This window comes from Styela clava, chromosome 15 (genome assembly GCF_964204865.1).
Source record: "Styela clava chromosome 15, kaStyClav1.hap1.2, whole genome shotgun sequence".
In the NCBI taxonomy this organism is placed as follows: Eukaryota; Metazoa; Chordata; class Ascidiacea; order Stolidobranchia; family Styelidae; genus Styela; species Styela clava.
The window spans coordinates 18,016,795-18,146,387 of record NC_135264.1 but is presented as its reverse complement, the minus strand read 5'-3'; the positions used below and the strand labels follow the sequence as shown (position 1 = coordinate 18,146,387).

The following is a 129,593-nucleotide window of genomic DNA, read 5'->3' as shown; positions in this document are numbered from 1 at the left end:
ATGTCCCCAATAAATTGACTATGTTTCTACCAAAATCGCTTTCCTGATATGCTCCTACTAAAATGGCTATGTCCCTAATAATGTACGGATGTCCGCTGTGTCCATACTGAAATGACTATGTCCCTAATAAATGGTCATGTCCTTTCTCCAATCTCAATATGTTCTTAAAAAATGACTATGTCCTTACTAATATGATTATGTCCCTACTAAGATAGCGACATCTGCTATGTCCATGCTAAAATAACGATGTCCGCTATGTCGCTACTGAAATGGCAATGTCCCTACTGAAATACCAATGTCCTCTATGTCCCTACTGAAATGGCTATTTCCCTAATAAAATAACGATGTCCGCTATGTCTCTTCACAAAGATTATGTCCCTACTAATTTGGCTATGTCTCAAGTGATAAAATCAAGATTCAGTTGTGTTACTACTAAAATTGTTATGTCTGTGATAAAAGTACTATGTTCCTACAAAAATGAATATTTCCTTACTAGTATGGCTATGTCTCTACTAAAATAGCGACGTCTGCTATGTCCATGCAAAAATTGCTATGTCACTCCTGAAATCCCAATATGTTCCTACTAAAATGGCTGTCTTTACTAAAATACCGATGACCGCAATGTCCCTACAGAAATGGCTATGTTCCTACTAAAATGGCTATGTAATTTTCTCTTCAAGATCTACAGGTTTTAAATCTAATCTAAAACCATCTGAATACCTTAACACTTGAATCATCACTGTCCAACTCCACATCAAGTCCAGCGTATATCTAATACCAACAACATGGCTTCATCTAACAACAACACCATCCCGAAGCCTAAGCAAACCTTAAGCAGAAGTCTTCCGGATCCTGGCCTTTCACCAATTGGTTCCTTAGCAAAACAACAGCAAGTGCCTGCTAGCTTCCAGATTAATCTCCAGGAGGCGATACAAAGAAACATAGAAAACCTACTACCATCTTTAATTGCTAAATGCCTTGCTGAAAATTTCAACTCTGAAAGCTTTTCCTCTGAATACATACCTATGAGTCATGGGTTAAAAGAATGTATGGATGAACAAATGGTATCTCTGTATATATATATATATATATATATACATAAAATATATATATATATACATAAAATATATATATATATACATAAAATATATATCTCTGTATGTATTCCTCTGAATACATACATATGAGTCCTGGGTTAAAAGAATATATGGTTGAACAAATGGTATCTCTGGAAGAAATAAAACAAGACTTGGCTTCAATCAGACAATCCCAAAGTTTCCAATCAAAAAATATGATGAAATAATCGCCAAGCAAAAAGTAACTGATGACAAACTTGCACTTTACAGCAAAAAAATAAGAGATCTAGAAGAGTTGGTATATGACTTAGAAGACGAATTATTTCTCGCTACAGAAAAAATCGAGGAACATGAGCGTCGATCTAGACTGGACAATTAAGAATTCCATGGCATTACCCCAAATGAAAATGAGGACACTGATAAACTGGTAATGGAAATTGGAAAAATGATCAAAAAACGATGTGGCTATGCCTTTTTATAGACATCGAATGGCAAAGTGCTGATAGAAATAAAACAAGGACATTAACACTCTATCCACAACTGAGGAAGAAGATCTCGATAAGATAAGTCTAATGATTTTTTTACTGCCATATCTAAGTGAATTATTTCATCTTGTTTTGACTTTGAGTAGCTTAAAAGCTTGGAAAAGCCCATGTAATGACATTCTCACCCTCCAACCAGTCTATTCGATCGTCAACAATTTTTTTATGTTTGTTATACGTATGAGAATATGTTTGCAGAATAAAATAAAAATACAAAAAAAAAGGCTACATTTGATGGGAACACAAAAATATCGGAAAAATATTTTTGCTATGTTACATGCAAACTCTAGGGTTCGAGACCAAATTCGAATATGATCCGCAAAGTTCCAACAACTTTAAACAGTAATTCTGAATAGTATCAATAGCGACAAGTATTATATATGAAAGTTGAAAGGAACAAAGCAGGACTTTATGAATTAAGGGACTTCAAATACCGGCAAAAACAATATTTTCTAAAATTGATGCATACTCGATAAATCGAGGCCGAATTCAAATATGTTGCTTTAAAGAGAAAATGTTCTAAAATATCCTAAAAACGTACTATTTTTTGAAGCTTCCACTTATTGCGTCATGCATAAAAAGAATCTATGAAAAAGGGACAGATTATTTATGATTCAATCACAGTATTGTAGAAATCTGAATTTTTGGAATTTCATTACAGTTTTCCGTATTTGCCTAATTTCATGTTGCAAGTGTACAGTCATTTTCTTTTTTTTTCATTTCGATTTGTTACATTAAAACCTAATGCCAGGTGGCATGTTATTAGTTTCATGCATGGCCCTAACGTGAATTTCACTATCGCAAATTAACAGAATAGGCCTGTCTTATATATAGTAATTCACAGTATCTCAAAACTTAAAGGTTGTGAGCCATAGTTTTGAAATGCCTGTCCTGTATATAGCAATTCACAGTATCTTAAAACTTAAAGGTTGTGAGCCATAGTTCTGAAAATAGTCATAGTCATAGTCAATTTTATTTTTTCCAACCAGCAAAAAAATAACATACAAAATCAAAAGATAAACAAAATTTAACACACATTTTTACTGGGGAAGGGAAGCCGCGGGGAACCAAATTTGGTTATCGAGCAGCGACACCCAAGATTCGTCATCTAATTTAATTTGGAAACTCGGAAGTTAGGGCCCGTTCACACTGACGCATAGGTCATTATGTTTGAAGAATAAAATGTACCGGTACAGGTTTGAAAATCCCATCCCATCGGATAACTCGTAGGGTATTCCCTGATTAATCGGGTAAGTAAAGGTCTGAAATGCTGATACGTGTTGTATATATTGTCTAGAAATAGCCTGAATGCGAACACTATAAACACTAATAAGTAGTTTATATATAACCATGGTTTAAATAGGCGCAAACATGCAAATGGCAATGAATTATAAATAGGCCATATTACAGGATGAAAAGGACGCGGGAAATCAGTGGTGGTTATCGAGCAGCGGCACGTATAAAATAACTCTGGACACTATATTATAAAGAAGAAAAAGTCAAATACAGTGTAAATAAATTGGAAAATAAAATGCATACAATATCTCGAGGCAATCTGCTATAATCAACAGTCGCTCACTTCAACAAAACACGACTCTGAACACCACTAACTTGGTAACCATGGAGATGGTATTAATGGACTGTGTCACAACAATACTATTGCTGTATTGTGATGCGCATTGTCTAACAGTCGGCAATAAACGTCAGATTCCGAAGGAGTAACACTGGCTTTCAATTAGACGCGGTGGATATTGAGAGCAAAGAAAACAGGTAATAAAATCTTGTAGCATTAAATAGAAAGACGGAATATCTGTGACGCTAAAATTAAATTAAACGAGATACGGTAACGTGGTAGGTACCGGTAACGGTACTCAGTGCTGCAGTGATATACTGTATATCAATGCAGACGTGGTCCATTAAAAGAATAATTTGCACTGGACAACAGTTTGAACATATAAGGACAGCGTAATGAGAAAATTTGTAATGCAATAATTACGTCAATTATCACAGCTAAGCCATATTTACAGTACTTGGTCATTAGGAATAGTTCAATAACATTATTCACTCTGTTTTAGGTGAGGGTATGAAAACAGTAATACAACAACTTAGGAGACAGATTGTTTCAAACAATTGGAAGTAAGTCCACAAAAACATTAATGTTAATAGGACATGTTTTGTTTGCTTTTTAACATATGAATAACATGTGTCATCAATGCTCAGGGCATTGATTCAATTACAGAAATCAGATATGAACTCATTCACTACATTAAAGTAAATACAGTAATGAACGTTTGTCATATAAAGATACAAGAGCTATAAATTGAGAAAGATTGTTGCTGTAAAGTAATGAAGACATAATATATTAACTATTGCAAGTATACAGTAATTACTAGGTCATTGAAGTGATTCAATAACCTTTCACATTATATTTTTTTTCAGGTGGTGTCATAAAAGCAGCCACAATAAAGATCTTGGTCGGGTTGTTACAAACATTCGAAGTAAGTCGACACGAAATTCTTTTTCATATTTGATTTGAAAAGTTGGTATGACATGCTTCGTAAATCAGCACGGAGAGCATTCCACATAATAACACCCTTATATTTGAGTGAATTTTGAGTTTTAGTGTAAGTCTGTCGAGGTACATGGAGTGATGAAGTGGATGCTGATCTAGTGTTATAATTGTGAACATTGCTTTGCTTGACAAAATAGTTATTAAATGCCTGTGGCAGGCAACAATTGTGGAATTGGTGCATCAACTTACCAATTTCTAGATGATAAATATCGGTATACTTCAGGACACCAGTTTCATGATACATAATATTCATGTTAATATGAGCAGTAGGCCTATAGAGAATTTTAACGGCCCTGTTCTGTAAAACTTTAATAGGATTTAGTTTTGACTTGGAGGCTGATCCCCATGCAACAACTGCATATTGGATATATGTTTGAAAGAGAGAATAATAAACTATCTTCAGTGTATTTCTGTCCGTGTAATGTTGGAGTTTGCTCAAGATGCCTACTGAACGTGAAAGTTTTTTTCGCACTTCATTGATGTGCACATCCCACTGTAGACGATTGTCTATGTTTAACCCCAGATATTTATACGAAGGCACAGACTCGAGCTCGATTCCATTGATTTTGATTTCTAAAGGAGTTTTGTCGCGGTTGTGATTAGGCTTAATGTGGACTACTTTAGACTTTTGTATATTGATGGTGAGCTTGTTACTAAGCATCCAATTATAAATTTTTACCATTTCTAGGTTGACATGATTTTGGAGTTTCAGTGAAGATTTGGAACTACAGAGAAGACCGGTGTCATCTGCAAATAATTTGGTCATCAAATCAGAGCAATGAGAGATGTCGTTTATAAAAAGAACGAATAATAATGGGCCAAGGCAAGACCCTTGGATTACACCAGCTTCGATTGGAAGAACTTGGGAACGGTGAGAGTCAACTTCGACAAATTGGAGTCTGCCCTGCAGATAATCTTTGATGAGGGCATGCGCGCAACCTCGAATTCCGTAGTGATTAAGTTTGCGAAGGAGTATGCTATGACTAACGGTATCAAAGGCTTTTTTTAGGTCTAAAAAGGCACAGCAGACATGCTCTCCCTTCTCGAATTTATCATAGATATATTCTATGAGGTCAATTATGGCATGGCTTGTTGAGTGATTTTTTTGGAAACCAAATTGGCATTTATTTATTAGTTTGTTCTCACCACAAAAATCACTTAATCTGCAATACAGAAGTTTCTCAAAGACAATTGCCAGACATGATAAGATGGAGATTGGTCGATAATTAGATGGGTTAGTTTTATCACCTGATTTGTATAATGGTATGACTCTGGCAAGTTTCAGCGCAGATGGAAATATGCCTATTCTTATAGACGTGTTGAAGAAATTTACTATGATGGGTGAGATTATGTCAGCAATCTTCTTAAGGAGAAATGTAGAGATGTTATATGGGCCTGTGGCCTTTCCCGTTTTCAAAGCAAGAATGGTATTGAAGACTTCGGTCACATTTGTTGTTCGCATATAAATTGACTCCTTAACGGGAGCTTTTAGAAAGCTCGAGAAATGTTCATTTGTTGTGGGAACATCTGCTATTAAATTTTTCCCAATATTTGAGAAGAATTTATTAAGTTCGGATGCAATGGTTAGGCTATCATTAGTTTTGAGTCCATTTTGAAGTTTTAGTTCTGATATTGAGGAGTTGTTCCTCGATTTAATGTTCACAATCTCCTTTATTGTCTGCCATGTTTGATTTACATCTCCTCTATTGCTTTTCATTTTTGACAAATAATAGGCTTGTTTTGATTTTCTTAGTAGGTGAACTAAGATGTTGTGGTATTTTTTGTAATGTGCGCGTTGGCTTTCACTGCCATGCAAATAATATTTTTTATGCATTTTACTTTTTAATCTAATGGATGTTTGGATACCATTCGTAATCCAGGGTTTGGATAGAATTTTTGTTTTTTTGCGAGAACCCGGTACCATAGGTGCATGTTCATCGAGTAAATGTTCCAATGAGGTCATAAAGATGTTGAACATCTCATTGAAGCTATCAGTGGACAATTCTGTCAATAAAAATCCATAGAATGCATTTTGAGCATCATTTCTGAATGTTTCCTCATTGAAATGAGACATTTTTCTTTTCATGCGGGGTTTGGCCTTACGGAAAGTTGTGTTCGAAAAAGAAAAGGATGACATAATAGGAAAGTGATCGGATATATCATGTTGTATGATAATAGACGAGGAGCAGCGATCGATTGCATTCGTGTATATATGATCAATTAATGTATGTGATGTCGAGGTTACTCTTGTTGGGCGCGTTATGATTGGAACGGCTAGGTGCGATAGAAGCATGTCAGTGTAACGTGTAGACAAATTATCTTTGGATAGTAAATTAATATTAAAGTCGCCCAAGATTATAAAAAGGCTTTTCGAATTTTCTAGTTTGGAAAGTAGGGAATTCATTGTTTCCATGAAATCGGAAAGATCGTTGCGAGGATGTTTGTAAACAACTCCAACAATGAACTTTTTGGGGTTATCAGATGAGGATTCATTAACCTGAATCCATATATCTTCACAATGGGGAAAGTTGAGTCTAAACTCAATTGTTTCAACAAATAAAACATCATGGCGTATAAAAATCCCTACACCCCCAGCCTTGGTAGGAGATGGAAAATGAATGAAGTTGTAATTATTTATAAATATAGTACTAATGGGAGATTCATTAAGTCTAGTTTCGCTTAAGGCAATGATATGCGGTAGTTGGTCGAAACTTGTTAACATTTGCATTAGGTCATCAATGTGCTTTGGAAGGGATCTTATATTGACATGCAAAAAAATGAAGTCAGTCGATTTGAGCTGCGATAAAGTTCCACTAATATTAGGGAGTTCTAGGTATTCACTTGTAATAGGGCAAATAGTAGAGGGCAAGTTCAATGATTCCCATGAAAAGGTATATGGAAAAGAGGCATGAGAATTTTGAGCAAGGCACACTTCACAAATATAGTTTAAATTTGGGTGGAGCAATGGGGCAACACATGTAGGGTGAAATTTAAGGTCACACAAATTGCAGCATATAAAAAAATCGGGTAGACACAAAAAATGACATATTGAACATATTTGTTCAGAAGACATGGAAAATAATGATTATATAAGAAAAATAAAGGTTATTAAAAAAGTCTGACCTATTTTATTTTTTGGAGATCATCTTCATCCAAGATTTCAAGAGTATTTGTCATTCTGTTTTTTTTTATCCGGACTTTTCCATTGGAGGTCCATAGGTACGCGTAACCGCATCTATTTTTTAGCGCCTTTGCTTGAAAAAATAAGTCTTTGTTCCTATTGGTGAGGTTTTCGGAAATGAAAACTTTAGACATGTCTTTAATATTAGATGTATTTGAAGCAGCCTTTAAACGTTTGCGGTTTTCGAAAATCTGATGTCGAATTCTTCGGTTAGTAAATCGAGCAATAATAGGAGGGTGGTTTTTCGGATTTCTTGTAGGGAAGCGATGAGTAAAAGAAATATCCCTTGGCTGGATATTCACCTTGGTGAGTTTTGAAATCTCTAAAACCAGTTCGTCGGTGTTTTCATTTGCTAAGGGTGGGACTCCGTGAAACTCCAGGTTTTCCAGTCTGGAGCGCCGTTCCTGGTCTTCAGTGTGCTCGGATAAATACCAAAGATCTTCTTCAAGATCCAGGATGCGTTCTTCTAAGCATTGAATTTTTTTATTTTGATATTTTAGTTGGTCATCCATATTTTTTTGATGTTTTAATATGTCATCAAACTTTTTAGATTGAAAGTCCTGGGACTCTCTGATGACAGATAGTTCATTTTTAATTTCCTTCAAGAACTTATTTTGATTGTCCATAAATTCTTTTAATCCTGGACTCAAGGGTAAATACTCTGATGAGTTGTTAAAATTCTCAGAGATGCAGCGAGCAATGATGCTTGGAAGTTGAATTTCAATGTTCTTTTGAATATTTTCCTGAATCTTAGTCAAGCTCAGAGAGGAAACAGGTGGTGTTAGTTGTTTCTCTTCACTATGGCCTGAGTAGGATGTGGAAGATGAACCAGGTAAAGATGGTATTATTGGTGACAGACCTGGATCCGGTGGACTGGATTTGCTTGTTGGTTCTGATGCAGGTTTGCGATCTTGAGATTTTTTGCTTTTTATTCCGAGTGGCATAATCAGGTGTTGAGTTGATGTTATAATTAGTTAGAGTAATTAAATTAGATATTTAGTATCTTAATCAAAACAGCAATAATCTGGTAAACACTTTTAACCCGGATGGCAATGACATCTGATAACCCCCTTTGACTTCTTATTGACTTCGCATGTATTCTTAGTCATCTATATTCTACACCATCCTTGGCCCTGTGATGTTATGAAAAATGTGTCAACAGGGCTTGTGTCAAAAATGCTTGACTTCAAAGAATAGTACATTCTTAAGATATTTTAGAACATTTGCTCTTTTACTGTTAAATAATCTTCGTATGTCTTCCACAAAAATATCCTTATCATAAGTCACTTGCTGTATTCCTTTTGATAAAATGGTGTTTTTGAAGCAGCGAATTTTCTGCTGTCTGCAGCAGCATGGAGAGAAATACACAAGCCAGTTGAATTCGAAATTCTTGCCGAAAATATTAGTACAATTAAGATTTTTAATAATAATTAACAATTTGCTGTGATCCAGTTGTAAAAACAGGTGATACCGTCTTCCAACAGTTTTTGTAGATGATTGTTGTTTTGAAAGCTTTGTAATATCTGTAATATATTGCAATAATGCCGATAAAAAATCACTAAACAGTTCTACCCAATGAGGAGCGAGTCATCAGTATCATTTTTGTAATCCTTGTTAAACTTTGAAACAAGGTATTTTACCTTGACAACTGGTGGAACACAAATTGTATGCTCAGCCTTCTTCGGCCGATTAAAAACAGTAAACGACAACTCGCGATCATCGCTTTCAAAATAATCGGGGTCCTGGACATAAAGGGTGAAGAAACATAAACGTTTTGATTTTCGACATGGTTGTTTCTTTAGAAAGACTGTGCTAAGGGTTGAATCGATACAACTCAAAACGTCATGACTTTTTCCGGGGAAAATGTAAGTATACCAATGACCCATATTTCAAGTCCCATATTTCATAAAGTCCCGCTTTGTTGCCCACCACTATATTATACAATACTTGCCACTGTTGATACTTTTCAAAATTACTGTTAAAAGTTGTCGGCACTTTGCGGATCATATTCGAATTCGGCATCGAATCATTGAGTTTGCACGTAATATAGCAAATTCTGATTTTTCGTTAATTTTTGAAGATCCATATTTAGTTAAGTTTTGTTCTTCTGATGATCATACTTAGGTGTTAGACACTTGACTTGTACATGTGATCGAAATCGTTGTCAAAAGTTGTCGGCAAATAAAGCAACATATTCGAATTCGACCTCGATATATCGAGTTCGCATTAAATTTCAAAATTTTTTGTTTTTGTCCAATATTTGAAGCCCCATAAATCATAAAGTCCCGCCTTGTTCCTTCAACTTTTATATATAATACTTGTCACTATTATTGCTATTCAAAATTACTGTTAAAAGTTGTCGGCACTTTGCGGATCATATTCGAATTCGGCATCAGATCATTGAGTTTGCACGAGAAATAGCAAATTCTGATTTTTCGTCAATTTTTGAAGGTCCATATTTAGTTAAGTTTTGTTCTTCTGATGATCATAATTTGGTGTTAGACACTCGACTTGCACATGTGATCGAAAACGTTGTCAAAAGTTGTCGGCAAATAAAGCAACATATTCGAATTCGGCCTCGATATAACGAGTTCGCATTAAATTTCAAAAAATCATGTTTTTACCAAGTATTTGAAGCCCCATAAACCATAAAGTCCCGCCTTGTTCCTTCAACTTTTATATATAATACTTGTCAATATTATTGCTATTCAAAATTACTGTTAAAAGTTGTCGGCACTTTGCGGATCATATTCGAATTCGGCATCGAATCCTTGAGTTCGCACGAAATATAGCAAATTCTGATTTTTCATCGATTTTTGATGGTCCATAGTTTGTTGAGTTTTGTTCTGCCGATGATCATACTTTGGTGTTAGAAACTTGACGTGTGCCGGCAGTTAAGCCGTTATTTCAAAATATCAGTCAGCTGTGGGCTCGGTGATGTTCGCCTGTGATCTCTTTACAATTGATAATTACACGGAAGCAGAATCTGACCTATTTAAACATGAATGAGTAACTTCTTAGTATATGTTTTTTTTATATTATATTACTATATTAGGTAGAAAAAACGAACATTTATAGTTTTTAAGCGGATTCTAAAAGCATCCTATGTCGCGATTCGTTCTGCTTATTCTGTTCCGCATTTGTATTAGAAGGGTCATGACGAGTAAAACAACATAAAAATTCAAAGTCGCTATATGAATCGAATCATTGAGTTCGCACGAAATATAGCAAAACAGAATTTTCGTCAATTTTTGAGAGTCCATACTTTGTTAAGTTTTGTTCTCTTAATTTCGAATTCAGCCTCGATATATTGAGTTCGCATCAAATTTTTGAAATTTTTGTTTTTGGCCGGTATTTGAAACCCCATAAATCATAAAGTCCCGCTTTGTTCGCTTCAACTTTTATATATAATACTTGTCTCTGTTAATACGATTCAAAATTGCAGTTAAATGAAATGTTAAATGAATAAACTTTGCGGATCATATTCGAATTTGGCATCGAATCATTGAGTTCGCACGAAATATAAAAATCTTCTTTTTCATCAATTTCTGATGGTCCATAGTGTGTTGAGTTTTGTTCTGCTGATGATCATACTTTGGTGTTAGACACTAGACGTGTACTTGTAATTGAAATCGTTGTCAAAAGTTGTCGGCAGTTAAAGCAACATATTCGAATTCGGACCCGATATATCGAGTATGCATCAATTTTAGAAATTTTTGCTTTTGGCCGGTATTTGAAGCCCCATAATTCATAATGTCCTGCTTTGTTCCTTTCAACTTTCATATATAATACTTGTTACTATTGATACTATTCAGAATTACTGTTTAAAGTTGTTGGAACTCTGCGGATCATATTCGAATTTGGTCTCGAACCCTAGAGTTTGCATGTTTTTTTCGATATATTTGTGTTCCCATCAAATGTAGCCTTTTTTAATTTGTATTTTTTTTTTATTCTGCAAACATATTCTTATACGTTTTAGTTTTTCTGTTTTATGTGATATACAGTTATGTATGTTGTAATTACCACTACCAGCTGAATGTGCTTAAACTTGTATTTTGATCCGAGTTGTTTCCTTCGGAACATATTTTTCCGAATAGGATCCATTTATTCCTTAAAAATATTGCAATAAGAGATTATTTTCCGCATGGGAACCGGTTGAAAGTTTTTCTGCTGAAATTCTGCTGGATTCACAGTGGTGCCTGAGTTGAGGTTGAATTCATATTTATCCCGCGAGGGAAAGCCGATAACTTGGCAAATTTTATTTTCTAATAAGATAATTTGTTTTCTCAGTTAGGGATACGAGAGTATGGAAACAAGTGGAATTATAGTGGTAAGGTGCTTTGGTGCCGGAGACGTCGTGTAAAGAGGTACAAGCCTAAGGACCTAACCTGACGTTACGGTAACAGGTAAAAAATAATAAAATTCAATTGGCGATTGGAAATAATCCACAAAATGATTAAATGTGGCAATAACTATTATTCCTAATTAGACAAAATATGTACATAAAGAAACTAGTATATATTAGAAAAATTTAGTCCATCATTGAAAACATGAATGAAGTAAACACTGTACGGTACCGGTAGTACCGTACCGGTACCGGTACCCAAGCAAACAGCATATGGAAAATGCATCAATTTAGTTGTTGCAATATCATTAAAATTTTGAAATTGGTGAGTATACTGGCACTTTACAAAGACACAAAAGATAGCTAAGTATTTGTACACAATCTGAGACCAAATTATGGATCATGGGTGAAGTGACTCACCGGTACCGGCGGTATGGTTTGGATCCAAGATAACCCGTCTGAGCCTGATGTTGGCAAGATGAATAGTTTGGTTATTGTATGAGTGGCACATGGCGGGTGGAGGCTAACTCGCCATGGACCACTCGCCATGCGACGGAAGATAGCTAAGTATTTGTACACAATCTGAGACCAAATTATGGATCATGGGTGAAGTGACTCACCGGTACCGGTATGGTTTGGATCCAAGATAACCCGTCTGAGCCTGATGTTGGCAAGATGAATAGTTTGGTTATTGTATGAGTGGCACATGGCGGGTGGAGGCTAACTCGCCATGGACCACTCGCCATGCGACGGCGGTTAACGGGTTAGCCTGCAACTGTGCGGAGGCTCTTCTTGTAATGGGAGATGGAAAGGTGGCTGTTTATACTAACAACTTCAATAGTAAGGATAAATATATTAAATTAAATGTGTTTGATTACAATACCTACTGTGCAAATGGTAACAAAGTGACAAGAAAACGGGCTTATATGTCGGAAGGCATACCGGTACCGTACGGTACTCGACGGGCAAAAGATGTCTCAACTTATCATTTTCATCTAAGCATGCTAAATATATCATCATATTAATTGATTGTATGAGCACTGAATCAACAACAGCGCTAAATATATCAAAAGTTCTATTTTGCTACCGGCAGTCTCATTTTATTCTAACAGCCGTTGATTGCGAGCAGAGAGGGAGAGAGAGAGCTAACTCGCCATGTCTTTATTCTTTATAATTGACGATCGACATTGCCACTTCGAGAGAGAGGGCCCTCATGGCGAGTTAGCCGTCAGCCCACATGGCTATGCACTGACACGGTGGGGGAAATAACAAGTTCAATATTTACAGAGTCTCTATCTATTTCAGTTACTGTGGACTGTGGGTGAAGTCAAGTGTTGAGCTGACAATGACAAGGGGTTGAGGGTGTCAGCACATCAAACAGATGTGGTGACCCGAGACAGGTAAGATGAAAGCATGACCGTCTTATATTTTATTTTAAAAGAGACATATGTGCTTTCTGTAAAATGTGTTCATATGTGCTTGTGAAATACTACCGTAAAAGCGCCTAACTTCGGACAAAATTACTATATTTTCATCAATAACTCGGCCATTTATTGTCCAAACGGTGCCAAAATTGCTCGGTAAAACATTCGTGCGGTAATTTACATTCCCTGCAAATTTCGGTTCAATTGGACTATTTCTACTATTGAAATAATCGATATTTCTTGCCATCAGACTGTTATCCTTCACTGCCCTAACTTCGGACAGTCATTTTCTTCACTGCGTAACCGCGACGCACAGAGAGAAAGAGGTTTCCGATGCGGATGACGTAATCACGTCGTTGTGTGAAGATAAGACGCTCGATTGTCGTCGTAACGTAACATTGACGTCACGACGAAAATGCATTATTTGAAACTTCCGTCATCCTATGTTTACATCTTTCGTTCGTTATTTTCGATACTTCAATCCACAATGAAGTATTTTAACGGGCTTCTATCGAAGTCTTTGAAGTATTAATATTCTCAACCGATAGCTTTTTTTTATTCTGCGCGGTTATCTTTATAAATGATAATTTATATCAAACACACGGTAAATCCGATTGTAAAGTTTAATTTAAAATTCAACTTAATCTTGTAAACATGTAGGTCCCGTTTATTTGTTGGAGATTAAATTTATTTTTAATTTCGAGTGAATAAAATTCACCCAGGCCGTATTCAATAACTGTCATTTCGACTACTAATCATAAAATAATGGTTAAGTCAGTGCACTGTGCCATATGGACGTTGGAATTATCATAGTTTTATATATTCGATTTTTAACGTCATCGATTAAGTGTGACATGTATTTTCATTAATGTAATTTTGGCATATATTCATACATGACCGAACAAAATACAAAAATATAACATTGGAACGCCGTCTTTATCTTAACGGAAATTGTCATGTTGTGTCTGGCGTCAAAATTCATTTCCGCGACGCAGTGTGACGTCGTGTCGGAAGTGAGCGAAAAATAATCTACGTGAGGTTGACGTAATTTTTGACGCTGCGTGAAATCTTAATATTCTTACGGAATTTATAATTCAGAATTTTAGGTTTTATTTAAATCTCGTACGACATCTTGCGATCACTCAAATAAATTATATACATTGTTGTCGCCCTCTACCGAATGATGGTATTTTGACGATGATAGCTTCAGTAGGAGCGACGCTCTGCGCCGTTGAATGCCGGGCAGTCAATTTTCGGCAAAATTTCCGTTTTTTTACCAAAAAAATAATTATGCAACAATAATAAAGATGAGAATAGATGTAGATATAACAGCGCAACCTATAATAATTAAAATTAGCAATATACGGCGCGTTTTAGCCAAGATATGGCCGTTCAAAAATTTCGTCCGAAGTTAGGAACTGTCCGAAGTTAGGCGCTTTTACGGTATTCCATATTATGACGCCTTTGTATTTCAGTGAACTTTGAGAATTGCTCAGTGAAAAGCGAGGTACAAAAAAATTGGACTTGGTTGAAGAGGGAGTGTTGTGTTCATGCACAGAGGTAAGCGAAACAAAATAATTGTCGAAAGCTGTGGGCAAGTGGTTGTTTTGAAATTGATGCATAACTTTGGAGATCTCTAGAGTGTGAATATCAGATAGTTTTAACACCCTTGTTTTATGGTATAGGGTGTTTAGGTTTGTACGAATAGATGCTCTAGAGAGGGTTCTAACAGCTTTATTCTGCAAAATCTCTAATTAAGGAATGTTAGTTTGCGTTGCTGAGCCCCAAGCGGTTATGGCATATTGTATGTGGGATTGAAAGAGAGCAAAGTAAACAGTTCGCAGAGTGGCATCCTGAACATAATGTCTGAGTTTTCCCAATATCCCAACCGATCTCGACAATTTCTTATGTAATTCGATAGTATGGGTGTTCCATTTTAAAATATTATCTATATGGAGCCCGAGATATTTATAGGATTGGACAACTTCCAAGGCAACCACCCTAATTTTCGCCTGAAAACCATGACTTTAGATTTTTCGACATTTACAGTAAGTTTGTTGCATAACATCCACTCATATATTTTATTTATTTCTGAGTTTACAGTGTTCGAGTGTGGTCTAGTCTTTTCCACTAGCAAGCAGGCAGGCATCATTGGCGAAGAGCTTGGTTAGAAGATTTGAGCAGTTTGACAAGTCATTTAATCCTAACCCTGGACAATTCCGCACTGAATGGGCAACATTGGGGACTTATGAGAACCTAATTCAACAAATCGAAAACAACCACTCAGGTAATTAGCTAGTAGTTTGCTTACATTACCTCTGAAACCATAGTGTTGCAGCTTTCTGGTGCCCGGCATCTTGGTTCACATACTACAGGAGTATTAACTTCTTAGTTTACTTTCGTAACATTAGCCAATCAGCATGATCAAAAGGGTGTGGTAACAAAAGGCGTTCAGACATGTTGTCATGGAAACCATTCTTAAAAACAGCAAACTTTGTAATGGTAAATCCTGGGGGTCAAAGGTCGAGAAAAGGTCAATTTGACGGTTAAAGGTTGGGGAAACATCTGACAGAGACTGGGTATATTATATTTCTTTTCTATTTCCATTCATTCTCTGATCTCGTTCTTTTTCACCTGGCCTATTTTTACTTCAGTTATGTTTGTACCAATCATATATTTTGTACCAATATTATATATTTTAACTGAATATTTTTTGTCCTGTTTTTGTGAATGTTTTTTTTTTCAGCATTTAATCTGGGATTCCTGCTTTTCTTAGGATGCCTTTCATCTGACCCTTTTTTACATTTGTCATGATCGCACCAATTGGACATTTTTTAACAATATTTTATATCTGAATATTTATTTTCCTTAATCTTGTTCCCCATCCAAGCTAGATTTTGTGTTTTCAAGTTAATCTATAATCTCACTTTCTTTATAGCTATTTATCTTTAAAATTAAATATCCAGGTAAATTGGAATTGAATTGTGAAGATCGAATTGAACTATGTTGCAAGATACAATGAAATTTCAATGGTTAGTAGTAAGATTTCCATATTCCAGGAAGAGGAAAGTCGATAATACGGCTAAATCATATGTCATGCCATGGCATCTGATTCGATTACCAGTCCATGATGGGTATGAGATTAGTAAGCCAGTTATTTGTTTCAGACGCATGGACTTGATGGTAGAGGAAACCGTGACCGACCCCTATTTCGTGAACAATCCTACGGCAAGGAGTCTGGCAATCCTTTCGCACTTAACTATCACTGCATGGCAGGACTATATATCCAAGGTAATGGATAGGGATCTTTTAAACAGAGCTGGGGCCGTAATAAAACTGAATATTATGCGGATTTACTGAAATTTTTGACGATGTTCATCGAATTTCGCTTTGGTGAAATTGGATCGGATGTACCATCGGCATCTAAGCCATGAATTCGTTTCCTACCAGAAATTTTAAACGACTACCCATTACACGGGGCAAAAAAACACATCTAAGTTCTTGCTATGTTGTAGGTATACACAGTACGATGCAGGATTCACGAAAATTGCAAAGGTTTCATCAATCCTGGTTGTAGGGTCTGAGTTGTTTTGATTGAACACGTACCTCCTCACAGACGAACCCTTGAATCATCGAAATAGTAAGTCTTAGCCTTCCTTCTAAAACTAAGATGTTGATTTTATTAAACATTCTCAATAGTGCAGTGGTTTCTAACTGGGAGGCTGTGGTCTCCTGAGGGGGCCTCAATACTAGGTGCTGAATTGATATTACTGTGATTGTGTTTGCAGACTTTTCCCTTCAAGATAAAACTGAATTGCCGGCTTTCTGTAGGTTATTTCTAGTCCCAGAGCATTTTCTTATGTGTGAATTGTTTCAGTATCTATCAATCAAATTAACACAGTAAATACATCTGTTCTCTCTGAATTCTAATGCTTGTGTGACTGGCTGTATATATAACACCAGTAGCCATATTTATGAACCATAAATAGCGATAAATGAGTGCATAATAGAATTGAGTATATTATTGATTTTTTAATTAATAAACAGAAGGGCATGAGGTCCAAATGCCTCCGCATGAGTCCCAAAAGCCATAAAAGATTGTGAACCACTGCTTAATATAGTCTGTGCACATTTTGCCATTATCGAAATTATTTTCAACCAGGACCTGATTGTTGGATTTCTAAGAATCCACTCTGTTGTCAAAATTTATGACTTTTAAAATTCAACCAAACATGGTTCTTGAAATAAGAAACTCGGAATTTGACAAAGCTGAACTCACTTTGATGAGATGTTTCATAGTCTTGGGATTGTCTGGATGCATTAAAGGTATTTTGAATGTAAATATCGATCAGTAGTAGCATGGGTCACCTAAAACGTTGTTCTTGGTTCTTGGCATACTTGGGGGTACTCCTGAAGCATGTGAACCAAGATGGCGAACACCCGAACGTAGTATGTGTACCAGGTTAGGGTTAGGCCATAATTTGCCTTATTTTAGTTCCACTACGAGTTCAGGGACTAGCATAGCGACTCTGTTAGTATTTGTCCCTTAAATTATGACCTAACCCCAACCTGGGACACATACTATGTTCCAGTGTTTGCCATCTTGGTTCACATGCTTTGGGAGTACCTACATGGGGGCCCCTGGGTGATTCTGAGGATGACATAAGTATTCGCTAAGTGCCATTCGTGGGGGGTTAATTTGAAGTAAATTGATTGACTGCTCAAATGCATCATTTGTTGGATCAATGACTTTATTCCTTTCGGAATATGAGGGACCACCTACACCTCTGAGCTTCTAGACTGATTTAAACAATGTTTTGGACGCGTGCATTAGGCTACATCGGTCCTATTCATCATTGTGCCATTTGGTACAAATATATGTTTATTGTACATTAGAGCTGTTACGTTAGTTATTTGTGAATAAACTGTTTTTGATTTATAGTTTTATAGCATCCGGCCCAGTAAGCAATTATCTGAAACCAACCCACTCAGGGAAGTAATTTCCCACCCCTGGCTTAAATGCATTTCTTTATTTGTTGGATACGGAATATGATGGACCACCCGGTACAATTAACTAACTCCAGACCTGATATTCTATGATTAAGTCATCCAATCCAATGTTCTTCAAATAAAGAAAAGTCATTAAGAGCGTAGTTCTGCCAACATTTTGTTTTGGCTGGAGAGACGTACTTTGTAAATATTGCTCTTCGAATTATCTTGTTGCTCTCATCGATGGATTCCAAACTCTAAAATTTCGATCATTCTCAAATTAAATATTTGAACCTTGGGTGTCACTGCTTGATAACCAGTTTTGATTTCCCTGCGACTTTCCTTCCCAAGTTAAAAATGTTTAATTATCATTTTCTCGTAATTTGTTTTCGATTGTTGTTGATTTTACTGGTTAGAAAAATAAACTTGACTTGATAATTTATTCCTATGAAGACAGGAATCCGTCATAAACTTTTTCGATATATCAATCAGGTCAGGTCAGATGACAATACAAGAAAATCCACCAAGTGCATCAATTTAACAAAGTCATATGCAGGATCTGAGCCGTTAAAACTACAAGATACTGTGGTTGAACTTGAGAATGGAAGAAATCTTATGATGGTTGCATTGACACGAACAGGTTTGGGTCATTTGTTTCTTGTTTTATATTTTTATCAGAACTTTGCATGAATGATAGTTACTAGACGTCTCAACATACTTAAATGGATACCCCCGAAGTATGTGAACCAAGATGGCGGACACCGGAACTTGTACCAGGCAAGTTATTATTCCAATTTTCCTTATATTAGTTCTACACTGACACTTACTAGATGTATGAGTACGAGTTATTCCATTCTAATGGTTTGGCTCGCTTCGTATCTTTGGATAAATGTGACTTGTAAATTATTACAAATTTGTAATATAATATAAATTTAAAGTTGAATTTATATAATTAAAATTGAAAAACATATATCATAGTTTTGAGTCCCACTTCCATGAAACTGTATTCAGGCTAATGTTTTATGACAGTAGTCACACATACAAACCTTGGTGAGTACGGTCGTAACCATTGTGATTTCGAACAGTCCTACAGCCCTTGTGGAATCCACGATGTTGATGATGGCTTATAATGCCTTGTCGAGTAACGTCTCTAATAATTGATTGTGCTATCTGTCTAGTGCTAACGTGTCGCAGTTGCGTCACTCGCTAGTTATCTTATGTTGTGTGTTATGCTGAGTGTAAGCGTATTCGGTTGAACCCTTATTCTATAATAGCTTGGGCGTAGAACTTAACATATAACCAAGACAAATGACTTTCAGTTTCACATTAGGAACTAAATATTTCCTAAAAAGAAACAGTTTCAGCGAATCTCCATACCTTCTCAGTAGAACTATATGCATGGCCAAGGAAGTGGGGGTTCAGAAATTTCTAATTGCCAAGTTAGACAAGAGTTTTAAGCTACGGAAAATTGCAATGTATGAAGTTTGAGTCATATACAGGATCTGAATTTCACATTCCTAGAACGTAAGGCCTTTAAACCCCATGGGTACATCGTATCTGATTGATTTTACTGAAAAACTATGCTTGAACTGGACTAGTCTAAATAAAACATTTCATTTATATTGAAGGCGTACCGTGAATCCACGCATGATCGCAGCAGAAGCTGAATAAGGTCCTGTGATAGAACTTTGATGAATTATATTTGACTAAGGTAAGATAGCAAATAAGTACGGTCGCATATTTAGAGTGCATTTAAAGTTTTGGCAACAACTGAAGTCTTTGTCGATATCAGTATTGATATTTTCCAATTTGGATCAGACATGGGCAAAGTACGGCTAGTGGGCCATATCCGGCCCGCTAGATCAGTGGTTCCCAACCTTTCTATCCTGGCGGACCGGTAAAATTAAATTAAATGTACTCGCGGACCGGCAAAAAATTGAAATGACTGGAACAGATAATATAATGCAATGTCAGGCACTCAAAAAAGGCACACCTAAAAACATTTCACACGAAGAAAAACTATCAAATAATGTGCCTGCCAAAAATTGAAATGTATAAAACATAATTTAATACCATCTATTTCGTAATAAAATGCAGTACTGGGCAGTGGCGTAGCAAGACTCTCGTGACCCCGCAAAAATATTTCGGGGAAATGACCCTAAAAACTCTCGGACATAAGCTAAAACAACGCTTTTTTTATTTCGTCAAAAAGCATAACATGTCGCTATTAAAAGGCAATGGTAACATAAAATTTGCCGTTTATCTTGGTTACTTTATATTTTTTTCATACGTGCGTCCTCTTCTGCCCTTTTTCTGCGTTTCTGTGCGCCACTGAGAGGTTTTGCTTTCGACATCATTGTGACAGCCTTCGCAATTTTTCCGGTGCAATCAAACCACAAGACGCCGAAAATCGACGACTCCCTGGCATTGTTACTTAACAAAACGATTTGAGAAGAACTAACATCAACGTTAGATGTGCATTACTGGTTTTGCAATGCAACTTTTGGTTTTGCGGCTTACATTTCTAAATTCTAACCACTTTGGCCCCTTGGCGCTGTGGGTCCTCCCGCGACCGCGGGGGTGGATGCTACGCCACAGGTACTGGGCACCCATTATGCGTGAGAAAGGCACGCATAAAACATTTCACATAAAAAGCATGTACATGCCAAATATTGTATAAACACAATTAACTCTAGTGAGAATTTTGCTGCTGTTTCGTTTCCAATATTGGATTGCAAACGACGCCTCAAAGAAGTTTCTGCAACACGTAGCTCTGCAGAGGCGAGTAGCCGATTTCGTTGCTGTGTTTTAATTAAAGCTAGTGATGAAAATGTTTTTTCGCATTTACGGAGTAACTGATTGAAAATACGGACAACAGTTTGATTGCTTACTTAGCGATGGGTATTCGCCATCAAGAGATATCCAAAATTGTGACAGTGATTCTTTCTTAAATCTGGACTGTAAAGTTGAATCACAATTTTAATTAAGTTTTTTTCTTTTTGACTGGCAAGTTGGCACCAGGATCAAAATCCTACTATGTCTTCTCAAAATATTGGAAAAGATCTCTGCCGCCTATGTTTTTTGCGCGTCTCGTGACCACCTGCAGTGTCGCAACAAGTTCATATCTTACTGGAATACTATACTGCTCTTGACAGTTTTCTGGTTTAAACAAAGGAAATATGCATAACGTTTTATATAAATGGTCATAATAATCAGGAATATGGCGCAGAACAGAAAAAGCACGCGTGCCAATTTTTAGCTTTTGAATTTTGCATATTTGATGGAGTGCATTCGCGATGAATCAGAGCCGAAAAAGCAAAAAATGTGATTACTCGGCGCCAAGATGTCGCAATATGACGGCAGGAGAGAAATTGCGTAATAAACCAACGCAACCTCATCTTCGGTAAAGCGATCGGAGCGCATTCGCGATGAATCGGGGCCAAAAAAGAGAAAAGTGTGATTACTCGGCGCCAAGATGTCGCGAATTACGTCGCAATATAACGATGAAAGAGAAATTACGTAATAAACCAACGCAACTTCGTCTTCGGCAAAGCGATTGAGACGGAATAAAAACAACGAAATTTCTCGCGGACCGGCAAAAAAGCTTCGCGGACCGGCACCGGTCCGCGGACCGGCGGTTGGGAACCACTGCGCTAGATGATACAGTCTCGCCCGTCTGAAATGAAAATAGCTCAAAGAATTAGTTGAGATTGCGATTAAATTTAGTTTCAGCACAGGGCATACTGTTTTCCACTCTTGCTTTTTAGCACTGTTAATATTCTTCATAAAATGTAACATTTACGTCTCACTTACATGGCCCGCCAGTCGAGATGGGCAAAATTGTTGGCCCCTTTGCCCATCCCTACTCTAGATCGAAAGGCAAAGAATTTCCATCAAGGCTATTTGTCTTGCATGTTAATAAAAGAGAGTTTGGCAAGATTGCCAACCTGAATCAGAGTTTAAAACTTTTAATGGTGAAAATAAAGTTGAAATTTTTATAAGTTTAGGATAGGATTTATATCCCTGGGAATGGGAAGCTGATAAGACGGCTTAATCATAAGGCGAGTCACAGCCTCTCGTCATGTTACCTGTCCAAGTCTGGTATGGGATTAGTTAGCCAGATTTTTTTTTTTGCAAGCATGGACTCAATGGTGTAGCTAGCTGTAAGTGACCAAGTAATTGCGTGAACCACTCTACAGCGACGAGGAGTCTAGCAATCCTCTCACAGATAGCCATCCCCACATTCGAACCCACGCAGGGTAATCAGAGGTAGCATATTCCTAACCTAACGCTTAGCACAATGTGCCACACCGCCGAGCCCTGTAACAATTTATTGAAGAAGAGTTGGTAACACCAAAGTTTTTCATTAGAGTTTGGAGCGGCTTATTCACCTTTTACGCCAAAGTATCGAGAATACAAACAAGATTGAAGGAGATGTTGAACGAGCACCTGTTATACAGCTGCAATTGGTGAGTTATATTTGTCTGGATGGATGGTTATGGATCAATAAATTTAATTACATTGAATTACGGCGGATCATTCACACACAAAGTAAAGAGACTCGTTTCAGAAAAAAGTTAGGTCCACTCGAAAATGGCGTTCTTTCTCGAATATGTCCGAAATGACCTTGGTCCCCTATATGTGGATGACATCAATTCGGCTCAGTGAAGCACGTACTTGTGGGTGATCTTCGTGGGTCATTTTCAGTAACGTAGCCAAATTTATAATTGCCAAGTTAGAACGCAACAGCCAACAGGTTCAGACCGGGGCCCAGTAATTTCAAGCTCCTAATGTATGATATAGTCCAGGAGTCGTCGAACTGCGGCCCACAAGCTAATTTGGGCTTTGCTGTGAGCAGCTTTATTTTAAATGCATTACAATCCGAATAAATTTCGTACTCGCTTGTCAGGTAGTCATTTGGAGGATGTACCGCAGGCAAGTATGTCATAAAAACAAAGTGTTCTCGTATGATATATTGAAAAATGCCACACACACATGTCATTGTGGCAGGCTTTTAACGTAGCAATAGAAAGTACGAATGCGCCATAATTTGAAGTTTAATGTGGCGATTGTCGAAGGCGGAAATGTGTATATTTGGCCTGCGAGTACATAAAGTTTGTCGACCACTGATATAGTCTCACCATCAATAAGCCAAGGTGGACACTCCTAACTGCCATGCCGCCACTACCACAAAAGCAATGTCTATAGGTAACACCTCTCAAACAACCAGTCTTTGACCAAAAATTATCAATTTTTCCAGCAGAAATTGATCTGACGAGCCTAGTTTCTCGACGCTTACAGAAGAATCTACTTGGACCAGAAATCGTAAAAAGTTTGACAATACGGCACGAGAGAACACAACAGACTGACGTCATCCAAAAATTTTATTTCTGCATATTTAAACGCTCATTTCCTCGGCCGGCTAATGATTATTAGCTAATCAAGATTGTTTATTATGGCGATACAGTTCTTTTCATATATATTCAAAACTATAAAAGTGATTTTGTAAAATTAAACTGGGGCTAATGATCCAAAATAAAGAATTACCTTTGGTGTGGTCTGATTCCAATACGAAAGATTCGGATTCGGACCGGGGCCCACCAGTTGAGTAGCCCTGGTATATTCTTATTGCAGTAGTAAAGAAACCGGACTTATATTCGCGATTATGTGATAAAATAAACTACTGACTGACTGACATACAGTTAGACTACATGCCAAAACGAGCAATAACTCTACATTTATCAAACAGACGAACATTCGCATAATCTAAGTATCAGTTCGGCAAGTGAATTACTAATTTTATTCAGCTTTTTTACATCCAAGTTGTGTAAAGGGACTGAAACCTATGGGCAGGGAAATATTCACTTGGTAACACAGACAGTCCCCGAACTCTTAATAGAACTAAAATAAGAATAAAATTAAATCGGTACACATACTACCAGAGTGCCCAATTGGAAAACTTGCTAAAAACGCATTTATCTTGCTTCAATTTGTACTATTATCCATACTTTGTACCTTAAATGTATACTGTTGCCAACCTATGGATCTTGGCTATCGAGATTGTCATATTGTGAAATCTAGAAGCGTGATTATATTATGTCCGTTTTAATAAATCCACGTCACCAGTGATTTCTCCACAACCCCTATAGGTGGTGATATTCAGAAAGTAGCTTGTATGTCGGTGAAGATGATCAGTCAAATACATAAAACATTTTTATAAATTACAAATAGTTTTAAATATTTACCATCCTTTTAATTTAAAAACACTGAAATACAAAAACTGGGGGCATAGTGCGTGTCGCTTTCAAGTTATTCTCGTTGAACTGAGTGTCACTTATTCCAATTCGGAAATAGATTACAAAAGTTGGGAGAGAAACAAACCACTGTTTAAATAAATGTAGCGCCAATGGCAGCCAACAATATGAACCCCAGAGATCTGCTTTCCAGTGATGATTTGTAGAGTTACGGGCGCGGCTACATAAAGTGAGAATGATTGAAATCTTAACCCCCGGCAATTTTTTTTGCCAATTGGCGAAAATTGGGGTCTAGTTCTGGAAAAAAAAGACGCGCACCTTGATCTCTATCGTCTATCTACTTTTACGACACACTCACAGTTACGAACGTATATATATATATATGCTTAACACAGTATTTTACGACGCACTTTATACAAGGCACAGTTGGGAACATACATATATATATACATTTTTAGCACACACACATATATACATTTATATCACAGTATTTACAACACATATTATACAAGGTAAAGCTCAGTTTCGAACACAAGATATACAGTTTACAATCCTGACACTCAATCCATTACTCTATCGCTACCTGCCTACCATCAGCGTCTGAATAATCGCTTTTGTGTCTCAATTTTTATCGGATGATGCTTTATTTTTTTTTTATAATTAGCTACCAGGACTGGATTACTTGTGCTAGAAGTAAAGCCCAATCCTTCGTACACCGCTCTGGCGTAGTTGGTAAAGCAGTCGGTCTTAACAGTGTCTCTCTAATCCGATGGCCATGGGTTCCAATCCGCCCAGACTTACCTTTTTAAGTAATTAAAACAAATGGAGCAAATAAGTTAATAAGTGAAAATTAGAAGTACATCTTGCGTCACTCACTGTGGTGTAGTGGGCATGCCCATGGTGCGTTGATCCAGAAACATGGGTTCGACACCAGCTTATCGGACTGTCAGCTTCGTACTTTTATTAGTAAAAATTAAAATTGAAGAAAAAATAAAATAGTAGTGTTAAACTCATATTAAGAGTGTAAACGGGGGGACTTACCTCAGGGGGGTAGGCGTCTGTGATGTACGCTCCGAACCAAAGTTCGAGTCCCGAGAAGGTTGTAAACGGTGAAAGTTCTAGAGGTGGGCGGCGCCGTAGGCGCCGCGTTAAAACACTAGGAATGAGCCCCCCGATGCGGCGGCGCCTGCGGCGCCGCATAAATACACTTGGAATGAGCACTAACGTACAAAGAAGACTCTACCTTTTACTGAAATTTTCCATTTTTGGTGATTTTTTTTCCAAAGGGGTTTGGACTTAGTATATTTTTGACTCTTTCCCACTTATTATTATTATAGACACTTGTTTTTTCTTCTCATTTTTATTGCCGTGTGATTCGTGTCACAAGTTTAGACAAATACATACATACATCAACAAGGAAAACTACGAGGAACTTTACCAGTTACAAAGGGAAATGAAGACACATCAATAACGGAAACCAGATTACCAAAACATTGTAAAATAAACACTGAAGTATTTAAACACTGCTAATAAATCAGACTTGGTCGCTGAATGGACTCATAGAGTAAATAACTTACGAAACAAAAATATATGAAAAGACATATAGCGCAATTTATCACAGTTTTGGGGTCGGGACTTTTACATATGGGCGATCGGGCCTCGTTTTGAGTGAAGGGATGGAAATAACTTGCAAAATTTAAACGTTAATTAAAGACATATCATAGTACGATTGATCACGGTTTTGGGGCCAGGGCTTTTACATATGCGCGACTGAGCCTTGTTCTGAGTGAAGGGATGGAAATAACTTGCAACGAAATAACGTTAACATGTAACTGACGGGACAAAATATAAAACATGAACCTATTGGGCTCGAATTTAACGCAAATTTTGTGGGCAATGCCGAAAATGCATAATGAGGGAAGAATACTGCATATGACATATAAAATTATATAAAAATGCAAAAACATAAAATAATATTTATCACTGTTGGGATCAAATTTAGCACAATCTTGGTGGGCAATGCATGCCGTTTCGGCGAATATGCATAATGAGAGAATACTGCTTATGACATATAATAAAATGCAAATGAGTAACGGAATAAAATTATACAGAACATAAAATTGCCATTGATTACTGTTTCTGGGCCCGTTTGTCTGGGACTTGGCGCAAATTAGGTTGACAATGCCGTTTTGGCGAATATGTGAAAATGCATATTCAGGGGATATTGCTCATTAAGACATATGAAAATAAAGAATGTTAAATAAATAGCAGATAAATAACGGAACAATATTATATGAAAACGCAAAAGATTACTGTTTCAGGGCCTGTTGGACTCGAATTTAGCAAATAAGGTGAGCAACTTGTTCAGTTTGGGTGTGTCATGCTTGTCTGGGATTTTGTTGGGAGCAAACGCAAAAAAAGCTCAAGAAATTTTCTAGTTGCAGCTACGCGCTAGATCTTCTACGAGTATGCAAAAATGCGCACCCCCAGTTAAATTTGGCGCAATACCGAACTAGAAACCCAGGGCTTTTGTATTTCTCGAGGCTCGAATCTAGTTTAGGAGAGAAGGCATGAAATACATACAAAGACAGACTGAATGACGAACAACTAAAGACAAAAATATGTACCTAAAAACATCACGAACATTTATTAATCAGTTTTTTTGGCGTTTGGAAGAAACATTGCCGTGCCGGGATTTTACATTTCAATGCTTGTTTGGAACGAAAGAACGGAAAATGTGGTGGCATAACGGCGAATAGACTCAGGAATTTTGTTTGAGAGTGGGCTTAGTAGTTACTGGAAAGCTCTTACGTACCAGTGACGGCTTGTCTTCAGTTATGCTCATAGCAAAAACAGTATGTTCCCCAGCTTTTTATTTTAGGAAGGTGTTTATAAAATTAAAGAGGTGGGTGATTGGGCGGGACGTTTAAATAACAAGACTTAAATTCAAACTTCAAATAAAACGTGAAGATGAAAAATATTATCAATTTGATAAAATCATTGCTGGTCAATGGTTAGTGGAGAATAATCGAAGAGAGCAAGTGATGGCATGAAAATATTTGCAAATTGGACATAAATCACTATTTCGCGGGAATGCAGTGGCGTGTCTTGGGTGTGGCAACCATGGCTAGTGACAGGGACAAAAAACTGTGGAAAATATCAATCATATAAAGTTTCAATAAAATAAATTCAAATTGGGAATAACTGAAACTCGTATTTTACTCAAATAATACGTACAGGTATCTCAATTCAATAATAGTCGTTATAAATTGTCAAACAAATATCAAGGGGGCGCATTTTGGACTTTGTCATGGGCGCCATTCTACATAGATATGACACTTCGTGCGAGGATTTTTATGGCAGATTGGACGTCAATTCAGAACTGGAAAAAACGGGATATCCACCCCCCAAACGTGGAAATTGTGAGAACCTGGTATCACGGAATTTATGAAAACCCCAAAATGATTGGTCTAGTGCTGACATGGGCAAACTACAGCTCCCAAATCAATCTGGGCCGCGACAACCAAAATAAAACCAAATTTTGATGTTTTAGATGGAAATAATTCAATTGCGATTAAATTAAATTTTGACACGAGGCTCATTGTTTTTCACCTTTTTGAATATTTTTCATAATATGTAACTTCACACTAACATGGCCCGCCAATCCAAGTGGGCAATTTTTTTGACCTTTGATCGAAAAATCTAGACCACACCTTATCTAGTGGTGTTGGCCTCTGCGTAATAGGGGCAGCTTGTATGAGTACTGACAACAGAATATGAAATTCAAACGATAAATAAAAAGACATTAACATTATAACAAACGGGAGAAGAAAATTTAAAATGTAATAAAGTGGAAAATCATCTGAAGAACGAGCGTCTTTGTTTTGTTTGTTCAGGAAACCTGAAAAGAAAAGAATACTGTAAGTCTTCACTTTATGAATTTCAGAATCAATGTTTAAACAAGTAATGGTTAGGGATGGACATTTTCGAATACCTGATGATTTCAGAAACGAATCTCGAATAATTGGGAAAATTGTATGTAACTTTCTTATTGTATCAGGTCCCCCATACACACAAATTACTGAAAACCTAGTATACATCACTCAGGCAGATTGTTGAACCTGCACACACAATGTCACGTGTCACCTGCACAACAACACGTTTTGTCAATAACTAATTACTGCTATCTCAGACTACAAATATATCATTCTCAAGCTTTAGAGACATTCGATTTCGGACTATTATTTATTTTTTAATCTCAGGGCTTGTTCTAGATTTTACCGGTTAAAATATTTTTAAACTGATGCCTGTTGGGAAATTCAATAAAGTAACATTTTACGTCACACCTGCATGGCCCACCCCTTCCTTAGCCTGTATTTTTATATATTGAAGATAATAAAATATCGCTATATAGTTATTAAGTCCGAAATACCTAATTGTAAAAATACACAGTAACAGCGTCTTGAGGTGCTATTAGGCGTTCCAAGCTACGAAAAAAGATACTCGTGTAGTATGTGCCCTAACCTGGTATACATACTACGTTCCGATGTCCGCCATCTTGGTTCGCATAGTTCAGGAGTACCCTTTTTAACAATTTGCCAAATATCAAGGTAAATTTAATCTTATTTTCAACTCACCTTTAGATATCTAGTTTCGTTCTTGAAGTGTTTCATATTCTCTGCATTCGCCTATATAAAAAAATACATGTCATATATACGTTTGGGTGCAGTATGTCCCCAGCCCGGAAGGGGGCATTTTCACATTTAGGAGGTGGTAGATATATTAGGAATAAAACTAATTGTAATTTATAAAAATGTATCTGACTGATCATCTTCGCCGGTATATGAGTCACTTTCTAAATATTCAAATACAGCTTTATTTACTTATGAATTGAAGTATGGTGTCACACCTGAGAATTAGGGGGTGTAGGGAAATCCCTGAATATGTTGCTACTCCCCAACGATCGGTATCTGCCCAGGAGCAGTGTTCTAAACTTAGAGTCGAGTCGTCAACCTCTGAGTCTGATTGGCTGAAAAATAGGTCACATGTCTGGAAATGTTTTGTCGTCTTCTGTATGACATTTACCTCACACGAAGGCGGCTCCGTTTTGCGCGAAATCTCGCCTTTTATTTACGTTGTGGAAAAGTAATTTCAGTGTATTTTGGGAGCGATTTTCAGCTTTATCCAAATCGAGTTTTTCGAAATATCGTCTGGTTTCTTCGATTGGTAGGGTAATTATACGTTTTTGGAACGGCAAAGCCCTCTTACAACATATGTTTTGGGTTCATGTAAGATAATTTTCCTACTCTATGTGAACTTTGTGTTTCCACGATTGTAAATTTTAAAAAATTGTAAATTTTGATAAATATTACTGAGAATGTATAAAGACAGGCCCGATGACGACCCACAGCCCGTCGATCGACGTATAGTAAAGAGAATAGTTTCTACGTAGGTTTGTAAAACATGTGGATTGCAAAGAAAGACCGTACCACGGGGCGAACATAATTATCAATTTTGGCAACGATAAATAGCCAAATGGTGGTCAGTCCAATACATAACAAATTTATTTTCTTTCAACTAGTTTTATCACTAATGCCAAGATATTTTTCCCCTTATACTGAATTTATAAATTTGCCGTCCCCATAAAAAACGGGGAGCAACTCTACAACCAAATACATGCATCTGGAGCAAATAACTGACCAACTAACCCAACACCAGACATGGTCTGGCGACCAGACGAGATGCCATGGTTTGCCATATGATCGAGTGGTCTTATTGACATCCCCTCAGAAGATATTTGTAAATCCTACGCAAATACACCATAACCAAGCGCACTCCAACTCAACCCGTCACACTTTCACCGAAAGAAAACACAAAAATGACCATCAGCAACAATATATTTCCACACATAATAAGACAAAGCTTAATAAATTTTTTGTAGGAGAAGTGGGGGGGGGGGGGTATGGGGGTCATGAACCCTCAGGACCTTCAGTAAGAGTTTTCAACGATAGGACATTACTGTAGGATAGATGCCCCTACCCCCCAAAAAATCAGTTAATTTTGGAAAGGCACACTATTGTAGGATAAACTGGGCACCATTCGGCCATGCAGGGATTTGGGATGATGCATTTAGTGTATTATGACAGTAAATTCATGAATTATTCTTTACAATTTTGCTGAGAGCCTCATTACCAAGCAAATTTATGAATCACTGTGGGTTATGCTTGAAAGATAGGTAATTGCTTTTTATTGCAATCCAGAATCCTATTTCGAAATGATGGCTACAACAAAAAAATTAGGAATTAACTCGACTTTGGTGAAAAAAAAAACAAGCGGTGATTAGAAGTCTTCGTCTGAACGGACTTGAATATTTTTTGGTTTTCTAATATTGCTATATTACTGATTTATGCTCCCATTGTATACGTAACAGGGCATTTTCCCTTAGGATAATTTGCTTTGCTTTGTACACTTTTGAAGCGTCGATCACTAGCTGAGGATCTAATAAAGGTTGAAGAAGTGCAAACACTGAGTTCCAAAATGGTTAAGAGTGAGATTCAATGGAAAATTTTACAAAACATTGACCTGAAAACTACCTAAGAGTTCCTGAAACCTTCTAGAAATATAGAGAATAATTGCTATTATTTGGTATAGTTTGGGTCTTAAGACTATGAAAAAATGTGAAAACAATAATTGCAAAAAACCAAACAAATTAAAAGTGAAAAAGTAAATCTGTGGTAAAACACACAAATATGTAACTCAGTGGTCGGCAAACTGTGGGCCGCCTAGTAATAAATTTCAATTATCGCAGTGATATACAAAAAAGTTCAATAAATTCAACATATCAATTATTGCCGAATGGTTTGTTCATATATCAAACAATTGTACTTTTCATTAATTTCAACTAACCAAATTAATTGCCCATTAACAAGTTTATAGAATGGTTAAATTGAAATATTTTGGCAAAAGCTTGAAAGAGGCATGCTAGTCTGACTTTATTGCGATGGTTGTTTGGGATTGAAACCTGCTTTATTTCACTATTTGGGTCTCACTAAAAACAAGATAAATATTCAAACACAGGAGCTCCAGAAGGAAGTGAACCAAGATGGCGGACACTGGAACGTAGTATGTGTACCAGGTTAGACCAACTACGGAGTCACTTGGCTAGTACCAGAACCAGTAATAGAACTAAAATGAGGAAAATTGGAATAAAATTATAAACTTGCAACACATACTACATTCCGGTGTGCCATATTGGTTCACATACTTCGGGAGTACCAAAAATTGAATGTGAATACACCCATGGAATGAAAAATCACAGCAATATACCGCCGTGATGAATTACAATTCCACAACCAAAACAATCAATTGGTGCCGCATCCAGGTAATTCAGGGGCGTCAGGAGTTTCCAAAGGGGATGGGGTCTGAAATTTCCAATTGCAAAGTTAAACTAGCGGGCTCAGCCAGGAGCATGAAAACATAGGTTTCCAAGATTCTTTGGGGTCTAAGACCAGGTTGGGAAATTACTTTCTGAGCGGGCCAGCCACAAACATTAATTTGAATCATGAAAAGCTATGAATAGAACATTTACAACAGGTAGGCTAACGTTTATATAATAAGAAGCACAAAGTAACAATCAGGGTCATTATGACACAATTTTAATCAATCTTTTCAACAGAATTTCATTATCCATCAAACTATAATCATATTTTCGGCAGACACAAGTGGGCCGATCCGACCCGCTGGCCATAATTTGCCCACCCCTGACCTGTCATGTATGATACAAAGAAATGTTTTCTTTTTCACATTTTAAAAAGGGGGTCCCGATCCCCAGAACACCCTGGCTGCGGCCCTGTGCAAATCGCTAGGATCACAGTTGATTACCCTACATGGGTTAGCTGTATCAAATGTGGGGAAAACTTTGTGCAGAGGATTGAAAAAATTGAAAAATATAAATGTAAACACTGAACTTATTATTCTTTCACTTTTCTGGTATAGTTTCTGTTTCCTCCTGAAAAAGGGGAAGAAATTACATGAATTGCTGGATAAATGATGAATAAAAGAATTTGCTCAAAGCAAAGTAACGCACACTCACTCAGAATTAAATGAAACTCACTCAGAAGCAAAATGGGAAAATTTCAACAAACAGGTACAATATTTCACTTAATCAGAACTGGTCAGAAAAATCTTTAACTTGCCAGGAAGGACTTATTCTGGCAGGACATGCTTCATTGACTATTTGTTTAGGATACAGTTGGATCATACAAAAGCTGTGTCACAACACACACTGGGCGTCAATGCTACAAGAGTTCAAGCCACTTATGCAACCAATCAATCATGTCTTAATTTATGGTAAGAGTGACCTCTAGTGACCACAACTCCTGGTTAGAGCTGGACATTTTCGAATATAATGATGATCAGAATCGAATCGAATATTTTATTCGAATCTCGAATACTTGGGAGTTAATATTATGCTATTTTTTGTACATACATCACTAAGACCTATTGCTGAGCGTTCACACGCAATAAGACAAAAGTTTTATCAATAACTCAGAATCGCGTTGTGAATTAGCTTCAATAAAAAAAATGAGAAATTCACCCAAACCATTGATGGAAAGAAAAAAAAACAAGATGGCGGCAATTCGAAATTTTGCTCTAAACCGATTCGAACATTTTACTATTTGATTTGAAAGGCCCAGCCTTACTCTTGGTGGTTGACCATATATATTTCGGCATAAACCTTATGATGGGACATTATTTCACAGACAAAAGCACAAAGTCCAAACCTTTTCGAATAAACTTCAACATCGTCCTTGTGATCCGAGGCTTTGGATCGAACTCTGAAATTAGAAAAAATCTTTTTAAATTTAAGAATTCCCAACAAGAGAAGAGCTTGAAAACTCTGTGTCAAGGAGCCATGATGGAGTCTGATATGGGTACTCCCGAAGTATGTGAACCAAGATGGCGGACACCGAAACGTAGTATGTGAACCAAGATGGTGTACTCAGGTACAAATACTACGGGTGTCACTTGGCTAGTCCTCGAACTTGTAAGAGAACTTGGAATAAAATTATGGCCTAACCCTAACTTGGTACACATACTACGTTCCGATGTACGGCATCTTGGTTCACATACTAAGGGAGTACCCTAATATGTAACATAGAGTTTTGGGGTTTAATAAATTCAAGCGTTTCAAACAAAAATGTGAATGTTGGAAATTCCTAAAAATATCAAAGAAATAGGTTTTATTTTATCTGGTATGTAACCATACAGGGCGGTACTCAGAAAAAACAAAAAATTTGTCAAATTACAAAGAATAACTTTTACAAAGTTTTTTTAAGGCATATGTAATATTACATTCATAGATGCTCAAAATGCCGTCCGTGCACTTCAGTTGTGTAGCGTTGTGAAAGTTAATTTGTGGGATATCGTTCCAATTCAACTTATTCGCATTATATTCGTGATCTTATCTGACTTTCAAATTTCCCACTCTTGCCCCCTGTAGTTTTAAGCAATATTCACCAAATATTTCATTAAAAAGTTAGGAGAGGAAAGTCAATTCCTATGACCAAAAAAGCTTCGGTGCTCGAACAGCAATCAAGGACAAATCTTGACCGACTACTGAGGTATCACTGTATTTGTTTCAAGCGAATTGTGGCAAAGGGGCAGTGAAAAAAGGATTTCATCGAAGACATTTTAATATATAATACAATATTAAATTCCTACAAAAGTCCAAACCTTTTTGAATAAACTTCAACATCGTCCCCGTGATCCGAGGCTTTGGGTCGAACTCTGAAAATAAAAATAAATTATTTTAAAATTTGAGACGACACTTTTAGCAACCCCCATTAGTTTGAGATTCAGATATTTTATTTCATCATGCTAGAATTAATAAAAAGCAAAAAAAGAAACATAGTAAACTAAAAACACAGGAAACAGTGATTCATAGCAATTGAGCAGGGATCGCAAGAGACTCAATGAGTCATCTATTCAGCGACACCTTGTTGCTGTATTACAGCGTCAAATATAGCAATGAAGCATATAAAAAAAAAAAAATTATCTTCAAAAATACACAAATCATGGAAAAACAACAATAGATTTTAAATAAATCATAACTGCCAATACGATTCATTCGGAAATTCACCAAATATTTCAATAAAAAGTTAGAGGAGAGGAAAGTCAATTCCTATGACCAGAAATGCTTCGGTGCTCGAACAAATCGGTAGTCGAACAACAATCATGTCTAAATAACTTTTCAGTGTGACCCCTAGTGATTGATCGTATATATTTTTGGCATGATGTTTCCAGCGGCATGAGGTTTCCAGTGGCCGCACAAGTTCTGATTACTCTGCGTGGGTTCGCAGGTTTGAATCCCATGCGGAGATAGCTATGCACGAAAGGTTTGCTGTTTTTAGGTGTAACTAACTAATCCCATACCCGACATGGAATGGTAACCTGACGAGAGGCGGTGGTTCGCCATAATGTTTCCTTTCCTCGGGATAATTTGTAAATCTTATCCTATTTCATAGACGGAGAACAAAAGTCCGAACCTTTTTTCAGTAAACTTCAACAGCTTCATCTTTATAGTCTGTGACTTTGGATCAAACTCTGGAAACGGAAAAAATTTCTATGACTGGACTCAAAAAGCAATGAATCAACAAATTCTATTTCAAGAACCCTTAATAACCTAGTTTCCATATTTGTGAGCTTTCTTTACATCCCAACCAGTGAGTTACCATCCACCATTTCCAAATGTTACATACAGTTTCCGATTAGAACGAGAAATTGTCATTACGTAACAATTATTAAACAATTGGAATTAATAATAAATGGTGTTTGGCTTGATCTGATAATATCAAATAGATGAAGAGATAAAAATCCTGATAAGTGTTGGGTCAGAAATATGTAGAAATATAATGGTGGGTTGGACATTTAACTGTTTCACCAACACGATAAAAAAGCGTTGTAACCCCAGTGATTGGACCAGGAGTGTAGCCAGAGGAAGGGGGTTGGAATCAGGCCCCCTTTTAAGGACTTTTCTATGTTATCAATATTTGGGTACTCTCAGAACATGTGAACCGAGATGGCGGACAACGAAAAGTAGTTGTGTACCAGGTTAGGGTAGGGCTATTATGAGTTCAGAGACTAAAATGATGGCCTAACCTTAACCTGCTACACATGCTACGTTCCGGTGTCCGCCATCTTGTTTCACATATTTCAGGAGAACCTGAATTATATGCCATCATAAGACTTGATCTGATAATATCCAATAGATGAACAGATAAAAATCCTGATGAGTGTTGGGCCAAAAAAATGTAGGGATATAATGGTGGATTGACTGTTTCATCCAACATTGTTGCCGTAGTGACGCTCGCAGTGATTGCACCAGGAGCGTAGCCAGGGGAGTGGGGTTGAAGATGGAAAAAAATGAGAATAAAGGCAATTTTCTGTATCATATATATCAATTTTTTTTGGATCGAAACACACACTGTCCCTGCTAGCTGTTACAGTCTAACTTGGCGATTAGAAATTTCAGAACCCACCTTTGAACATTACTGCAGGAGCAAAAAAACACACAAAAGTTCGAACCTTTTTCGAATAAACCTCAACATGATCTACAAATTCTGTGGCGGCTTCAGGTCGAAAATCTAGAAAATAAAAAAAATCATTTAAGAGTTAGAATGACTAATAAGCAAACTGTGTGTCAAGAAGGTGCACTAAGATGTGTGCTGTAGAGCAGGGCTACTCAACTGGCGGACCACTGTCCGAATCCGGACTTCTGAGTAGTGGATTCTGCCTAGAGGTAACATCGGGCCCAAAAATTCCAGCCAGGCTCGTGGGTGCTAAACCCGACCCGAGCCCGACTAATTATCTGGATTTGCTGGCCCGAGCCCCAAGCAAACACAAAATTTCATATTTTATTTGAGAGTTCTTTGAATTGTCATTGCAAGAGTTTAGTACAGTATGTGTCGTGTTGATGATGCAACTTCTGTTCTTTGCAGACCACGGTCTCTCGTGGCCATAACACGGCCGAAACGCCTAATTCAAAAAAAAAAAGTCAGCGATATAGAAGCTTGACCCGAATGTAATGATTGACATTTCAGGCCCGACCCGGCCCGAATTTCGGGCTCGGGCTTCAGATCTTAGCCCTAATTCGGACCGCACCTATTCTTTATTTTGGATCATTGGCCCCACTTTGGAAGTTTCATTTTATAGCGTCTTTGATGACAGTTAGGATTGACATATGCAAAGATTGTTATTTTGCCCCCACTACGCACTACTGCACTAGAAGTACGAAACTACACTAAAGGAGAGAAAAGGAGAATTTTAGTGCCCTTATGGTCCTCAAAATAAGGTATGTGATTATGCACGTACCGGTACCGGTATCACTATGAAATATATAAACAATTACCTTAACCCTCTAAATCACTTTGTCTCGCTGTGAGTGTTCAGTTCTGAAAACATCAGCTTTCCAATACACAATACGATGTTAACATGTATGAATCACTATTAGGCTATCAATAAACAATGATTTACGGTACCTGCTGTATGAAAAAAAGTAGGTTATAAGAGTGGAGGCTAACTCGCAATGCGACGGCGGTTACCGGGTTAGCCTGCAACTGTGCGAACGCTCTTCTTGTAATGGGAGGTGGAAAGATGGCTGATTATGAATGTTAATAGATAATTAGAGGCTCTGAACCATCCCCAGTGTTCTGTGAGTGAGAACCCTGCCTCTTGTAGTGTAAAAAAACTTTTTTGCATCATACATAGCAATTTTTAACACCATTGTGAATCCAGCGGAAAATATTCTGCAGTTTTCAACCGGTTCCCACGCGGAATGAAACAAATTATCAATAATATTTCTTACGAAGAAACGGGTCCTACGCGTAATTAAAAACTCGAAGTAATAGTTTAAGCACATTCGGCTGGTAGTGTTAATTATAAAATACATAAATGTACATCACAAGACGTAGAATCACAAAATAGCGTAAGAAAACGTTTGCACGAGGATACGAGGACGAATTCGAATATAATTCGCAAAGTGCCAACTACTTATAAGGGCCATTCCAAGCAAAAGTTAAATTCCATCAATTTTCTAAAAAGTGCAGTAAAAGTAATTTTTTTTTATTTTTGATATCAAAAGACATTGGATTTTTATTGGACTGCATTAATTTTATCGAACAATTTAAAATTTCACCCAGGTTTGTGATGGTTTATAAAAATTGGCCTGAAATGTAGAAATTTTGGTATAATTGACATATTTTGTGATGATTCCTGACACAAAGTGTTTGATAGTGTGGTACAGTTATGTTAGTGCATGGTGGATTTGCCGTCCTGTAGTGTCACGCTATATTTTTTTTATCTACTAGGTAAGTCTTGGGTGTAACTTTTGTGCAATTTTTTACATATTCAATAAAGCAACTGATTGGACAATGAAACAAAACATGTAGCTGAAAATGTGAAAATATATTGCATCCAACAACATGCGAAATTTCTGGAATTGTCTTGTAGTGTCACCCTTTTGCATCATACATACCGGTAGCAATTTTTAACACCACTGTGAATCCAGCGGAATTTCAGCGGGAAAATATTCTGCAGTTTTCAACCGGTTCCCACGCGGAATAGACAACTTTTAATAATATTTCTTACAAAGAAACGGATTCTACCCGGAATTAAAAACTCGAAGTTATAGTTATATTATAAAATGCAGAAATGTACATCACAAGACGTAGAATCACAAAATAGCATAAGAAAACCTCTGCACGAGGATACGAAGACGAATTCGAATATAATCTGCAAAGTGGCAACAACTTATTACAGTAAATATTAATCGAATAGGTTGTCAGAAGTATTATATATAATATGGAGTAGGAACGAAACGAGTCTTCATGAGGTACCGCACATCCAATTTCAACCAAAAATTTGATTTTCAAAATTTGTGAATTCCATAATTCGAATATGTTACTCTTTTTGCCAACAACTTTCGACAACGATTTTGATTACATATACAAGTCAAGTGTCTAACACAGTGTTTCCCAACCCGAGTCCGCGGTCTCAAATGAGTCCGCAGAGCGTTTGAATGAGTCCACAACGAGCCAGAAATTCACTTCAGGCAGCAAACGTTTTTGCGAAACTCAACTATCAGCCAAGTTACGATTTACGTCAGAATTTACATAAAACATAAAAAGCAAGTTTATTCACATGACATTAATCGAGTTAATAATTACTGGTTACTGGGTAGGGTTGAACAGCTCAGATTTGTCGAATTTACAAAAATACGAATCAAAACAAAATATATTTAAGCACTTTATCACGCATTTTTGTGTCCACGCATTGTCATGATATTTTCTGAGTAGCATTGCTTTTATTTCGACAACACAACTGCAGATTAAAATGATCACAACTAAATTAATAATAAAGCAAGACTATGAATATGTATTTTTGGTTTACTGATATACTTCAAATATATTTTAAATAAGTACTAAATCAAGTTGTACTTTCTGGAAATTTATAGCAGCTGGTAGGATTTTTCTAACGGCGATAACAAATTCGCAAGATCGCAAAAAATATAATCGGGCAATATTATATATTCTCACATTATTATAGTCGCAGATTGCCCTGCCATTTTAAGGAAGTAATGCTTTCATCTTGTCGTAAGTCGACGCAAACGCGAGTTACCATGAACATAATTAAATTAAAGGACATTTTAAATTCTCGTCGTTGTGATAGATTGAATATTGTGCGACAAAAGTCGTCTCTTTTAACGAACGCGTAATTGAGGCGAATTTCCGATTTCAAAATTCGTTTAAATTCTGTTGTAATTGGTTTTATTTCTTTTTCACACAGAGTACGGTTGCAATATTGAGTCCGCAAAGGTTTTCGCCGGTGAGAAAATAGTCCGCGACCAGAAAAGGTTGGGAAACGCTGGTCTAACACCAAAGAATGATCAACAGTGGAATGAGATTAAAAAATATGGGCTTTCAAAAATTGACCAAAATCAGATTTTGTCAACTGACTTTACACTTGCTACATAAAATCAGTGTGTGTGTTGTATGAAAGTACAATTTTCAACAATTCAAGTCTTTTGCGCAAGAAAATTTAAACAAAACCCTTTGTGTGCCTATAGTACTCTCTTTGGGGACTTCACACAAAATCAATTAAAAATGGAAAATTTCAGGCAGAATTGTCGAATTTGTGAATTGACTTTGTTGTGTGATTGGCATAATCCTTTGTCCACGTCGATTTTCTCCGCTGATACCTTTGCTATTTTGTCGGCGAATTTTTTACCCTGAATGCGACATGTCCTGGAGCCCATAGTATTGTGATTTTGCATCCTCGTTCCTGTAACTCAAAAAGTCTGAATATATGAAAATAAATTACTAATTTTATCCGAGTTATTATTTATAGCGTGAATGGCAGGCATACAATCCGATATGATAGGTATATTCCCTTTATGGGTATTTTTTGACAAAGTAGCGGTAGGCCTACTATAGATTGCAAAAACTTCGCAATCAAACGAGGAAAAGTTTTTGTCTAGCCCTGACATGGGCGGTATGCGGCCCATGGGTCAAATCTGACCCGTTGGGTTATTTAATCCTTCCCGCCTATGCTGCCACAACCAAACTAAAACCAAATTTTGATGTTTAAGCAAAAAATACCTCAAGGAATTTGTTGAGACTGCGATTCAATTTAGTTTTGGTACGGGACCTATTGTTCTCCCTTTTTCGTAACACTGCAAACATTGTTCATGCAGAACTTTGCGAAAACATTTGTTTTCATGAGTCTTGAGGGCCTAAAAAACGGTTCAAGCTACGAAAAGTTGCTATGTATGATATAGAAATATGTTTTTTTTCGACCCTCGATCTAAAATTACACGATGTCATATATAAAGCTTTACCTAATAAAAGATCTGTACTTCGCATTTTCCTGGACATGGAAAAATCTTATGACAAGGTATGGAAAAGAGGACCGATATACAAAACTGTATATCATTGGTGTTCGGGGAAAATGGACTTTTCGTTGCATTTTTTTCAGGACGAATCATTGATTTCAGGTAAGAGCCTTTCAAGCATTTTCTCACGAGAAAACGGAATTCCTCAAGGGAGCCCACTGCTTACATGTCGCCACGAATCTATGTGATTACTTGTGTCACTGACTTGTGTTACGTTAAAATATACTTTAACCATTACGTAATAACTTCCCAGCAACTCACAATTGCATTACATCTTTGTGCGACATCAGGAGAGGCTATTGTTAAATCCAATAACGAGTAAGTATTTATTTTGTTATGGGATAAATTTATGCTAGTCTAGTGGGACAAGAGGTTCAGTAATACTAAATCTGTGCTATCAATGTCTTCAACAAGAGCTATTCCTGGTTGACAAATATAAGGATAAACGATATATATGCCTAATTCTATTCCATCAGATAATGTTCGATTGCTTGTTGACAATAGCGTTCTATGGCACATTGGGCTCAAAATTGAAAATTAAACGTTTCCTCCCATAACACATTTGATTGTTTTCAGTCCTGGTGCAACCAATGGAGTTTTCAGATCTCGGTCACAAATCAATCGTTGTATTCTTCGCCCGAAAAATTACCATCAATTACGCATAAACAGAGTAATAATACCAGTCAGGAAGTAAAATACTTTTGGAGTCTATTTCTACTGGTCAAGAATGAAGTAATATTATAGGCCTACAATATAGGCTCGGTGGCGTGACGCATCGTGCTAAGCGTTAGAAATACGCTCACCACCGCATCTCTGATGACCCTTCGTGGGTTCGCAGGTTCGAATCCCATGCGATGATCATGTGCGAGAGGATTGCTGAACTCCTCGCAGTCGTAGGGTGGTTTACATAACCGCTGGTCGGTTACGGCTTCCTCCCCCATCAAGTCCATGCTTCCGAAAACAAGTACCTGGCTAACTAATCCCATACCTGACCTGGACCGGTAACCGGACGAAAGTGTGTGGTTTGCCATATGATTAAGCCGCCCTATCGGCTTTCCTCTCCCCCGGGATAAATCCTTCCTACATTGGAATATATTTTCGTAGTTTCTTAAATTAAAAGAGACATATGGACTATGTTGTACAAAAATGGGTACTCAATACTCATGTAGTATGTGAACCAAAATGGCGGACACCGGTGTTTGGTATGAGTACCAGATAAGGTTTGGCCATATTTTCATGTACAAATACTACGGAAGTCACTTGGCTAGTACCCGAACTCCTAATAGAGGTAAAATGAGGAAAATTGGAATAAAATTATGGCCTAATCATAACTTGGTACACATACGTTCACGTGTCCGCCATCTTTGTTCACATACTTCTGGAGTACCAAAATAAAGCTTATAAGTAGCAAAAGTATAAGAAATGGCTTTTAAATTAGAATAAATTGTAATAAAACAAATAGTATAATGAAAAAATAACAATACAAGAAACATAGCACCAAAGTAATTTCTCAAAAAACAACTGGAAAACTTGCTAAAACGCATTTGACATGCTTTGATTTGTACTATTATCCATTTCATTATTATTCCATCCAATAGATACATTCGTTAAAAATAGGAATGAAACTGAAACCAAACATTAAAAACAAAAATAAATAAAGAAACAGAACTCAGACCTTTACTCGCATCATAAGTTATTTAAACATTGATTTAGGTTTGTTCAAAGCAGCGGTTAATGTAACAATAGCTATAGGCAGTTTATTTATCTGCTGAACCGAGTTTATCAAACATGCAGAGATGAGGAAAAAGAGTTGACCTTTTGCCTTTATTCCCCAGGCCTTCATGTTTACTAAGGTTGAATGGCATAAAGTACACATTAACGATCACGCATTTGAGATTTATCGAAGAACAGCATATGTTTTTCGCCGCACGAACAAAACGTCTGGGAACCGCTGTATTAGAGTTATGCTATGCAACATTTTACGTGATACCTCGCCCCGAACTCCGTGAGAATTATATAGTTTTGATAACAAGTAAGCTTTCTTTAACAGATATTGGAATGCTTCGTACTGACTTCTATTATCACCATTTAAAATCTAAGACTTTGACTTCTATTATGAAGTCATGATGGAGTTATTATGACGCCATTACTGAAGAGGGGGCTCATGAATGGCATAATTTAAGGCCTTTTATTGCACTAAATCAGGGGAGTCCCAAGGTTGACGGCCTCGCGGGCCACACTATTATTTTGGATGTGTTCGCGGGCCACAATAGTTCCAAGAATAAGTCAACAGTGCAATACAAAAAATCTTACTATATTGCACAGTTGCAAAAAATCTTACTTACACTGCTCCCCGCCGTGATGTAGTTTGCAAAACCCAGGGGTCGGCAACCTACGGCCCGCAGGCCAGATTCGGCCCGCGACGCTTCACTGAATTATAGCGACAAAACGGTGGTTTCGACCAGGAATTAAATTAAAATCTACGCTCGAGGGTTTAACGTAACGGAATTCATTGTGAGACACGTGTAGACTAAATTATATTATAACCTAATGAGCCTATAATTTATTATAATTAGACAAAAGGCAACACACAGAAAAGTTGATGCTGAGTGCAGGGGTTCAATAGCGCAGAAAATATTCAAATGGAGCTCTTTGAGATGCACTGCAATAAGGAAATAAAATTCATAATCAACTCGAGAGATGCATCACTGTTCGATTTTTATAAAAATCTCTATAAAAATTTGTCAGACCATACGAAAAAATTCACTTCGATGTTTGGTAGTAAATATATATGTGCGCGAACAATTTTGATAATGAACATTTCAAAGAACAATCTGAGAACTAGGATTAGTGATGCCCGTTTAGAAAATGCTCCAATCCTGGTTTCATTCAGTGTGCCGCCGTTGTCGAAAAGCTATCAATCGGATGCAGCAAAAAGACAGTGTCAAATTAAATGTCATTTTTAATTTTGTTCTTTTAATAAGACGACGGAGCTGAGTTCACGAATTGTTGCAGTCTCTGCCGCTATTCCGTTTATTTTTAACTTCCAAAAAATATGTGCGGCCCGCCAAGACTTGCAACCCTTAATTTTGGCTTGCAAGCGACGAACGGTTGCCGACCTCTGGGCCGTAGCCGATGGCCGTACCGTTTTCCCCCACTATCAAGTTCATGAATCTGATACAAATAAATGACTGATCAATTCTATGGACTGGAGCCCGTGGTACACGATGCGGAATCGAAAAGGAATTTTATCGAAGATCGTTATGATGAAGTTGTATGAATTACTGGAGGGGGGCGATGGTACAAAAAAGTTTGGGAACCACTGAGTTGGAATACTGATATTGAAATTATATTTTGCTTGGATAGATCGTGAACTATGAGCCATGCACGTCTTCACCCCCGTTAGTAGAAACGGGAATCGGATTCTGACCTGTTTTTAGCCATTTATCAACCAAACTGGCTCAATCAATTCGAGGAATTTTGCTGCCAAATTTTGATATTAAAATTTTCAATATTACATGGTAATTATGAATAAATATATCAATCGAATATTAGTGGATTTTCCGATGTGTAAAATACAAAATACGACATTAAATTGGCACAAAATCCTGCGCACGTAACTCAATGTATCATAGGCTAAGCATTTATTTATTTTACCACCAACAGTAGCCAAATCCTATCAGTTTTCTAACTGAACACCGAGATTACTAGCGTCAGTACTCAATGCATCTGAATCAATTAACGCATTTGGATCCCAAACATCAATTTTCTAATATATATATATATATATGTGTTATTTCTCTTTTTGATCCGAAATAATGTGCACTACTAATAATGCACAAAGACTATTGTTTTAACCCGTCTGCCCTGCCCACTTGATAATTACATAGTGTCGGAATATCAGTAATATCGATCCTTTTCAAATATCGGTGTATCGGTATCGGCCTTTTTAGCTAGTATCATATAGGTATCGGTGACAAAAGTGGTATCGGTACATCTATAGTCTGAGCAATGTTACTGGCACTCTCTCAGAAGTAAAAAGACTCATCACCGAGAACGATTACGTACAATCAATCAGAAGTAAAGGAGACCCATCTATGAGCAAAGTTATGGTCACACACTCATTTACAAGCAAATTTATGGGCGCTCAATAAGCGGTAAATGAGACTCATCACTGACCAAAGTTACACTCTCAGAAGTAAAGAAGATCCAACACTGAGCAAAGATATGCGTACTTACTCAGCAGTAAAGAAGACTCATCACTGAGCAAAGTTGCAGGAACTCACTCAGGAGTGAACGAGACTTATCTATGGGCAAAGTTAGGGGCACTCACTTTGAAGTAAAGGAGACTCATCTCTGACTAAGTTACGGGCACTCATTCAGAAGTAAAAGTGACTCGTCTATAACAGGACTACTCTATAACTATTTTTACCGAAGATCCGCATACAAAACTTCAAAAATATTGGAAATTGTAGTCTATTTTACAATCGAAAAAAGTGAAGGAAATATTCAATACGGGGAGCAATTTTATTCAATTTCCCATTGCACTTGAACTCGGTCGACTGTATGCATTAGCATCAACATTAAAAATAATAAAAAATTCAATACCTTTGCATACATACACCTTATGATTCGATTATTGAAACTTTTTTATTAATTCCTCTTTTTACTATCCAACCTGATATTGTTCATCCTTGATATAACTATTGGATCCCGATCTGCGACACCAACTGTTGAAACATTGTTTGTAAACAAATCACGCATCGCTGCGTTATATTCTCTGACTGTTATAAAAGTATTATCATCATGACTTGACTGACGTAGCCGAGAAGTCGGCGTTACTTGACTGATGTTGCAATTAATCAAGCTGGGAATTATTGAAGTGAACCCGTCTGCTTATTTTCAACTGAACGTTAAGACATGATAGACTATATCATTTTATGACAATAATACTAGGTCACTGTGAATTTGCAATTAGAACAATAAATAATCTGAAAGGAAAAATTATTATTCTCAAACACAGAAGTGGTTGAATTGGATTTATCAATCGAGGGTGAAGGAAACAGTCGTACTGAGTGACTTTTTGTCATCTCATCCATTAACATATGATTCTATCGGGTCAGTTTTCGGATGTTTTGTAGAAAGCCTACGCCACTAACGCAAATATGTGAGATGTGAGAAAAACATCTCCACTGCTTATTAAAATGACAAATAAGTAATCATCCGGCTGGGGTAAGGGAAGAAATCAAAATTTGAATTTTAAGCTCAATCTGTATTCCTAACTGAATAAATATTAAATTTCCCATTTTAAGCGTTGGCGGGAGTATTTTTTTGGCGAGAGCATTTTTCTGGCGAGAGCATTTTTTTGGCGGGATTTTTGTACAAAATATCCGTTTATTTGTTGACTTTCATGCCGTGGATCGACATATAACGTTAATGATTATATTTAAATTTAAAATATGGATGTTTTTTTTCGCAGGTTCGAATTTTCGTACTTTTAATCAATAAATCGGAATCATTTATTTTTGGTTTCTCAACCAATATACGCAGAATAAGTAATATATCAAAATTTTTTTTTTTTCAATTCATTCACATCAGGCTATGATGAGGCAGAACCCGAATGCTCGCTTCATTCACTTTAACTTTTCCAATGAACTTTGCGGCCAACTACAACATTTGGGTGTAACTAATCACTTAGAATTTTGCGCAACTCTATCGCCATTTGTGGAATTATACAAGGTAAGGTAGGATTTACATGTTATCTCAGGGAGAGGAAAAGGGGATAAAACGGCCCGATCATATGACGGACCACTGCCTTTGTCAGGTTACCAGTCCATGTACGGTTGGCCATTTATTTATTTCCGATGCATGGACTTGATGTGAATTATAAATAAACGCTTCTCTCCATAAAATGAGTTTCGACCTATTCCTTCCACATAAGTTTCCAGATCTCATACTCGGTTGGCTTTGGCTTACGTACATTCACTGCAAGTGTAACCAACCAGACAGAAAGATTTAAGCCAGATGTTTCAGTTATGTGGAATTCACTCGCTCATATCTGTTTCCTGATCACATTGACCTTTGACTCCCAGGTCAATCGGTATTTACTAATGCATAATTGATTGCCATACTTTGTTATAGTCAGGCATTTTAGGCATAGTGAAGCATTTTTCGTTACTCCTGTAGCATGGGAACCAAGATGGCGGACGACATCAAAACGTAGTATGTGTACCAGTTTAGGGTTAGGCCATAAGTTTATTCCAATCCCTTATTTTAGTTCTATTACGAGTTCGGTGACTAGTCAAGTGACTCCCGTAGTATTTGTACAGAATATATGTCCTAACCCTAACCTGGTACACATACTACTTACCGGTGTCCTCTTCTTGGTTCACATACCTCGAGAGAACCCATTTTTACATAGTTTGATTCCTCAGTGAGTGCCCATCACCTAGCCATGGACAATGTTTTACATAGAATAACACTCTTTCCATGCACAAAGATTATAAATTTGCATCTGTATATATGCGAACAACGATGATCATTCAGCACCTCATGATTTGAGCCAAAGAAAAATGAAGCTAATGACATATTTACAATAAAAGTTCAAAGTAGCAAAATCTTGAAGTTTTTATGCAAAATTAACAAAAATAAAATTGTTGCGAGGGGCTGGCTAACTCGGCGATGGGTTCTAAACATGAAGAAAATGTAACTGAATTATATTTACCGCTCGCTTTTTCCTATCAACCTGGTCGCAATTCTGAAACAGTGAAATTAGGGAAATTTAATAACCAAACTAATAAATCCCCGTTGATAAGTGTTGCAATAACTGCATATTAAAATTGGGATAATTAAGGCAAGCGGTATAAACTAATATATATATCTGTCATCTACCCCATCGCCGAGCGTGAGTTTGTGGTGGCAAGTGGTGGAGAATCAAATAAAATACAAAAAAAAATAAGTTTGAGCCACAGAATAGAGGTCAAAAAACCACGGGAAATCACTGATGGGAATCAACCGGACGAATATGACTAATTTGATTACGAAACACACTTGCAAGCTAACAAACTAACCAATACATATCAAGAAAGACAAAAAAAATAAAACAGAGAAGAATACAGTGTCGGAAAAGACTGTGAAGTCAAATTAGCCGACAATGTCAGAAAGTCCGCACCAGGCCCTCTAGACGCGATGGGAACCTCGAATGAGGTTTCTAACGCAATTATGGGAGACTGCCGTAGCCACGCCTCCGGCCACACCCAAAGTACGAAGAGCAGACTGGTTCCCCACACATAACTGCCAAGGGAACCAACCACAAAAGCTATGAAATATCAAAGTATGAAAAATAGCTTTTAAATCAGTATAAATTGTAATAAAACAAATGATATAATAAACAAGTTTCAATACAAGAAACGTAGCACCAAAGTAATTTTATGAAAAACAATCGTGCTTTAATTTGTACTTTTATCCATTTCTTAAACTAGATAATCTTTGTAAAAAAAACATTAGAATCAAAAAAACAAATGGATCGCTTATACAAATAAAAAAAACAAAAATTTTCCTCCAAAATTAAAGATTGGGGGGGTTTAAGAAAAATACCTAAAATCATTTCTAGAAGCTCGGTGACAATTTATTTACACACAATCATAGAAAAACTAAAAAAAAAATCCTGTGTGAAAGGTTACATTGGGGGATTAAAAATATCCTATAAAACGATTTTAAGAAGTTTAATAACAGCACTGTAACGATTATTCACACTCAAGCTTGTAATTGCATCACAAAATCAGAAATCTTATCACAGCTGAGAATAACAAACTTGACCTGGTATAACCATTTGGTTTCAAGTTATTCAAAGTTCGCTGACAAATCGTGCTTTCAAAATCTCTGTAAATGGGTGGTGGGTGAATGACTTTTCCTAGGAGTCTTAAATCGAATTCAGTTAACCAAAGGCAATTATTCCGGCGTTCAAACCTGAGTGGGGATTCGAACTTAGAGTCAAAAACTTTCCATTGAAGTTGGAAACCGGATATGAAGTGAATCTAGTGTCAGCGGGAAGATCTGGATTCTATGTTTAGAATGGACCATGTATGGCTTTTGCTTACTTTAAAAAATGAGATCTTCACAAAATATAATAAAAAGCGTATTGATATTATTGGGTTCAGTAAATTGCTGTTTAAGAAATTGTAATGTAAGAGTGGGAGAAATGTATTTCCAATATGGAGAATACGGATAATTTTGTTTGCCTACTTTACATCAAGTTGTGTGAAGGGACTGAAACCTATGGATATTCACTTGGCTAGCACAGACAGTCCCCAAACTTGTAAAAGTACTAAAATAAGAAAAATCAGAATAAAATTATGGCCTAGCCTGGTACACATACTACGGGAGTATTCATTTGGAAAACTTGCTTAAAACACATTTTGAGCTTCGATTTGTACTTTTATCTATTTCTTGAACTGAATAATCTTTGTGAAAAACAAACATTGAAATCAAACATTAAAAACAAAATGAATCGCTTATAAAAATGAAGAAATAAAAATTAAATATTTGGGGGTTTACAAAAATACCTGAACAATTTTGAGAAATTTAATAAGAACACTGAAAATATTTACACACGATCATATGGAAAAGAAAAAAAATCCCCTGTAAAAGGTTACTTTGGGATGTTAAAAATATTCAAAACGAAATCAGAAATCTCATCACAGTTGGCAATATCTAACTTGACCTGGAATAACTGTTGGTTTTGTTATTCATAGTCCGCTGTAACGACAAATTTCGGATTTCAAAACCGCTGCAAACGAGAAACAAAACTAGAGAAACAGATTTGAATTTTTATATTGTTTGGGACGAATCCTATTTTTGAAGTTCCTAAGTCAGGGTTGGGTATTCTGGCGTTCAAACCTAAGAGGTCAATCGGACTTAGAGTCAACAATCCCCCTCGAAGTAGGAAGGATATGAAGAAAATCTAGTGTCAGGGGAAGATCTGGATTCGAATTTTAGAATGGGCCATGTATGGCTTTCGCTTATTTACAAAATGAGAGCTTAACAAAATATAATAAAATACAATGAACAGCGTATTGGTAATATTGAGATTAGTAAATCACTGTTAAACAAATTGTAAAGTAAACTCGAATTTCATATAAATTGATAAATATCGATAAAACAAAGTTTACTGTAAAACAAAAGCGTAAAAATCACTTATATTTCATGTAAAATGATTTTTTGAATTTTCAATGCTATCACGAAAAAATCTATTCATTTTAAAAGTTTTATCCTAGCACAAGAATCTGATTGCTGCATTAAAATATATATCGATAATAACATGAATATTCCAAGGAGAATCAATTACCTATCAATTACCTTCAGTTTAATAGCAAGTTGAATGAAATATCACAAATAAGTGAGTGCTTCCACATAGGCTTGTTTGGCGAAGACTTCTCATATGTGGGAAGTAGTGTGTTAAAGCCTTGCTCTTTAAACTCTTAAATTTATTTCAAGCAGACTTTGAAAATTTAATCGAATACTTTATCACTAAATACAAAATCAAGTATGGACCATAGATATTATTTTTATCAGACTTTTTACTTTTTCGCTCCGAACAAAGCTTTGTGCGAGCGACCACTGATACATGAAGAGCTTCTATTATTATATAGACGGATATCTTTCTGTCTCAACATTCCCAACATTATTGACACACTGGGTGAGGCGATGGGATTCGAGTTCTTTGCGATTCCAACATAGTGCGATTCATCTTCGGTCCACACTAGATCGATCTTAATTTCACTAAACCGATAACCCTATTTAGTCAACTTGGATTCATTTATTCTCAAATTATTTCTTGTATGTTCAATAGATTTATTCTTAGCTTTATCACTTGAATAATCTTCAGCATTCATCTTCGCTTCCAACGACATTTTATACAATTCAACCGCTTTCTCTATATTTCCCATTCTACCATACGCTACTCCTGCATTATTAAGACATCGTCCATATATTTGATATCTTTGAGGTTCTTCAAGTTCCCTTTCTATAAGTATAATAGCGGAATGATTTATGTTCGCATCTTCTTGATATTCATCGCAGTAAACGTAGCAATAACCGATGCGAAGTAAACACCAAGCCTCCTTCTCTACTCTGACTTTATGACTCAAACCTTTTATCGTTTGTACAATCTCTAACAATTCACGCATGAGTGGTATCACGTGATCTTTGACAATCTTTTTCATTGAATGTTGTTCAGTCATCTTTTCAACGACGGGTTGTATTTGTTCAACAGATTGATAAATTCCTATCACCGATTGATCTCCTTTATTATCATTAAGTCCATGCAGTTTAGCAGCGACGTAGAATGAAACTACAGATGGAATGAACTTTTCTTCTGAATCGAATTCTGTGGCTTTGCCTATTATTTCATTGATAAACTGACTGTAGTTTGATATTTCAATCATTCCAATGAAATCTATCATTTCAGTAATGAGTGATATCACGTGACTCAAGGTTTTTGTTTGTTTCTGCTTTATCATTTCTACCATGACTAAGCTTATTTGTTCAATGCATGACAGAACACCATGAGCTGAGTCATTGCCTTCATTTGTCTCTTTGTGCAGTTTGGCTGCGATGTATAATGTGACTGTGGCTGAAATGAATTTCTTCTCTTTGACAAATTCTTTTGATTTAGTTTCCAGTTCTTCTGCAAATTGACTTGAACTGTGAATAGGCTTCAGAAAGTCAGTCATTTCATGCATGATTGGAATCACGTGATTCTTGGCAACATTTGCAGTTTGCATAGACTTTTGCATTTTTTCAGCAACAAACCCTGCTCTATCGAAGCAAGTCCATATACCTTTCACTGACTGAATGCCTTTTCCGCTTTGTCGATGAAGTTTAGCAGCTGCATAGAACGCAACTATAGCATGAATGTATTTACCGCTGGAAATGAATTCTTCGCCTAGTTTCATGACGTCTTTTATTTTTGGAATGTACAATTTCATTGTCTTGTCATCGTTTGTGTTTTTTAAAATGCTTATGATATTCGAGCATAGTCTACCAGATGTCTCATGAAGGCGCTCGCAACCCTTGATTGTTGTTTGACAAAGAATATTTTTCCAAACGACTTCAATGAGAGGAATAATCGATTTTAGTTTGCGCGAGACTTGTATTTCCTGTTCTTTGTTATACATTTCTGTCATTTTAAAGACCGAAGTCTCATATTCTGTATCGCAGTTATCTGTTTGTAAAAGTTTGTCTTCCATATCGCGCTTGTCTTCAGCTATTTCTGCATTGGCTGGTTGTATCTGATCTGCTGGATTCATCTTCTCTTTTCCTTGAACGAGGCTGACTTGACTCTCTTGCGATTCAGTCAAAGGATTGTCAGTTGTAGATCGATCTGGAAATATATTATCCAGGATTTACAAGTAGAGAAAGTGGCAGTGTGTTAAAGGAAAAGAATGGCGACTTGTCCTGCACGCCAATGTGTCGTCGTCAGTATTTGCGAACAGATAAACAAGTACTAGAATATTCGACATTGTGAGCTTTAATTATGACATTGTCTCTGTGCGTGTGCCTTTGACTGGCAGGTCAAATTGGTGCTTTGCAATTGGTGGTTACATCTACAATTTATTCGAAAAATGAATTGAATATAACTCGAGACTGATTCAAAGTCGGATGAGCTATTGTATATGAATAGTAAAATCCACCACATACACAGTTTTGAAAATTCAAATTGATGTTACATGAACACAAGACTAGGGTAAGCGGCGTAAGCCCCCCTTTTTCGCAGTATGTACCCACCTTCATCCCTGTTACTTTGTACCAATTGAGCAAATTGCCATAAAAAATGCAGAAACATTTGAATTGCAATCTCAGTATAAGGTGAACATACTTAATATATATACTTATTTTACTGACCACAACTTACTCTACGTTCTTATCTACCGTAAGTAACCTCACCTTCAATTTCTCTGCTTTCTATTTTTCTTGCCTTCTTTGCACCAGACTTGTATCTTCGATATGCCATCAATCCTTTGATAATGCTCGATAACTCGCTTTCACTGTCAATGTCTGTAAAGAATACATCAGTCAGTTATTTATCACTGGATTTGGGCAAAGAATAAGCAAATATTGATATCGCTGGTCCATGGAAAGAAACACGACTCGCCAGCAGTAACAACAGAACAAGTTATAGATAACTCATTGCAATAAGCACGGATTGTGTGGTTGCAGTTATGAGACAAGGTCACTGAGGACTTTATGTTGGAATATATGTAATGAAGCAGTAATAATACAACTAACCTGTCGTTGGACCAATGAGTTGCAATGAATCTTCACTATCAGCTGTTTCACTCGCTTCATCCAGTCTTGATGAATATCTGGTATCTGCAAACAAGGTAAAATATTACGAACCTGAATGTTAAACCACAACGATAACCGGTTCTCAATATATACATGAATAAAATAACATGAATAAAATATAAGTATATTAAGCTGGCAAAATTTGATACTGGACCTATGCTGATTAAGTAAATTTCTAATCCCAGAGTCGTAATTGAAATCTGGACGCGGGCTAACCTAGTCCCCATTCGTGCCCTAATCCTATAAAATTTTGATGAAGTTCAAATCCCAAGTCGAGCTGAGTCTCCAAACAGGTTCATAACATACCACATATCGAGCCACAGTAGCCTTCACAAAAACATTCCGGGGAATCGTATGTTTTCTACGAACATTTTTACACAAAGACACAAAGGTATTGTCGGATCTCACATTTAATCACTGTGGAGCAGAGTTTCCCTAATTTTTTGGGCTGCGGACCCCTATTTGTGAATCTCATTTTGACGAACCCCCATCCTATGCCGTATTAGTTTCTGTGCCTAACCGACAATTTACAAATTATATTTACAACACAACGGCATTAATGTGATGGATGAGGTGGCGTTTCACTGCACAATTTATCGATTCTCATAGAAATTTGTGCCAAGCAAACTCATAGACCTGACTCTACGGCAAGTCTCAACCTGTATTTTGTCATCATATTGGTAAGAGCTCAAAATGCTGCCTCACACATATATGTTGTTGCAAAAAAAGATTTGTTTCCATTTCTGACAGCAATTGATATTCGTCTGCAACACTCATAACCAAAAATCTGCAATTGCTTTTTGTTTGAAATCAATCATTAAATATCAATCAGAACTTTTTTCCTATCTTTGCGGACCCCTGTGCAGTTATCACAGAACCCCAGGGGGGGCTCCAGTTTGGGAAACCCTGTTGTAGAGGTTAGTTTAGTCCCGGTCACCTGACATTTCGTTTAGGTAACGCAGACGATCTGATTATTTGAAAAAGCAGACTCAAGTTCAAGTCAATCCAAGAGTCTGACTCTGATATATTCAATGAATTGAATCAAACTCTAATTGAGCGAATAACTCAGTTCACCCCAACTTGGGTTGAATGTGGACTAATATCGAAATACTAATAATCTTGCTAATATTGGAAATTTAAACTTTTCAAAAGGTTCATGTATCGGAACAGAAGTCAAATTTTCAAGACAGAGCAACAAATTATGACGATGCTGCATTATAGTAACAGTCGCAACCCACCTGTACTTTTTGATCTCACACGATTTGTTGAGGAAAACTGTCTTTCATTTCTTTGATGACGAGAACGTGTTGACCGAGATCTTGATAGAGTTGGCGCTTGACGGGCAATCGTACTTCTTTGATCTACATTAAAAATATCAAATTAACATTTGAAATCTGTCAACGAGTGTATACTATAGTAAGTAAGGTAGATAAAACGCAAAATTAAAATGAGATATGAAATAAGTTTTACCAGTTAGCCTTAGCTAGACTCTTATAGCGTCACAGAGATTCCTTATATATTATTATTTTTAATATAATTTAATTAGTAGATGGAATTATAGTCGGTAATTTATCGCATAGTAAATATTATAATACCACGAGTGCTATATAGTTTTGAAGGACCTACAGAAGTATGTGCACCAAGATGGCGCACATCCTGAACATAGTATGTGCACCAGGTTAAGGTTGTGCGTCATCTTGGCGCATATACATCTAGAGCGCCGTTTTAAATACTTGTACTGGAAAAAACATAAAAATTGTAAATAAAAATTAAAAAAAATTCATGTTAAAATATCAGCGCTTTCTATATCGTAAGATATAAAAGGTCGCGTGTCCAGGGCTTCGTTCGGAGTGAATATGCATCGTATAAAACTTACCTCTAGATTTTCTTCTGTCCGCATTTTTTTTAGATTTTGATACACTTTTTTGATATTCGATGACATTTCTGATAATGTTGGATATTTCACTCTCGCTGTCGTTTTCTATGAAAATGAAATAGAATATGAGTTCTATATTTATTCTGTGACGAAGCAGAATCAATTATACCCAGACCACAATCTCTCGTGTCTCGTATAAATTATTATATACTTATTCCATAGCAGTCAATTTGATTTAATTCGAACGAAGTCAAAAAGCCAACTCAATTATACTGTGGACAACAATCTTTCGTCCTATTCCCAGTTATGCGAGGTATATGAACAGTTATATAGAGAATTAATCCAAATTTTGATTTCAAATAGGTTGACTTTTGGTGAAAAAATTGGAGAAAAAATTGTTTAATTTATAGAATTTTATAAAATACTAAATTCGCTCTGGCACTTTTTCCAAATGTTTTATTAATAAAAATGATTGGATTAAAATTTAGATTTTTAGGGGGTTTGGAGTAGTAGAGGTCAAAATATACAAAAGGGGAAATTAGAGGTCACCTTTCTGCATGGCAGCGATAGGGTATGAATTTGATAAAAACTGAAATCATCAGGAAATGCTTTACGGCATGAAATGCTATATTGATAAATCTCTTTCGTGGTTAACATCAGATGAGTTTGAATGTATAGTAAATGAAATTATAAAGTTCTGGAGCGGCCTTAGATCACCTGTGCCGCCGTGATGCGCCGCTGTCCCGCACTCTCATAGGCTCCCGCGCTAATTCTTGGTGTAAACCATTATACATTATAATCATGTATGGTTCAGCTTGTTTATTCTGTACATTCAAATTTTCTCTTACCGTATTTCCCGGCGAATAAGTCTACCGGGTAAATAAGACGAGGCCTGTTTTTAAGCCTGAAAAATGGGTTTTTGCATATAACCGGCCAAACAGTCGACGCATCAACATCAGAATCTCAAATTACCATGCAATTGTATTCATGTTATTTCGTCATGCTGTGTTAGACCCCATCTAGGGTGTCGCTGCTCGATAACCAGTACTGGTTTTTCAGCGATTCCCTTCACCCTGAAATGCTATTCTTCTTTTATTTTATTCTGTATATGTAACTTGCGTATTTTCAAATTGTGGAAAAAATAAATTACTGATACTGATACTGATGCAATGTCTTTTGAGTGGTCAATAAATCTCTCTCTCCCATAATAACTACGGGAATTCGACCTGTCTTTAAATTTTAATCTAATTGTGTTCAACTCGCGATTGCGTCCACCATAAAAGAACATTACCTAGTACACAATAATAAGGCGACACCATAAAAATGAAAATTTCCATAATTGCCTAATAAGATGACCCCCCCAAAATCAGGCCAAAAATTTGGGTCTAGACAAGCGACTTATTCGCCGGTAAATACGGTAAATAAGAGGTTACTAAAAAGCCAAGAAGAAATCGTTTTCCAAAATCTTAATTTTTCTTCAATGATCTAATCTCGAACCTTCAGACTCAAAGGCGTCGGTTTCATCTTCACTTGTTTCATCTAGTTCAGGAGAATATCTGGCTCCCATATCGGCACCTGTAAATAAGAAAATTTTTATTTGTAAAATATCAACGAATGATATCACTACAATCATTGGAGTTAATTTGAATCAAATAGTAAGATCTACTTTTGTAAGAGCACACTTTTGTATTTATGTTCACTTGGGTTATTAAATATCCGTTATTTGATTGCTCAAAATAGGTCTGTGTGATTCTAATAATACTGTTATAAGTTTCGAGAATTCGAACAATTCAACGATATTTCAGCAAATAAACACAGTTGCCATGTAATCAGCTCTGTATTTGGATAACCAATAGGACTCAGATCCGTCAGTATTCATAATTCTGCGCAAAATATTTGAGACTTGAGTGATTAAAATCTATTTCATAAATATTTCATCTATTGTACACTAACTTGTATCTATTGATCTTCTTAGATCTGTTAATGAAAGCCTTTCATTCCCCGGGTGTCGAGAAAAGGTTGATCGCGATGTTGGATTTGGTTGCGGAGTTGTTTTTATTCCAGAACCTATGTTGGAAAAAAACACAAATGGTATTTTATACTGCTGAACAAAAAATATTTGTCTCGGAGTTAGACCGTATTTTCCAATTCGGGGCCGTATTCGTGCTCTCAAACTGCCGGACGAGGCAAATTGCGCCAAAGTAGAAATTTAAAATATCCGATGGTTAAAAGTTTGGACTTTTGAGAGAGAATAACCTAAGTCGAAATATTTGACACTAAGGAGATGTTTGGAAAAGTGGGCGGAACTTTGCATTAGCTACTTGTCTATACCTTGTTCAAAATATAAATTAAGACAAATTATCGCGCAAGAAATCTAACCTGTTGTTTTAGGTTTTGCTCCTGATTGTACATTTACACCAGGTCTGTGTAGATTCTCCGTTCTTCCGGCAGACGGAAGTGATTGCTGCACATCTCGGTCGTATGTTGGACTTGGCGAAGTAGGACTCCCTAAATATTGAATATGCATGGATTAGCTTAAACTTGAAACATGAAAGTTTTAAATCAAGAACTTTGTAAAGATAATTAAGAGATCGATTCACTCGTTCGCATTCGAGTTAGTGTTTGGCATGGCTACTCTGTTTACAGTAATTTTTCATATCAGTTTAGGGCTTGGCCAAATAAAAACTACAGAAATCACTTATACCTGCGATAATACCTAGGTCGAACATTTATTAGTCATAATTGCTTACCAATAGCTTTAGGAATTGTTACATCGGTATCTTCACCAACAAAACTTCTCTCCTCGACTCCATGTTGAGATGAAAATCGCACCGATGGTCGATCTGAAAATAAAAATAATTTCGTTTTACGTTTTACTTTCGTTCTCGTTTTGCAATTAAGTAGTTTGATTTACCTAACACCAAGGCAATACTAGCAGGAAGATTTCCTTGAAATAATTCAGGTAAATGAATACTTTATATTCAGGGCCTGAAAAATTTATTTTGTCACGAAATCATGAGATATATGCAGAATTGCTCTACGATTTGATATTACTTTTGAGTAATTGATGAGTGTCGCCCTGAGCAACAATCTATTTTTTACTTGCCAAGAAATGAAGTGAATATATTAAATACCTTTTCTGCTGGTACGTTTCTTCGGTTTTACGACATCCAACACCTGCTCATTGGCTGGCACTTGCGCCACTGCCGCTTGTAATTGTTCGTTGGTTGAAAGTGATGCTCGTGGTTCTGGTATAAGCGGTTCATAAATGGCTGAACTTACAGGAGGATCGAGAGCTAATAAAATATAAACATTGAAAGTCAAGTCAAGTTTTTTTATCCATCTTTTTTTGGATTTAGTTCAGACTTCAAAAAAGAGTATATAATATTCGATTCACAAATATCCTTCCCTCTTGTTTTCTTCTAAGTCAAATTTCAAAAAGACAAATAAACATTTCGACGAAAACACCAGATTTAGTTAAGAGGAAATAATGCGGGCCTATTTTTGAATTATTTGACAAAAAAACATTCAGGTATGAGAAAATAAAGACAATTAAACTGCCCGTTTCTTATTCTCAATAACTCTAGTATAAATATGTTACGCTGAGATCAATCGCATGTGCGTAAACAGCGTATACAGAGTCGCTTCATAAAATTCATGCATCATTAACCAGCGACGCGTCCGAGGGTTTTGTTTCTTTGTTTCATTACTTTATTAATATATAGACATGTTCATTCCACAATATCAATTTTTTTGCATATAAAGCTTTTATATTCATTCTAGATGTTACAAGACAATGAAAAGTTCCTCCAGTCGATGTATTTCAATATAATTTCATATAACAGAACTTCGACGATTACGCAAGCAACATTTTTGACACTTTAGTTTTCAATATTTTATTTTATAATTTAAATACCTGATTGACTGTCCCTGGAATTCCTCGTTTCAATCTGTTCTGGATGCGGCAGAGACTTCCTTGGTTCTATCTGTCCAACTGTTGGTCGACTCTGTTGATCTGTCATTATAAATTGAAAAATTAGGTCAAAAAAGCTGTTCGATGACTTTTGCAGGAATTTGTGGAATAGCACAGACATAGCCGAACCAGTGTTTAATTGATATATTCACGAGGAAAATACTGCTAGGGCACCATTATTGCAAGTTTTCACGCTCTCAATTAAGGAGACGCAGAGTCATATTCAAGTTAATTTTTTTCTTGAGTAAATAAAGTATTATACAAAAGTAAAAAAACATGGGGAATGAATTTTTACTGGGAAATGGAAGCCGTGGACACAGAAGGTTTGTCACCTAATTTGGTATTTTAGGACATATTACATCGTAGGCTGTTAAAGAATAAAAAGTTTTTGAGCATATTGTGAAGTCGACAAAGGAAAATATCGAACTTGTTTTTCGGTGCTTTGAAATACGAATGGTATTGACAAATTATTTAGGTTTAATGAACCCAACACAAGAACTAAACAACAGAACAAACTGAAGCTGGGAATACAATGAATATAATATATTATACGACAAGTCCGCAAATACCCAGAGATATACGATTGAGTATACGCACAGATATACGGAAGCGAATTACAAATTGTCAAATGATGGGAAATTTCATTGAAAATTCACATAAGTGCAACGAAACTGAATGCAATGGCACAGTGGGTAGCGTTGACCCAAACTGTGTTGATGGACGTAAACAACAATTAGCCACACGGTGGCGCATTTTTGTTTGAAATTTAGTGAGATGCAACGAAATTTGAATGAGAAATGAAATGCAATGGCATAGTGGGTAGTGTTGTCCAAAACTGTGCTAATGCACATGAACAATACATCGCCACAACACATCGCCTCATCCCCGTTTGAAATTATTAACTGTCCCAATTTTAAGCTGACAATATTATCATTTCTGATGGCGGAATGCGGATATTTATGAAGACAATAGTTGACCTTCTTATGATTTTACTTTTCTATTGTGGCTGTTTTATTTTTGTAATAAGTACAGAATAAAAACAAAGTCATTGCGTGAATGCCGAATGTTATTTTGAGTTCAATAAATCAGAAATAATGGCAATTCTACTAGTCAAAAAATAATTCCTTGGTAAAATTTGGAAAAAATTTTGCAAAATAATTTGTTACATTGTTTGACATTTCTAATGCGCTTTATACAAAACTAACGATTGAAACAATAACCAAATTTGACTTCTAAAAGTTTTCGTTTCTCTTTGTTAGCAAGAACCGTTGGGTAATTCTCGCGGAATTCAAGGGATCGGTTTAGTGACGTGTGAGTTCCGTGTCCAGTAAAGCGGCCTGTGTACTGGATATATGAGTAGTAAAATGACAAGCTAATACTCAAGAGAGTGGTATCGAAAGGTCATTGTTACGTAACAATAAACGACGCCTTTTTTTAGCTGGCAATCCAAGTTCGACCCACAAATATTATGGAAAGTGCCCGCCCAAGAGTTCGATGTCGATAGTCCTGCGCGCGCACAAACACTCCACAAGTGCTGAACACCTATCCACTACAGCATCGCACACACACACACTTAGTTTACTCTCATTATCTTTCAAGGTTTCAAATTAAAATGCTCGTCTGTAAATTGACATGCTAACTTTCAACTGCCATTGTAAATCGGAATCACTTGAAATGAATTCTAAAATGAAATCTCTTCGAGGCACACCAATGATCATTCCGCGGCACATTAGTATGCCGCGGCACGGTGGTTGGGAACCACTGCTATACAACATCGGATACCGGTGCCTATTTTTACCTGTTATTTTGGATCTTGCTCCAGGTGCTACGTTTTCATTTCGTCTATTTGAAGGTTCTGGTGGAATCAGTGGGAATGCTTCTGATATTTCTGGATTTGATGCAGTGGGGATTCCTGAATGTAAATCAAGCATTTGAAATTGAAGCAGAATAAAGCGAGGTTTACAGTTCAAACCTTAACAAACCTTCCTCCAGCTATTTTTTTATATTTTGGGCCCAAGCAGAAGGGTTTTAGAAATCACATACATCAAGACTAATGGAATCATTTTCATTGAGATCACTACATAGATATATCTTGTCGAACCTGGGTTGAAAAAATAGATAGAGATATTGTAGAAGTGAATTGGAGAAGTGGATATACTGAATGATACTATTAAAAATCAGCAAATACTCAGGGATAAACAATCGAATAAAAATGATTGAATAACAAACCGCCACAAGATGCACCATTTTATTTACGATAAACTTGGGCGCAACGAACCTATAACAAAATATAAATGAAAAAGCCACGGCACGGTGAGTAGTGTTGTGCGAAACTGTATGAATAAACATGAACGACGCATTGTGCTTCAATATTTAAAAGTAGTTTGAAAATGCAATAGTATGAATTTCGTTGTTCAGAGATATTTTAAAAAGACAGGTTCAAATTTCCTGCCCGGTATCGATTGGGTTTGGAATGCCGAAATTGATGCCGAAACTACTGTAACATGTTAAAATTAATTAACCTTCAATTAATGTTCTTCTACCTGTGGAAATATGCCTGCACAAAGCCAAGTTCTGTGATGGACTGAAGGGAGGCCAACTTACTTGCGACTGCGATCGACTAAAATCTTAAAAATAGCTCGTGATCGACTGATCGGTAATGAGATCTTACACAACAACAAATTAATTTGAATATTCCGATAATTGCACACACACATACAAGAAATTCCGCCACTGCCAAAAAGCTCAATTCTTCGGGCGCATTCCTAATGAAATCGCCATATTTTTCTATGTCCCATTTAATTTGTTAAATTTAATATGTAATTGTACCCGGCGTAACTGCTTCATCATTTATTTGAGATTTATTCAAATCATACAATTCAAACTTAAGACCTGCTTAATTTTTTGTTGTAAGTGATGAAAATCCCATAAAAAACATTGAGGTGAAAAATAAATATTCCCAAACTATGACAGCTCGAACTTTCTAATTTGCAATTTCCTTCGAGTCCGATTATCCACTCGCCTGGAATAAAAAAAAATGGGCCATTCTGATGTCACTGCGAGTGAAACAAATACTTTCGCATACTGCAGAAGTTATTGTAAGACCGTTCGCAGGTCAAGGCACACGTTATTCGGCACGTTCATTTCTTAACTTCGGCAATGGCAAAACTTTCTTTTATTACGTAATAATATGCTCTGTCAGTCTCACCCGGGATCAAGCACTATACAGTGCACTAGTACAGTTAGCGGATGCGCAGTACTGTATTATTCCTGTTTAAAAACACACAACACGCGCTGCATGAAACTGGTTCAAGGCAGTTTTTCTAGGTATATTATCAAATTTTTGCAACCAGACGAGAACGACTACCCACGAAGTGGCGATCGACGTGTTGGCCATCGTTGTGATGAGCATAAGGACTAGTGAAATACACGACAAACCAAATATAATTGAGTTAGATATTTATACCTGTTGTTTTGGGGCTTGCTCCAGATGGAACATTTGCATCTCCTCTATTCGAAGGTTCAGGTGGAATTAGTGGGAATGCTCCTGATATTTCTGGATTTGAAGCAGTGGGGATTCCTGAATGTAAATCAAGCATTTAAATTTGAAGCAAAACAAAGTGAAGAGTAGTGTTTGCGCAGCGACTAACCCCACCAGAACAAAATTTCAAATTTTGGGTTCAAGCAGAAGGATTTAAAATTTAATGACGTCACCACTAATGGAGTCATTTTTATCAATATCTATATATATATTTATATCATGATTTGCAAAACTCAAAAAGTGTAAAAAAATAATTTTATGACCATCTGATTTTATGACCATCGCCAATAACATTTATTTGAGTGTTATGAATTCCCTATTTCTGAGGCCTCATCGAATACAAACAAAGTGGACACGCTGGTTGTTTCGACTACTGGATCAATCAATTCCAAATTTTCAAAACTTGAAGATGGTGGAAACCGCTAGGCGGCAATATTTTTATTCAAATTTTTATGAATTCTGAGAGGCAGAATCTTCATCAAAAATGTTGCTGTTTTATGCTAAGTCATGGGAATATTTTTCATATGATGTAAGGCAGGGGTCGGCAACCTTTTGTCGCTCGCGGGCCTAAGTTAAGGTTGCAAGTCATTGGCGGGCAGCACATATTTTTAGAAAGTTGAAAACCGAACAGATGATACTTCTTATATTAAAATCAAGCAGTGATACATCTCTCGAATAGAATATAGATTTATTTCCTCATTGCATCTCAAAAAGTTCCATTTGAATATTTTCGGCGACATTGAACCCTTTGCACTTAGTTCTGCGTTTTGTTGCCATTTGTCTAATTTAAATTTAAATTATAGGCTTATTAGGTAATTGTGAATTCAGATTCAGCTATTTATTGTTCGTCGTGCAAAAACATAATTAACATAAATTAAATAAATTCATTGAAATAAAAAAGTACAATATTTGATCTGCAGTGGACGAGGGGTCGCGAGAAGACTATTAAAAGTCATCATGTCAGCGACATCATTATAGAAGCAGAGTAAGTCAAACAATACAGAAGTAAATCAGCAAAAATAATTAAAACAATTTGGGAACTAAAAAGTACGTGAGAACGGAAGATTCAGTAAATAAAGTATTCACTAACTAGATCAACTCAACGTCATGCTCCAGCGAGCACGCCCACAACAAGGAAATTGCTGACGTACGTGACGTAGCATAACAATGTTGACTACTAGGGGAATTCCCTGCAGAAGCAGTGGAACTACTAATATAACATATGAATTGAACTACAAAGGTGGAAAGACATGTTGAGGAAACAATGACTATTAATAAAAGTAACAAATATTGTTGAATTTTGACTTTGTTGGAAAAGGCCTGTTACGGGAAATATGACTATAAAAAAATTACAGAATATTATTGAATTTTGTCTTTGTCGAGAGAGTTCATATTACAGTTATATTGTGAAGTGACTCTTGTAAGGAGCACACGCTATTAAAAAATATTATAACAGTAATGGTAATCAATAAGGTGAATAATACCTGACCTATTAAGGAATCTTGAGTAAATAAAGGTAAGATACTCCAGTGCTTTGTGAGAAAAAAGTCATACTTGAATTTAATAGAGCCTTGTGATTAATTGGTGAAAAAGAAAGGCACATAGTAAGAGCTATTGACAGCGGAACGGGTTGAATAAGAGTGAACACTCATTTGTTTGATAAAATAGTGTTTAAAAGCAGGCAGTTTATTATTAATATGTTGGCGCATGAGTTTCAGTACCTCGATTTTATAAATGTCTGCCATTTTGATTATTTGATTCTTATGATAAAGAGGATCTAATTTTGATTTTTGAATTTATACTTGTTAGATTATAATATAGTTTAGTCTCACAATAAATTTTGTTACATAAAAAGTATAATCGTCAAAACAGCTGTTTTGTTACTATAATTCTGAGAAGCGCCGCGCGCCAGATTGTAGTACTCCGTGGCCGGATCCGGCTGTAGGTTGCCGACCCCTGATGTAAGATGAAAAATGAATAGGCTGAATTTTGGGACTGATTGGTAATTTTGGGGAATATTTCTACGTCGAATATTGGCACTTACCAACTACTTTAGGTGTCGTTACATTAGCATTCAATGTCTCTTCGCCAATGAAACGTCTTTCCACAGATGAACGTGAAGTAGGAACAGGCTCTGGATCTCGATTGGAACCTGAATATAATAAAAAAAGTAGTAAAATGACAAAAATCACACGATCATCTGCATCATATCCAAATTAACTATTAAAAGAGAATTATATTGTGTATTAATTTGACGATTATTCAGTTTCACCTGAAAGGTTCTGTGAGATGCTTTGTAGGCGTTTGGGAGGCGGCCTTAAATATATTCTCGAAAAAACTTCAAAAACTTGAAAGTGAAATAATTTAGGAATTTTAGTCAGAAATATTAACTTCTGAGATTTCGATACAAAAATTCAAACTCTTGATTTTCTACATTAGGGAGTTCTAGAATGCGAATCCAGTTTCCGACTCCAATATTAGGCGCTCCCGAAGTATGTGTACCAAGATGGCGCACAACCTGAACCCTAACCTGGTACACATACTAAGTTCAGGTTGTGAGCTACATCCTGGTGCGCCTTCAAATAAGGCTGATAAGATGCCACTGTTGATGTTGGAAGGTTGAAAATCTTTCAGACTTTTCATGACATTCCCTGACCATCCCTATTCACAGCTTTGGTGCTGGCCTAGAATACTCAGATTTTCAGCGAATGTTTTACATGATGCTAATTCAAGCCTTGCGCTCTGAGTAGGCTCTGTACAAGCAGTAATTGATATCCAACGTAAAACTACAATTATTTGTTGGCCGGGGGACTTTCCGTTGGGCGTTGACAACCCTGGGTGAGGTAAGAGCATGGAATTTGAACTTGGGATTTCTAAAGAGCGATGCTTACACAGTTAGGTCTAACGCTTTAAAAGCCCAGACATCGTTTCGTAAAAAAATCAGAAATTTTGCGAAAGTAAAAGATTTTTAATACAGCAATAGCTTTGTTCAAAGTTTGACGCAAGTTGGATGTATCTCAACAAATCTAACACAAACCTTCTCTTTCTCCTTCTCCATGCCAAGGTAAAGCAGGTCGTTGTTCGGGACCACCTACTGCAGGTACCTGAGAACTACCAGATGCTCCTTCACAATGCCACGGTAAAGCAGGTCGTTGCTCGAAACCACCTACTGCAGGTACCTGAGAACTACCAGATGCTCCTTCACAATGCCAAGGTAAAGCAGGACATTGTTCTGGACCACCTACTGCAGGTACCTGATAACTACCAGATGCTCCTTCCCCATGCCGAGGTAAAGCTGCTTGTCCCCCTGGACCACCGATTACTGGAGGTTGTGAACCTGAAACAAATGTATCATATTTCAAATTTGCAGCATAGGATCGGGATAATATTGAATGAACAGGTGTTGGAGTTGTTGCAAGTGAAAAATCGCTTTCTTCTGGAAATATTAGACTAATCGATTTTAAAATTGGGTACTCTTGTAGTATGTGTACCAGGTTATGGTTTGGCCATAATTTTAATCAAATTTTTCATATTTTATTACGAGTTCGGGGACTGTCTGTTATAGCCAAGTGAATATACCCCCTGCCCCTGTTATGCCGTGGACACAGAAGATTTGACACCTAATTTGGTGATGTAGGCTGTCAAAGATTGAAATAAAACGTTTTTGAGCATATTGTGAAATTATCGATCGAAATTATCAAACTTTTTCTTTGGTGCTTTGAAATACGAATGGTATTGACAAATTATCTTAGTTTGAATTTAGGTTTTATGAACCCAAAACAAGAACTAAATGAACTAAATAATAGGACAAAACTAAAGCTGGGAATACAATGAATATAATATATTATACAGCAAGTCCGCAAATACCCAGAGATAAACGATAGAATATATGCACGGATATACGGAAGCGAATTACAAATTGCCAAATGATGGGCAATTTCATTGAAAATTCACATAAGTGCAACGAAACTGAATTTAATGGACATAAACGAAAATTTGCCACACGGTGGCGCATTTTTGTTTGAAATTTAGTGAGATGCAACGAAACTTGAAAAAGAAATGAAATACAATGGCATAGTGGATAGCGATGACCAAAACTGTGTTAATGGCAGTGAATGATAATTAGCCACATGGTAGCGATTTCTATTTGATAATTACTTAGATGCAACGAAATTTGAAAAAGAAATGAAATGCAATAGCATAGTGGATAGTGTTGACCAAAACTGTTCTCATGCACATGAACAATACATCGCCACAACACATCGCCTCATCTCCGTTTGAAATTAATAACTGTCCCAATTTTAAGCTGACACTATTATCATTTCTGATGGCGGAATGCGGATATTTATGAAGACAATAGTTAACCTTCTTATGATTTTACTGATTATGATGATTTTTAAAATGACAAGCTAATACTCAAGAGAGAATGGTATCGGAAGGTCATTGTCACGTAACAATAAACGAAACGTTTTTTTATAGCTGACGACCCAAATTCGACCCTCCAATATTATGGAAAGTGCCCGCCCAAGAGTTCGGTGTCGATAGTCCTGCACGCCCAAACACTCCCCAAGTGCTGAACACCCATCTACTACAGCATCGCGCACACACACTTAGTTTACTCTCTATTTCTTTCAAGGTTTTAAATTAAAATGCGCGTCTGTAAATTGACATGCTAACTTTCAACTGTCTATTGGAGATCGGAATCACTTGGAATAAATTCTAAAATGAAATTTTATTGCGGCACACAAATAATCATTCCGCGGCACATTAATTAGTATGCCGGCCCACGGTGGTTGGGAACCACCATACGGTACCGGATACCTTGTTTACCTGTTGTTTTTGGTCTTGCTCCAGATGCCACATCTCGTCTATTTGAAGGTTCGGGTGGAATCAGTGGGAATGCTTCTGGTATTTTGGGATTTGATTCAGTGGGGATTCCTAAATGTAAATCAAGCATTTGAATTTGAAGCAGAATAAAGCGAGGTTCACTGTTCAAACCTTGACAAACCTTCCTCCAGCTATATTTCAAATTTTGGGCCCAAGCAGAAAGGATTTAGAAATCACATACGTTAAGACTAATGGAATCATTTTCATTGAGATCACTACATAGATATATCTGGTCGAACCTGGGTTGAAAAAATAAATAGAGATATTGTAGAAGTGGATATACTGAATGATACTATAAAAAAAAAGCGAATACCCAGGGATAAACAATCGAATAAAAATGATTGAATAACAAATTGCCACAAGATGGCGCCATTTTATTTACGATAAACTTAGGTGCAACGAACCTATAACAAAACAAAAAATGAAAAGCAGCGGCACGGTGAGTGGTGTTGTGCGAAACTGTATAAATAAACATAAACGACGCATGGTGCTGCAATATTTAAAAGTAGTTTGAAAATGCAATAGTATGAATATCGTTGTTCAGAGATATTTTAAAAAGACAGGTTCAAATTTCCTGCCTGATATCGATTGGGTATGGAATGCCGAAATTGATGCCGAAACTACCGTAACATGCTAAAATTAATTAACGTTCAATTAATGTTCTTCTACCTGTGAAAATAAGCCTGCACAAAGCCAAGTTCAATGTGATGGACTGCAGGGAGGCCAACTTACTTGCGACTGCGATCGACTAAAATTTTAAAAATAGCTCGCGATCGACTGATCGGTAATGAGATCTTACACAACAACAAATTAATTTGAATATTCCGATAATTGCACACACACATACAAGAAATTCCGCCACTGCCAAAAAGCTCAATTCTTCGGGCGCATTCCTAATGAAATCGCCATATTTTTCTATTTAATTTGTTAAATTTAATATGTAATTGTACCCGGCGTAACTGCTTCATTATTTATTTGAGATTTATTCAAATCATACAATTCAAACTTAAGACCTGCTTAATTTTTTGTTGTAAGTGATGAAAATCCCATAAAAAACATTGAGGTGAAAAATAAATATTCCCAAACTATGACAGCTCGAACTTTCTAATTTGCAATTTCCTTCGAGTCCGATTATCCACTCGCCTGGAATAAAAAAAAATGGGCCATTCTGATGTCACTGCGAGTGAAACAAATACTTTCGCATACTGCAGAAGTTATTGTAAGATCGTTCGCAGGTCAAGGCACACGTTATTCGGCACGTTCATTTCTTAACTTCGGCAATGGCAAAACTTTCTTTTATTACGTAATAATATGCTCTGTCAGTCTCACCCGGGATCAAGCACTATACAGTGTGTATCGTATTTAGCGGATGCGCAGTACTGTATTATTCCTGTTTAAAAACACACAACACGCGCTGCATGAAACTGGTTCAAGGCAGTTTTTCTAGGTATATTATCAAATTTTCGCAACCAGACGAGAACGACTACCCACGAAGTGGCGATCGACGTGTTGGCCATCGTTGTGATAGAGCATAAGGACTAGTGAAATACCCGACAAACCAAATATAATTGAGTTAGATATTTATACCTGTTGTTTTGGGTCTTGCTCCAGATGGAACGTTTGCATCTCCTCTATTCAAAGTTTCAGGTGGAATTAGTGGGAATGCTCCTGATATTTCTGGATTTGAAGCAGTGGGGATTCCTGAATGTAAATCAAGCATTTAAATTTGAAGCAAAACAAAGTGAAACGTAGTGTTTGCGCAGCGACTAACCCCACCAGAACAAAATTTCAAATTTTGGGTTCAAGCAGAAGGATTTAAAATTTAATGACGTCACCACTAATGGAGTCATTTTAATCAATATCTATATATATATTTATATCATGATTCGCAAAACTCAAAAAGTGTAAAAAAATAATTTTATGACCATCGCCAATAACATTTATTTGAGTGTTATGAATTCCCTATTTCCGAGGCCTCATCGAATACAAACAAAGTGGACACGCTGGTTGTTTCGACTACTGGATCAATCAATTCCAAATTTTCAAAACTTGAAGATGGTGGAAACCGCTAGGCGGCAATATTTTTATCCAAATTTTTATGAATTCTGAGAGGCAGAATCTTCATCAAAAATGTTGCTGTTTTATGCTAAGTCATGGGAATATTTTTCATATGATGTAAGGCAGGGGTCGGCAACCTTTTGTCGCTCGCGGGCCAAAGTTAAGGTTGCAAGTCATTGGCGGGCAGCACATATTTTTAGAAAGTTGAAAACCGAACAGATGATACTTCTTATATTAAAATCAAGCAGTGATACATCTCTCGAATAGAATATAGATTTATTTCCTCATTGCATCTCAAAAAGTTCCATTTGAATATTTTCGGCGCCATTGAACCCTTTGCACTTAGTTCTGCGTTTTGTTGCCATTCGTCTAATTTAAATTTAAATTATAGGCTTATTAGGTAATTGTGAATTCAGATTCAGCTATTTATTGTTCGTCGTGCAAAAACATAATTAACATAAATTAAATAAATTCATTGAAATAAAAAAGTACAATATTTGATCTGCAATGGACGACGGGTCGCGAGAAGACTATAAAAAGTCATCATGTCAGCGACATCATTATAGAAGCAGAGTAAGTCAAACAATACAGAAGTAAACCAGCAAAAATAATTAAAACAATTTGGGAACTAAAAAGTATGTGAGAACGGAAGATTCAGTAAATAAAGTATTGACTAACTAGATCAACTCAACGTCATGCTCCAGCGAGCACGCCCACAACAAGGAAATTGCTGACGTATGTGACGTAGCATAACGATGTTGACTACTAGGGGAATTCCCAGCAGAAGCAGTGGAACTACTAATATAACATATGAATTGAACTACAAAGGTGGAAAGACATGTTGAGGAAACAATGACTATTAATAAAAGTAACAAAAATTGTTGAATTTTGACTTTGTTGGAAAAGACCTGTTACGGGAAATATGACTATAAAAAAATAACAGAATATTATTGAATTTTGTCTTTGTCGAGAGAGTTCATATTACAGTTATTTTGTGAAGTGACTCTTGTAAGGAGCACACGCTATAAAAAATAATATAACAGTAATGGAAATCAATAAGGTGAATAATACCTAACCTATTAAGGAATCTTGAGTAAATAAAGGTAAGATACTCCAATGCTTTGTGAGAAAAAAGTCATACTTGAATTTAATAGAGCCTTGTGATTGATTGGTGAAAAAGCGAGGCACATAGTAAGAGCTATTGGCAGCGGAACGAGTTGAATAAGAGTGAACACTCATTTGTTTGACAAAATAGTGTTTGAAAGCAGGCAGTTTATTATTAAGATGTTGGCGCATGAGTTTCAGTACCTCGATTTTATAAATGTCTGCCATTTTGATTATTTGATTCTTATGATAAAGAGGATCTAATTTTGATTTTTGAATTTATACTTGTTAGATTATAATATAATTTAGTCTCACAATAAATTTTGTTACATAAAAAGTATAATCGTCAAAACAGCTGTTTTGTTACTATAATTCTGAGAAGCGCCGCGCGCCAGATTGTAGTACTCCGTGGCCGGATCCGGCTGTAGGTTGCCGACCCCTGATGTAAGATGAAAAATGAATAGGCTGAATTTTGGGACTGATTGGTAATTTTGGGGAATATTTCTACGTCGAATATTGGCACTTACCAACTACTTTAGGTGTCGTTACATTAGCATTCAATGTCTCTTCGTCAATGAAACGTCTTTCCACGAATGAACGTGAAGTAGGAACAGACTCTGGATCTCGATTGAAACCTGAATATAATAAAAAAAGTAGTAAAATAACAAAAATCACACGATCATCTGCATCATATCCAAATTACCTATTAAAAGAGAATTATATTGTGTATTAATTTGACGATTAGTCAGTTTCACCTGAAAGGTTCTGTGAGATGCTTTGTAGGCCTTTGGGAGGCGGCCTAAAATATATTCTCGGAAAAAATATTTTTTTAATCGGAACAATTTCAAGGGTTTCGCAGAGTTTAGAATTTTGCTCCCTTTAAAAATACTTGAACCACCACTTGGCGATAAAACCTTCAGGGTATTTACGGTATAACAATGCTATTTTCACCTCCTCTGTTTGGTCTTTTCTTTGATTTTTTCTCTGGCTTTATTGGATCCAATATTTCTGGTTCACCGGTTGGCACTGTCGCCCCGATCTCTCCAAGCTGTTCGTTCCCTGATGAAGGAGACTGCGCTTCTGGTGCAGGCAATGCGAGAGGTTGATTGTTACCAGGATGAAGCGCTATTACAAAAACAGCATTGAAAATAATTGGACGTAACGCTATAGGAAAAGGCTGTCAATTTACTGACTGACGGCTAATTTTAGATCGGGGCAGTGGAATTGAAAAAAATTACAACCGGCTACAAACTATTTCGAAAATGACTCTCTGGGTGATAAAAAATACTTTGGCTTTGAAAACCAGACAATAAAACCTGATTGATTACTTTGTCCTTTTCATTTTCGGTTTCAAAAACTTGAACTTTCTAATGAGCGATGCTTACACAGTTAAGTCTAACGATTTAAAAGCCCGGACATCGTTTCGTAAAAATACAGAAATTTTGTAATAGTAAATGATTTTTAATACAGCAATAGCTTTGCCATATTGAACGGTTCAAAATTTGACGCAAGTTGGATGTATCTCCACAAATCTAACACAAACCTCCTCTTTCTCCTTCTCCATGCCAAGGCAAAGCAGGTCGTTGTTCGGGACCACCTATTGCAGGTACCTGAGAACTACCAGATGCTCCTTCACCAAGCCAGGCTAAAGCTGCTTGTCCCTCTGGGCCACCGATTGCAGAAGGTTGTGACCCTGAAACAAATATATTATATTTTAAATTTGCAGCATATGACCGGGATAATATTGAATGAACAGGTATTGAAGTTATTGCAGGTGAAAAAATCGCTTCTACGTAAATATTGGACGAATTGATTCCAAAATTTGGTACTCCCGTAGTATGGGTAACAGATTAAGGTTAGGCCATTATTTTAGAAATTATTTTTGAAAACGATCGTTGTTTTAATTCAAATTTTGCTTGAAATTTGGTCATTGATTTACTTTGGCCAAGTTCACTTCAATTTCAGTCAATACGTAATACAATTTCAGTCAATACGTACCACCAATAGATCCAATTGTTGCACCTTTTGCTTGAGCTTTTGTCCTGAAAATATAAAAAATAAATTTAAATAAAATTAATATAGAGAGTCTGTTTTGTACGGTCTTCGTCATACTAGATGTATCAGATGTATTAATTTGGGTGAGTTGAAGTCGCTTTATTGACATGCATATCATTTGATATGTATCTCCCATAACAAGACATTCAGAACTACTTGTTCACTGTTTTGGAACTTTTTTAGGACGTGAATATTATTTGGCTGGAAATTGTAATTTTATTTTAATATTTTTAATATTAATTTAATATTTTTTATTTTTAATAGTGGCGCAGGATATGCCAGACTCGACTAGCAATAATGTTTGCATTAGTACGCGTCATTAATTTCGCACACAGAAATGCCGCCACTTGTTTGTTCTAATCTCAAAGCCTTTAGTACAGCCTCTGTGCATATCCACGTATATAATGTTTGCTTTAAATAAAGCATTCTGTACGTATTTAGCAATTGTCTGTAATTTCTACCTATAACATATACAAAATATATACTTGAGAATAAAAAAAAGTACATCTCTAATAAATTACAAAGAATATTGCAAGAGCGGCAAATGCTTGGATTTTTCAATTCTTGAAATACCATTTCAGAATCAAAGCTGACTACTCACCCCACGATGTCTCCTTTTATTACTGAGCCTTGATAAACCGGGGCCCCGTAATAATGAACGTGATATTCTATAACATTGCCAGCTTGTCTACCTTGTGCTGCTGTGAGTTGTTGAATCGCCTGTTGGGATGGTTGCTGAACAACCGCCGGTCCTGTAAATGTAAATAAATGAATAGTTTCAGCGACTGTTAATTGAAGTCAGTTTTCCTAAAATCTTAAATTAATATTTCATGGAAAGTTTGGAATTTTCCATTTTCTTATATACGTACTAGTCAAATTAGGGACTCGGCATTCAATTTGCATTTTCGTGATATAGTATCCCAAAGTATGTGATCGAAGATAACGGACACCGTACGTAGTTTGTGCGCCAGGCTAGGGTTAGGCCGTAATTTTATTCTAATTTTCCTTATTTTAGTTCTATCACGACTCACGAGTTCGGGGGCTAACCAAGTAACTCCCGTAGTATTTGTACCCGAAAATATGGCCTAACCCTAACTTGGTACACATACTACGTTCCGGTGTCCGCCATATTGGTTCACATACTCCGGGAGTACCCTACTTATCCTACGTGTGAGTGAATCTGTATGCGCAGGCTTCAAGCTTTTATTGCAAAGAGCTTACTCATGGGTTAAGATTAGTCTTTTCATTTCAACTAATTATACTACGTGGGATTCATAAAAAAATACCATTATTATATATAAGAAATCTCCGTCGATTAAAGGTTTCGAGGGAGTTTTAATTATACCAATAAAAAAGTTACAAGAGGGAAATTCATGATTTTGTGTATTGCAAGACTCCCAATATTCATTTCTCACCTACGCCTTGTTCCTCAACTTGATATTCCTGTCCTGGACCTTGCTCTTCATGGATCTCATCCTCAGGACCCAAGTCCTGAATTATAGGTCCTTGTTGTTGTTGTTGTTGTTGTGGGGATTCGTTTCCTGAATCGTCGGTATCATTGCTGGAATTGTTATCAATGATATCCGACTCGATAGTTTGTTGAACAGCTGGATCCGCCTCGATTGTTTCTGGGTCGGTAAGATCAGATTTGTCTGTTTGATGATCGATCAAACTAGGAACGATTTGTTGTTGTTCAGAGTCGGACATTATTCTAGATTTCTACTGGTTTATATTCCTGTGACAAGTAAAATATCCAAGTTCAGTCAAATCTGTAGATTTGTATTTTCTCATTTGTATGAAATACTTCAGCACTAAAAGCTCCAAATACCAAATAAATATGACGAATCAATATATCCATCCAGATAATAATGTCATTGATTTCTATATTGCACCATAAAAATATTCAACCAAAAGACAATGATGTTTCAAACACAATGTTGACTGCAACATATTAAACCAAAATATATTTTCCAAACAACCAGAATGAGTTTGAACTGATTGACTTTGTCACCTAAAAGTGCTGTATTACAACTTCCTTCATAGTTCGTTTTTTTACTATTCGGTAAATATTAACATACAAAATTAAGAAAAATAAATAAATGAAATCGAACACATATTTTTACTGGTAAAGCGAATTCGCGGGGAACCAAACAACTGGTTACTACAAACCTTTTATCCCTGATATATATCACAATTAAGTTCTCTGATCTGATTCGCCAGAGAATAGCTGAAAATACCTTTTCGTAAACGCTTGTTTAATATCAGAATCAAGTCTGTTGACTGTCTGACTGGCCACAAGTCTCCTAAATAATAATAAATACTCAAACATGAAATACGCAACAGTCATACGCGACATAACATTCATCTGCAAGCAATTCTTAAACATTGGAAATTTATCTTCAAGCCTTCTTGTCTGCTAACAATGCGCTTACATTCAAATAAGACTTTCCCTATTATAGACAAGACGATACGCTGAACAGAATTTGACAAATAAATTTTCAGTATACGCGATTTACAGCAATACAAAAATTCAAATTCCACAAAGTCGATCGAGCATAGACAAAGGTTTGAACACACAGCTTATATTTACGTCACCCATTCACGTCCAAATACACGAGTGCCGCCTTATAAATCTTCGATTTTATTTCCTTCTACTAGCCAGGTATGGCCCACATGTAAGCATATCACATAAAAATACGCAACTTCCAAAGAAATGCATGATAAAGCATGTATGGGCCATAGATAAAATACTTCAATAAGTTCGTCACGCACGAAGATCATCTCGAGGCTGTCAGACGTGAATTATGAAATTAATAAAAATACTTCAAGAGGTTTTCCGTTTAAAACATACGAACCATACATTTAATAATTGGCCAAATAACCATTAACATCTAATAATTTCGGAACCTCACCTAACCTCCTTAATAATAATGTATACTCAGGCACCATACATACGATAATCATAATCGACAGAACATTTTATATAATTTGTTTTTCAGGCGCCCCTGCATGCCTAGCGTTTACATTCAATTCTTCGTAAATTCTACCTTTTTTCGTGCAGCATGTGATTTTAAAGACTCGTACACCTTTATAAACATATCTACAACATTTATGAGAAAATGCTTTCCAACTGATAACTTAAACATGGCAAATAGCAAGTGCTTTATAATTATGAAAAATATTTCAAACTTAAAGTATTATAACATAGCTACTGTCGGCAATTTAAAATTATTTTCTCCGTTTGCCAAAGTTAATAGCATCATTATAAACCCGAACTAAAATTCCATACCTTCGCATATATAAATTTATCAATTCTTCTTATCTACTTTCAAACCTGATATTGTTCGTTCTCAATAACGTGGAAATTATAGTCTATTTTACGAACAAAAAAAGCGAAAAATTATTCCAATACGTAACTTCGGGTTCACAATAATCCACGGCTGTAAGCCTTGCATCAAATTAAAAAAAATTAATGAAAATCTAAATTTTCGTATCTTCGCATACTGTATACATAATGTATATGAGATGATGCATTCCAACTGATAAACATAGAAAAGGGCAAATTGCAAGAGCCTCAAAATATTTCAAACAGTAAATGTTGAAGGTAATATAACAAAGCTCGGTCGGTAATTTAAAACAATTTCCTTCTCGTTGGCAAAGTTAATAACATCTTCAGAAACCCAAACTAAAATTCCATACCTTTGCACTTATAGATCTCATTGAAACTTTCTTATTAATCCTCTTTTCTACTTTCTGACCTGATATTGTTCATCCTTGTTATAGCTATTGGATCCCGATCTGCGACACCAAATGTTGAAAAATTGTTTGTAAACAAACTACGCATCACTGCGTTTCATTCTCTGACTGTCATAGCCGAGATGTTGGTGTTTTTGACTGATGTTGCAATAAATCTAGCTGGGAATAATTAAAATAAATCGGGAAGCTTATCTTGAAGTAAAAGTTAAGATACGAAAAACATACAAATTATTAAAGTGAACCCGACTGCTTTTTTTCAACTAAATGTTAAGACATGATTGACAATGTAATTTTGCGACAATAATTCGAGGTCGCTGTAAATTTGCAATCAGAACAATAAATATTGTGAATAATCTGAATATGAAAAAAAATAATAAACCTGGAATACAGAGGTGGTTGGATTGGATTGATCAATCGAGGGTGAAAGACACCGTCGTACCGACTGAAGTTCTTTGCTTGCGACCATTTTTTTCGTCTCATCTATTAACATATGATTCTATCGGGTCAGTTTTCGGATGTTTTGTAGAAAGCCTACGTCATTAACGCAAATATGCGAGATTTCCGTAAAACATCTCCACTGCTCATTAAAATGACAAATAAGTAATCATCCGGCTGGGGTGTGATTTAAAAATTTGAATTTTCAGCGCAATTTGCATTCCTAACCCTAACTGCATAATTTCTAATTTTTATATTTTCAGCGTTAGTGGGGTTTTGTACAAAATATCCCTCGTTGCACAATAGATAATGATGAATATAGTTAATTTGTTGACTTTCATGCTGCAGATCGACATTGTTTATATGTAAAATACTGATACAATACAATGATATTGTATACTGATACAATGCAAAATACTGATATTTTCTTTTTCTCGGGATAGAATCAGCTATTTCTATCAATAAATCTGAAGCATATGTCCTTGTGTAAAGCAGCGTTCCTCAAACTGTATGCCGAGAGATTCTCAAGTGTGCGGCTAACTATATTTTTTCACAAGTGTGTCGCAAGATATTTTTTTTGCTTAGTGCGCAAATAAGTTTGAGAACCACTGGTGGAAGGTCACGTGAAAGCCGTTCAGACAGCTAATAGAGTATTTGATTAATAAGGACAGAATTTAAGTGTTTTTCAAATCATGTACAAGAGGATATGAGAAGGCAGAACCCTGCTTAAACCCATAGATCTCATAATCCACTCAAGTATACGCTTTTCGAATCAAGCTATCTACAAACACCCGGATATAACAACCACATAAAAATTTTGCGCAACTCTAGCGCCCTCTGACGTTTGAGGTATAATACAAGATAGGACAAGATTTGCAGATTTATCCCTTGGGAGCGACAACACACTACGGCCTCTTGCCCGTTAGCAATCCATGTCGGGTTTGGGATTAGCTAGCAAGTTATTTCTTTCAGATGCTTGGAATTGATGTGAATTTTAAGTAAACGCTTCTGTCCATAAAATAAATTTCGACCTATTCCTTCCACATAAGTTTCCAGCTCTCATACTCGGTTGGCTTTGGGTTCATACATTCACTGCAAATGTAACCAAGTTTTTCCGTTATGTGTGGTCCACTCGCTCATAGCTGTTTCATGATTACATCGACCTTTGATTCCCAGGTCAAGCAGTATTTACTTATCCATGATTGATTGCCATACTTTGTTAAGGTCTCAGTAGCTCTAGGCACTTCAGTGATTGCCAGTAACTATGGTCAGAGATGGGTTTGATTCACGAGTAAGTGCGCTGAACCTAGCGTAGGGCATTTTTGGTACTCCGGGAGTATGTGAACCAAGATGGCGGACACCGGAACGTAGTATGTGTACCAGGTTACGGTTGGGTCGTAACTCCAATCCCTTGTTTTAGTTCTATTACGAGTTCAGAGACTAGTCAAGTGACTCCTGTAGTATTTGTACCTGAAATTCTGGTCTAACCCCAATCTGGTAAACATACTACGTTCCGGTGTCCGCCATTTTGGTTCACATACCTCGAGAGAACCCATTTTTACATAGTTCGATTTACGAGTAAGTGCGCATAGCCTAGCTTAGGACAATGTTTGACATAGAATAACACTCTTTCCATGCACAAAGATTATATATTTGTATCCGTATATATGCAAACAACGATGACCATTCAGCACCTCATGATTTGAGCCAAAGAAAAACGAAGCTAATGACGTTCAAAGTAGCAAAATCTTGAAGTTAGTTTTTATGCAAAATTAACAAAAATAAAATTGTTGCGAGGGGGTGGCAAACTCGGCGATGGGTTCTAAACATGAAAAATATGTAACAGAAATATAATTACCGCTCGCTTTTTCCTATCAACCTGTTTGAAATTCTGAAACGGTGGAAGTAGAGAAATTTAATAACCAAAGTAATAAATCCCCGTTGATAAGTGTTGCAATAACTGCAAATTAAAATTGGGATGATTAAGGCAATCGATATAAACTGATATATATATATGACATCTACCCCATCGCCGAGCGTGAGTTTTTGGTGGCAAGTGGTGGAGAATCGAATAAAATACAAAAAAAAACTAAGTTTGAGCCACAGAATAGAGCTCAAACAACCAAGGGAAATCACTGATGGGAATCAACCAGACGAATATGACTAATTTGATTACGAAACACACTTACAAGCTAACAAACTAACCAATACATATCAAGAAAGACAAAAAAAACAGAGAAGAATACAGTGTCAGAAAAGACGGTGAAGTCAAATTAGCCGACAATGTCAGGAAGTCCGCACCAGGCCCTCTAGACGTGATGGGAACCTCGAATGAGGTTTAAGGGGGGTTTAAGAAAAATACCTAAAATCATTTCTAGAAGCTCAGTGACAATTTATTTACACACAATCATATGAAAAAAAAAATTCCCTTTGGGCGGTTAAAAATCTCTAAAACGATTTTACCGAGTTCACTAACAACACTGAATTTGTTTACACACAATCAAAGAAAGAGGAATTCCCCTGTGAACGGTGACTTTGGGGGGTTGAAAAATATCTAAAACGATTTTAAGAAGTTTAGTAAAAACACAGAATTTATTCTCACACAATTGTAGAAAAAACAAAAAGAAATTCCCCCGCGAAAGATAACTTTAGGGGGTTAAAAATATCCCTGTAAAACGATTTTATTAATAACAGCACTGTAACGATTATTCACACTCAAGCTTGTAATTGCATCACGAAATCAGAAATCTTATCACAGTTGAGAATATATAACTTGACCTGGTATAACCGTTGGTTTTCAAGTTATTCAAATTCCGCTGACAAATCGCACTTTAAAATCTCTGTAAATGGGTGGTGGGTGAATGACTTTACTTAGATCTCATAAGAGTCGTAAATCAAATTCAGTTAACCAAAGAAAATTAATTATTTCTCGGATTTTAAAATCGCTACAAACGAGAAACAAAACTAGAGAAACAGATTTGAATTTTTATAATTGTTTGGGACGAATTCTACTTTTAAAGTTCTTAAAGTCATTTTTGAAGTTCCTAAGTCAGGGTTGGGTATTCTGGCGTTCAGAACTAAGAGGTCAATCGGACTTAGAGTCAACAATCTCCCCTCGAAGTAGGAAACCGGATATGAAGTGAATCTAGTGTCAGCGGGAAGATCTGGATTCAAATTTTAGAATGGACCACACATGGTTTTGCTTATTTACAAAATGAGAGCTTTACAAAATATAATAAAATACAATGAACAGCGTATTGGTAATATTGGGATTAGTAAATCACTGTTAAACAAATTGTAAAGTAAACTCGAATTTCATATAAATTGATAAATATCGGTAAAACAAAGTTTACTGTAAAACAAAAGCGTAAAAATCACTTATATTTTCTGTTAAATGATTTTTTTGAATTTTTAATGCTATCACGAAAAAATCTATTCATTTAAAAGTTTTATCCTAGCACAAGAATCTGATTGCTGCATTAAGATATATATTAATAATAACATGAATATTCCAAGGAGAATCAATTACCTACCAATTACCTTCGATTTAATAGAAAATTGAATGAAATATCACAAATCAGTGAGTGCTTCCACATAGGCTTGTTTGGCGAAGACTTCTCATATGTGGGAAGTAGTGTGTTAAAGCCTTGCTCTTTAAACTCTTAAATTTATTTCGAGCAGACTTTGAAAATTTAATCGAATACTTTATCACTAAATACAAAATCCAAAGTATGGATACAAAGTATGTACAAGTATACAAGTAAATACAAAGTATGGACCATAGATAATATTTTTATCAGACTTTTACATTTTCGCTCCGAGCAAGGCTTTGTACGAGCAACCATTGATACAAAAAAAGCTACTACTATTATTATATAGACGGATATCTTTCTGTCTCAACATTATTGACACACTGGGTGAGGCGATGGGATTCGAGTTCTTTGCGATTCCAACATAGTGTGATTCATCTTTGGTCCACACACCTATTTGGACAACTTGGATTCAGCAATTCTCAAATTATTTCTTGTGATTTCAATAAATTTATTCTTATCTTTATCACTTGAAAAATCTTCAGCATTCGAATATGCTTCCAACGCCATTTTAAACAATTCAACCGCTTTCTCTATATTCCCCATTCTACTATACGCTACTCCTGCATTATTAAGACATCGTCCATATATTCGATATGTTTGAGGTTCTTCAAGTTGTCTTTCTATAAGTATAATCGCGGAATGGTTCATGTTCGCAAATTCTTGATATTCATCGCAGTAACCGTAGCAAACACTGATGTGATATAAACCCCAAGCCTCCATCTCTACTCTGACTTTATGACTCAAACCTTTTATCGATCGCAATAACTCTAACAATTCATGCATAAGTGGTATCACATGATCTATGACAATCTTTTTCATTGAATGTTGTTTTGTCATCTTTTCAACAACGAATGATATTTGGTGAACAGATTGTTCAATTCCTATCACTGATTGATCTCCTTTATTATTAAGTCCATGCAGTTTAGCAGCGACGTAGAATGAAACTACAGATTGAATAAACTTTTCTTCTGAATCGAATTCTTTGGCTTTGCCTATTATTTCATTGATAAACTGACTGTAGTTTGTTAAATCAGTCATTTCAGTAATGAGTGATATCACGTGACTTAAGGTTTCCAGTTGTTTCTGTTTTATCATTTCTTCCATGACTAAGCTTATTTGTTCAATGCATGACAGAACACCATGAGCTGAGTCATTGCCTTCATTTGTCTCTTTGTGCAGTTTGGCTGCGATGTATAATGTGACTGCGGCTGAAATGAATTTCTTCTCTTTGGCAAATTCTTTTGATTTAGTTTCCAGTTCTTCTGCAAATTGACTTGGACTATGGATAGGCATCAGAAAGTCAGTCATTTCATGCATGATTGGAATCACGTGATTCTGGGCTATATCTTCTGTTTTGCTGTTTTTTAACAATTGAAATGCAACGATTCCAGCTTCACTGAAACAAGCCCATATACCTTTCACAGATTCGTTGTCGTTTCCGCTTTGTCGATGAAGTTTAGCAGCTGCATAGAACGCGACTATAGCATGAATGTATTTACCGCTGGAAATGAATTCTTCGCCTAGTTTCATGACGTCTTTTATTTTTGAAATGTACTGTTTCATTGTTATTTCTGAACCTCGATCACAAGTAATTTCATCTGTGAAATTTGACCATAGTTTTTCCGGAGCCCCGGATGGACGATTGTAACCAGCCATTGTCATTTTACACAAAAATCTAGTCCAGAATATTTCAATAAAAGACAAGAGATAATTAAGCTTATTTGATGTTTGTATATTCCTTTCTTTCTTGTAAATCTCAGTCATTTTCAATACTGAAGTCTCATATTCTTTATTATAGTTTGGAATATCTGTTTGTAGATGTTTGTCACTTGTAGCGCGTTTCTTCACACGAAGTTCTCTACCACTCGGTTGTGTCTGATCTGTTGGGTTCATTCCATCTCTTTCACGATCGAGATTGACTTGGCACTCTTGCGAGGAATTGTTGGTGAAGGATCGGTCTAAAAATAGTTGGAAATTATATAAACAGTATAAAATCATTTAGTATGAAAAATATTTTACAACTTGTACGATGAGGCATCTCAACAACGTTTCAAAATGACCCATCACTTCCCAGTTATGATTTTGGTCTAGGAAGAAAGGGATGAGCTAAACTCATCCTAGCCCGCTGTACGACCAAAACCATTTTGAGTAAAAAAAATATTAACAAAAACAATTCAAGCCCCAATGAAAAGATAACAGGTATTAAGCACACAGACAAATAAACAAAGTTGTAACGCAGAAACTAATTGAAGTCTGTTTGGGCCTCACCTTCAAAATAACTTTTATTTATCTGTCTTGAAAACTTTGGGTTAGTTTTATGTTTTATGTAGGCCACAAAGTCTTTGGCAATGCTGGATAATTCACTTTCACTGTCGCTATCTGTAAATGAAAAAACGACAATATTTATAAAGTTAGCTTTTAATAAATATTGCCGATTCACTTCATTATGGGTGGGGTGTTATGACATGAGGACGCCTTTGGCATCACATAGTTTATCGATTTATCTGCTATTCAGGTGTAAGGTTCATGTGTTGGTAAGAAATAGGAAATGTGGAGAATTGTCTCTTATTACTATCTGAGAGAGCATTAAGTAAGTTACATCGTGAACTTTGTGTGTCCTATGTCGTAAGGTTGCAAAATATATATTTATTTTTCAAAATGAGTATTTAAGAGGCTTCAAAATTAATATTATTCTACAGTTGCTTTCAAGCAGTATCCAACAAACTCACCTTTTGCAGGATCAATAACATGTATCGATTCCCAACAATCGTCACTTCCGCTTGCTTCATCCAAGCTCGACGAATATCTGGCATCTGTAAACAAAAATAAATATTTTAGATAAGAATAACAGATCCTATTAATAAGAGTTTATAACAACAACAGAAAAATATTTTTTGTTTTCAGCTGTTTACTTAGATATCCTGTTATATGTACTCCATGTTATTTTATTTCAAATTTTTAATTTTTGAAAATGGGGTTGAGGAGAAAATATTTTTTTATGGGCAAATTGTGACATTAAATAGCGTAAAACTTTCATTATAATTAGTCTGGTGCTATATTTGATTGTTCTTGATATTCAAGGGATGAATTTCCTTTATTCGATGTAAAAAAGGTTCAAGAAATTAATACAACTTTTGGTAACCGAAAAGGCTGGATGTTGGAACATATCGAATGAAACATTCTAAACATAATAATTTTTATTCTACAAAATATATTATGATTTATGCATCTCTCTAGCCTTGAGTCGCAATAGGTGTATCATTGGATGAGTGGCATCGAATTTTTAAGTAGGCGACAGAAGCCGTTTCAATGACTACAATTCGTCCTTAATCGGACCAATGACAATTACAATGAATTGTAAATGTTGAAAATTTCAGAAGATAAGATGTGAAGCGTCGAATCTCAAATTATGAGTTCATGATTTTTAAAATTCATCAAGATTGTACCAAAGTAACAGTTGACTGTACCACAGTAACACTGTAGTTGAAACCAACCTGTACTTTTTGATCTCACACGATTTGTCAATGAAAACTGTCTTTCATTTCTCTGGCGACGAGAACGTGTTGCCCGAGATCTCGATGTAGTTGGCGCTTGATGGGTGGTCTTTCGGTCTGCAAAGAGAAAGATCAGCATGACTGCAAGTTGATGGCAGGTGTTTGAATACGAAGATTTTAAAACATAAAAGACAAATAATGGAAGAAGATTTATGGTTAGTGTACTTTCTGCCAAATTTCAGCGATTGTATACAATTTATATTTTGCATTAACTCAGTAATTTAGTTTCAAACCATTCCACAAGTGAATGGTGACTAGTGAATGTCCCATCAAATCTGAATAGGAAAGGATGAGAAATTCACTCCTACAGATCATTTTTGTTTATCTGCCATATTGAATAATTTCAAGACACGTTAAAAGCTGAAATTTAGTTACTCCTGTAGTATACGAACCAAGATGGCGGACACTGGAACGTAGGATGTGTACCAGGTTAGGGTTAATCCATAATTTCAGGTACAAATACTACGGGAGTCACTTGGCTAGACCCCGAACTCGTAATAGAACCAAAATAAGGAAAATTGGAATAAACTTATGGCCTAACCTTAACCTGGTACACATACTATGTTACGTGTCCGCCATCTTGGTTCACATAGTATGGTTTAGTTGGCTTTGTCGGCTTCAAGCAACAATCATTGCAATTGCACACTAACTTGTTAAACATACCTCTAGACTTTCTCCTTTCTGATTCTCTTGTGAACAGTGATTTTTCTTCAGAAACATATTTTTTATATTTGATAAAATCTTTGATAATGTCGGATAATTCGTTTTCACTATCGATTCCTATAAAGCAGAATACGCACCATCAAAGGAAAAAATATATGGATTCATTATCGAGAAATCTAAGCAAATGGTAAGTATAAGATTCAGCAAGCTGGTGGGAGTAAGTATGGATCTCCGCCGATGCCTTACTCTGCTGCTATGGCAGCGAAACATTAATACAGACTTTTGGTGAAACGCACATTGCCAGGATGACAGTATAACCCACATGAGAAATTCCAACCAGATCGGCCCGTCAGTTTAGACCAGGGTTGGGCACGTTTTTCAAACAAAGCACAAAAAAATTTGTGTACGCAGACTGGCGGGCCATGAATGTGTGAAGTAAAAAGTTATATTTTATGAACACTATTTACAGTACTACAGAGCAAAGGTGAAAAACAATGAGTCGTGGTAAAAAATAAATTTAATCGCAATCGTCAACAAATTTCTTGAGTTACTTCAGCTAAAACATCAAAATTTGATTTCAGTTTGGTTGTTGCAGCATCAGGCAGGCCAGATTGAATTACTTAACTGGCCGGATTCGGTCCATGTCTGGTTTAGACAATAGGACGATAGAGCTAAACACAACGACTGGGAATAACGGAGCGGGAATCCAACACCTGATATTTCCTGATTTTGTTGTAACATGTTAGAAAGTTTGTTTTTATTAACTGTTCGGCAAACAATTCAACCAGATTCAGAATATTGCAACAGAGAAATTATAGTCAATGCCTCAAGTCACCTTCAGATGTTTCATCTTCACTTGTTTCATCTTGTTCTGGCAAATATCTGACTCGCATACCGGCGCCTGTGAACGAAATACTAATCGTAAAACCTCAATGAATGATATTACGACTGACGTTGGAGTCCATTTCAATTGTGGTATTTGATTAATAGAAATGAGTGTGGTAATATTTTAGTCAAAATATTTATAAACCCTCGCATTTAAAATATTATTGAGTAAACAACATGAAGAGTTGTCAAATTGTAATCAGCTTTGCATTTATAAGACTAGGAAGGGAAGCGATAAGGCACAGATCTGCCTGCCACAGATGTCAGCAAGTGTTGCTGTTGCTTGTCTGGAGCCTTCTTCGGAATGAAGAAAAAGCGAAAATAAACGTGAAAGCTAACCTGTAGTTTTAGGTCTTGCTCCTGATTGTATGTTCACATTGCGCCTATGTTGATGCTCCGTTCTTCCAGGAGACGGAATTGCTTGCTGCAAATCTCGGTCGTATATTGGACTTGGTGATGTAGGACTTCCTGAATATTGAATATCAATGGATGAGCTTAAACTTGAAAAGTGAAACATGAAATTTTTTCTATTGTAAAATTTTGTAAAGAGAGAGCGATCGGTTTAATACTTATGTTGTATAGGTATTTGTCTGTCTGTATGTCTGTCTGTTGAACGCGATATCTCACGAAAGCGAGATTGAATCTGCTCCAGATTTTGCATGTGCATTCATCATAGCTCGTATCAGAAGCCTATCGATTTTGGATGAATTATATCGTATAATCAGCGAGGTATCAATTCATTAGTGATGGGACACAAGGTGTCACTATGGAGTAAGAGCGCTGTTTTGGGGGATTTCCTAACTTTCAATAAGTCTTAGGTCTCTCACCAATATCCTCGTTTAGCGCTTGTCATGGCAGTTCTGGTCACAGCAATTTTTCATATCAGTTGAGGCAAAATTACTACCTGCGATAATACCTTGGTCGAATATTTATTAGCCATAAGTGCTTACCAATAGCTTTAGGAATTGTTACATCAGTATCTTCACCAACAAAACTTCTCTCCTCGACTTCATCTTGAGGTGAAAATCGCACCGATGGTCGATCTGAAAATATAAATAAATTCGTTTCATTTGCAATACTGATATGGAGAATTCCTTGAAAGAATTCAGGTAGATGAATACGTTATATCAAGAGCCTGAAGAATTTATTTTGTGACCGAATCATGAGATATATGCAGAATTGCTCTACGATTTCGATATTACTCCTGAGTAATCGGCGAGTGTCGCCTTAACCAGCAATCTACTTTTACTTGAGATTTATAGGACTGCGTGCGTATAAATTTTTTAGGTTTATTAGTATTAAATGTTTTGAATGAGCACCTTTAAGTATAATAAAACTTTTATATATCACAGTAACACTTAAATATTTATGAATGTGAGCTCAGTAGTCTATGGTTGCAGTAGTCTAAAATCGCCTACGGCAGACGCTCGACAGGTCAACTCACCAGTCGAGTAACTGCTCTGCGACGTGACGTCATCGGTGCTCGAGGTGAAGACAACTCGACTACCAAGCAACGAGAGGCAGACAACTCACCAGTCGCAATCGCTCAGCGATATCGATGCTCGAGGAGAAGACAACTACAGAGCGATTGCTTTGCAAAACGCATGCTCAAGAGTTCTACTTGTTTAGCATTTTGTACATTGTATATTTGGTGAAAATCTTGCCAAGAAATGAAGTGAATATATTTAATACCTTTTCTGCTGGTACGTTTCTCCGGTTTTAGGAAATCCAACACCTGCTCATTGGCTGGCTCTTGCGTCACTGCCGCTTGTAATTGTTCGTTGGTTGAAAGTGATGCTCGTGGTCCTGGTATAAGCGGTTCATGACTGGCCGAACTTACAGAGGGATCGAGAGCTAATAAAATACAAACATTAAAAGTCAAGTCAGGCATGTGGTAAATAGAAGCAATTCGTTTCTTTGTCCAGAAATTTTTTTTTCTAATTTTGTTTCGGATTTAGTTCAAACTTGAACTTTAAAAAAGTATTTAATATTCGATTCACAAATATCCTTTCCTCTTAGTCAAATTTCAATAAGAACAAATAAACATTTCGACGAAAACACCAGATTCAGTTATGAGGTAATAATGCGGGCCTATTTTCGAATTATTTGACAAAAAAACATTCCGGTATGAGAAAATAAAGACAATTGAACGCCCCATTTCCTATTCTCGATAACTTTAGTATAGCTATATTATGCTGAGATCAATCTTTTGTGCGTAAACAGCGTATACAGAGTCGCTTCATAAAATTCATGCATCATTAACCAGCGACGCGTCCGAGGGTTTTGTTTGTTTGTTTCATTACTTTATTGTTATATAGACATGTTCATTCCACAATATCAATTATTTTACTTATAAAGCTTTTATATTCATTCTAGATGTTACAAGACAATGAAAAGTTCCTCCAGTCGATGTATTTCAATATAATTTCATATAACAGAACTTCGACGATTACGCAAGCAACATTTTTGACACTTCAGTTTCCAATATTTTATTTTATAATTTAAATACCTGATTGACTGTCCCTGGAATTCCTCGTTTCAATCTGTTCTGGATGCGGCAGAGACTTCCTTGGTTCTATCTGTCCAGCTGTTGGTCGACTCTGTTGATCTGTCATTATTAATTGAAAAATTAGGTCAAAAAAGCTGTTCGATGACTTTTGCAGGAATTTGTGGAATAGCACAGACATAGCCGAACCAGTGTTTAATTGATATATTCACGAGGAAAATACTGCTAGGGCACCATTATTGCAAGTTTTCACGCTCTCAATTAAGGAGACGCAGAGTCATATTAAAGTTAATTTTTGTTTTGAGTAAATAAAGTATTATACAAAAGTAAAAAAACATGAATTTTTACTTGGAAATGGAAGCCGTGGACACAGAAGGTTTGTCACCTAATTTGGTAATGTGGCACATATTACATCGTAGGCTGTTAAAGGATAAAAAGTTTTTGAGCATATTGTGAAGTTGACAAAGGAAAATATCAAACTTTTTCTTCGGTGCTTTGAAATACGAATGGTATTGACAAATTATTTAGGTTTAATGAACCCAACACAAGAACTAAATAACGGAACAAACTGAAGCTGGGAATACAATGAATATAATATATTATACGACAAGTCCGCAAATAACCAGAGATAAACGATAGAATATACGCACAGATATACAGAAGCGAATTACAAATTGCCAAATGATGGGCAATTTCATTGAAAATTTACATAAGTGCAACGAAACTGAATGCATTGGCACAGTGGGTAGCGTTGACCCAAACTGTGTTAATGGACGTAAACAACAATTTGCCACACGGTGGCGCATTTTCGTTTGAAATTTAGTAGGGTGCAACGAAATTTGAAAAAGAAATGAAATGCAATGGCATAGGGGGTAGCGTTGACCTGTGAACAATAATTCGCCACATGATGGCGCAACAGTATTTGAAATTAACTCAGGTACAACGAAACTCGAAAAAGAAATGAACTGCAATGGCATTATGGGTAGCCTTGACATAAACGATGCTAATGGACGCCAACATTAATTCGCCACATGGCGGCTCAATTTCATTTAAAATTCACTTAGGTGGAACAAAACTTAAACAAAAAAATGAAATGCGATGGCATATTGGGTAGCATTGACCCAAACTGTGCTAATGGCATTGAGCAATAATTCGCCACATGGTGGCGCTCTTCTATTCGATATTTACTTAGATGCAACGAAACTTGGAAAATAAATGAAATGCAATAGCATAGTGGGTAGCGTTGTCCAAAACTGTGCTAATGCACATGAACAATACATCGCCACAACGCATCGCCTCATCCCCGTTTGAAATTAATAACTGTCCCAATTTTGGGCTAACAATATTATCATTTCTGATGGCGGATATTTATGAAGACAACAGTTGACCTTCTTATGATTTTACTTTTCTATCGTGGCTGTTTTATTTTTGTAATAAATAGAGAATAAAAACCCTTCAAAGTCATTGCGTGAATGCTGAATGTTATTTTGAGTTCAATAAATCAGAAATAATGGCAATTCTACTAGTCAAGAATAATTCCTCGGTAAAATTTGGACAAAATTTTGCAAAATAATTTGTTACCTTGTTTGACATTTCTAATGCGCTTTATACGAAACTAAGAATTGAAACAATAACCAAATTTGACTCCCAAAATTTGTCGTTTCTCTTTGTTAGCAAGAGCCGTTGGGTAATTCTCGCGGATTTTAAGGGATCGGTTTAGTGACATGTGAGTTCTGTGTCCAGCAAAGCGGCCTGTGTACTGGATATATGAGTAGTAAAATGACAAGCTAATACTTAAGAGAATGGTATCGAAAGGTCATTGTTACGTAACAATAAACGACGCGTTTATTTTTTAGCTGGCAATCCAAGTTCGACCCACAAATATTATGGAAAGTGCCCGCCCAAGAGTTCGGTGTCGATAGTCCTGCGAGCGCACAAACACTCCACAAGTGCTGAACACCCATCCACTACAGCATCGCACACACACACTTAGTTTACTCTCATTTTCTTTCAAGGTTTCAAATTAAAATGCTCGACTGTAAATTGACATGCTAATTTTCAACTGTCATTGGAAATCGGAATCCCTTGAAATGAACTCTAAAATGAAATCTCTTCGAGGCACACCAATAATCATTCCGCGGCACATTAGTATGCCGCGGCATGGGGGTTGGGAACCACTGCTATACGGCACCGGATACCGGTGCCTATTTCTACCTGTTGTTTTGGGTCTTGCTCCAGATGTTTCGTTTTCATTTCGTCTATTTGAAGGTTCAGGTGGAATCAGTGGGAATGCTTCTTGTGTTTCTGGATTTGATGCAGTGGGGATTCCTGAATGTAAATCAAGCATTTGAATTTGAAGCAGAATAAAGCGAGGTTCACTGTTCAAACCTTGACAAACCTATATACAAAGCTATTTTTCAAATTTTGGGCCCAAGCAGAAGGGTTTTAGAAATCACATACGTCAAGACTAATGGAATCATTTTCATTGAGATCGCTACATATCCGATATCGATATATCCTTTCGAACCTGGGTTGAAAAAAATAGATAGAGATATTGTAGAAGTGAATTGGACAATTCGAATTTGAAGCAAAACAAAGCGAAGAGTAGTGTTTGCAGCGGTTAAGCGGCTAACACCACCAGAACAAAATTTCAAATTTTGGGTTCAAGCAGAAGGATTTAAAATTTAATGACGTCACCACTAATGGAGTCATTTTAATCAATATCTATATATATTTATATCATGATTCGCAAAACTCAAAAAGTGTAAAAAAAAATTTTATGACCATCTGATTTTATGACCATCGCCAATAACATTTATTTGAGTGTTATGAATTCCCTATTTCTGAGGCCTCATCGAATACAAACAAAGTGGACACGTTGGTTGTTTCGACTACTGGATCAATCAATTCCAAATTTTCAAAACTTTAAGATGGTGGAAACCGCTAGGCGGCAATATTTTTATTCAAATTTTTATGAATTCCGAGAGGCAGAACTTTCATCAAAAATGTTGCTGTTTTATGCTAAGTCATGGGAATATTTTTCATATGATGTAAGGCAGGGGTCGGCAACCTTTTGTCGCTCGCGGGCCAAAGTTAAGGTTGCAAGTCATTGGCGGGCAGCACATATTTTTAGAAAGTTGAAAACCGAACAGATGATACTTCTTATATTAAAATCAAACAGTGATACATCTCTCGAATAGAATATAGATTTATTTCCTCATTGCATCTCAAAAAGTTCTCTTTGAATATTTTCGGCGCCATTGAACCCTTTGCACTTAGGTATTGTTCGTCGTGCAAAAACATAATTAACATAAATTAAATAAATTCATTGAAATAAAAAAGTACAATATTTGATTTGCAATGGACAAGGGGTCGCGAAAAGACTATTAAAAGTCATCATGTCAGCGACACCATTATAGAAGCAGCTTAAGTCAAACAATACAGAAGTAAATCAGCAAAAATAATTAAAACAATTTGGGAACTAAAAAGTACGTGAGAACGGAAGATTCAGTAAATAAAGTATTGACTAACTAGATCAACTCAACGTCATGCTCCAGCGAGCACGCCCACAACAAGGAAAATGCTGACGTACGTGACGTAGCATAACGATGTTGACTACTGGGGGAATTCCCTGCAGCAGCAGTGGAACTACTAATATAACATATGAATTGAACTACAAAGGTGGAAAGACATGTTGAGGAAACAATGACTATTAATAAAAGTAACAAAAATTGTTGAATTTTGACTTTGTTGGAAAAGGCCTGTTACGGGAAATATGACTGTAAAAAAATAACAGAATATTATTGAATTTTGTCTTTGTCATTTCATTTTTGTCTTTGTCAGTTCATATTACAGTTATATTGTGAAGTGACTCTTGTAAGGAGCATACGCTATTAAAAAATATTATAACAGTAATGGTAATCAATAAGGTGAATAATACCTGACCTATTAAGGAATCTTGAGTAAATAAAGGTAAGATACTCCAGTGCTTTGTGAGAAAAAAGTCATACTTGAATTTAATAGAGCCTTGTGATTGATTGGTGAAAAAGCGAGGCACATAGTAAGAGCTATTGGCAGCGGAACGAGTTAAATGAGAGTGAACACTCATTTGTTTGACAAATTAGTGTTTGAAAGCAGGCAGTTTATTATTAAGATTTTGGCGCATGAGTTTCAGTACCTCGATTTTATAAATGTCTGCCATTTTGATTATTTGATTCTTATGATAAAGAGGATCTAATTTTAATTTTTGAATTTATACTTGTTTGCTTATAATATAATTTAGTCTCACAATAAATTTTGTTACATAAAAAGTATAATCGTCAAAACAGCTGTTTTGTTACTATAAATCTGAGAAGCGCCGCGCGCCAGATTGTAGTACTCCGTGGCCGGATCCGGCTGTAGGTTGCCGACCCCTGACGTAAGATGAAAAATGAATAGGCTGAATTTTGGGACTGATTGGTAATTTTGGGGAATATTTCTACGTCAAATATTGGCTCTTACCAACTACTTTAGGTGTCGTTACATTAGCATTCAATGTCTCTTCGTCAATGAAACGTCTTTCCACAGATGATTGTGAAGTAGGAACAGGCTCTGGATCTCGATTGGAACCTAAATATAATAAAAAAAAGTAGTAAAATAACAAAAATCACACGATCATCTGCATCATATCCAAATTAACTATTAAAAAAGAATTATATTGTGTATTAATTTGAATATTATTCAGTTTCACCTGAAAGGTTCTGTGAGATGCTTTGTAGGCCTTTGGGAGGCAGCCTTAAATATATTCTCGGAAAAACTTCAAAAACTTGAAAGCGAAATAATTTAGGAATTTTAGTCTTTACAAAAATTCAAACTCTTGATTTTCTACATTAGGGAGTTCTAGAATGCGAATCCAGTTTCCGACTCCAATATTAGGCGCTCCCGAAGTATGTGTATCAAGATGGCGCACAACCTGAACCCTAACCTGGTACACATACTAAGTTCAGGTTGTGAGCTACATCTTGGTGCGCCTTCAAATAAGGCTGATAAGATGCCACTGTTGATGTTGGAAGGTTGAAAATCTTTCAGACTTTTCATGACATTCCCTGACCATCCCTATTCACAGCTTTGGTGCTGGCCTAAAATACTCAGATTTTCAGCGAATGTTTTACATGATGCTAATTAAGCCTTGCGCTCTGAGTAGGCTCTGTACAAGCAGTAATTGATATCCAACGTGAAACTACAATTATTTGTTGGCCGGGGGACTTTCCGTTGGACGTTGACAACCCTGGGTGAGGTAAGAGCATGGAATTTGAACTTGGGATTTCTAAAGAGCGATGCTTACACAGCTAGGTCTAACGCTTTAAAAGTCTGGACATTGTTTCGTAAAAAAATCTGAAATTTTGCGAAAGTAAAAGATTTTTAATACAGCAATAGCTTTGTTCAAAGTTTGACGCAAGTTGGATGTATCTCAACAAATCTAACACAAACCTTCTCTCTCCCCATGCCAAGGTAAAGCAGGACGTTGTTCGGGACCACCTAATGCTGAAATTTGAGATTGTCCAGATGTCCCTTCCCCATGCCAAGGTAGAGCAGGTCGTTGTTCTCGACAACCTATTGCAGGTACCTGAGAACTACCAGATGCTCCTTCACCAAGCCAAGGTAAAGCTGGTCGTTGTTCGGGACCACCTACTGCAGGTACCTGAGAACTACCAGATGCTCCTTCCCCATGCCAAGGTAAAGCTGTTTGTCCCCCTGGGCCACCGATTGCTGGAGGTTGTGACCCTGAAACAAATATATTATATTTTAAATTTGCAGCATAGGATAGGGATAATATTGAATGAACAGGTATTGGAGTTGTTGCAGGTGAAAAATCGCTTTCTTCTGGAAATATTAGACTAATTGATTTTAAAATTGGGTACTCTTGTAGTATGTGTACCAGGTTAAGGTTTGGCCATAATTTTAATCAAATTTTTCATATTTTATTACGAGTTCGGGGACTGTCTGTTATAGCCAAGTGAATATACCCCCTGCCCCTGTTATGCCGTGGACACAGGAGGTTTGACACCTAATTTGGTGATGTAGGCTGTCAAAGATTGAAATAAAACGTTTTTGAGCATATTGTGAAATTAACGAACGAAATTATCAAACTTTTTCTTTGGTGCTTTGAAATACGAATGGTATTGACAAATTATTTAGGTTTAATGAACTCAAAACAAGAACTAAATAACAGGACAAACTGAAACTGGGAATACAATGAATATAATATATTATACAGCAAGTCCGCAAATACCCAGAGATAAACGATAGAATATACGCACAGATATACGGAAGCGAATTACAAATTGCCAAATGATGGGTAATTTCATTGAAAATTCACATAAGTGCAACGAAACTGAATTTATTGGACATAAACGAAAATTTGCCACTCGGTGGCGCATCTTTGTTTGAAATTTAGTGAGATGCAACGAAATTTGAAAAAGAAATGAAATGCAATGGCATTGTGGGTAGCTTTGACCTAAACTTTGCTAACGGAGGTGAACAATAATTCGCCACATGATGGCGCAACAGTATTGGAAATTTACTCAGGTACAACAAAACTCGAAAAAGAAATGAATTGCAATGGCATTGTGGGTAGCTTTGACCCAAACTGTGTTAATGGCAGTGAGTGATAATTGGCCACATGGTAGCGATTTCTATTTGATAATTACTTAGATGCAACGAAACTTGAAAAAGAAATGAAATGCAATAGCATAATATTGGGTAGTGTTGACCAAAACTGTGCTAATGCACATGAACAATACATAGCCACAACACATCGCCTCATCCCCGTTTGAAATTAATAACTGTCCCAATTTTAAGCTGACAATATTATCATTTCTGATGGCGGATATTTATGAAGACAATAGTTAACCTTCTTATGATTTTACTTTTCTATCGTGGCTGTTTTATTTTTGTAATAAATAGAGAATAAAAACCCTTCAAAGTCATTGCGTGAATGCTGAATGTTATTTTGAGTTCAATAAATCAGAAATAATGGCAATTCTACTAGTCAAGAATAATTCCTGAGTAAAAGTTGGAAAAAATTTCGCACAATAATTTGTTACCTTGTTTGACATTTCTAATGCGCTTTATACGAAACTAAGCATTGAAACAATAAAACCAAAATTTGTCGTTTCTCTTTGTTAGCAAGAGCCGTTGAGTAATTCTCGCGGAATTCAAGGGATCGGTTTAGTGGCGTGTGAGTTCCGTGCCCAGTAAAGCGGCCTGTGTACTAGGGATGGTATCAAAAGGTCATTGTCACGTAACAATAAACGACACGTTTTTTTTTAGCTGGCGACCCAAATTCGACCCCTCAATATTATGAAAAGTGCCCGCCCAAGAGTTTGGTGTCAATAGTCCTGCACGCGCAAACACTACCCAAGTGCTGAACACCCATCTACTACAGCATCGCGCATTCACACTTAGTTTACTCCTATTTTCTTTCAAGGTTTCAAATTAAAATGCGCGTCTGTAAATTGACATGCTAACTTTCAACTGTCTATTGGAAATCGGAATCATTGGAAATGAAATCTCTTCGCGGCACATCAATAATCATTCCGCGGCACTACTAATGGCACCACACCACTCCACAAATCTAACACAAACCTTCTCTTTCTCCTTCTCCATGCCAAGGTAAAGCAGGTCGTTGTTCGGGACCACCTATTGCAGGTACCTGAGAACTACCAGATGCTCCTTCACCATACCAAGGTAAAGCTGCTTGTCCCCCTAGACCACCGATTGCTGCAGGTTGTGACCCTGAAACAAATATATTATATTTTAAATTTGCAGCATAAGGCCGGGATATTTTTAAATGAACAGGTATTGAAGTTATTGCAGGTGAAAAAATCGCTTCTACGTAAATATTGGACGAATTGATTTCAAAATTTGGTACTCCCGTAGTGCGGGTAACAGATTAAGGTTAGGCCATTATTTTAGGAATTATTTTTGAAAACGATCGTTGTTTTCAACTCAAATTTTGCTTTTTATGGAATTTGGTCATTGATTTACTTTGGCCAAGTTCACTCAATTTCAGTCAATACGTACCACCAATAGATCCAATTGTTGCGCCTTTTGCTTGAGCTTTTGTCCTGAAAATATAAAAAATAAATTTAAATAAAATTAATATAGAGAGTCTGTTTTGTACGCTCTTCGTCATACTAGATGTATCAGATGTATTAATTTGGGTGAGTTGAAGTCGCTTTATTGACATGCATATCATTTGATATGTATCTCCCATAAAAAGACATTCAGATCTACTTGTTCACTGTTTTGGAACTTTTTTAGGACGTGAATATTATTTGGCTGGAAATTGTAATTTTATTTTAATAGTGGCGCAGGATATGCCAGACTCGACTAGCGATAGTGTTTGCATTAGTATGCGTCATTAATTTCGCACACAGAAATGCCGCCACTTGTTTGTTTCAATCTCAAAGCCTTTAGTACAGCCCCTGTGCATATCCACGTATATAATGTTTGCTTTAAATAAAGCATTTTGTACGTATTTAGCAATTGTCTGTAATTTCTACCTATAACATAACAAAATATATACTTGAGAATAAAAGAAAGTACATCTCTAATGAATTACAAAGAATATGGCAAGAGCGGGAAAAGGCTTTGATTTTTCAATTCTTGAAATACCATTTCAGAATCAAAGCTGACTACTCACCCCACGATATCTCCTTTTATTACTGAGCCTTTATAAACTGTGCCCCCGTAGAAATTGAAAACGACATTGCCTGCTTGGGCAGTGCGATGCAGTGCAGCTGAGAGTTGTTGAACCACTTGTTGGGGTAGTTGCTGAACAGCTGCCTGTCCTGCAAATGTAAATAATTTGATAGTTTTAGCGACTGTTAATTGAAGCAAATATCTTTCTTAATATCCTATAAACTTGTTTCTCAATCAATGCATTGGAAAAAAAACAATATTGCACTAACATTGTACACCCACATTGTATTCAATAACTAAATAACAATCAGAGACTGCCGACATATTGATCTTCGGTATGTTCAATATTTTACTCATCAAAAAAAAAAAAATGTAAAAAAAATTAAAAAAAAAAAAATTGCTCCATATTTGCTCAATAGCGACACCATGTGTCCCATCAGTAATTAGTTAATAACTCGTTATTATACCACATAATTCATCCAAAATCAATAGGCTTCTGATCCGAGCTATGATGAATGCACATGCAAAAATTTCGATTAGATTCAACCTCGCTTTCGTCGTGAGATATCGCTTGCATATAAGAGACAGACAAACAGACAAATACCTATCAACATACTTACCGATCTTAAGATGGATGAGTAATTACGAGCGATATCAAACATATAATATTAGGCACTGCAGAAGTATGTGTACCAATAGGGAAGTAACTAATTTTGTTCGACTACTTTACATCAAGTTTTGCAAAGGGGCGCGGCGCAGCGGTGTGGCTCATCGTGCTATGCGTTAGGAATACGCTCGCCACCGCACCTCTGATTACTCTTCGTGGGTCCGCAGGTTCAAATCCCATGCAGGGATGGTCATGTGCAAAAGTATTGCTGGACTCCTCGTCGCCGTTGGGTGGTTCATGTAACCGCTGGTCGGTTACGGCTTCCTCCACCCCCAAGTCCATGCTTTCGAAAACAAATAACTAACTAATCCCATACCAGACTTGTAATGGTAACCAGACGAGAGGCCGTGGTTCGCCATATGGATAAGCTGTCTTATCAGCTTTCCTCTCCCCGGAATAAATATGTAAATCTTATCTTTAAAAACCTATGGGCAAGGAGATATTAACTTGACTAACACAGACAGTCCCCACACTACCATGGTATCCAATATTGAACTGCTATACACGATTGGAATTCAGCAGTGTAATGATCACTATGCGAGGTTCGATGAAGCACAGCCAATGTTAGCAAACGATTTTGTGACGTTTCAAATTGAAGTCCATGTAGCCATTATATATATTGGAAAGGAAGAAAAGTCTTTCAGGCCATCAAATATATACAATTCTCCCCACCTCCGCCCTGTCCCGGACCTTGCTCTTCAAGGATCTCATCCTCAGGGCCCAAATCCTGAATCATAGGTCCATGTTGTTGTTGTTGTTGCGGGGATTCGTTCCCTGAATCGTCGGTATCATTGCTGGAATTGTTATCAATGATATCGGACTCGATTATTCGTTGAACAGCTGGATCAGCCTCGATTGTTCCTGGGTCGGTGAGATCAGATTTGTCTGTTTGTTGATCGATAGACTCCATTGTTTGTTGATCGATCAAACTAGGAACGTTTTGTTGTTGTTCCGAGTCAGACATTATTCTAGATTTCTACTGATTTATATTCCTGTGACAAGTAAAATATCCAAGTTCAGTCAAATCTGTAGATTTGTATTTTCTCATGTTTATGAAATACTTCAGCACGAAAAGCTCGAAATAGGCAATAAATTTGACAACTCAATAAATCCATATAATAATGTCTTTGATTTCTATATATTGTTTGTACCCTAAAAATATCCAATCCTAAGACAATGATGTTTTAACTACAATATTGACTGCAACATCAAACAACCAAAATGAGTTTGAACTGACTGACTTTATCACCTAGAAGCGCTGTACTAGGCCTTCCTTCATATTCATTCATAGTCAAGTTTATTATGTGAAAAATGATAATAAAATTTTGGTACACATACTACAGGAGTATCCTTTTCTGTAGCTTGGTATATTGCTTTATTTTTATATATTTGCCCATCGTAAAACAAAAATGGTGGCATACCGCTATTTTTTTTTATTCGAATATTGACAATTTTGTTAAGATTGAAAATTTTTGTAAGATAATTGTATTTTTCCTGAATGAGCCGCGGCCCGTGTGGCCCAATCAGATGGGCCATGGGCCCATGGCCCTGGCCCATAGGCCGTGGAGGAATCACCACCCCTGTAGGTTGCTTGGGTACCGTGAAAGCAGCTAACTTTGGATGATTTCACTATATTTTAATCAATAACTCTTCCGTTTGTTGTCCAATTCGCGTCAAACTTGAAATATATTACATTGATGTAATTCTCTGCATCTGCATATAATTTTCTCGGCGATCGGATCATTTTTTCTGTCTTAATTGTCTCATTTTCTGTCATCTGTAACAACGCGAATAAATAACTAACTTCGGATGGGTGTGTCCCCTCCCTGCGTCACCACAACTAGAGGGAAAAAGCGTGCGTGAAGACAAAACACGCTTTACGTCGATGCGTAAATGCCAGATGTTCAATCCACGTCGCGAGTGGCGATGATACTGTCGAACGTAGGATTTCCGGCGCGGCACTTTCAAGTTTTTTTTATACTAAAATGGGGGCTCCCGAAGTATGCGAACCAAGATGGCGGACATCGGAATGTAATATGTGTACTAGATTAGGGTTAGGCCATAATTTTAAGTATCAATACTACGGGAGGCTCTTGGCTAGTCTTCGAACTGATAATAGGACTAAAATAAGGAAAATTGGAAATAAATTATCGCCTAACCCTAACCTGTAACCCATGTTACGTTCCGATGTCCGCCATCTTGGTTCGCATACTTCGGGAGCAACCTAAAATGTCTCGTTTTATTTTCTCTTTTCGTAACTATAGATCCGAATATTCACCGATCATAGTCAATTTTGTTATAGCCAATAATGTTTTGATAGCGTTTTTTACACTCCACGCCATGTTTAGTCGCACAATATATATTATTGTGCATGCACACGACCAGATTCTTTATTAAATTGACCTACTTAAATGTCGGTCATGCATAAATCACGACAAAACACCGATTTGGCAATTGGCAACTTTATTAAAATTACTTTCAGTAAATTCACGAAACCGAACTCACTTGCAACAATGATTGTTGGACACGTAGTGAACATAACGATCGTTTCAATATTATGTTGTTGTTGTTGTTCTTTGACACGTTTTTAAAAAGTCGCTTTTCTCTTCGAATACTGGACCAATTGCTTTGAAATTTCCAGTGGTTAAAGATAAAAATTTTCTCCAGAAGGCTATTACTTTTTTTTTTCGCTATGACGTCATCAAAATTATGTGACCGTACGTGTCCATATATTTGAGCATAGCTCTCTTGTTGTTATTTATCGCTGGTTACCTATATATTTTTATATTTACGCAATATTTCCCGACTTTTTTTCAATCTTAAATGCATCCTTGGTTAGCGCTGTTATGCACAAGTCGCATTTCCCTTTTATACATTCCAAGTAGTTAATAATGTGTGTATAAATAAGTAATATAGTAATATCAAAGAACTGAAGAATATTAGCAATACAAACAGATAATTCGAACCATAATTCCTCACTTAAAACCGCGAAATTACCACCTAGTTGGAAACGTTGCTGTAATCGGATATCTATTACTAAGCCTTCATTTATGCTTCTATCATTTTTATTTCGTAAAGCAAAATATCTACGTTCGACTTAACTACTGCTCGCGTAAGAATTTGCCGGCATCTGTTCGCCAGTGCTTTGATAAATAATTGAACAGACAAATTTTTCCATCTTTACCGTGAGCATTATACGCTTAATTAATTACTTTGGTAATTACAAGGGAATGCGCTACTTATAGCTCGACAATATAGCTATATCTTGCGGATTTAGAATAACTTCATTCTTATCACTTATCGATCTTTAAATCGGTAAGTATGTTGATAGGTATTTGTCTGTTTGTTTGTCTGTGAGATGAACACCATATCTCACGGAGGCGAGGTTGAATCTGCTCCAAATTTTGCATGTGCATTCATCATGTCACGGACCAGGAGCCTATTGATTTTGAATGAATTATGTCGTAAAATTAGCGAGTTATTTAATTAATTAGTGATGGGACACGCGGTATCACAATAGAGTCATGAATTGAAACCGCAGTTTCGATCGATAAGTCTTCGGTCTCCGACCGATATTCTCGTCTTACATTAATGTGTATTCAAAGTATCCAAGAGTCTGGGAGTTTTAGACTACCACGTAGAAATTAAGCAATATTAATTAATATAGATATGTTTAACTAGAGGTTACGGGCTGGAAATGTGGTCCTAATTGTTACTTGAACGGTCTTGTTAGTCAGCTACCATACAGACAGCAGGTTTGGTACAGAAATGAAGATATGGCCCTGATCGCCATTTAAATGACTCCATGTATAGGGCAATTCCACTGTCAAAAAGACAGCAGCAAATTTCTCATTGAATTGGATTGTTTTCTTTTGCACCGCCTACTTTTGTCGTAATTGCATTCTTTCGATTATGTTTTGTGTTCATGACATTTTTGGTTAATTTTGAAGGTCCGCCGGTCCGCGAATTTTTTTTTGAAATTTTACCGGTCCGCGAACTGATAAAGGTTGAGAACCACTGATATAGACAGCAGGTTACGAATAGGGATGGATATAATCGCCCTTTGTACGGCCCCTCTAAAATATGGTTATTGGACTGCCATGCAGACAACATGGTAGAGTAGACCACTTGTACGTCCTCCCTTATAGATGGTCACCGAGCCGCTAAATACAGCAGGTTAAAAGTAAGGCAGATGCACAAGACATCAAATGCAATGTTCATGTAAAGAATTGTTTTTTGCAACACGGCCTAAAAGTATTCCAGCCCTAATAAAAAATGGAGAAATTCCCTTCAAAGTAGAAGAAACCTATCACAAAATATAACGGATATAAAATAGCCTGGAGTTGCATTTATGCAGCTGTATCATATTGTTACCGACCATTACAAAGTACACGACCCACACATTCACTGTCAAAACTATATCTCCAGCTTATTACCGGTTTTACATATGAATAGGTTTTTTAAATCGAATATTCAAATCGAAAATGATTTAAATCGGTTCAGACGAAAATTTCGAATCATTGTTATCTTTTTTTTTCACCGAAGATGAGGTCAATTCTTCAATTTCATTTTAAAGCCAGATTTTTGAAATGGATTTCTGACATCTGACTCTCCTTTTTCTAACGAATTATTGATGAAATATGTTCCTTAATATGAATCATTACTCAGCGACCTGTTTGATTGATGAATTTTATATTTTCAGTAATTTATCTGTCTGGAGGACCAGTAAAAATTGCATATAATTATATATCTACCTAGTATTCGAGATTAAATTCGGGAGAAATATTCGATTCGATTCCGAAATGTGTGTACCAGGTTATGGTTAGGGCATAATGTTATTCCTATTCTGATTTTCCTTATTTAAGTTTGGGACTGTCTATGTTAGCCAAGTGAATATACCCCTGTCCATAGGTTTCAGTCCCTTCTACAAATTGATGTAAAGTAGGGGAACAAAATTGGTTACTTCCATATTCGTACACATACTTCCGGAGCGCCTTAAAGTTATTTGGTATTCGAAAATGTGCAGTTCTATTTGTACAAACTATAAACATACCTGGTACGAAGCGCGTGTTCACAAGAAGACTTAAGTACTTCTAGTTTGCGTGGCATAACCATTCTTTCATATATTATTCTTAATTACGTTAATGTGACGTCGTAGTGACGTAATCTTTGGATGACAGAGCCAGTTGGGGGTTAGGAATAACATATGCAAAAATGTTTGTGCCAATCCAAATGTATGTACTTACGTCATTCAGTTAGTGAACATGCGTCCAAAGCCTTATATGTACGAAGCCTTTTACTTTTACTTCGATAAATTATGTCAGAATAAGAATTCAAAACGTTAGATAGACTATTTCGTTTGCTTCTAACCAGCTGTGCATGTTGTACGGTATATACTATCTTTTATACACAAGTATATATTTGATTGTACATATATTGTGACTTATTTGTTTCTACTTCTTGCCCTAAGCTTGTCATATCGAAACTTTGGCCGAACTATTCCGTTTGCTTCTCGCTAGCTATTCATGTTTGACAATAAAATGACCAACTACAACTTTTCACAAATAAATGTATACACTAGCGCTACACTTCGACTCAATATACTGATACTGATACACTGTATTGCAAAATCTACAGTTTCATTATTACATCACATAGCACTCATATGACACGTGATCGCCTTCCCGCTTCCGGATCAAATAAAATAAAGAAACAAAGAAAATCGAGAATGCAGTTCTATGACGTATAAAGCATCGAGGAAACGTGAGGTTAACGACTCGCCATACATGGGCGCTATATAAATTGCATATCCCTGCGCTCTATATCCTCGAACCATACATGGTGACGATTCTATTTTAAGGTACTGTTAGAAAACACGTAAATTTAACCAATTCTACATTAAAGTGTCACAGAGGCTCAACAGCGATATCCAACGCAATCATGAAAATCACTATTAGAGTAGAAGTATAGACCTATGGCTCGTTGTGCTAATATTGTGTATATCTGGGGAAGTGGGCAGAGGTCGGCAACCTTTTGTCGTTGGCGGGCCAAAATTAAGGGTTGCAAGACATTGACGGGCGCATATATTTTTTGGAAGTTAAAAACCGAACGAATGATACTATTATAATAAAAACCAAGCAGTGATACATCTCTCGAATAGAATATAGATTTATTTCCTCATTTATGGCATCTCAGAAAATTCCATTTGAATATTTTCGGCGCCATTGAACGAACCCTTTGCACATTTTTTAGTTTTGTTGCCATTTGTGTAATTATAGGCTCATTAAACGAGTAATTGTGAATTTTATACTTCTTAGATTATGATATAATTTAGTCTATACGTGTCTAACAATAAATTCTGTTACGTAAAGAATATAATCGTCAAAACAGCTGTTTTGTTATTATAATTCAGTGAAGAGTCGCGGGCCCGATTATATTACTCCGCGAACCGGATCCGGCCCGCGGGCCGTAGGTTGCCGACCTCTGATCTAGGGTATGGTAGGCATGGCTCATGCCATGGGCGCCGTGTGGACAGGGTCGCAGAAATAGCGAAAAGTTTTTTATTAAAATAATTTTAAATTTGAAGTAATTTAAGCTAGTATTTCTACTTAAATAATAACGTACAAGTATCTTTATCCAACAACAGTCGGTAAAAATTGTCAGTAATAATCAATGGGGAAGCATTTTCAAATTTTGCCATGGACACCGTTTTACATAGATACGCCGCTGGACTGGGGTAACTGTTGCTTTTGAAAAAAATGGATCTTTACTACAAAGCCCCCAACACTAATACAAAATTGTGAGATCCAAGAAAAACCACACAGCCATGTTTCAAAATAACAGTATTTATCCAGTTTGGGTTAGCAATAATATAAAAATCTGAATATTCAGCGCAACCAGCATTCCTATCTCTAATCTTACTGATTTGTTTATTTAGAGCGGGGATGGGTTTAGGAGATTTAAAATGTTTTTCTGCGACTAAGGGACCGATCGATTTGGAATCACCAGTACTTGAAGATGGACAAAGTCGACAGAAAACTAATACTTTTCTCAAATTTCTTCTTATGAAACCCGGTATTTCAAATAAAATTTTCTTGTTTTACTTTAAAATAAAAGATTGAGTAACGGGTAAGATAATTGGGCGCTCCCGTAGTATGTGAACCAAGATGGCGGACGCCGAAATGTTGTATGTGTACCAGGTTAACGTTTGGCCATAATTTTATTTCAATTTTCCTTATTTTAGTTCTATTATGTGTTCGGGGACTAGCCAAGTAACTTCTGTAGTATTTGTACTTGAAATTATGGCCAAACCTGGTACACGCACTACGTTCCGGTGTCCGCCATCTTCATTCACATACTACATGAGCACCGATATTTGTGGTATACACCCAGGATTTAATTTTTGCTGATGATCGGCTTTACCACAGGCGAGGGACTGTGCATTAGTACTGGCATACAAACACATACAGATCATGAGACAGAAATATGCATTTCGGATATCAAGTCCGAATCTGTATATTAAGAAAGCAACAAGTCACCATAGAGCAGTTTGTCCCAATTTTTTTCTGGTCGCGGAACATTTATGAAGAATCGCGGCGTACTCAAAACACAAAAATCATATAAATATTGATTTTATTAGGGTTTGTTTATTAGAGCAGCGGTTGCCAAATAGTGCGCCGCGATAATTAAGGGAATAGTGTTAAAAATAACTAAAATATGAATTGAAACTCTACATATTATCTTTAATATAAAAGTGTATTGTTTCCTGTTTTAAATTCTGAGTGAATGAATGAATAAATTTTCTTTACCTTTCCATGCCGTTCACTTTCTGTTACATAGTGTCTGTCTGCCTCTATATTTACGTAACAATAGCTATAGACAGTTTATTTATTTGCTGAACCGAGTTTATCAAACTTGCAGAGATGAGGAGAAAGAGTTGATCTTTTGCCTCCATTCTATAGGCCAGCGTTTCCCAACCTTTCTTGGTCGCGGACCGTTTTCTCATCGGCGAAAATCTTTGCGGACTCAGAGTGCGTTTATTGCAACCGTACTCTGTGTGAAGAAGCAATAAAACCAAACACAACATTAAAATTTCAAAATCGGAAATTTGAGCAATTACTTGTTCGTTAAAAGAGCCTTTTAGAGACTTTTTTAGTGTATAATGGCCGTTTCTGTCGCACAATATTCAGTCCATGACAACGAAGAGAATTTAAACTGTCTTTCTTTTTTTATTTAATTGTAACTCGCGGTTGCGTCGACTTACGACAAGATGCATTACTTCTTTATTAAAATGCCACGGCAATAATGTGAAAATATATTGCCCGATTATATTTAGTTTTGATTCATATTTTTTGCGCTCTTGCGAATTTGTTATCGCCGTTAGAAAAATCCTACTATCTGCTATAAAGTTCCAGAAAGTACAACTTGATTTAGTATTTATAAACAATATATATATTTAAAGTTGTTTATTAGTAAATCAAAAATACATATTCATCGCCTTGCTTTACTATTAAGTTAATTGTGATGATTTTAATCTGCAATTGTGCTGACGAAATGAAAGCAATACTACTCAGAAAATATGAAAGTGGTAAAGCGCCCGATTATATTTTGTTTTGATTCGTATTTTTGTGAATTCGACAAATCTGAGATGTTCTTACAACACTTACGGCGCTTCAGTACTGTGCGTACCATGTGGAGACAGTAAGGAAAAGAATCCTAAGGAAAAATTCCCTGGTACGTATACTCGGTAGCACCCAAAATTTAGCGATTTGCAATGTCCAAAAATGCGTTTTTAATCGGTCGCGGACAATCATTAAACAAAACTTATGGTGTTATCCGTTTTATTTTTAGTAATTTCTATTTCCGCTTTTCAATTTAGAAAAATTTGGGTTGCCATCATTGACGCCCATCAGAAAAAAAAAATTTTCCTCGTTGTACGAACTCCCGAACTCTATCGAAGCGTGCTCAGACTCGTGTTTTCGTCGGAAATCCGCAAGTGAGTTGTGAAATCCAATCGTTTGATTAAGCGACGCGTCACCTGTTACCAAATTTTCGAATAGTAAATTGCTATTCTAATAGTTGATTAAATATGTTTTATGTAAATTCTAACGTAAATCGTAACTTGCTCGATAGTTAAGTTTCGCAAAAACATTTGCAGCCCTCAGTGAATCTGTGGCTGGACTCATTCAAACGCTCCGCGGATTCGGGTTGGGAAACACTGCTCAAGGCCTACACGTTTACTAAGGTTTAAGGGCATAAAGTACACACTGACGATCACGATACCAAAGTTATGGGCAATCACTCAGAAGTAAAGAAGACTCATTTATGAGGAAAGTTACGGGCACTCACTCAGAAGTAAAGAAGACTCATTTATGAGGAAAGTTACGGGCACTCACTCAGAAGTAAAGAAGACTCATTTATGAGAAAAGTTACGGGCACTCACTCAGAAGTAAAGAAGAGTCATCTCCGAGCAAAGTTACGGGCACTCACTCAGAAGTAAAGGAGACTCATTTATGAGAAAAGTTACGGGCACTCACTCAGAGATAAAGAAGAGTCATCTCCGAGCAAAGTTACGGGCACTCACTCAGAAGTAATGGAGACTCATCTACGAGCAAAGTTACGGGCACTCACTCAGAAGTAAGGGAGATTCATCCATGAGCAAAGTTACGAGCACTCACTCAGAAGTAAAGGAGACTCATCTATGAGCAAAGTTACGAGCACTCACTCAGAAGCAAAGGAGACTCATTTCTAAGCAAAGTTACGGGCACTCACTCAGAAGTAAAGGAGACTCATCTATGAGCAAATTTACGGGTACTCACTCAGAAGTAAGGGAGATTCATCCATGAGCAAAGTTACGAGCACTCACTCAGAAGTAAAGGAGACTCATCTATGAGCAAAGTTACGAGCACTCACTCAGAAACAAAGGAGACTCATTTCTAAGCAAAGTTACGGGCACTCACTCAGAAGTAAAGGAGACTCATCTATGAGCAAATTTACGGGTACTCACTCAGAAGTAAGGGAGATTCATCCATGAGCAAAGTTACGAGCACTCACTCAGAAGTAAAGGAGACTCATCTATGAGCAAAGTTACGAGCACTCACTCAGAAGTAAAGGAGACTCATCTATGAGCAAAGTTACGAGCACTCACTCAGAAGTAAAGGAGACTCATCTACGAGCAAAGTTCCGGGCACTCACTCAGAAGTAAGGGAGACTCATCTACGAGCAAAGTTACGGGCACTCACTCAGACGTAAAGAAGACTCATCTATGAGCAAATTTACGGGCACTCACTCAGAAGTAAGGGAGATTCATCAATGAGCAAAGTTACGGGCACTCACTCAGAAGTAAAGAAGACTCATCGCTGAGCAAAGTTACGGGCACTCACTCAGAAGTAAAGAAGACTCATCTATGAGCAAAGTTACAGGCACTCACTCAGAAGTAAAGAAGACTCATCTCTGAGCAAAGTTACGGGCACTCACTCAGAAGTAAAGAAGACTCATCTATGAGCAAAGTTACGGGCACTCACTCAGAAGTAAAGAAGACTCATTTATGAGCAAAGTTACGGGCACTCACTCAGAAGTAAAGAAGACTCATCTATGAGCAAAGTTACGGGCACTCACTCAGACGTAAAGAAGACTCATCTCTGAGCAAAGTTACGGGCACTCACTCAGAAGTAAAGAAGACTCATCTATGAGCAAAGTTACGCGCACTCACTCAGAAGTAAAGGTGACTCATCTCTGAGCAAAGTTACGGGCACTCACTCAGAAGTAAAGAAGACTCATCTATGAGCAAAGTTACGGGCACTCACTCAGAAGTAAAGAAGACTCATCTCTGAGCAAAGTTACGGGCACTCACTCAGAAGTAAAGAAGACTCATCTATGAGCAAAGTTACGGGCACTCACTCAGAAGTAAAGAAGACTCATTTATGAGCAAAGTTACGGGCACTCACTCAGAAGTAAAGAAGACTCATCTATGAGCAAAGTTACGGGCACTCACTCAGACGTAAAGAAGATCATGGTACAGAAATCTGCATTTCAGATGTCAAGTCCGAGTTTGTATATTAAGTGAGCAACAAGTCACCATATAGCATTTTGTACAAATCTTTCTTGGTCGCGAATCATTTTTGAAGAATCGTGACGGACTCAAAGCACGAAAGTTATTTATTGAACATTGATTTTATCAAACAAGCAGAGATGAGGGAAAAGAGTTGATCTTTTGCTTCTATACTCCAGGCCTTCATGTTTACTAAGGTTAAAGTACACATTACCGATCACGATATTGAGATTTATCGAAGAACAGCAAATTTTTTTCGCCTCACGAACAAAAAGTTTGGGAACCGCTGTATTATATGTTATGAAACATTTTACGTGATCCCACGCCCTGAACCCCGCGAGAATCAGATAGTTTTGATAACTAGTAAGCTTTTATTAACAGACTTTGGAATGCTTCGTACTGACTTCTTTAATCTTCATTTGAATTCTAAAACTCCGACCTTCGACTCGGACTCGTATTATGAAGCCATGATGAGTTATGACGCCATATTGAAGAGGGATCTCACAAATAGCATAGTTTAAGGCCTTTTATTGTATTAAATGATAAACATGCTAAAATGCGAAAATACAATCATCAGCAATAGAGCGATGATCAAATATAGAGGCACAGAGTCTAAAACGCAGTAGTAAGTTCCGCACAAAAAAACGAATACCATGGAGAGCACAGAGAAAGGGTAATAAATGGCCTTCTAGCGAAAACTACAATCTTTCAAAGCAATTGGTCTAGTAGGCAAGATTGGGGATCTAGCTTTGAGCAAACATGAAAAAACCCTGAACCAACGCTACCAGGGTCAAGAAAAACATGAAGGGCCTCTGAAAATATATGAAATTGTGACGTCACATGACGCGTGCTCACTCAGAAGTAAAGGAGACTCATCACTGAGCAAGGTTACTGGCAGTCACTCGGAAGTGAAAGAGACTCATGTCTGAGCTAGAGATGTACCGATGTATCGGTATCGGCAATATCAGCCATTTTTTCGGTGTCGGTAGTTTTAAAAAATAGGTTAGAACAGTGACTCACAAAGTGGGCGAATAGATACAGAAAGGGCGGAAAAGCCGAAGGGGGCGATAGGGGGGTGATCTCGCGAAACCTGTTTGTGTTCGGCGTCTGGCGCATCGTGCACTGGATCACTGTACTCGTACTCATTGAATCCTGTGGGCGATAATCACACGCGAGAGGATTGCTGAACTCCTCCCAGACGTGATTCATTGTGAGACACGTGTAGACTATATTATATTATAACCTAACAAGTATATAATTCACAATTACTCGTTTAATGAGCCTATAATTTAATTATAATTAGACAAAAGGCAACACACAGAAAAGTTGATGCTGAGTGTAGGGGTTCAATAGCGTTAAAAATATTCAAATGTAGCTCTTTGAGATGTAATGCAATGAGGAAATAAAATTCATAATCAACTCGAGAGATGCATCACTGTTTGATTTTTATAAAAATCTCTATAAAAATTTGTCAAACCATACGAAAAAATTCACTTCGATGTTTGGTAGTAGCCTACATATATATATGCGCGAACAATTTTAATAATGAACATTTCAAAGAACAATCTGAGAACTAGGATTAGTGATGCCCATTTAGAAAATGCTCCAATCTTGGTTTCATTCAGTGTGCAGCCGATGTCGGATAGCTATCAAGCGTGATGCAGCAACAAGACAGTGTCAAATTAATTGTCATTTTTAATTTCGTTCGTTTAATAAGACGACGGAGCTGAGTTCACGAATTGTCGCAGTCTTCGCCGCTGTTCCGTTCGGTTTTTAACTTTGAAAAAAATATGTGCGGCCCGCCAAGACTTGCAACCCTTAGTTTTGGCCCACGAGCGACAAGAGGTTGCCCACTCCTGGGCCGTAGCCGATGGTCGGTTACGGCTCCCCCCACTATCAAGTTCATGAATCTGATACAAATAAATGACTAATTAATTCCATGGACTGGAGCCCGTGGTACACGATGCGGAATCGAAATGGAATTTTATCGAAGATCGTTATGATGAAGTTGTATAAATTACTATAGGGGGGCGATGGTACAAAAAAGTTTGGAAACCACTGAGTTGGAATACTGATATTGAAATTATATTTTGCTTGGATAGATCGTGAACCATGAGCCATGCACGTCTTCACCCCCGTTAGTAGAAACGGGAATCGGATTCTGACCTGTTTTAAGCCATTTATCAGCCAAACTGGCTCAATCAATTCGAGTAATTTTGCAGCCAAATTTTTATATTGAAATTTCAATATTACATGGTAATTATGAAGAAATATATTAATCGAATATTAGTGGATTTTCCGATGTGTAAAATACAAAATACGACATTATATTGGCACAAAATCCTGCGCACGTAACTCAATGTATCATAGGCTAAGCATTTATTTATTTTACCACCAACAGTAGCCGAATCCTATTAGTTTTGTGATTGAACACCGAGATTACTAGCGTCAGTGCTCAAAGCATCTGAATCAATTAAGCGTTTTAGCAGGGTTAACGCATTTTGATCCGCTAATTCCTAATACTAAATCCTAATTCCTAAAAAATGGGATATTTCTCTTTTTTGATCCGAAATAATGTGCACTACTAATAATGCACAAAGATTATTGTTTAAACCCGTCTGCACTGCACATTAAATAATTACATAGTATCGGAATATTGGTTACGCGCACTCAGGAGATTCATTTACAAGAAAATTTACGGGCGGTCAACAAGCGGTAAAGAAGACTCATCACTGACCAAAGTTGCGAGCAAAGTTACACTCTCAGAAGTAAAGAAGATCCAACACTGAGTACAGTTACGGGAACTCACTCAGCAGTAAAGAAGACTCATCTATGAGCAAAGTTGCAGAAACTCACCTAGTAGTGAACGAGACTTATCTCTGACAAAGTTACGGGCACTCACTTTGAAGTAAAGGATACTTATCTCTGAGCAAAGTTACGGGCACTCACTCATAAGTAAAGAAGACTCATCTATGAGCAAAGTTACGGGCACTCACGCAGAAGTAAGGGAGACTCATCTATGAGCAAAGTTACGGGCACTCACTCAGAAGTAAAGGTGACTCATCTCTGAGCAAAGTTACGGGCACTCACTCAGAAGTAAAGAAGACTCATCTCTGAGCAAAGTTACGGGCACTCACTCAGAAGTAAAGGAGACTCATCTCTGAGCAAAGTTACGGGCACTCACTCAGAAGTAAAGAAGACTCATCTGTGAGCAAAGTTACGGGCACTCACTTTGAAGTAAAGGAGACTCATCTATGAGCAAAGTTACGGGCACTCACTCAGAAGTAAAGGTGACTCATCTCTGAGCAAAGTTACGGGCACTCACTCAGAAGTAAAGAAGACTCATCTCTGAGCAAAGTTACGGGCACTCACTCAGAAGTAAAGGAGACTCATCTCTGACAAAGTTACGGGCACTCAATCAGCAGTAAAGAAGACTCATCTCTGAGCAAAGTTACGGGCACTCACGCAGAAGTAAGGGAGACTCATCTATGAGCAAAGTTACGGGCACTCACTCAGAAGTAAAGGTGACTCATCTCTGAGCAAAGTTACGGGCACTCACTTTGAAGTAAAGGATACTCATCTCTGACAAAGTTACGGGCACTCACTCATAAGTAAAGAAGACTCATCTATGAGCAAAGTTACGGGCACTCACTCATAAGTAAAGAAGACTCATCTATGAGAAAAGTTACGGGCACTCACGCAGAAGTAAGGGAGACTCATCTATGAGCAAAGTTACGGGCACTCACTCAGAAGTAAAGGTGACTCATCTCTGAGCAAAGTTACGGGCACTCACTCAGAAGTAAAGAAGACTCATCTCTGAGCAAAGTTACGGGCACTCACTCAGAAGTAAAGGAGACTCATCTCTGAGCAAAGTTACGGGCACTCACTCAGAAGTAAAGAAGACTCATCTGTGAGCAAAGTTACGGGCACTCACTTTGAAGTAAAGGTGACTCATCTCTGACAAAGTTACGGGCACTCACTTTGAAGTAAAGGATACTCATCTCTGACAAAGTTACGGGCACTCAATCAGAAGTAAAAGTGACTCGTCTATAACAGGACTACTCAACTATTTTTACCGAAGATCCGCATACAAAACTTCAAAAATATTTTGTTACGGACTTTTCAGAAATTATATTTAAACACGCACTTCCTCAACAGACTAATGATTATTAGTTATATAAGATTGTTTATTATGGCGTTATAGCTCTTTTCATATATATCTAAATCTGGACCACTTGTAGTATGCGCTCCAAGATGGCGCACAACCTGAACTCAGGTTGTGTACCGGGCTAGGGTTCAGTTTGTGCGACATCTTGGTGCGCATATTTCAGGAGTACCAAAGTAATTTTATAAAAGGAAACTTCAAATGTGGGGCTAATGATCCAAAATAAAGAATTCGTCCCTGTCCGAATCGAATACCCGGAAGGTCCGGATTCGGACCGCAGCCCGCCAGTTGAGTAGCACTGGTCTATAAGACTCATTTCTGACTCTGATTAATGTTATGTGCACACACTCAGAAGTGAAGGAGCTTCATCTCCCATTAAAGTTATGCACGATCGATGAAATACTAAGACTAGTGAAACTATACAGCATAACGTGGAAGTTGTAGTCTATTTTACAAACGAAAAAAGTGAGAAAAATATTTAAGACGGGGTGCAATTTTATTCAATTTCCCATTGCACTTGAACTCGGTCGACTGTATGCATTAGCATCAATATTAAAAATAATAAAAAAAAATCAATACCTTGGCATACATACATCTTATGATTTGATTATTGAAACTTGCTTATTAATTCTCTTTTCTACTTTCTAACCTGATATTGTTCATCTTTGATATAACTATTGGATCCCGATCTGCGACACCAAATGTTGAAGCATTGTTTGTAAACAAATCACGCATCGCTGCGTTATATTCTTTGACTGTTATAGAAGTATTATCATCATGACTTGACTGACGTAGCCGAGAAGTCGACGTTATTTGACTGATGTTGCAATAAATCCAGCTGGGAATTATTGAAGTGAACTTGCCTGCTTATTTTCAACTGAATGTTAAGACATGATAAACTAGATCATTTTATGACAATAATGCAAGGTCGCTGTGAATTTGCAACTAAAAGGGAAATTGCAAAGGAAAATCGAAAAAAAAAAAAAGAATTCTTAAAACACAAAAGTGGTTGGATTGGATTTATCAATCGAGAGTGAAGGAAACTGTCGTACCGAGTGAAGCTTTTTGCTCGCGGCCATTCTTGTCATCTCATCCATTAATCTTTCATATGGTTCTATCGGGTCAGTTTTCGGATGTTTTGTAGAAAGCCTACGACACTAACGCAAAAATATGAGATTTCCGTGAATCATCGCCGCCACTTTTTAATATGACAAATAAGTAATCAACCCCCCCCCCCCTCCCTTGTGGTGGTGAGAAAATGAGTGGAAAGCCACGCCCCCTTGGGTAATAATGTATTTGGACGATTAGGAGCACTTGGAATGAGATTTCGGGCATAGGGATGCTCAAATATCAAAGAGAATAATTATTGGAATATTTCACCACCGGAAATTTGGGATTTTCCCCTCCCTGTAACGCTCCAGTGAGTTCGGAACGTTGCGCGATTCAAAATAAAGATATTGAGAAAAAAAGTACATAGGTACGTTGGGAAAAATTAGTTTAATTCATTTTTCAATAATTTTTTTTCCCCTACCCCCCAGTCATGGTCTAGTGATTTTGGCTTATTGCAAGCCTCTGATAGGTCTTATCAAGAATCTAACGGCATGGGCATGATCACTATGATCAATTAAATTATGATTTATGTGAATTATAATATAAATAAACGCTTCATTCCATGGAATAAGTTTCGTCTTATTCTTTCCACACAAGTACTCAGCTCTCATACACGTTTGGCTGTGACTTCTCATACATTTGGTGCAAGTGTGACCAACAAGACACAAAGATTCATGCCGGTCGATGGGTATTTACTAATGCACAATTGATTGCTATAATTTGTTATAATCTCAGTAGCTTTTGGCACCTCACTGATCGCCAGTAACTTTAGTCCGAAATGAGTTTGATTCACGAGCGACTGCGCACAACAATGTTTTACATAGAATGACACTCTTTTCATGCACAAAGAATATATATTTGTATATGTATATATGCGAACAACGATGACCATTCAGCACCTCATAAGAGTAACGAAGCTAATGACATATTTACAATAAAAGTTGAAAGTAACAAAATCGTGAAGTTAGTTTTTATGCAAAATTAACAAATATAAAATTGTTGCGAGGGAATGACTAACTCGGCGATGGGTTCTAAACATGAAAAAAATGTAACTGAATTATAATTACCGCTCGCTTTTTCCTATCAACCTGGTTGAAATTCTGAAACAGTGAAAGTAGAGAAATTTAATAACCAAACTAATAAATCACCGTTGATAAGTGTTGCAATAACTGCAAATTAAAATTGGGATAATTAAGGCAATCGGTATAAACTAATATATATATATATCATCTACCCCATCGCCGAGCGTGAGTTTGTGGTGACAAGTGGTGGAGAATCGAATAAAATACAAAACTAAGTTTGAGCCACAGAATAGAGCTCAAACGACCCAGAGAAACCACTGGTGGGAATCAACCGGACGAATATGAATAATTTGATTACGAAACACACTTGCAAGCTCACAAACTCACCAATACATATCAAGAAAGACAAAAAATAAAACAGGGAAGAATACAGTGTCGGAAAAGACGTGAAGTTAAGTTGGCCGACACTGTCAGAAAGTCCGCACCAGGCCCTCTAGACACGATGGGAACCTCGAATGAAGTTTTTAACGCAATTATGGGAGACTGCCGTAGCCACTCCTCCGGCCACACCCAAAGTACGAAGAGCAGTCTGGTTCCCCACATATAACTGCCAAGGAAACCAACCACAAAAGCTATGAAATATCAAAGTATGAGAAATAGCTTTTAAATCAGTATAAATTGTAATAAAACAAATGATATACTGAACAAATATCAATAAAGAGACGTAGCACCAAAGTAATTTCATGAAAAACAATTGAAAAACTGGCTGAAAACGCATTTATCGTTCTTTAATTTGTACTTTTATCCATTTCTTAAGCCAGATAATCTTTGTAAAAAACAACATTGAAATCAAAAAAACAAATGGATCGCTTATACAAATGAAAAACAAAACAAAAATTTTCCTCCAAAATTGAAGCCTGGGGGGGGGTTACGAAAAATACCTAAAATCATTTCTAGAAGCTCAGTGACAATTTATTTACAGACAATCATAGAAAAAATGAAAAAAATACTCGTGTGAAAGGTAACTTTGGGGGGTTGAAAATATTTAAAACGATTTTAAGAAGTTTATAGTGAAAACACAGAATTCATTTACACACAATTGTAGAAAAAACAAAAAGAAATTCCCCCGCGAAAGATAACTTTGGGGGGTTAAAAATATCCCTATAAAACGATACATATCAAGAAAGACAAAAAAACAGAGAAGAATACAGTGTCAGAAAAGACTATCACGAAAAAATCTAATCATATAGAAGTTTTATCCTAGCACAAGAATCTGATTGCTGCATCAAGATATATGCCGTGCTCTTTGAACTCTTAAATTTATTTCAAGCAGACTTTGAAAATTTAATCGAATACTTTATCACTAAATACAAAATCAAGTATGGACCATAGATAATATTTTTATCAGACTGTTTACTTTTTCGCTCCGAACAAGGCTTTGTGCGAGCTTCCACTGATACATGAAAAGCTTCTATTATTATATAGACGGATATCTTTCTGTCTCAACATTATTGACACACTGGGTGAGGCGATGGGATTCGAGTTCTTTGCGATTCCAACATAGTGTGATTCATCTTTGGTCCACACTAGATCGATCTTAATTTCACTAAACCGACCGATAAACCTATTTGGGCAACTTGGATTCATATCTTCTCAAATTATTTCTTGTTAATTCAATAAATTTATTCTTATCTTTATCACTTGAAAAATCTTCAGCATTCATATTCGCTTCCAAGGACATTTTACACAATTCAATCGCTTTCTCTACATTCCCCACGCTGCTCCTGCATTATTAAGACAATATCCATATATTCGATATGTTTGAGGTTCTTCAAGTTCCCTTTCTATAAGTATAATCGCGGAATTGTTTATGTTCGCATATTCTTGATATTCATCACAATAATAGTAGCAAAGACTGATGTATGATAAACACCGAGCCTCCTCCTCTACTCTGACTTTATGAGTCGAATCTTTTATCGTTCGTACAATCTCTAACAATTCATGCGTGAGTGGTATCACATGATCTATGACAATCTTTTTCATTGAATGTTGTTTTGTCATCTTTTTCATTGAATCTTGTTTTGTCATCTTTTCAACAATAAGATTTATTTGGTAAACAGATTGTACAATTCCTCTCACCGATTGATCTCCCTTGTTATTAAGTCCATGTAGTTTAGCAGCGACGTAGAATGAAACTACAGATGGAATAAACTTTTTCTCTGAATCGAATTCTTTGGCTTTGCTTTTCATCTGATTGATAAACTGACTGTAGTTTGATATTTCTATCAATTCAATGAAATCTATCATTTCAGTAATGAGGGATATCCCGTGACTTAAAGTTTTTGTTTGTTTCTGCTTTATCATTTCTTCCATGACTAAGCTTATTTGTTCTATGCATGACAGAACACCATGAGCTGAGTCATCGCCTTCATTTGTCTCTTTGTGCAGTTTGGCTGCGATGTGTAATGCGACTGTGGCTGAAATGAATTTCTTCTCTTTGACAAATTCTTTTGATTTAGTTTCCAGTTCTTCTGCAAATTGACTTTGACTGTGAATAGGCATCAGAAAGTCGGTCATTTCATGCATGATTGGAATCACGTGATTCTGGGCTATATCTTCTGTTTGACTGTTTGTTAACAATTGAAATGCAACGATGCCAGCTTCACTGAAACAAGTCCATATACCTTTCCTTGATTCGTCTTTTCTATCACTTTGTCGATGAAGCTTAGAAGCTGAATAGAATGCAACTATAGCGTGGATGTATTTTCCTTTCGAAGAAAATTCTTTCCCGAGTTTAACGACGTCTCCAACTTTTGAAAAAAAAGGCTTCATTAGTTCATTGTCGGCTTTGAGAAATTGATGAACTAGTTTGGACTGGAAATTTCCCGCCATGCCTTGTCGTGCAAAATCCTTATGAAAGATGTTGCAACATATGAATCCCCAAACCAGTGCGATAAGTGACGAAAGTGACGTTGTCCACCATAACAGGTTCCACCCTTGTGACGCTTCTGATAAATAAAACAAAGTTTTAAACTGAGCAATATTTTGATTTTTTTGGAAAAATTTATAATAAATCAGGACAGACTTGTAAGTCGCGACCAATTAAGTCTCGTTCAAAATAATTCCCCCCCCCCCCCAAAAAAAAAAAACTAAATCAGAAGCAAAGACAAAGAAAAGGCAGAACAAATTTCAGAGAACCTTGAAAATTTCGACTTGGGCCTTTATTTATGACATTTTGATATTTTTAATATTTTAATTTTGAACTTATTACAAAACTTTTAAATGAATTTAAACACAAATAAAATGAGTGGCTCACCTTCCTTTTCGTAAATTTCCATCATTTTCAGACCAGATTCTTCAAATTTGTTGTCTGCGGTATGGTAGTGTGAACCGGCCCCATTGGTTTGGGAAAAAGTAGCGATTGTTTCCCTCTGGTCGGTTTGAAATTCATTTTCTTGGAAAGTTTTAACCAAAGTCTGTGTCGGTGTGTTTGTCTGTTGTAGAATAGTTGTCTGGGTGTCGTTGTCGAGCGCTTGTTTTGGATCTGTTTGTACGTACATTTCGGTACTTGCAATGTCTCGTTCTGAGATATGTGCAGCAATGTTAGGCCCTGTCTGAGTGTCCATATCTAGATTATAATTGTCTGTTTGTAAATGTCTGTCTCTTGTACGTTGTTTGTCCGTCTGTGCTTCCGTATCGTCAGTTGGCTTCTTATACGTTTGATTCATTCTATCTCTTCTGTGAACGAGACTGGTTTGGGATTCAGATTCTGTCATGGGATTTTCGGTTTGAATCATCCAATCTGAATAAAAACCAAAGTAACTATAGTTAGTGCCACGAACATTGCCCCTAAATGCGTTTAACTCAATGTTAAACTTTTGAAGGTGGTCCCGAAGTATGTGAACCAAGATTACAGACACGAGAACCTAGTATGTGTACCAGGTTATGGTTAGGGCATAATTTTATACCAATTTTCTATATTTTAGTTATATTACAAGTTCGAGGACTAGCCAAGTGATTCCCGTAGTATTTGTACCTGGAATTATGGCCTGACCCTAACCTGGTACTAAGTTCCGGTGTCCACCATCTTGGTTCACATACTTTGGAAGTACCAAACTGAATTAGTGTTTGAGCTCCTCATGTCAGCGAAATTTACATGCTCTGATGAAAAATTAAAAAAAATACCATGTCCTACATCCCAGCAACTCAAAAAAATTATTTTTTTGAGATTTCAACTCAAGAAACTTCACATTAACAAGAGCGCCATCTTGTGTCCAATACTAGCACAAATATTAGTCACAATATTACACGCTAAATCTGCCCGATTACGTTACTGTTATCACAAATATTTGAATAAATGGGCTTTGCCGAGTCCCGTTCCTGGATATAATAAATGAGGCTCTGCATAAACATGCATCAAGTTAGTGCGTTAACGAGAATATACTGATAGGCAATATTATATTACATCACGGTTAGATATTCTGATGTCTTACCAAGTTGGTGTTTCTGAGGCACAAAAACGAGAAGCATAACTGCCAAATCAGCATGTTTGAGTCAACTCATTTGGATTCCCAGATGGGTACTCATGAAGTATGCGCACCAAGATGTCGCACAACCTGAACCCTAACCTGGTACACAACCTGAGTTCAGGTTGTACGCCATCTTGGTGCGCATATTTCAGCAGATCCCCCAGTTGTCCTACAAACGTGAATTTAATTGTCTTATAGCACTTACTCCTGTGAGATTTCCTTCCTGCTTTTCTCGTAGACGTCGATTTCTTATACGATCTGAATCTCTGATGCGAAACTAAACTGCCAACGCTGCTCAAAGTGCTTTCATTGTCGCTTTCTAGAATAAATATCCATGATTATAAAACATAATTAAAACTTTTCTGAATTACTCGTTTCCATTGATACTCAGTCGGAGACCAGAGTTAGGAGTCAATTTTCTAGGTCTTAAGTTTAGAATTCCAATGATGTTAATCGGAGTCAACATTTTCAAAAAAAATTCAAAGGCATTTCCAACAGATAATTTAAGGTTGTTAGTGAGATTGCCTATGTCAAAGTTTTCTTTATCAATATTTGGCTTTTTGTGTCCAAGGATTGAACATTTTACCTTTACTCGATTCAGTAAAATTGAAAGATTCGGCGCTGTATTCATATTCACTTGTTTCATCCAATTGTGATAAATATCTGGCATCTATAATATAAGAAATATCTATGTATCCACTTTCCAGTCAGTTAAAGCACCTCTAAACTATCTAGTATTAGCCACCTTCAAATTTTAAAATAGTCCTCATTTTGTAAGCAACATTTAATAATTTGGTTAACATTTAGTAATAATAATGCAAACAGGGATGTGGAACTTGTGTCTAGCATGTTTACATTCATATTGGAGCCAGAGCCAAATTTGCATTTCAAAAACACAGGGATTTGTAGCCAATAGGAAGATTTGAACTCTTAGAGGAAATGATCAAAATTTGATCTGGCATTATCAACAGGAAATAAAAAAGCTCGCATAGGAAAATGCACCCCTGATACAACCTATCGACGTGGTACATCCTTTATCATTCTTGGTACACCCAGGGCTACTCAACTGGCGGACCGCGGTCCGACTTCGGACCGCACCTAATTATTTATTTTGGATCATTAGCCCCACTTTTTGAATTTCCTGAGTAGTAATTTTTGAGTAGCCCTGCCCTAGAGTGTACTATACACCCCGTTGACGAGCACTGCTCTAGAGATACGAATGAAAACATACTCAGCAAATCAAATTACCAACCTGCACTCCTTGAACGTGCATAATTTGTTGGGGGAAGTCTTCGATCATTTCTTTGATGTGTTTGAACTTTGGCTTGGGATATCGGTCTCAAAGATGGCCGAGGTTGGTGAGACATTGAATTTCTCGAACCTGGGTTGAAATTGATAAATGATTAGATCGTAATAAAGGTCAAAGCCAAAGAAAGAAGTATTTTATATTGAGAAGCGAAAGAAAAAAAAAGTTTTTGTTTATTTTTTGAAATATTGATGACATTGGTTAGTAATACTTGCAATATTCTCTAACTTTGACATGAGCAAACTACGGCCTGCGGCCAAATTCGGCCCGTCGCGTAATTCAATCTGTCCCACCTGATGCTGCCACAATCAAATCAAAACCAAATTTTGATGTTTTAGCTCAAAATAACTCGAGGAATTTATTGAAATTGCGATTTAGTTTGGTTTTGTCACAAGGCTTGTTGTTTTCCACTTTTGTTTTTGTAACAATGTAAATATTGTTCATAAAATGTTACTTTCACGTCACACTCGCATGGCCCGCCAGTCAGAACCCAGGTCCAAAAATCTTGCCCACCCTTGCTCCCACTAATACCTTGTTTTATTTTTTCAACAGCTGCTTCTGCAAAGCAAACAACCCAATTCACAAAGTTGTCACTTGCTGAGCAGTGATCAATTAATCTAAGTCTAAATCTAATCTACATAAAAAATATTTGAAAATTAATTTTGGCGATTTTACCGAAAACATCTCAACTAGAACTAAAATAAGATCAGAATAAAATTATGGCTTAACTCTAATCTGGTACGCATACTAAGAAGTACCAGATTTTTCTACCTGTTGTTTTTGGTCTTGCTCCAGATGTTTCATTTGCATTTCGTCTATTCGAAGGTTCAGGTGGAATTAGTGGAAATGCTTCTGGTATTTCTGGATTTGAAGCAGTGGGGCTTCCTGAATGTAAACCAAGCATTTAAATTTGAAGCAGATTAAGGGGAGGGGAGTTGAAATTTCAACTAACCTCGCCTTACCCCAACTTCCAGGACTATACGGATTTTTGAATTTAATGACGTCACGGCTAATGGAGTCATTTTCATAAGAATCACTATATAATATATCATGATTCAGAAAACTCATAATTTGTAAAATAATGCAACTCTATGAGCAACTGACGAGAAAATAATTGTTAGTTGGGTATTCTGAATTCCCTGTTATTGATGCTTATTAATTACAAAATGAACTGTTAATCAAATTGGTTTTTCTCCATACCTACTTGACCAATCGAACCCAAATTTTCAAAACTTGAGAATGTTTAAAGCACTAGATGGTCATTACCTTCCTTTCAACATTTTTATAAATCCAAGAGGTCAGACACTTCATCGGAAATTTGGCTTTTACAAGTCATGGGAATTTATTCGCAAATACGCCGAGTTTAAAACTAGAAAAAAAGTTGCCCAACTAAGGGACGGTCTTATTCTCGCATAACTCAGATAGCACCAAAAATCTCACAGAATAATACTCCAGCATTAATTCTTAACAATAAAACTGTAATTTCAATCATTTTGACCAACCATTTACGGTAACTGAAAGGTTGAAATAACATATGAATATGGTGTGATAAATACTGCGCTGTACGTCCATGGGTTAGGCAACATCTGTGTTTTCCGTTTTTTCCTGAATCAGCAAAACGGAAGGGTCATAAATCAATAACTTTATTTCGTGGTAACCGTTTTGTTTTCTTTCTCAAGTGCCGTTATCTGGCAGGGAGTGCTTCATTGCACCGGCCACGTTTTTGTTTTTAGGATTAAGACAAATAACAGCTGGTATACAAAGTCAATTAAATAATCCGCAGACACTTTGGCATACATTATAAAATATATGAATATGAAGCTTACACAAATCATGTTTGAGAAGACTTGCGAAAAATAACCAAATTTATTGCCATGTCCGCTCAGGATATCTCGACTACCTTAATATAAAATAATGATTGTAAAATATTTTCAATCAAAAATGTCCTTATGTTATACGTTTGGTACTTCAAGTGGGCGCTGATTTAATTCCTTTCATGTTGGCAGTAATTTAGTTGTGCCGCAAAGTGCTGTCTTCCATTACGATAAAACAGAAAATATAATAATCGAAAATTGAAATCAAAATGTGGACAGCGGCGCTAGAATGCGAGAATACAAGAAGGTAGCGAATCACGATATTTGAATATTAAATTTGAATTGAACATCATTGACTGTAATAGATGCGTGCGCCGTGTTACGATTTCTGGAAACAGCCTATATGCGAATTTTTATAAATTCACTATTTTGAAGCTATTATTAGGGAGTCTGCTTATCCGTGTGATAGGCGTATAGTCGAGAAAATACGGTATGTTTCATGATTATTTCTCCATACATACTGGGCCACTCGATCCCAAATTTTTAAAACTTGGGGATGTTGAAAGCGCTAGACCAGTGGTTCACAACCATTTACTGACTGCGTACCACTTTACCGTTTTTTACTCTGGCTGCTTAATTAACACTGGAAAATTGCCCTTTTGGCGCTGGGAACAATGGCACAAGACACGCGCTATGGGAGTATTTTATAATGTGGCACTACATCCTTTGTGGCCCAATTCGCAAGATGGACGAAAACATGCCCATCTCGATTCGTTCAGAGACAATAGCAGGCGAAGGTGATCTCTAAAGACTGGACTGGCCCATAAGACGTTTCTCCGACCTTTGACCCCAGAAAAATTCTTCCTATACTTTACTATTGTGAGAATTTTCATGCCTATTTTGAGAGTGTTTTGATGTGTTGTCGCTTATAGGCTGGATACGTGTTTGAAAACCCTCATTTTTATTGAAATTATTCAACCATGTGCTGAGATAGCGATAAAATTTAGTTTGGGCACGAGGCTTATTGTTTTCCACTTGCATTTGTAACATTGTAATATTGTTCATAAAGTGTAGCTTGTTACGTCACACTTACATGGCCCACCCTAAAACCATGTCCACCCCTGCACAAGACTGCCATTACTTTTTTTAAGCATTTTATAAATCCCAGGAGATTGGGCATTTCATCAAAAATTTCATTGTTTCAATTCTAGTCATGGGAATATGTTTTATCGAATGTAAGATTCAGAATTCTTCATTTTAAATTTTGGTTTGTTATGGAGTTTTCGAAAAAAACTATCTAACTATCTAAGATGAATAAAAGGTTGAATTTTAATACTGATTGGTAATTTTGGGACTCTTCTTATTAGGGGTCATTCTGTCAGGGAACCGACAGGCGACAACAATTTGATATAAGGTTTATTTCATATTAGACGACTGCAAATAAGACCTGGACCACAAAACAATGTCACAGGACATTTTCTTCACGTACAATAGGCAGGCTAATATATATGTCAGTTTGGAGAAAATCCTCCATATATTCTTACATCTACTTCTGCTACTTACCAACTTCTTTAGGTGTCGTTACGTTGGGATTCAATGTTTCTTCGTCAACGAAACTTCTTTCTGCAGGTGAACGTGGAGTTGGAACAGGCACTGGATCTCGATTGGAACCTGGATATAATATTAAAAATGTAGTAAAATAGAAAACAAACCAAAATCATCTGCATCATACCCAAATTAAATATTAAAAAAGAATTATATTGTGTATTAATTTGACGACGGAAAATTATGTTAAAATATGATTCCCTTAAAATTCACGTGATGGTCAGAAACCGTTCATATCAAAAACAATTGACGGAGAAGTCGGAACATTGAGAAAGAACCTTTCAACCATAACAATGCGTATTTGACTTATTTTGAGGCAAAATTGCCTTTCTTTCAACTGCTGGACATGTTTTCAACATTTTCAAGTTTCACCTGAAAGGTTCTGCGAGAGGCTTCGTAGGCATTTAGGAGGCCTACAATATATACTCAGAAATAATATTTTTTAAATCGGAACAATTTCAAAGGTTTCGCCGAGTTTAGAATTTTGCTCTCTCTAAAAATACTTGAACCACCACTTGGCGATAAAACTTTCAGGGTATTTACGGTATAATAATGCTATTTTCACCTCCTCTGTTTGGTCTTTTCTTCGATTTTTTCTTTTGCTTTATTGAATCCAATATTTCTGGTTCGTTGGTTAACACTGTCGCCTCGATATCTTCAAGCTGTTCGTTCCCTGATGAAGATATCTGCGCTTCTGGTGCGGGCAATGCGAGAGGTTGATTGCTACCAGGATGATGCGCTATGACAAAATAGCAGCATTAAAAAAATTGGACGGAACATAATATAAATGAGCTGTCAATTTTATGCTGACTGCCAGCTCACTTTAAGGCTACAAACTATTTCAAAAATGACTCTGGGTGTTAAAAATACTTCAGCTTCAACTAAAAAAAACAGATTTTGATTACGATTACTTTGTCATTATAATTTTTGGTTGTAAAAACTTAGTGAAATAATTTAGAAGTTTCTGCAGTTTAGTCAGAAATATTTACTTCTGAGACTTTGATACAAAAATTCAAATTCTCTTTTGATTTTCTACACCAGGGAGTTTTAAAATACGAGTTCAGGTTTCAACAATATTAATCAATGCAAGTCAAACTCCACGACCTTGATTTTGGTTCATTTATTATTATTATGAGAATCTTCTCGCCTTCAAATGAGGCTGATAAGAGGCCACTGATTAAAATTCATTTAGATAAAACGAAACTTTTGAAAAAATAAATTGAAGTAGCGTTGTCCGAAGCTTTACTTATGGACATGAACGACAATTTGATGATGCCTATTCACCCGTGATGTAATAAATTGGGTATGGAACGCCCAAAAGCTAAGATTACGGTCTTCATAAAAGAGTCTCCCAAGCCATGAAGCTAAATTATATAGTTGGCCATGACAAAATCAATCTATCAAACTAATTAATGCCTAATTAATGCTTTTTTGGCAAATAATGGGCTGCTTGCCTAAAGGCTTGTTCAATGTGTCGGAGTTTAGAAAAACCAACAAACAAAGGATTAAATTAAATATTTTAGTGCTCCAGAATATTTGTACCAATTTGGGGAAAACTAATTTTGTTCGCCTACTTCACATCAAGTTGTATAGAGGAACTAAAACCGGTGCTCCCGAAGTATGTAAACCAAGCTGGCGGACAACGGAACATAGTATGTGTACCAAGTTAAGCATAATTTCAGGTATAAATAAGACGGGAGTCTCTTGACTAGTCCCCAAACTCATAAGAGAACAAAAATACAGAAAATCGGAATAAAATAATACCCTAACTCTAACCTGGTACGCATACTACGGAAGTACCAGATTTTTCTACCTGTTGTTTTTGGTCTTGCTCCAGATGCTACGTTTGCATCTCGTCTATGTGAAGGCTCAGGTGGAATTAGTGGGAATGCTTCTGGTATTTCTGGATTTGAAGCAGTGGGGCTTCCTAAATGTGAATCAAGCATTTAAATTTGAAGCAGAATAAAGTGAGGTGTAATGTTTACATCTCAACTAACTCCGCCTCACCCAACTTTCTACGTTTAGGCTATAATTAGAAGGATTTTTGAATATAATGACATCACCGCTAATGGAGTCATTTTCATGAAAATCTCTATATAATATATCAGGATTCAGAAAACGCATAAATTATAAAATAATGCAACTTTCTGAGCTCCTGACTCGAAATTAGTTTAGTGGGTACTTGACTAATCGATTGAGTCCAAATATTCAAAACTCAAGAATGTTGAAACCGGTAGAAGGCTATTACTCTCCTTTCAACAATTTTATGAATCTCAAGAGACTTAACATTTCATCGAAAATTACACTGTTTTATTTCAAGTCATGGGAATGTTTTATGGGATGTAACATAAATGATAGGTTGACGACAATAAGTTGATATTCATATTAGGTGAATGTAAATTGGACCTGGACCACAGAACATTGTCGTCTGACATTTTGTTCACGTACAACAGACAGACCAATATATATATATATGTCGTTCGGGGAAAATCTTCCATATATTTTTACGTCAACTAACTACTGGCGCATACCAATTACTTTAGATGTCGTTATGTTCGGATTTAATGTTTTTTCGTCAACACAACTTCTATCCACATATGGACGTTTTGAAGGCATAGGAACTGGATCTCGGCTGGAACCTGGATATATAATAAAAATATATAGTAAAATAAAATATACAACAAAATACACAGGATTATCTGCATCATATCCAAATTGTCTATCAAGGAAAGAGAATTATTTTGCGTATTAATTTGACGTCGGGAAATTGTGTTAAAATATGATTCCTTTATTTGCGTACCTGACGTGAGTCTAGAATTATGTGATGGTCAAAAATATTTTTAATCAAAAATAATTGGCGGAGAAGTCGGAACATTGAGAAAGAACCTTTCAATCATAACAATGGGTATTGACTTATATCGAGGCAAATTGCCTTTCTTTCAACTGCTGGACCTGAGTTTTATTCATTATCACGAGGGGCTTTGTAGGCTTATGGGAGGCAGCCAATAAGATATTCGAAAATAATATTTTTTTCAATCAAAACAGTTACAGTTCGGTGTGTCCAACTTACCACAGCCTGCAATAATATTTTAATAATATTTTCAAAGGTTTCATGGAGTTTATTAATTTTTGACTCTTTTTAAAAAATAATTGAACCACACGACAATAAAACCTTCAGGGTATTTATGGTATAATAATGCTATTTTCACCTTCTCTGTTTGCCCTTTTCTTTGATTTTTTCTTCGGCTTTATTGAATCTAATATTTCTGGTTCGTTGGTTGTCACTGTCGCCTCGATCCCCTCAAGCTGTTCGTTCCCTGATGAAGATATCTGCGCTTCTGGGGCGGGCAATGCGAGAGGTTGATTGCCACCAGGATGAAGCTCTATGACAAAATAGTAGCGTTAAAAAAATTGGACAAAACGCAACAGAAATGGGCCGTCAATTATATACTGGCTGTCGGCTTACTACCAGGATGGAGCGCTATGACAAAAAAAAAAGCATTGAAAAAATTTACAAAACATATTAGAAATGGGCTGTCAATTTCATACTAACTGCCAGCTTACTTTCAAAGTTACAAACTATTTCAAAAATGACTCTGGGTGATAAAATTACTTCGGCTTAAACCAAAAGAACAGATTTTGAGTACGTTACTTTGTCTTCAATTTTCGGTGTTAAAACCTTAGTGAAATAATTTAAAAGTTTCTGTCGAAAATATTTTCTTTGATCATATTTATTGATCTGAGATTTCGATAAAAATTCTCTCTTTATTTTCAACACTTGGAAGTTTTAAAACACGAATCTAGTTTCCGACTCCAAAATCAATGAATGAAAGTCAAATTCTACGACCCCTTATTCTACTTATTATGAGATATTTCTCGCCTTCAAATAAGGCTGATAAGAGGCCACTGATAAGAAGAAAGCTTAGATGTGGAAGGTTGAGAATCTTTTCATGAGATTACCCGACCAACCTATTCACAACTTTGCGCTCTGAATAACGCTGTGTGCAAGCAGTAATTGATATCCAACAAAATGTAAAAACTGAAATACTTGTAGGCCACAAAACTTTCGAGACGGACATTGCCAAATTATTACATCTTGGGTGAGGTAGGACCATGAGATTTGAACTTGAGATCTGTAATCAGCGATGCTGATATAGTGAAGTCTAAGCCTTTCAAAGTTTCCTTCAAAAATCAGAAATTTCGGGATTGTAAAAAACCTTGGGTATTAGATAGGATTTACATATTTATCCTGGGGGAGAGGAAAGCCGATAAGACGGCTTATTCATATGGCGAACCACAGCCTCTCGTCCGGTTACCAGTCCATGTCGGGTATGGGATTAGTTATATTGTTTGTTTTCGGAAGCATGGACTTGGTGGTGGAGGAACCAGCGGTTACGTAAACCACCCAACGACGGCGAGGAGTCCAGCAATCCTCTTGCACATAACCATCCCTGCATGGGATTCGAACCTGCGAACCGCAGGTAACTAGAGGTGCGGTGGCGAGCGTATTCCTAACGCTTAGACCGATGAGCCACACCGCCGCGCCTGAAGTATGCGCCCTCAGCCTCAATTACTTCTAGTGGGCGTAGCATAACGATGTTATTAGTATAATATTCCTAACCCCCACCTGGGTATGTCACCCAAAAATTACATCACTTCGGCGTCACGATCGCGTCCTAGAGCTTGCTAAAATTTAACTACGATCGTCCGAAATGGCATCTGTGCCGACTATAATGAATTCACTAACGTCAGCGATCTCTCTCTTATCGGTATTGTTTCGACGAGAAACGACAGACATAACTTGCTCGATTTCGGATGATTGTCTGCCGATTATCCGTATACTTTGTGGAGGGCCGTATTACGTCACAGCGACTTCGAAGTTATGTAATTTTCGGATGACATAGCCTAGTCAGGTGGGGGTTAGGAATGACATATGCAAAAATTGTTGAGCCAGGCAAACTAGAAATACTTGCGGCGTGTACTGGTACTTTAGGAGACCCAAAACATTGAACGGTTCTAAGATTGACGTAGGTTGGATGTATCACAACATATCTAACACAAACCTCCTCTTTCTCCTTCTCCATGCCAAGGTAAAGCAGGTCGTTGTTCGAGACCACCTATTGCAGGTACCTGAGAACTACCAGATGCTCCTTCACCAAGCCAGGCTAGGGCTGCTTGTCCCTCTGGGCCACCGATTGCTGGAGGTTGTGACCCTGAAACAAACGTATTATATTTTAAATTTGCAACATAAGGCCGGGATAATTTTAAATGAACATGTATGAACAGGTATCGAGGTTGTTGCAGTTGAAAATCGTATTCTATGGAAATATTGGATTAATCTATTTCAAAATTGGGTACTCCCATAGTATGCGTACCAGGTTAGGGTAAGGCCATAGTTTCATTTCGATTTTCGATATATTAGTTCCATTGAGAGTTCGGAGACTGTCTGTGTTACCCAAGTGTATATACCCCCGCCCGTGGACCTTTCCCCGAGCATCGACTTACTTGTTTACTTCGTGATATAGACCAATCAGCAAGATGCAAAAAGCACGTAACAATGCTCCCATTTTGCTTCCGCTCAGACACTTTTCTCACTGACAGATTTTGAGGCGTGCTCGTAAACATTACCTCGTTTTCGCGTTTTTGAACTCTATTTGTTAGTTTTCAGTTGTGTTTCGGAAATTCAAATATAAATCAGATAATTCAATGATCACTCTGTCTTCTTAGGAGTTTTAACTTAATTACCGTGATAAATAATTAGTGTAGAACTTGCGCGGCGGTGTGGCTCAACGGGCTACGCGTTAGGAATACGCTCGCCACCGCACCTCTAATTGCTCTGCGTGGGTTCGCAGGTTCGATTCCCATGCAGGAATGGTTATGTGCGAAAGGATTGCTGGACTCCTGGCCGTCGTTGGGTGGTTCACGTAACCGCTGGTTCGTTACGGCTTCTTCCACCACCAAGTCCATGCTTCCGAAAACGAACAATATAACTAATCCCATACCCGACTTGGAATGGTAACCGGACGAGACGCCGTGGTTCGCCATATGGATGAGCCGTCTTATCGGCTTTCCTC

The 129,593-nt window shown here is 36.7% G+C and overlaps 3 protein-coding genes and 1 long non-coding RNA gene across 26 annotated transcripts; 1 reads left to right on the top strand and 3 right to left on the bottom strand.

Annotated features, from left to right (window-relative positions):
• The first annotated feature begins 11,348 nt into the window (after positions 1-11,348).
• Positions 11,349-23,498, top strand: LOC120334066 (uncharacterized). 10 transcript variants are annotated; one of them, XR_013468958.1, is made up of 12 exons: positions 11,349-11,777; positions 13,022-13,116; positions 14,616-14,700; positions 15,244-15,427; positions 16,107-16,172; positions 16,308-16,431; positions 16,656-16,780; positions 17,303-17,466; positions 18,622-18,769; positions 19,758-19,840; positions 22,500-22,598; positions 23,393-23,498. It is a non-coding gene; the product is annotated as an uncharacterized LOC120334066 (long non-coding RNA). The 10 variants fall into 10 exon arrangements; XR_013468960.1 differs by lacking the exon at positions 16,107-16,172; XR_013468961.1 differs by lacking the exon at positions 16,308-16,431 and having other exon boundaries at positions 11,350-11,770.
• Positions 23,499-26,933: 3,435 nt separating this feature from the next.
• LOC120334056 (uncharacterized) lies at positions 26,934-37,206 on the bottom strand. 13 transcript variants are annotated; one of them, XM_078109537.1, is made up of 8 exons: positions 36,793-37,191; positions 35,924-36,028; positions 34,931-34,988; positions 34,119-34,172; positions 33,167-33,220; positions 29,293-29,412; positions 29,021-29,071; positions 26,934-28,284 (listed from the first exon to the last, which is right to left on the bottom strand). In XM_078109537.1, the coding sequence occupies exons 2-7, from the start codon at positions 35,931-35,933 to the stop codon at positions 29,053-29,055; spliced, it is 315 nt and encodes a 104-aa protein (XP_077965663.1). In that variant the 5' UTR covers positions 35,934-36,028; positions 36,793-37,191; the 3' UTR covers positions 26,934-28,284; positions 29,021-29,052. The 13 variants fall into 13 exon arrangements, 12 of the variants coding, with proteins under 12 accessions (XP_077965663.1, XP_077965666.1, XP_077965667.1 ...); XM_078109540.1 differs by lacking the exon at positions 29,293-29,412 and adding an exon at positions 32,351-32,391 and having other exon boundaries at positions 36,793-37,178; XR_013468951.1 differs by lacking the exon at positions 26,934-28,284 and adding an exon at positions 32,351-32,391 and having other exon boundaries at positions 29,022-29,071; positions 36,793-37,183.
• A 9,638-nt stretch (positions 37,207-46,844) lies between these two features.
• Positions 46,845-97,898, bottom strand: LOC144411879 (uncharacterized). 2 transcript variants are annotated; one of them, XM_078109532.1, is made up of 24 exons: positions 97,591-97,898; positions 96,253-96,400; positions 95,631-95,674; positions 95,193-95,342; positions 93,036-93,329; positions 71,071-71,244; positions 70,647-70,754; positions 68,545-68,658; positions 66,901-67,008; positions 65,108-65,407; positions 64,115-64,222; positions 61,996-62,109; positions 60,328-60,441; positions 58,473-58,571; positions 57,691-57,852; positions 57,307-57,399; positions 56,936-57,064; positions 56,510-56,623; positions 56,054-56,131; positions 54,557-54,661; positions 53,919-54,041; positions 52,621-52,704; positions 52,279-52,389; positions 46,845-51,715 (listed from the first exon to the last, which is right to left on the bottom strand). In XM_078109532.1, exons 1-24 carry the CDS (start codon positions 97,880-97,882, stop codon positions 50,127-50,129), a joined length of 4,755 nt encoding a protein of 1,584 aa, XP_077965658.1. In that variant the 5' UTR covers positions 97,883-97,898; the 3' UTR covers positions 46,845-50,126. The 2 variants fall into 2 exon arrangements, with proteins under 2 accessions (XP_077965658.1, XP_077965659.1); XM_078109533.1 differs by lacking the exons at positions 93,036-93,329; positions 95,193-95,342; positions 95,631-95,674; positions 96,253-96,400; positions 97,591-97,898 and adding exons at positions 71,663-71,812; positions 72,118-72,161; positions 72,776-72,926; positions 73,590-73,905.
• Positions 97,899-113,888: 15,990 nt separating this feature from the next.
• On the bottom strand, positions 113,889-128,317 carry LOC144411787 (uncharacterized). Its single transcript, XM_078109373.1, has 13 exons — positions 128,221-128,317; positions 126,729-126,902; positions 126,590-126,595; positions 126,051-126,158; positions 125,333-125,446; positions 124,085-124,258; positions 123,478-123,585; positions 120,872-120,985; positions 120,047-120,175; positions 119,381-119,464; positions 119,000-119,113; positions 117,582-118,067; positions 113,889-117,273 (listed from the first exon to the last, which is right to left on the bottom strand). The coding sequence occupies exons 1-13, from the start codon at positions 128,315-128,317 to the stop codon at positions 116,030-116,032; spliced, it is 2,952 nt and encodes a 983-aa protein (XP_077965499.1). The 3' UTR covers positions 113,889-116,029.
• Positions 128,318-129,593: the final 1,276 nt, after the last annotated feature.

Bases quoted from the DNA above. Each gene is read 5' to 3' on its own strand.
- LOC120334056 (XM_039401513.2), bottom strand. The intron at 34,173-34,930 runs GTTCGGACTTTT...TTTTATTTTCAG, and splicing joins TTGAAGTTTACTGAAAAAAG to AGTTCGACCCAAAGCCTCGG. The intron at 32,392-33,166 runs GTTTGGACTTTG...CCCCTTTTTCAG, and splicing joins GTTGAAGTTTATTCGAAAAG to GAGGAAACAGAAACTATACC.
- LOC144411787 (XM_078109373.1), bottom strand. From the start codon at position 128,317: ATGTCTGTCGTTTCTCGTCGAAACAATACCGATAAGAGAGAGATCGCT. The intron at 123,586-124,084 runs GTGAAAATAGCA...TATTATATCCAG, and splicing joins GAAAAGACCAAACAGAGGAG to GTTCCAATCGAGATCCAGTG. The intron at 118,068-118,999 runs GTAAGTGCTATA...GTTTTTATTCAG, and splicing joins AGGAAGGAAATCTCACAGGA to ATTGGATGATTCAAACCGAA.
- LOC144411879 (XM_078109532.1), bottom strand. From the start codon at position 97,882: ATGTCTGACTCGGAACAACAACAAAACGTTCCTAGTTTGATCGATCAA. The intron at 67,009-68,544 runs GTATAAATATCT...ATTTACATTTAG, and splicing joins AGCAAGACCCAAAACAACAG to GAATCCCCACTGAATCAAAT. The intron at 54,042-54,556 runs GTAAGTTTTATA...TTTTTAATGTAG, and splicing joins GGACAGAAGAAAATCTAGAG to ATCAAAGAAGTACGATTGCC.